Below are 144,179 nucleotides of genomic sequence, written 5' to 3'. Positions count from 1 at the left end.
AGAGTTAAGTGCCTAGGCATTGACAAAACAGCAAAGTAATCTTAGGTAAGAACCATAGGAACGAAGTATCCTGCCCCCCATTGGTAGGAAGTTCCCATGGGCTATGCCGACGTCAAAGTGGTATTGAAGGGCTATTCATCTTGACAGAAGAACTTTTAAGAACTTAGAGATGAAGCAGAATGTTTGATATTTGTATAGGAACATTCTGAAGTAGGCCAGTGGTGGTTGGGCACTGTGTATAGAGTTCATCTCCTGATTATCAGAAGTAAGTATTCGTGTAGGAACCTTACTGAGACAAGGTGAATATAATTTAGGATTAGACATCTTAAATTCTTCATGACCATAAGAAAGGAGGAATAAATAAAACTATGACAGTATGTATTTCATAGTAAGTAGGAGCTGAAAGAGACGCATAAGTAATAAAATAGAAATTTTATTTCATAATGCAGAAATTAAATAATTTACAGCAAAAGTAAAGTTCATTTACAGTAATAATAATGTACATAGAAATAAAGGCTTGCTCTTGAATCTGAAAAGGAATTTCAGGATTAGTAGGTACTCGTTCTCGAGGAACGCAAGTCTTTAAACAACACATCATGCTCAAGGCATGCGGCACTTGTGTGACACTATGACATTTCACCTGGGATAAGAACAGTTATAAAAGCACTAAGTGTTTTTAGACATCACTATGAATCACTCGAGGGTCAACATAGGCACCCGAAGAGTTAGAGTCCCAAGTAACTCACTGTTCTACGCAGAGTTAGGTGCAGGTTTCATAACACTACCTGCGGCTACCACAAAATGTTTGATTTCGTGCACTTGTTTCGCATAATGTTTAAAGAAAACTCGCGAGGACTTCCAGCCCGTAAAGTTTTTAAGGCTCTCAAAGTCCATGCTCTGAAAGAAGTTCAGAGAAGATGCCACTTTTCTAGGATCATGACCAGCGGGTGTACTGTTCGGATCCGCTCTGCGAATGAAGTAGGTGATTTTCGCTCTTAATTGTTTCAGTGACAGGTCGCTGCCCGATGTTTCTCCTTTGAAGAGTTGGCCTCCACCAAAGTTCGAAGTTCTGCGAAGATAGACCTTGAGACTCTCTACTGGACATAGAGAGACATCCTCCTTCAGGGGGCATATTCTCCAAGGGCCCCATCTTTTGGTGGGTAATTCATTTTTGGCGAGAAACGTCGGATCAGGGGAGAGGGTCACTTCTCCTGAATCAGCAAACAGGATGTGTCCCTCTTCTCTTGATAATGCCACTATTTCGCTGACTCGAGCTCCCGAGGCGAGAGCAAATAAAAATATAACTTTCTGAGTCAGATCCTTGAGGGGGCATGAATCATTGTCCAAGTTGGAGGCGAAATGGAGCACCTTGTCTAGTGACCAGGAGATCGGTTTCGGAGGGGGTGCTGGGCGTAGGCGAGCACATGCTTTCGGCAGTTTGTTAAAGATGTCGTTGGACAGATCAATTTGGAAAGCATATAGAATTGGTCTAGTCAAAGCCGATTTGCAGGTTGAAATCGTATTGGCTGCTAATCCTTGTCCATGAAGGTGAATGAAGAAGGACATACAGAAATCAATGGTGATTTCTTTAGGATTTTTTGCTTTAACAAAGGAGACCCATTTCCTCCAGGATGATTCATATTGCCGTCTCGTGGATTCGGTCTTGTATTCCTCTAGGAAGTCTAGACTTTTCTTCGAGATCCCAAACCTCTTCTTTGCGGCAAGGGAGAGAAAATCATGAGATGAAGGTCCTTGATTTTCGATGATGAAGCGAAGACAGTCGACTTCTGTACTTGTTGAGAGAGAACTGGGCCCGGGAGAGGGATCAGCTTGGGCTGCAGCTCCAGGACCAGGGGGTACCAGTTGCTCCGGGGCCACTTGGGAGCCACTAGGGCCGCTGTCCCTTTGAAGGTTCTCAGTTTGGAGAGGACTTTCAACAGAAGGTTGGTGGGAGGGAACAGGTATATCTTGGACCATCTGTTCCAGTCCAGTGACATGGCGTCCACCGCTTCTGCTTTGGGGTCCTCGTACGGGGCTACGTACAGAGGAAGTTGATTGTTGTCGCTCGTTGCAAAGAGATCTATCTGAAGTTCTGGGACTTGATGAGAGATGAAGGAGAATGATCTTGCGTCTAGAGACCATTCCGACTCTATCGGGTTTGTCCGAGATAGAGCATCCGCTGTCACGTTGCGGAATCCTTGTAGGTGAACTGCAGACAGGTGCCACTTCTTCTTCTCCGCCAGACGGAAGATTGGGAGAAGCACCTGATTTATCTGGGGCGATCTTGAGCCTTGGCGATTGAGACAACGAACTACCACCGAGTTGTCTAGGGTTAGACGGATGTGGATCGAGGGCGGCGGGGATAACTTCTTCAGAGTAAGAAGGACCGCCATGGCCTCCAAGATGTTTATGTGGAACGTCTTGAATAGTGGAGACCAGGTCCCTTGAGCTTGTTTCAGGTGGGAGTGACCTCCCCAGCCCTCCAGTGAGGCATCCGTGTGGATGTTGAGTGATGGAGGAGGGTGTTGGAGAGGAATGGACCTTTTCAGGGCCTTTGCTTCCGACCACGGCTTTAGGAGGCGTCGAAGTCTGTTTGGAAGCCGTCTCTTGAGGTCTCTTCGAGCGATGGATGCCGATCGTCTCCAGACTCCCGCGGCATCCTTTAGCTGTGCACGAAGCACTGGGTTTGTCACTGAGGCGAATTGTAGAGAGCCTAGAACTCGTTCCTGCTGTCGTCTTGAAATGCGTTTGGATTTCAGTAGTCGCTTGACAGACCCTGCTATTTCCTTCCTTTTCTTCTGGGGGATGGAAAGGCGGTGTGACTGAAGATTCCAGTGGATTCCCAGCCACTGAAACTTCTGAGCTGGAGAGAGGCGAGATTTCTTCTCGTTGATCTTGAATCCCAGGTGTTCTAGGTACTGGGTAACTTCGTCGCAAGACTTTGCACACTCTTCGGGCGATGGAGCCCAGACTAGCCAGTCGTCGAGGTAGGCCATCACCTGGACGTTTCTTAGGCGGAGCTGTTGTACTATGGCATCCGCCAGCTTTGTGAAGATCCGAGGGGCCACATTGAGGCCGAATGGCATGGCCCGGAAGGCGTAGCTTTTTCTTTGGAGTCGAAATCCTAGGTAGGAGGAAGCATGATGGTTCATTGGAATGTGCCAATAGGCATCCGCCAGGTCTATAGAGACCGTGTAGGAACCTTGAGGCAGAAGGGTCCTTATTTGTTGAAGCGTCAGCATCTTGAATTTGTTGTTCTCTATGAACTTGTTGAGGGGGGATAAGTCCAGAATGACTCTGAGCTTGTCTGAGTCCTTCTTGGGAACGCAAAACAGTCTCCCTTGGAACCTGGTGGACTTTACCTTCCTTATCACCTTCTTGTTCAAGAGGTCTAGAACATATTCTTCCAGAATGGGGGTCGATTGTTGAAAGAACCGCTGGAAGATTGGGGGTGGTTGCACCCAACTCCAGCCTAGACCGTTCTTGATGATGCTGTGTGCCCAGGGATCGAAGGTCCAACGATCCTGGAATTGGCGGAGTCTTCCTCCCACCGGAAGCACTTCATTGCTTCTGGTGTCCCGAGGACTTGTTGCCTCGGTCGCTAGCTCCCTTTCCTCCTCTACCTCTGGAGGGACGACGAGATGCGTCTCTGCTTGCACCCCTGGACGAGCCTCTACCTCTGGCATGAAAGGTAGTGGATGGCTGCTCAAAGGCAGGGGTGAAGACCGGTGACTGTGACAACACCGGTTGGGGGACCAATTGAAAGGTCTGCTGTGGTTGGGCAACCACTTGGGAGGTAGCGGGTCCCGGAAACTGACGTCGTTGTTGACGTTGCTGGGGTTTTGGCTTCTGAGGTTTCCTCTTAGGCTGAGGTCCATCGTCCTGAGAGGTTTTCCTTTTTCTGGACATGCCCCACTTGTGGAGAAGGTTCCTATTCTCCGTGGCGGCTCTGTCAGTTATTTCCTTGACAAGGTCAGAAGGAAACAGGTGCTTTCCCCAGATGTTGGAGGAAATCAGCCTCCGGGGTTCGTGTTTCACGGTGGCACCGACAAACACGAATTCACGACAGGCTCTACGAGCCTTTATGAAATGGTACAAGTCCTTCATTACTGTAAGTAAGTGGGATTTGGCTAGTACCATGTAGTGATCAGGTACTCTTGTGTCACAGGCCATAACTTCAAGTTGGACTTGATGAGAAAGAGATGCCGCAAGCCTCTCCTTCGTGTCTTGTTCCCGGCGAAGGAGGTGATCATTGAGCTTAGGGAGGTCTTCATTAAACTGACGTCCGGCGACGTCAGGATCGAGCCTACCCACGACGAAAGTATGTTGAACATCTTTCCATTGTCTAGTGTCAGGGGGTGTCACGATGGAGAAGGGTCTGCACTCCTCCAGTGCAGGGCAGGGTTTTCCTTCTTCCGCCGCTTTAAGGCATGCAGCTAAGGCCTTTTCCAAGAAAGGAAGAACCGCAGTGTCAGGTGCGACATATGTAGGATGCTTCTTGCTCAAGGCAGGAAGCTTAGAGCAGGTAAAGCCCCTGCTCTTAAATGCGGAGGCTAGCATAGCCTGGGCCTTTGCGAGATCGAACACTATCTCTTCTTTAGGTTCGGTCTCCTCCTTCGAGGCAGGTTCGGAACGAAGCCGGACGTAACAGTCCGGGTAGGCCTCGAAGCTTGGGAAGAACTCCACATCTTCCAACGGGACCGTGCCGATCTTGTCACTAACAAAGATCCTGCCGGTCGCAATAACCATATGCTCTGCATACCTCCACGGGTTGGCATGAGAGCAAGCTGGGAGATCCTTGACCGAAATCTTCTTCGGGTCTCTGGATCCAATCATTGACCTGATGGACTCCTGGTTCTCCTTCAGTCTGTCGTCCATGACAGCTCTAATCAGCCGGATCAGTTCTTGGGTAGAAGAGGAAGGATCCGGGGTCGAGGAGGTAGACGGAATGGACATTTCCGTCGGTGTAGGAGTAGGCGGAGGGATGGACGAGGGAGTAGCTCCAAGCTCCGACTCGGTGTATTCCACCTTGTCTTCGTCCTCTTCGGCTCCTTGAGCCATAAGCGTCTTCTCCGTGTCTTCCGAGACGTCTGAGATCTGTTCATCATCCTCGGAATCTAAACGACACTCGTGCATGGACTGAGCCATGACCACATCAGGTTCCACCGTAATTTGGACAGTGGGGATTGCTTCTTTTGGAACCACTGAGTCAGGGGAGGCCTTAGGGAACAACAGGGACCTCAGTTCTTCGGTGGCCAGGTACGGTCCAGTAGCATTTCTCTGAAAACCACGCACCCACTTGCGCAGCTTTTCACGAGCAATGTCTCTAACCTCCGCTGAGGGAGGGTTATGGAAGGCCTCAACTAGGTAGGCCTGGCAGACCGTACAATCCAGTGGATTCCAGAACTTCAAATCCCCTTTCTTGTCTGCACAAGGGGCGTGAGTCCTGCAAGCCGTATGCCCGTAAAACTGCGGGCGTTTCACAGCGCAGAAGGCGAAGTCACACTTCATCTGCTCCTCCTGTGGAAGAAAGAGAAAATGAGTATGGGGGAGTCATAGGAATGGCTCTTAAACTAAGTTAATATTAATCATTAATTTTAACTTAAAGAAGGTGTGATGCATAGAGAATGAAACAGTAAAGGAGAACACGCTCCATGCATCTCGCCCGGCTGGTTACCATAAGCTTGGTCCTGGGATAATCCAAATGACCGAGATCATTGGATATAGTTTCCTAGGATTCCCATTATATTGGAACTCCATGGAAAGCCAAGGACAAGGTTGGGATCGAATTCATTCGGTTCCCAGTTAAGAGCCAGAAGGCCTCATTAAAGGTAACTGCTTCTGGCAACCAGCCGTGCTAAGATGCACATAGCATGCTGGAATTAGAAGAATGCAAAGAGACAGCATGATCACTAATAGAGCAGTACTAGGTACTGATCTTAAAAGCAAAGCAGCTTATCTATTTGCTATGTAGGGCTATCTTAGTCTTATGATAGCTACAGTGAGGGGGTGCAAGTATTCTTGACGCCTCCGGGGCATCCGGCAAGCCGCCGGCATGCCGGAGCTCGCTCCAGCATAGATTCTGGCACTAGAACAGACAATTTTCAAAGTCAGTTAGATACCAGGATGGCGGCCGCCGGCACAACGGCGGCACGCCGGCAGGGAGCGGCGGCTCCGGCAGCCGGAGGATGCCAGGTTGGTGACTGGGGTAAGGATGGTACAGGTAGTATCGGGTTGCCGGCAGTATATGCCGGCACTCCGGAGATCGACCGGCAAGCGGACGATTAGATAGGAGTAGGAGAGCCGCCGGTAGTAGCCGGCGGCAGCCGGCAGTCCCTCGGTACACGGGGGGCTGGCGGCAAGGGTAGGGAAGTCACCAAGAGGGAGGCAGGTATTGCCGACAGTAGAGGCGGCAAGAGACCGGCACCCGGATAGATAGAGAGACAGGGGGAGGGGGGAAAGGATGCAGGAAGTACCGTCAGGGTTCCAGACATCCCTCCCCCTCCCTGAGAGGGTGTACCCATGATAGAGACAGGCTCTAGCATCCATAAGCAGGGGTCACTAGGGACCGGGAGCAGGTAGCCCAAGGGAGGACTAGGGAACACCCAAGAGGGGGGGGGGGGAGACTCCCCTATGCAGAACTACACTAGTAACTAACCTTATAGGACACTATGAAGGTATATGTACCAGAGCGGACAGCACAGGGAAGCTCGGGTAGCCCTACTCATCCACCCTAAGGAGGATTTGTAGGACAGGGGACAGATGAGTATAAACTAACCTAAGCATAGGCTAGGCTATACAAGAGATAGGTGGGGAGGGAGAAGAGAGAGGTCTTCCCAGGAAGGGTTTCTGTACCAGAGCGGCCACTAAGGGAAGGGAGGACACTCCCTAACCTAAGATCAGGCTGATCGGCTAAAACGGTGCAAGAGTACAGTTTCAGCATGGAACAGAGAAACCTTCCTAACCCGACCTAGAGCAGGGCTAAAAGTCCTGAACTAGGCAAGGAAGAAGACATATCGCTATCGCAGGAAAGTCATAGACTATCCTAGCCATAGAGGTAGGCTAGCCTAACCTCACTCTCAGACGCAATCCTAAAGGGGGTTCATTCCTTTAGGGAGGACTGAGAGGCGATATATATACTCTATTAGACAATTAATCCCTTTACTCAGAAAAGGGATCAAGGCTAAATAGAGGGAATGCCAAGGCAGGGGATGAAGGAAGCATATAGGGGTCCTAAGGTTAGGTTAGGCTAGAAAGAATCACTGACTAGCCTATCCCCTATATGGTCCCTGAAGGCGAAAACATTTGCATCACTAGTCAAAAGTATTGTAAAATAATAATGCCACTATCTTCATAACTTAGTCTAGGATCACTAATAAATCATGCATGAACACTTGTATGTAGGCTCCTGGCCTGGGGGCTATAGTAGCCGACTGGTATGAGGTCAATCGATGACCGATAACGAGCGTCTAAACACGATATAAAAGTTCCTAGCTATGAAGACTAAATAAACTAATGTATTCGATTAGTATATAATGCCGGAAGCGTTGTTGTGGCTAACTAAATAAGACATGCAAAACAACAACGACGCCATAAAATGGCGGGTCCGGTAGAGGCACAGCTCTGCCACAAAACATCAATTATTTCGCAAAATAATATTTACTTTACGGCCAGAGCTTAATTAAACAATACTGGAACCTTGTACTCAACTTTCCAGAAGAAGGCGAGGCTGAAGGTAACGACATAGCGAAGATGCAAAGCGATAAAGTTAACACAAGGGAAAATCCGTCTAAGTAGGGCAGCTACTAAACAAAGGATGGAGACGCGCGTGACGTCATTAGAGCAATGGCGTCCGTTTGTTTACGTCTCGAGTATCAGTAGTAGCCACGAGTGAGATTAGCTGTGGAACGGCTCCCAGCTATTCTCAGTCCTTACACACCGAAGCATTAACTCTGTTCGGGGTGGAGATAGCTATGTGGCACGTTCAGACATGCGTGTCCCCTGTTGTATTACGATGTCTTAAAGGGAAACCTTTGAGATACTCGCTCCAGAAGTTAGAATTCTGTGATAACCTGTGGTTAAATTCTCTGGGAATATCTTAGTAGTCTTATACCCAAGGAAGCTACCAAACAGGAACCTTCCATCAGGACGCCATGGCTTGAGCCCAAAAATATAATGTTTATTTAGGAGGTAAGCGAACCACGACCGAGCAAAAAATCATCTGAGGGACATGATATGAATTATAGGTAATTATGACACTTTAATTTCCTGCCACTTATATGAACAATATCTGTTTCCAACTGATTATCTTATTTTTTACCATTATCATTGCTGCAAATCACATGCTTTTGGTGTTTCCCCATCTAAAACCCCGGTTTCCAACTAAGATGAGAGAAGATGTTCACTCAAGAAGCCAGAATCCTTTCACTATTCAGGAGGCAAAATTTCTCGAGCATGATTATAGTGAGAGGGGAAAACTGTAATTAGGCCTTCCCCATCTATTGACAATGCGCCCAACTAAAATTCACTAAAAACCCATACAGACATATCATAACTATTTATGGAATCTAATCCAATGACAGAAGTACACTACTTTAGATATTTTTTTTTTTTTTTGTACAAAATATGCCTCATTAAATAATATACAATATGTATCATTATCATTTTTTCTAGAGTCAAGATGTAAACAAAAAGCCGAACTGCTCAGTGACATCTGTTCCCAATATGCCCTACTAACAAAGTACCATCCAATTTTCTTTCTTATTCTATAGCAAGTTTTTTTTTTTTTTTTTTAAGAGTGGCTGGTAAGGATGTGTAAGTCATATCTGGATGATGGAAAGGCTCCAAATGAATGGGCAAGAGAAAAAAAAATTATATTCTAGAAATATAAAGGTGGGAAAAGTTAACTAGAATGAATTTGGGTTCATAACGATACATAGTAAACATGAAAAAATGAATGGTTAACTTTTGATTGAGAAAGTGGGTCATATGACAGATTGACTATACTGGGAGAAACAGATGGTGTTAGACGCGGACGACATTGTGGGTATTAAGTCTTTGTTATTTTTTAATAGTTTATTTTTTTTTTTGCCCCCTACCTTTCTCTACTTTTAGCCTTTAACTTATCTTTTCTCTCGCTCCTTTTTATTCATCATGCTATCCAGCCTCTTCCACTGTTAGTTCATATTGTAATCGTGGCACTCCCCTTAGATCTTTGTCCATTACCCCATTAACTTCCCTAATCTCCATCTTAACCAACCACTACTAATTTCCTCTCTTCAGTCTTCATACGTACTGAATAACCTAGTGGTTCCATAGCAAGGTCGTCAAAACAAATTTCCATAAACTTAATCAGAGAGAGAGAGAGAGAGAGAGAGAGAGAGAGAGAGAGAGAGAGAGAGAGAGAGAGAGAGAGAGAGAGAGAGAGAGAGAGAATCTAGTGGTGGAGCAGCTAACTGTAACATTCTTTCATTTACGGAAACAAGCACCAAAATTGGGATTGCTCTTTTGATAAAATCTGTTAGCCACTTAAAATTTAAGATGGCAGCCATTTTTTTAAAGATGTATGCCATTAAATATACAAAAATATTTGATTTTGCAATAAAATTAGAGACTTGTCTTGTGTGAATGATCTCAGTGTCAAATCATACTTTTACTTTTTTTACTGTATGGAATCCGAATTTGGAACTATGTACCTACTCACTAAATTCCTTGTACTAAAATGGGTGAAAAGTACCCTTACCATAGATATCATCAGTCCGATATACTATTGAATGTAAAGTCGCCTCCAAGAATTCTGATACACATCACCATAGATAGTCTGTAGTATTGTGTAACGGAATTCTTGAAGCCAACTGTACATGCAGGCAAAGGCCTAAACTTGTATGCCACAAATTGTCTTCTGTTGAAAGAGGAAACATGCTCAACCTCGCATCATCAACTTTTCCTAGGTCTTCCGGTCTTCATCATCCACAACCAGCGGGTACTAGCTAAGTTTGCTGAAAATACCGGAAGCCTCATCACAAACATCCTAGATTTGAGTAGTGGATTTTTTCCCTTTGCCACATAATGGTGAAACAACATCACAACCAGTGAAAGGATGGAAGAGCCTTTGGTCTATTCTGCAAGCGTGCAACACAAGTCCAATACAGGAACCCACCTCAGGTTCTGTCCTTGATCAGCGCTGGCACACCCTCTCAATTCAGGTGCGGCTAACTAATATCTACATTAAACTACATGTAATCTTCAGCAGTTGCTGATGTGGGGCTTGGTAGACAGCATTTGGGATGCTAAACTAATTATTTAGGTAAATTAAATATCTATTCAACTGATACAGAACCCAATGCTGATTTTCAGAGCAGCGTGCCATCCACTGTGTTCTGATTGTTGTGTTTACATCCGCTCTGATGGGGAAAGGAAGCCAGTGATTAAGTCCATGGTTCCGAATTCTAATTTTACATAGTGAAAAATGTATGATTTTATGCCAAGATCATTCAGATGCGACAAGTCTTTGAGATTTTGTTGCAAAATGAAATAGTTGGTATATTCAATGACATCCATCTTCAAAAAGCCCGCCATCTTGAATTTTGGGGGCCTAACGGTTTTTATCAAAAGAGCAATCCCCAAGGAGTATGTGTGACAATTTTGAAGCTTGTTTCCGGAGATGGAAGACCCCTGAAAATGTACTGTTGTCTGCTCTACTACAGAGGCTATCGCGAGTGACAAACCCTGATAAAAAACCTGGCAAAACTGACAATGCGTTATTATATCCTTGAAAGTTTAAACAATGCAGTCTATCATTTACTGCATCTTAGGATCAAGGATACAACTCAGTCCTTGAACTTTAATTCCTACTATAAGAGAACTTGAAAAAACAACAAAGAAATACCACAAACAACGAGTTTTTCTTGACTACTTAACATACACCCGCATATAACACACACATACCAAATAATAGGGCAGTATTATTACCGGTACAGTACTTCCACAACAGACGTAAAACTAGATAATTAAACAATCAAAGTCATCGTCTTGAACAAAAACACAACTGGTAAAACTTGAGATCTTAATCATCTAGGAAAAAGTTGCAGAGCTGACTACAAACTTAATTAAATGTTTCTGCTTTAGATATAAGAGTTCATAATTGTCTTGTTTGCCTCTCATCTCCAGTTCCCATTCTGATGCAGTTTTCGGTACAGACGGCTATCTGTTCGGAATTCTTTATGGTTTGCTAAATTTTCTTTGTTATTTTTATACTTGGAACCAGAGTTCACTGACTGCTAATCTTTGGTTTTATCTTTGTGTCTATTATTATTATTATTATTATTATTATTATTATTATTATTATTATTATTCCTAAGTTACAACCCTAGTTGGAAAAGCAGGATGCTATAGGCCCAGGGGCCCCAACAGGGTAAATAGCTCAGTGAGGAAAGGAAAAAAGGAAAATAGAATATTTTAAGAAGAGTAACAACAACAAAATATCTCCTATATAAACTATAAAAACTTTAACAAAACAAGAGGAAGAGAAATAAGATAGGAAAGTGAGCTCGAGTGTGCTCGTATTCATTACCTGTAATTGATTATACCATGTATTAATTTCATATTACCCTGATCACCCTTATGGCTATTGATGCTTTATAGTGTTATTAATTCAAATTATTACTAGATCTTATTATTCTATATTTATTTTCATCGCTTTGTGCGGTCACGTTTGATTTTTATTACATAAGGTACATACAGAGGGGGTTAATCATAGATGTTCATATTTATGGGGACATTTAGTAATAATTTGAACAGTTGTCGCTAGTAAGAGGCCTTGCCATAAGAAACTCGCGGGAGCTAAGGCTAGCTTTCTTGACAAATCTCATTACTTTTTTCCGTAACACAGAGAGACAAACACACACACACATATAAATATATATATATATATATATATATATATATATATATATATATATATAGATATATATATATATATATATATATATATATATATATATGTGTGTGTGTGTGTATATATATACACTGTAGATATATATATATATATATATATATATATATATATATATATATATATATATATATATATATGTGTGTGTGTGTATATATATATACACTGTAGATATATATATATATATATATATATATATATATATATATATATATATATATATGTATAAATATAAATATAAATATACATATATATATATATATATATATATATATATATATATATATAGTATGAATGTAAATTATCTATACATATAAGTGTGTGCTGTTATCATTATTGTTATTGTTGTTCAAGAATGTGAACTTCCTATTTCTCACCAATTAGAAGGAAAGTGTTACCTCGGTACCCTTCCTTCTGCACACGAGCTGTAACCGACGACAGTCAAGCAACTACGTGGTACACGGGACACTGCTTAGATCAACAGAGGCACACATGGATTTGTAAGAAACAGACCTTAATCGTATTTAATTCCACAGCCTTTGGGATTACTCTTGATATTATTGCTGTGAGACAAGGTGTAACCTTTCGATCATGAGGATGTCAGTATCACGTTTATTGTGCCGTTGGTCACCTATTTAACAAAGTTACATACAATGGAACTATCAAGTAAAGGTGTGCAAAGCAAATCACATGCAGTACAGTAGATCTATCAAGTATGAAGGTATGAAGCAAGTTGCATCAGTGGCATATGTAGACTTTGTGAACTAATGAAAGTCTGTTTAATTTTGTAGTCCTGTTCCCTACAGGAAGGAGGAAATTAAATACTTTTCCACATCTGGGCTATAGACCACAGGGAGATCAGAGTTAGGAACTTGACTGGGACCAGGCACTAGATACAAGAAGTGATGGTTCTGACGTAGCACTCAACTACTTGGAAGATGAATCTCGTATTCATGTGATCATACGCCACTTATAATGATCCTGAACTTGTTCCATCTGTGGGATGTCAAGTCCTGGAGGTGGACACGTTGGACCACATTCAGGCTGGCCAGGGGACAGGCATGGCCATCATAGTTTTATTGCACCTGAGCAACTCTTGAAACGGCTCAGCAGTCACAGTCAAGGGCCTTTTCTTACCAACATTCCATAAACGACAGAGGACTGGCAGGCACATATGTATGTAGAGAGTGACCATACAGTAACCTGGCAGCAGAGTGACCAGCAGCAGCACATGCAAAGTTGTATTAATTGCTTCCTGGTAGGTAATGTCCCTAGGTACACTGTCACTCTGTAGATACGGCACACAATGTATGTATGGCAGTGGCGGTTGTCTGTTTGGCCTCATAGCAGCAATATTTGTTGACCATAGTGGCCAATGAAGCTGATGAGCCAAGGGCAATGAGTTTCGGTGTGAGTTCCTCATCTCTGACTCTCATGATGATGATCCTCTTTAGCTGAGTCTCTTTACAAGCAGCAGAATGGCCTGGACAGACGTCCATTTCTTCTGCTACGTGCTTCAGTTGGATGTAGAAATTAATGAAGCTTTCCTCTTCCCTCTGTTAGCAGGAAAGCAAGTCACAGCATCATGAAGTTTCATTTTTCAATATTAAACTTAGCCGGTGATCATATAAGCTGTCAGCTCTGCTGCCCGACAGAAAAACCTAAGGACAAAATACGCCAGCGATCGCTATACAGGTGGGGGTGTACATCAACAGCGCCATCTGTCGAGCAGGTACTCAAGTACTCCATGTAAACACAGAACCAATTTTCTCTCTGTCGTGCCACCGGCAAGACCTACTAAATACGCTGTTGCTTACTGGATTGATTTTCACAGATTTTGGTGAAGTACTCATTTCTAGTTGTTATCTTTCGCTTTGCAGAGGTTATCTTCAATACTTCCTTGCATTCTTTGATTGAATTTTGGATTATTTGTTGACGACTTGGATAGGTTTTGAATTTCCCCTTTGACTAATTCAAGATGGCTGACCCTTCTCAAGTCCCTAAATACAGGAAGTGTAGTGCTAGGGACTGTTCAAGGCGTCTTCCGAAGGCCTCTATCGATCCGCACACCATTTGTTCCAATTGTCGGGGTAAATCCTGTCAATGGGAAGATCGGTGTGAGGAATGCGTTGGGCTTTCGGAATTCGATTTTCTCGAATTCCTTAAATATTCACGTAGGCTAGAGAGAGATAGAGTCAGGAGGAGTTCATCTCGCTCAGTTGATTTTTCCTCTCCCCATGCCCCACAACCTATTCCTTCCCCTGTAGTGGTTGCTCCTGATCCCCCTTCTAGCACTCAACAACCTTCGATGGCAGATATGATGCGTGCCATCCAGGCTCTGGGTGAGAGAGTCGAGTCATTGGCGAGTGACCGTAACCAACTCATGGCAGACGTCAGGGAGTTGAAGGGTAAGAGTGCAGTGGGTAGTGACCTAGTGAGTGGAAGTGTTGTGAAAAGTGTTAGTGTTGCGCTTGAGGGTGCGTCTGTTCGTGCCTGTCGTCCTCCCAGTCCGGGACCTCTTGCAAGCTCCCAAGCCCAGGGGAGAAGCAATGTCGTACGACCAAAGGGTTCGACAGGCTTTAATCAGCAGACAGACGTTCCCTCCGTGGTTTCGGACGTATCTTGCCAAGATCGCCCCACCCACAAGAAGACGAGAGAGCCCATTTATTCCTCGTCTACGGGAGATGTTTCTCGACAGAAACAATGGACCAAGGTCTCACGACCTCTTAAACGCAAGGTCCCTTCCGCGCAAGTCCAACGGCCCAGTTGTAGCCACTGGGTCAGTTCGGACTCGCTGCAGTCTTCAGATGACTGCACACCTCCTAAGAGAGGCAAAGCGGTACCGCAACAGGCAGTAACACCGTCTGTTGCCGCACCTGCTACTGTAGACCCTAAGTGGGCTTTGCTGCAGACCATGCAGACACAGTTGTCATCGTTAATGCAGGACTTTCGTGCGGAGAAGGTTGACGCTGCACCCGTTAGCCTACAACCAACCACGGTTGTGCGTCCAGTTGACGCTGAGGCTACCTTCTCCCGCACTCCAGCTGTGAGAGTCCCGCCACCCATGCGCACTGTACCCTGCCAGCCGCATGTTGACGTTCGCCGACGCACGGAACCCTCCGTTGACGTTCGCGAGTTACAACAACAACAACCTAAGTTGTTTTGTTTTGACGCGGTGCGTCAACCTCCGCAACCCACTGTGGTTACCCCTACTCGCCCACAGCAGACTATACAGTTGGGAGTAGACGCTTTGCGCCCCCGCGCAGCTATGGTTGTTGCCTGCTCTCAGACTGACCAACAGTTCCATGACGTTGCGTCCAGTGCAGTCACGCATGCACCCGTGCTGCCGGACTCAGCTGACCAGCCTATGCCTACTCCTTTGCCGCTTCCTCTTCAGCATTCAGACGATGGACTCTCTGATGATGACGACGCTGCACACCTTGACGACCCGCACACGGACATCGACGAACCCAAGACCACGCCTCCCTCCCTGGACTTTAGAAAAGTACTTGCGCTGTTCAAGGACTTGTATCCAGATCAGTTTGTTTCTGCGGCCCCACGCTCACCTCCATCTGAGTTCGCTTTAGGCACGCAGTCATCCGCGCCTGCCTTTACGAAGCTCGTCCTCGCCCGCTCGTCCAAGAGAGCTTTAAGGGTGTTGGGAGATTGGATGCAGTCCAAAAAGCACCTGGGGAAGACAGCATTCTTGTTTCCCCCTGCGAAACTCGCTTCCAGATCGAGCGTCTGGTATGCCACGGGAGAAGTTCTCGGCTTGGGAGTTCCTGCCTCTGCCCAGGGCGACTTCTCAAGTCTAGTAGACTCTCCCCGCAGGCTGGCCATGAGACGCTCCAAGATTTGTTGGACTCCTTCAGATTTAGATCATCTGATGAAAGGAGTGTTCAGAGCGTTCGAAGTGTTTAACTTTTTGGACTGGTGTTTGGGAGCGTTGAGCAGGAAGACCTCCCCTTCTGACAAGGAAACTTCCATGCTCATTATGTCCTGCATGGACAAGGCCATACGTGACGGTTCCAGTGAGCTTGCGGCTTCGTTCGTTTCCGGGGTCCTCAAGAAACGAGAAAACCTTTGCTCCTTCTTGTCAGCTGGAGTAACACAATGTCAGAGGTCGGAGCTTATGTTTGCTCCTCTCTCGAAGTGCCTTTTCCCAGAGGAGTTGATCAAGGAGATTGCTGCCTCCTTGATTCAAAAAGACACGCATGACCTAGTTGCGTCATCTGCACGCAAAGCCACCCCTTTGCCTTCCGTGTCTAGACCCAGGATGGATACTCCAGCGTCAAGATTTATTCCGCCCTTTCGTGGCAGAGCATCCAGCAGAGGAAGTGCTCGTGCCGAAGGGAAACGTGGGAGCAAGAAGAAAGGTACCAAGTCCTTTAGAGGCAGAGTCTGACTGCCACCTTCTTCAGACAGCAGTGGGAGCCAGACTCAAGAACTACTGGCAGTCCTGGGAGAACAGGGGCGCAGATGCACAATCTGTGAAGTTGCTCAGAGAGGGGTACAAGATCCCATTCTTGCGCAAGCCCCCTCTAACAACGACTCCCATCAACCTCTCTCCCAGGTACAGAGAGGAGGACAAGCGACTAGCTTTGAAGCAAGAGGTGTCTCTCTTACTAGAAAAGGGAGCGGTAGTCAAAGTCCGGGACCATCAATCCCCGGGCTTCTACAACCGTCTCTTCTTAGTGGTAAAGAAGACAGGAGGGTGGAGACCGGTGCTAGGCGTCAGTGCTCTGAATGTCTTTGTCACCAAGCAGACGTTCGCCATGGAGACGACAAAGTCTGTTCTAGCAGCGGTCAGGAAGGAAGACTGGATGGTCTCTTTAGACCTCAAGGACGCTTACTTTCACGTCCCCATCCACCCAGATTCCCAACCTTTTCTAAGGTTCGTTTACGGGAAGGTTGTCTACCAATTTCAAGCCCTGTGCTTTGGCCTAAGCACGGCGCCTCTTGTCTTTACGAAACTGATGAGGAATATTGCCAAATTCCTGCATTTAGCAGACATCAGAGCCTCCCTCTATTTGGACGACTGGCTTTTAAGAGCTTCGTCCAGTCGTCGCTGTCTGGAGAATCTAAAGTGGACTCTAGATCTGACCAAGGAATTGGGTCTCCTGGTCAATATGGAAAAGTCCCAACTGGTCCCATCCCAAACTATAGTGTACCTAGGGATGGAGATTCACAGTCAAGCTTTTCGGGCTTTTCCGTCGGCCCCCAGAATAAGTCAAGCCCAAGGATGCATCCAGAACATGCTAATGAAGGACCGATGTTCAGTCAGACAGTGGATGAGTCTGATAGGGACGCTTTCATCACTGGACCAGTTCATTGCGTTAGGGAGACTGCACCTCCGTCCCCTTCAATTTCACCTGGCTGTTCACTGGAGAAAGGACAAGACGCTAGAAGCGGTCTCGATCCCTATTTCCGAGAAGATGAAGTCATCACTGACCTGGTGGAAGGACAACATCAACCTCAGAGAGGGTCTGCCACTGACTGTTCAGACCCCCAACCACGTTCTCTTCTCGGACGCATCGGACACGGGCTGGGGTGCGACATTAGACGGTCGGGAATGCTCGGGCACCTGGAACTCGGAGCAAAGAGCGTTACATATCAACTGCAAGGAGCTACTGGCAGTTCATCTGGCCTTGAAAAGCTTCAAGTCCCTCCTTCTAGGCAAGGTGGTGGAGGTGAACTCCGACAACACCACGGCCTTGGCGTACATCTCCAAGCAAGGAGGGACCCATTCTCTGAAGTTGTACGAGATCGCAAGGGACCTCCTCACCTGGTCAAGAGATCTAAACCTGTCTCTAGTAACGAGGTTCATTCAAGGCAACATGAATGTCATGGCGGACCGCCTCAGTCGGAAGGGTCAAATCATCCCAACAGAATGGACCCTTCACAAGAATGTATGCAAGAGACTTTGGGCCACATGGGGCCAACCTACCATAGATCTCTTTGCAACCTCAATGACCAAGAGACTCCCAAATTATTGCTCGTCAATCCCGGACCCAGCAGCAGTTCATATAGATGCCTTTCTACTGGACTGGTCCCATCTAGACCTTTATGCATTCCCCCCGTTCAAGATTGTCAACAAAGTACTGCAGAAGTTCGCCTCTCACGAAGGGACAAGGTTGACGTTGGTTGCTCCCCTCTGGCCCGCGAGAGAATGGTTCACCGAGGTACTGCAATGGCTAGTGGACGTTCCCAGAACTCTTCCGCTAAGAGTGGACCTTCTACGTCAGCCACACGTAAAGAAGGTACACCCAAGCCTCCACGCTCTTCGTCTGACTGCCTTCAGACTATCGAAAGACTCTCGAGAGCTAGAGGCTTTTCGAAGGAGGCAGCCAGGGCGATTGCTAGAGCAAGGAGGACATCCACTCTTAGAGTCTACCAGTCGAAGTGGGAAGTCTTCCGAAGCTGGTGCAAGTCGGTATCAGTATCCTCAACCAGTACCTCTGTAACTCAAATAGCTGACTTCCTTTTATATCTGAGGAAGGTAAGATCTCTTTCAGCTCCCACGATCAAGGGTTACAGAAGCATGTTGGCAGCAGTCTTCCGTCACAGAGGCTTAGATCTTTCCAACAACAAAGATCTACAGGACCTCCTTAAGTCTTTTGAGACCTCGAAGGAGCGTCGTTTGGCCACACCAGGTTGGAATTTAGACGTGGTACTAAGATTCCTTATGTCAGAAAGGTTCGAGCCGCTACAATCAGCCTCCTTTAAAGATCTCACTTTAAAGACTCTTTTCCTCGTCTGCTTAGCTACAGCTAAAAGAGTCAGTGAGATACACGCCTTCAGCAGGAACATCGGATTTTCATCTGAGACGGCTACATGTTCTTTGCAGCTTGGTTTTCTAGCCAAAAACGAACTACCTTCTCGTCCTTGGCCGAAATCGTTCGATATTCCAAGCCTTTCTAATTTGGTTGGAAATGAACTAGAAAGAGCCTTGTGCCCTGTTAGAGCTCTTAAGTTCTATTTAAAACGAACTAAACCTTTACGAGGACAGTCAGAAGCTTTATGGTGTGCTATTAAGAAACCTTCTTTACCTATGTCGAAGAATGCAGTTTCCTATTATATTAGACTGTTGATACGAGAAGCTCATTCCCATCTGAATGAGGAAGACCATGCTTTGCTGAAGGTAAGGACACATGAAGTTAGAGCTGTCGCAACTTCAGTGGCCTTCAAACAAAACAGATCTCTGCAGAGTATAATGGACGCAACCTATTGGAGAAGCAAGTCAGTGTTCGAGTCTTTTTATCTTAAAGATGTCCAGTCTCTTTACGAGAACTGCTACACCCTGGGACCATTCGTAGCAGCGAGTGCAGTAGTGGGTGAGGGCTCAACCACTACATTCCCCTAATTCCATAACCTTTTTAATCTTTCTCTTGAAATGTTTTTTATTGTTGTTTTTGTGTTGTCCGGAAGGCTAAGAAGCCTTTCGCATCCTGGTTGATTTGGCGGGTGGTCAAATTCTTTTCTTGAGAAGCGCCTAGATTAGAGGTTTTGATGAGGTCCTTTAGTATGGGTTGCAACCCTTGATACTTCAGCTCCTAGGAGTCGCACAGCATCCTATGAGGATCGCGAGGCTCAGTAAGGAAGACGTACTTAAAAAGGCAGAGTAATTGTTCAAGTCGACTTCCTTACCAGGTACTTATTTATTCTATGTTTGTTATTTTGAATAACTGCTAAAATGAAATACAAAATACTTAGCTCTTAATAATGTAAACATGTAATGCTGGTCTCTACCCACCCCCCTGGGTGTGAATCAGCTTATATGATCACCGGCTAAGTTTAATATTGAAAAATGTTATTTTTATTAGTAAAATAAATTTTTTAATATACTTACCCGGTGATCATATATTAAAGGACCCTCCCTTCCTCCCCAATAGAGACCCAGTGGACCGAGGAGAAAATTGGTTCTGTGTTTACATGGAGTACTTGAGTACCTGCTCGACAGATGGCGCTGTTGATGTACACCCCCACCTGTATAGCGATCGCTGGCTTATTTTGTCCTTAGGTTTTTCTGTCGGGCAGCAGAGCTGACAGCTTATATGATCACCGGGTAAGTATATTCAAAAATTTATTTTATTAATAAAAATAACATTTTACAGGTTTTTGATGTATTTCTGGAGAACCTTCAAGACTTTCTCCACGCTCCGACATGTGTCTGGTGGCACATTGAGCATGTGTTCAAGCATCCTTTGAGTCTCCAGGCTGCAGCACATGCAAAGTTGTATTAACTGCTTTCAGATAGGTAATGTCCCTAGGTTCACCATCATGCTGTAATCATCCTAGCGTCTACACCCTTCCCTAAACACCCGATATGTGGCATAGGCCGTAAGGGAACTAGAATCTAGGCAATGGCTTTCTATGGGGGCAATGGCTGGGTGAGTTATGTCACTTAAGAGCGTGTGGGAAGCTGTTACCAGTCTTCCGGTGTTACTTGCTGGTGGCCAGGGTTGACCATGAGTAGCTGCAACAGCGCAGTGAAATGCTGGCCTTCCTCCTCTCTTCTTAAATTGTCCTCTTAGCAGCATAGATCCTCTTCACAACGACATTGTTCCTCTTCTCTCTGATGGTGATCCTCTTCTCTTCGATGCGCAGCCAGCTTAGCCTGTTAAGATTCCTCCAGGTATCTGATCAGGGGCCTTAACTCTCCACCTGAAGCTGTAGAAGGCAGTATAGTGAGGTGAGGTGAGAGCAAAGATGGGGGTTCCCGCATTATAAAACTAGGTAGGGTTCAACGGTCTATTGGTGAGACTGGGTTTTTATTTCAAAATGTAAATCAACAGTGGCAAACATTGGCAGGTGTGGGAGTGTGGGAGGGCTCCAGGGTGATGTGAGTGGTCCAACACTGACCATTGAGCATTGAGTCACTTAATGAATGGGGCAGTGGGCAGTGTGTGTGTCCGGTGATGAGAGAGAGCACGCACATCAGTCTCCAAAGCCGGGTGACGATAAAAAGGGGTCTCCTGTGTGACGGAAAGGCACAAAAGAAATACTGCCCATTAAAACTAAAGCACTAACACCACAATGCACTAGCACTGCACGAACAATTCCCAAATAAAGCACAAACACAGCATCAACACTGTAACATCTTCATGCTGTTAGTGGACAATGGCGGCTTGATCCAAATGCTGGATTCTGGTATTCCCTTAAAATGCTGGATAGTTTAATTACTGAGTCATGGTGATATGATATGATGACTTACTTAAGGAAACAGATGATTGCATGGATGGAAAAATAAGATTCCAAGTTGTAGATTATTTCATTCCATACGGCAACATGGTAAATGCAGGAGTGCACCGCACGGGGTATAGCTCAGACCAAGAGAAGCAAGAAGTGATCATGTGCATGCATTCAATAGAGATAGCGCGAATTGTGTATATGCGTCTGTAACAGACAATATTCATAATATGCATATATGTAAGGTAATACATAAAGTAATCGACAGTAGACTCAACATATGCTGTATCCTCTAGGCCCGGAAAAAGAATATCTACTCGGTATTAGTTATCAAATATCAGCAAATCATTTGGTACATAGTAGTAATCCCATGCCTTTTTTCCTCACTCTGGTAGTAACACATCACAAAGGACTGCCTACCATGTCACTAACTAACTGACTGATTAATCAAGACTCAAAGGGTCTTAAACTTAGGATAACAACCCGCTTGCTATAGGTTATGATTCTAACCTGTGTCCCTCAATTCACAGTAAAAAAATACAACTAATTTGTAGCTCAGTGGTACGGCGATGAGCTCACAGTCTAAAGTTCGTATTTTTTTATCCTAGCCCTCAGTCTAGCTAAGAATATTTACCAGGGTCACACAGCCTAGAATCGGTATTATTATTATTATTATTATTATTATCATTATTAATTGCAATTTGGAAAACCTGGATGCTATAAGCCCAGGGGCTCCAACAGGGAAAAGAGCCCAGTGAGGAAAGGAAACAAAGAAAAATGAAATATTTTAAGAACAGTAACATTAAAATAAGTATCTCCTATATAAACTATAAAACTTTTAACAAAACAAGAGGAAGGGAAATAAGATAGAAGAGTGCGCCCGAGTTTACCCTCAAATAAGAGAACTCTAACCCAAGACAGTGGAAGACCATGGTACAGAGGCTATGGCACTATCCAACACTAGAGAACAATGGTTTGATTTTGGAGTGTCCTTCTCCTAAAAGAGCTGCATCTTTTAAGACATACATAGAATTGGAAGACTATACCTTTTTGGCAACAGTTTCTCTGTGATGGAAAAAGTTTATTTTTGGGCTATTAATGTTGTAGTGTGGCTAACAACTTTGCCCCCTAAAGACTTGCTAAGAAACACAGTTAAACTATCCCTTGTCGAGGAATCCTGTAGGCTACATGGTGATGTATATATATATATATATATATATATATATATATATATATATATGTATATAAATATGTGTGTATAGATATATAGATAGATAGATAAATAGATATTCATACTTATGTATGTATATATTACCCCCACTCATATATATACATACACTGTACACATATACTGTATGTGTGTTTATACAGTATATACATATATACTGTATATATATATATATATATATATATATATATATATATATATATATATATATATATACTACATATATGATATATATATGTAGTGTATATATAATATATATATATGTAGTGTATAAATATATATAATATGTATATGTATATATATATATATATATATATACATATTCATTTATATATATATGTAGTATATATATATATATATATATGTATGTATGTATGTGTGTGCGCGTGCATGTAGATGAATGTATTTCTGTTAGTGGGGTAAATTTATTCATACATGCTCAAGTACTATGAGAAATTACAGAACCAAATGCTTTACTTAGGATTCTCTTCAGTTTTATAAAATTGGGATACCTCTTATTTGAACTTGTGAGGAATATCATTTACAATTAGATGATTGTTCCCCATTAAATAAGCAAAATTAATTATTAGCAACCCTCTTTAATGATAGGATGACTTCAAAATAGATAAAGGTCAATTAATCAACAAAACGATAGTCTCTTAAGGTCATCGTGTGACAAAAGGACTTGTTATTGGCTGCCCATGAAGCAAACCCCATTTGGTATTAAGCCTCTCATAATTAAGTGATTAAAAAAAAGTAATGACTCAGTGCAGAAGGAATTTGGTGAATCATTAATTCTTTCCAGTTAAATTGCAGTGTATCAGAGAAACAAGTAGTAAATGTCTTTTGAAATTGATGGTAGAAAAATAATAAACGCACAAAATATCGAACTTTTATATCACATTGAAATTTTACAAGAGGGCATGGCAAGATCAGTAATGACAGGCATTAATATTAAGAAAAAAAAAATAAAAAAGGCTGTCGAATAACGAAAATCACACAATAAGGCTCAAAATGATGACCAATTGAGAGAGAGAGAGAGAGAGAGAGAGAGAGAGAGAGAGAGAGAGAGAGAGAGAGAGAGAGAGAGAGGTTATCTGATGTTCCTTGCCCTTTACCTCCCAAAAGGGAGAAAGTGCAGTAATTTCTTGGTCACCTTGCACACGGTTCGTATCATAGCGAATCTGAAATTATTCTGTTAAATGGATAAACTCTGAAATCCTAACAGGTTATTATTATTATCATTATTATTATTATTATTATATTCGATAGAGAGAGGTTGGAAGGAAACCTCAGTTTGATAAGGAACTGGAGAATTACGATAATGCCTTCATTCCCCTCATCATTAAAACATTTATCTTGAACTAATGTATGTGATCTGTCAAAAATGACAGCTAAGTATTTAGATATGCACATACAAACAGTCAACCCCTCCCCCCCTCTCCTAACTACCACATGGCAGTTTGGACCATTTGTGGGATATATATATATATATATATATATATATATATATATATATATATATATTGATGGCTAAATATTTAGATATGCACATACAAACAGTCAACCCCTCCCACCCTCCCCCCTTTCCTAACTACCACATGGCAGTTTGGACCATTTGTGGGATATATATATATATATATATATATATATATATATATATATATATATATATATATATATATATATGTATATAAGCCATATATCATACTCCTATTATCTGGATTCTCTCTGTACCTCAGGATCAGAGACCCAAGGAGAAATAAACTCAAAGATAATAGCTTCTGATCTGCCGGGAAATCGAACACAGGCCCAAGAAACTGAGGTTCCATTGACTTAGCAAGTTGCTAATTCAATGGAACCTCAGTTTCTTGGGCCTGGGTTCGATTCCCCAGCTGACCAGAAGCTATTATCTTTGAGTTGATTCTTCCTTGGGTCTCTGATCCCGAGGTATAAAGAGAATCCAGATATTAGGAGGAGGATAATATATGGCTTATATGAATATGAAAAAACGCATCTAAACTAAACTAAACTCGTTAGTTTCTTTGGTTGCTGCAACCTCACCATCCTTGTGAGCTGAGGATAGGGGGTTTGGAGGAGCCTATAGGTCTATCTGCTGAGTCATCAGCAGTCATTGCCTGGCGCTCCTTGGTCCTAGCTTGGGTGGAGAGTGGCTTGGGTGCTGATCATATGTATATATGGTCAGTCTCTAGGGCATTGCCCTGCTTAATAGGGCAATGTCACTGTCCCTTGCCTGTCATTCATGAGCAACCTTTACACCTTTAAACATAGGCTACTGTACCCAAAATGACCAAGGACTTGTGGGTAAACTTACGCAGGTAGTGGGAGGTGAAGGAAATATGCACTAGCATATTCCTGTCTAAATATTGAACTAAAATCAGAGAAGTACCCCTTCTTCAGCATGCAGAAAAAGGTCCACTTCCTTAGAAGACAGCTGCAGAGGTATTATAGGTCCAAGACATCTCCTGAGAGTCCCTTGCAAAAAAGCTTTTTACTCAGAGGAAATGCTGTAGTCTCCAACTCTGAAGTGATAACAACTTTATGGACTTCAGGTACCTTTAAAGGTGCAGCTGACAGAGAATGGATTTCCAAAGGTTAGTTCTCTTGGAGCTCAACTAAACATACTAATAGATTGAGATTGAACTCATCTAGCAGTCATTTGGGAGCCCTTCGGAATATCCTGAGACCTGGCATGATCAACACTTGTTTGATCAGCCAGCAAATCAGGATGAACATGGAAAAAGATGTAGGTGTAAAGGTGATCCCATGGGCGTTAGAAATGGGAAAACAGAACACTGGAAATTTCCTGTTTAGCCATGTGGCAAACAGGTTACTTGTGGTTGATCCTCAGAGGGTAAGAAGCTTTTCCACCTCACAAGGAAGGGAGCACTCTAAACCTACAACCTACACCTGGTGACTGAGCTTGTCTGCTAGAACATTGCTCTTGCCTGGAGTGAATCCTGCTGACAGCTCTTCAACATTGTTCAATGCCTAGATGTGCACCTGTTTTGTCAACTCTCAAAGACTGTCCGAGACAGTCCCTCCTTGCTTGCTGCTGTTTGCTATGACCATAGTGTTGTCGCTCATCAGCAGCACAGAGTTGAGGCGCTCATTTTCCTGTGGACAGTTCAGATGTCCAAGTATTTTTCAGGTTCCAGTGCTAGGAACACTGCATACATTACCAATAGGTTAATATGTAGGTGCATCTCTTCTGGGAACCTATTCTCAATTATGGGACCCACCTTTCCTCACCTCTGAGAACAGAAGCATCTCAGAAGGTAGGAAGCTGAGTGGAACTTCTCTGGTGAGGTTTTGTCATTCAGCCACCACGAAAGATCATGGTGTATCTCTTGCTCCACTGGAACAATATGGGAAGGAAGATCACTAACAGCCTTCCAGTGATGCCTCAGACACCACTGAAGCAATTGCTAGTGGAGACAAACATGTGGAACAGGATTTTCCAACAGGGAAAGATATGCCATGAGTTTTAGCTTGAATGGGATGGGTAGAGCCACATCTTTGACCGTGCTGTTGCAATCATCAGATAAAAAGATTCATTGCTGTTGTAACTATCAGCATGCCAGATACTTAATCCTCTGCTTGGGAGTTAGACATACCTTTTCCTGATTTCTCAAAATCCCCATATCGCAACAAAAGGGAGTAACTCATCTAGATCCTGAAGCAACTGCCTCTAGAAAGACCAGCATCAATCGAGATACCTCAACAGACGTATCTTGTTTGAGAGGGCCCTGCTGAGACCAGAGGGAACACTAACATGAACACTGTCTGAGCGGTGAACAGTTTGAAGCACAAGACTTTGAACTGGTACAGTACGCCCACTAAGATGAACTGAGGGTACCTCTAGTAGTATTAATGAATGGAGATTTGAAAATATGCATCCTTCAGGTCCACCAAAAGCATGAAATCTTCCTCTCTAATAGCAGATGACTCCTCCATTCCCAGTCTCTTCACCAGGAAGAGTAGATTGTAGAAATCAAGCAAATTATCTCAATTGAATTCATTCGCTTTCTTCTCCCCCATTGCTTTCACCGGTCTATCCAGGAAACCCTCGAAAGGCTAGCCATGGAAGGTTTCCATAGCAGCAGACTCAAGAGCTGTGAAGACTGTATCCTCAGTCTTGAGTCTCTCCACAGGCAAAACTGAAGTCAGTAGGAAGAGGCAACAGGCTCATACTATGGGGTACATACGATTTTTTCTATTGAGATTACGGGAGGCAGGATCTTGCTCGATCACAGTGAATTCTGGGGCATGAAGGTCTTAGAATTCATTCTGTCCAAGGACATATGAACAAGTTCCGACTATGGTACCTCAAGTGAGGGTCTTTGATCCGTGAGGTGCGCCAAAAGGTTGATCAAACCCATTTTCCCAGGAGTCACAGTACCTTCTCCAAAGTCAATACACTTACTAAGGAGTAAAAAAATGTCAACAAACAAACACTCAGTCTTATGATTTGCTGGTTCTTCTGGCACTGGACCGGAGCTGGGTGCCATTGGGTGTGTTAAAAACCCATGACTCCTTCTTCCTCATAATGTAGAAGGTCTCAGCAAGCCCCTCTGGAGTTTTTCCCATTTTATGCACAATGTGGTCCAAGGACGGAAGCAGGCATGTACCCTCCTTTACAGAAGCAGGGATGCCTTTGAACCCCACAGCCCCAGAAACTGATGAAGTACATTGTACTTTATCCCCTGTGGAGAGTAAAAGTGACCGCTGTATCAGGCGTTGTACAAGCGTATCAACGTACATATTGGTCACCTGATGGTGAAGAACCTTTCCGCTGATTCCATGCATGCGATGGGGCATCTCAGTGCTTGTGAGAGTACAGCGAGTAGTCCTGGATGATTAACTGTTCCTGTTCTCAGTTGAGCAATATTCCAAGAAACAACAGTTGATAAGTTTTCTGAGGAAACTAAAATATGTAGATTCTGATGTGAATTCATTTTTATTAAGGGAGATGTTTTGTGTTAAATCTTAAAAAAATGGCCAAAAGGCTTAAAAAAGTTATGTTCCTTAGTACCAAAGTTCTAAAATTGACATCTTAAGCAACAAAATTCGAAATATTGATGTGATGAAACTTTAGCAAAGACACTTAATTTCAAAACCAATAAGTATAGTACTTTGACCTTGCATGGTAAGTCTATTCCCAAAACCAAATATTTTGAATATGATTTTTCTCAGGTGCCCGGTAAATCCCATTAAGGTAAATTACACTTAGAAAATTTTACTATAAGTAAATTTCACCCTGGTATATTCAAATAAGGTAAATTAAAAAACAGTAAACGATTTATAAAAAAAACTAACTACACACGCCCTTGTTACACAATTATTAACTCATTAGTCTAATTTCTAACTGAATTTCACCAGTGTTGCTACTTTTTTCTCAGCTTAACTTTGCAATCTGAAACCCTTAACCATGGCAGCATTTATAACATCCAAAAAAAATATAGGCTTTGAGATGAAGAGAAACTTATGTATGCGAAGAATAGAGTTAACAGTAGCCTCATGGACTTTCATATGCTTCTGTATTTCTCCATTTAGAAGTAGTTGGGTATGTTTTTCATCCCGGACATTCTCTTTGGAAGAAGACATGTACTTCATAAGAGCAGGAAATGCAACACGGGTGAAACTTGTCAGTTTAAATCTAAGTAATTTTTGCACGTTAGCATTTTTACCAATTGAGGACACTGTCAATGGATTTGAAGACTTGTCTGATGATGAAAACATCTCTCGGATTTTATCATTCATTTTGAGACTTCGTACATTGACAGAAGGGATGTGGTATTCGTTGACGAAGAGAAACCCTGCAGTTTCCTATTAATTCTGGAATGCACAGGGCAGAGTTTTAAATGCCATGCCAAGTGAAAAAACTTCGACAGAAGGAATCCACAATGCTTTATGATCACCGGTAACATCCATACATCCAAATTGCACACATTAGACGTGAGGACTTCATAACAACAAAAATTGTCGACTAAAACACTTGATGCATGACTAAATATGCAAGTTAAGAATTATCGATATGAAAACATCCTGCAATTTTTTCAGAAATATTGCATACAATATGTCCTAAAAGAATTTTCATCAAACATTCTAAATTTTTTTCATAACTTCATTTTTATGACTCCAATCATTTTTATCTTAATATGTGAATAAAATATGAGCTAAGATGTATTCCTATAATTTATCTATCATATATCTTTTAATATACTATAGTTGAATTTACCGTATTGGAATATGCCCTAGAAAATTTTACCTATATATAGCGAAATTTTCCGAGTGGAAGTTTCCTTAGTGGATTTTACCAAGAACCTTTTTTCTCTAGTTGTCATAATGAAACAAACGGTTTGCATATTTCCAGGACCTAATGATAATCAGCATAACCTTCTAAGAATGGTTCAACAAGCTTAGGTGTACTTAAGAAAAGAACATAACATAAAAATAGAACTAAAGAATAACAATAATGCGCTGGTAACGGAACTTCATTAGGATATCAATTCATTATTGTTTCTTCTTTTCAGACATGGTTGCTGTTGACCGCTATTTTTAGTTCGAGAGTGCTGGCAGGTCCTTTACCTCAAAATGGTAATCGAAATCAAGAGCTGATAGGTCAACATAAGGTAAATACTGGTACATAATTCTATTCTACTGTCTAGTCTAATGGAACAGATTATATTTACAAATGCTTGATATTCAAGAAAATGTCTGTATCCCTTGAAATAGAAATATTAATCTATGTGGGTTAATTATTCAACTGACTTCTCAAAATTACTAAATATCATAAAGATGGATCATATAATAAATCATTCTTTTCACAGGCTGAGGGTGTGGAACAGCTGCAGAATACTCCAAGCAATACATTCCCTGGTAGTTTTGCATTACAAAATGAAGCACAATTTTCTAGAAATTTTGCCCCTGGTTTTCCAAGCCAAAATGGTTTTGCTGGAAGGAATAATGGAGGTAGTTCCATTGAAGTTGTACAAGTAACCCATCCTTCTCTGACTGGTGGCTTAAGCTCTCTGGAAGAGTTGGGTATTAGTTCTTCAAATTCCCCAACAGGCAGAAATAATAACTTTGGCAGTTTTGGATCAAACGGTGGTGTAGGATTTTCAAGTGCTGAATCTGGAGTCAATGCTCAAAATTTTCCTCTCAATAATTTCCACAATCCTCCTTTTCACCCCCAAAGTTTTGGTCCCCATAGCTTTGGAAATGGAGGCTTCACAGCACCCCCTTTTGTAGGTCAGGGCTTCAGTGGATTGCCAATTCATGCAAGAACAACAGGCTTTAGAGGCCAAAATTTTGTACCAAGTAATAACTTTAATAATGGTGGATTTCCCAATCTTGGCTTTAGCCCTGGATTTAATCCAACACCTTTCATTGGTGGTTTTCCCTTTCCCAATAGCTTCATTCCTTTTGGCCATGGGGGTGGTCAGTTCAATCCAAACTTCCCTAATGGAAATTTTGGCAATGGAGGGTTATTTCCAAATGTAGGTCCTCAAAACACAAGAGTCATTTTACAATCTGTCCCTGTAGTAGTAGGTATTGTTAATGAAACACATGCACGTGTAACACCGCACAATCAAGACTTTGGACAAAACTCTAACTTGGCTAGATTTAGTCTGGACAGCGAAAGACAAACATCAGAAATAAGACCAAGTCATCAGAATGAAGACAGTAGAACAAACTTTCCATTAGACACAGTTGATTTTGGTCAAAGAGTACAAGAAAGTAATTTGTTTAGCCAAATATCTGAATCAAGTTTGAGTAAAAGAATTGATGCAAATAATGACCCAAATAAAATACAAGTATCTTTAGATACTGTTGACAGTTCACCATTCCAGACAGAGCCTCTCCCATTTGCTGAAGCTCTAATAGTTACTCCAAGTAATGATGAATTTGGGGAAATTAACAGAGCAGGACTGACAGCACATGAAGGAAGTGCAAGATCAAATCTTATTAGGTCTGAAGAATCAACAAAATTTACCGAATTGGATAAGTTAGCGAGACCTATCGTAAATACAGATAACTCTCAAGTGTTTTCTACATCAGAATCACCCATATCAAATACAGTTTTTGGAAACTTATTTGATGCAAATTCAGATTCTTCAAAAGTAGACAACTTAGGCATATTATCATCAGAGTTTCTATCAACCAATACAGCAGAAGGATCAGCAACTACTTCAATTGAAAGTCAAAATGCATTACCAATACTTAGTGCTCTAGCAAGTTTTGCAACAATAGGAACACCACCTGTTGAGAATTCACATATTACTGAAACTGCATTTAATTCATTTAATGAAGAATCACCTCAGTTCAGAACCAGTTCACAATCAGAAATCACTGCACCACAATTAATAACAACACCTCCCCCTCATAGTTCAACCTTTCAGGTTATAAACACCACACCCATCTCAACAATATTCGAAGATAATTTTAATATACCAGCTGACTCTAGTTCACACACTGGGATACCTTTAGTGGCTGACCCAGTAGCTGTACCAAATAATGAAAATGAAAGTGTTCAATTATCAACAAAAGGAGTAATGACTGGAGAAACTGGAACATCAGTAGGAAAAATGATGCATGTTGGGGATCATGTGTCTCTTACACCAGAAATTGTACAAACTAAAGTAGAGCCTCTCCTCCAACTGAGCTCAAATCAGGGAAAAGCTATAGACCCAATAGAAACACAAGAATTCCCTGGGGCACCTGGAGTAATCACTTCTATAATAGATAAAACACCATCTGCAAAAGAACATACAAACACATCTGTTAGAAACTGCAGATGTAGATCACATGCAAAAAAAACTGCTTCACAAAACACTACAATAACAGAACAAATTCCAGTCGCATCACCAATTTTAGAAACTCATGAAGCAAGTATACCAATAGTTCCTGTGTTCCATTCAAAATTTAGTGCAATTAAACCAAACACTGCATTTACAATAAACCCTTCACCTCTTACTGCCACACAGACTCCTTCTTTTGATATTATTTCATCAGACCAGCAGTTTGACACAATAAATGACCAAACACTCTCCAATCATGACCATATTAGTAGTATTGGAGTATCAACAGCAAATAAAGGGGTATCTGGGATTGTTCCAGCAACAAATACAAAAAAATTCACTCCTCACGCAATCATATTAATACCGCAACATGGAAATGAATCAGTTCAACAAAATTTTCAGCATGATGGAAGACCAGCCCAATTTACAGATGGTCTTAGCAAACGGCTTGGTGAAATTGCCCATCATATCACAGAACCAGCTACATTAGATGGAAATATTCAAAACTCACAAGTCCTTTCTAGTCAGATGCAAGGAAAGAATGGGATACAAGTGACAAGTCTGGGTGTTAGTGGCCCAATGGAACAAGTGACAACACAGATACCTATCCTAGCATCGACTACTTCGTCAGCTCTTAGTTTTTTTGACTCACAAATAAATGAAAGAACTTCTCAGCAAAAAATTAGTTCAACAGGTGCAGAAACCTTTGGTAGTAATCAAGAACTTCAAGGCAGTAATACGATTTTACTAGAACAATCTGCTGTTATTCCGCTACAAAGTGAAACACTTGGTGTGAATAGTGTTGGTACAAACTTGCCATTATCTTCATCCATTCCAAATAACTCCTTTCCCCAAACAAAGCTACATTCACTTCATATAACTGAAGCTACCACAACTCCATCAACTGAAGAATCTCAATTTTTAAACTCTGAGACATCTTTGACCTCATCAGATCAAATATCTACCTTTAATGGTTTCATTCCTTCTGTGGTGAATGGCAATCCCTCAGCTCCAGCTGAAGGAGACTCACTTAGTGACTCTGTTCTTACTACAAAAATTGCTATTGGTCAACAAGTAGAGCCAGCTTCCCACAAGCTTGACACCTTACACACATCTACCATTCCTGAACAAATTGTTACTCGGACAGATAGTGGAATATCAAGTTCGGATGCTACAGGTTTAATTAAAGATCCAAACTTTGTTCTTACTATTCCATTGTCTTTTCTTTCACAAAATAGAGGTTCTGCTGAAAATATGCATATACCAACTGATGCAACAAATGTGAGAAATACAGACATACCAGAAAATATATTCAATACTTTTTCATTCACAACTGATCCCCAGGAAGTTCTCAAAATACTCGCTACTCAGTCCAGCAGTTCAAAAGGCATCGGTGGATTTACCCAAAGTCTTGGATTGAATGATAATGCTCAAGAGAGCTTGCAGAGTGGCCATCACGTTCAAGGTACAGATACTTTTGAACACCAACTTTCAAGTGTGGCAAAGAATTTTGGGTCAACAGGAACCAACAACCAACCACCACATGAATTCACAACTAAACAAGAAACTATAACACCTGGTCAGTCAGGAGCTGTATCAGTTTCCTCTCCTTCAGGGTCATTGACTTTTCTCCCAGACACTTTATCAAATATCAGTAAAGCTTTAGTTCTTGGAGTTCCTTTACCCGCTAGACTGCTTGAAACACAAAGTGGAATTCAAAGCGAAAAAGCCACAAATGACAAAAATAATGACAATCGCTCAAAGTTAGGAAATACTCTGAAAAGAGACTTACTGATTTCGACATGAATATTCTTATATCAACCAAATTAAATCTAATTCACTAGTATTAAGAAAACCCTTGTACAGTATGTAATCCTTTTCATTAATAAGAATCATTGGAGCATGCATATTTGTTAACATTTTGCAATTGTAAATTTATTTATGTTACTTTATACATTGCAAATTTGCTAGCTATTTAACTGCTGTGTAATCACGTTTGTACTTTTTTCTATATAATAAATAAATTTAAACCAATTGTTTTCAATCACTTTGAGACAATTTTTCAAGTGATATTCATTTTGTTGAAGTAATGATATTTACCTCCGCCAACGAAATTGGAAGGTTATGTATTACCCGGTTTGTGTGTTTGTTTGTGAACAGCTTCCTGACCTCAATTTTGATTATAGAGTAATGAATTTGCAGAAATTATTCATGTAAAAAGTTGGAAATTATTACATTTTAGATGGTCAAAGTCAAAGGTCAAGCAAAATGTCCAATTCAAGTAATCAGCCATAAGTGAGGACATTGTTGTCACAGAGACTTCAAACTTGGTTCATATTTAAATGTATGATAATACACACCAATTAACACATGTTCAGATCGAAGGTCAAGGTCGAATCCAAGGTCAAGATCAAGTAAAAGGTCAAATTCCGGTCATCAACCATACGGCCACAGTTTTAATTATAAAGTAATGAAACTTGCAGGTAATTCAAACTGTTTTGTAAAGGGCTAGAAATTATTAAACTTTAGAGGGTTAAAGGTCAAGGTCACAGATGAACAAAACATCCAAAATCAGTCCAAAATGCCAAGAAATAAGCTGCCCTGTCGGATGTCTGTCCTCTGAGTGGCCCTCTAGTTCATTACGTGTTTGCTGATAGGAGAATTTTCTATGCAAAGTTCTCTGGTTATGTTATGTACAAGTTGAAGACATTCCATGCTCCGATAGTTGCCAATGTAAAAATAGGAATGCTTGTGTAGATTAAAAAAGCTAGAAATATGTATGTGTTCAGTCAAATTCAGCTTGCTACTCCTACTGTAGGTCCATTCATTTAATTCAAAGATATCAAATATATAATGTGAGAAAAATTATAAAATTGTTAGTGGCCCAATATTTATACATATATAGTATATACATACATACATATATATATATATATATATATATATATATATATATATATATACACAATACAGTATATGTATATATATGGTATATATATATATATATATATATATATACTGTATATATATATATATATATATATATATATATATATATATATATACACAATTTATATATATATATATATATACAATATATACAATATATATAATATATATAATATATATACATAGTATATATATATATATATATATATATATACATATATATACATATATATAAATATATATATATATATATATATATATATATGCAATATATACAATATATATGCATAGTGTATATATATATATATATATATATATATGCAATATATACAATATATATATATATATATATATATATATATATAGAAAGATGGAAATTGGAGGTTTTTAAAAGGAGAGGAGGCAAGGAAAAGGTGGGCGGAATATTTTGAAAGTTTACTGAATGTTGAGGATAATAGGGAGGCAGATATAATTGCTGTTGCAGGTGTTGAGGTGCCGGTGATGGGAGATGAGAATGAGAGAGAGATTACAAGAGAGGAAGTGAGGAGAGCACTAGATGAAAAGAGTATAGGAAAAGCATCTGGTATGGATGGTGTGAGAGCTGAGATGTTGAAGGAAGGGGGTGTGACTCTACTTGAATGGTTGCTGATATTGTTTAATATGTGTTTTGTGTTGTCAATGGTAGCAGTTGATTGGGTTTGTGCGTGTATTGTACCACTATATAAGGGTAAGGGAGATGTGCATGAGTGTTGTAATTCAAGCGGTATTAGTTTGTTGAGTGTAGTTGGAAAGGTGTATGGTAGAGTACTGATTCATAGGATTAAGGATAAAACAGAGAATGCAATCTTAGAAGTACAGGGTGGTTTTAGAAGAGGTAGGGGTTGTATGAATCAGATTTTTACAGTTAGGCAGATATGTGAAAAATATTTAGCAAAAGGTAAGGAGGTGTATGCTGCGTTTATGAATCTGGAGAAAGCGTATGATAGAGTTGATAGGGAAGCAATGTGGAATGTGATGAGGTTATACGGAGTTGGTGCAAGGTTGTTGCAAGCAGTGAAAAGTTTCTAAAAAGATAGTAAAGCATGTGCTAGGATAGAAAATGAAGTGAGCGATTGGTTTCGGGTGAGACAGGGATGTGTGATGTTGCCATGGTTGTTTAACTTGTACGTTGATGGAGTAGTGAGAGAGGTGAATGCTCGAGTGCTTAGACGAGGATTGAAACTGGTAGACGAGAATGACCATGAATGGGAGGTAAATCAGTTGTTGTTTGCGGACGATACTGTACTGGTTGCAGACGTGGAAGAGAAGCTTGGACGATTAGTGACAGAATTTGGAAGGGTGTGTGAGAGAAGGAAGTTGAGAGTTAATGTGGGTAAGAGTAAGGTTATGAGATGTTCAGGAAGGGAAGGTGGTGCAAGGTTGAATGTCATGTTGAATGGAGAGTTACTTGAGGAGGTGGATCAGTTTAAGTACTTGGGGTCTGTTGTTGCAGCAAATGGTGGAGTGGAAGCAGATGTACGTCAGAGAGTAAATGAAGGAGGCAAAGTGTTGGGGGCAGTTAAGGGAGTAGTAAAAAAATAGAGGGTTGGGCATGAATGTAAAGAGAGTTCTGTATGAGAAAGTGATTGTACCAACTGTGATGTATGGATCGGAGTTGTGGGGAATGAAAGTGATGGAGAGACAGAAAATGAATGTGTTTGAGATGATGAAGTATGGCTGGTGTATCTCGAGCAGATAGGGTTAGGAACGAAGTAGTAAGGGTGAGAACGGGTGAAAGAAATGAGTTAGCAGCTAGAGTGGATATGAATGTGTTGAGGTGGTTTGGCCATGTTGAGAGAATGGAAAATGTTTGTCTGCTAAAGAAGGTGATGAATGCAAGAGTTGATGGGAGAGGTACAAGAGGAAGGCCAAGGTTTGGGTGGATGGATGGAGTGAAGAAAGCTCTGGCTGATAGGAGGATAGATGTGAGATAGGCAAGAGAGTGTACTAGAAATAGGAATGAATGGCGAGCTATAGTGACGCGGTTCCGGTAGGCCCTGCTGCTTCCTCAGGTGCCTTGGATGACCACGGAGGTAGCAGCAGTAGGGGATTCAGCGTTATGAAGCTTCATCTGTGGTGGATAACGGGGGAGGGTGGGCTGTGTCACCCTAGCAGTACCAGCCGAACTCGGTTGAGTCCCTTGTCAGGCTGGGAGGAACGTAGAGAGGAGATGTCCCTTTTTTTGTTTCATTTGTTTGATGTTGGCTACCCCCCAAAATTGGGGAAAGTGCCTTGGTATATGTATGTATGTATATATATACTACCGCTAGAGAGATATTGGGTCCTTTGACTGGCCAGACAGTACTACTACATTGGATCCTTCTCTCTGGTTACGGTTCATTTTCCCTTTGCTTACACATACACCGAATAGTCTGGCCTATTCTTTACATATTCTCCTCTGTCCTCATGCCCCTGACAACACTGAGATTACCAAACAATTCTTCTTCACTCAAGGGGTTAACTACTGCACTGTAATTGTTCAGTGGCTACTTTCCTCATGGTAAGGATAGAAGAAACTCTTTAACTATGGTAAGGAGCTCTTCTAGGAGAAGGACACTCAAAAATCAAACCAATGCTCTCTAGGTCTTGGGTAGTGTCATGATAGGTACTTCTGCCTGACGTGGGATTCAAACCTTAGTGCTAAGTACAATTAAAAATAAATAGGTGTATTAAGAGTATTCAGCCATAAAAAGAAATGAGTGGATTCCGACTCTGCTATGTTTATGATGTCGAATTCATGATTTGTACTTGGAATTGAAATCAACTTATCTCCCTCTCCACCGTTATAGTGGATTGGTAAGAGTTAGATCTTGTTTTAAAAGTTCAGAAAATCCATCAGGATTATCAATTATCTGGAATGTTCTAACTTGGAGTTATTTTGAGTTTATGTCTTAAATAGTCTTAGGAGTAATAATGATCAGACTTGAGGTGGTACAGTAAAGGGATTTTGACGAAGGAAAAATCTATTTCTGGGGAGACCTGTGACGCCCGGTGAAAAGGGTCCTTCTTTACACTTTTCTGATATAAACCTTCCAAATATACCAGAGAAAGATGAAAGCATGGAATGCAGAGGTTACTACCCTCGCGCGAGCACCTTGTGGGTGTCGTGTATAAAGCAGGGGCGTGTGAAAACCACTATTCACAGGCTGTCTTCCATTTAGATAATTCCTTCATCAAAGGGAAGGGCCGTAACAGAGGCCCCAGATACCGCACTTGAGCCACTCCACCGACGCCCGACGCGAGCGCCCTCTGAGACATCCTTCTGCAAGAACAAACGGCTTGGAAAGGAAAGGGTGGGATCGTACAAAATAACAGGGAAGGGTTTCACCGGGCGTCACAGGTCTCTCCCCAGAAATAGATTTTTCCTTCATCAAAATCCCTTTTCTGGGTCGACCTGTGACGCCCGGTGAAAATGTACCAGAGAATGCCTTCCAAGCCCAATAATAAATAGTAACCTAATGAGGAGAGAGATAAACACCATGTAAGGAAAATAATATATTATATTAAGGTAAGTAAGCATAAATTACAAACTAGCCAAAGGACATAGTGAACGCAAGGCTAAATAAACATGATAACAAGGAAGCATCCGAGTATCAGAGCACAATATGCAACAAAACTGACATGGCTAAGAATAACCCAACACTAAAGTTACGTTAAACACAATAACAGTTAATAACCATAGGAACTAAACATGGAATAAACTTAGGGCTAACGAACCACCAAAGAGAGCGGCGACGTGGTGCGAGTGGCAGGTAGGAGGGAGAAGAGGAGAGATGGATGAAAGGAAGAACAAGAGATTAATGGGGAGAGATGAGGCTCCCAGCTGCAACCGTTGGGTATTTAAGGGCCTGTAAGTTCTTTAGATAGTGGCGTTTGAAAACCATAGGAGATTTCCAACCCGTGTACTTTTTAAGGTCATCAAAATCCATATTTTGAAAATAATTGATGGAGGTAGCTACTGACCGGATATCATGAGCATGGGGAAATGATTCCGGATTAGCTTGTTTAATGAAGTATAGGATTTGTTGCCTAATGCCTTGAATGGAAATAGTACCTCCTTGTTCTCTGATAAACAAGGAGCCAGACGAGTGGGTGGCAGTTCTAGCTAAAAAGGCCCTGAGAGTAGTGACCGGACACAGAGAAGTATCTTGGGGAAGAGGAATAATCTTCCAAGGGGACCACCTATTTTGTGGGTCCTCATTTTTAGCTAGGAAAGCTCTGTCTGGAGAAAGAAGTACTTCACCTGAAGGGAGGAAATCTATGTTTTCTGAGTTTCGTGAGAGAGCTGCTAGTTCTGAGATTCTAGCACCCGAGGCCAAAGCCGTTAGAAATAAAGTCTTCCTAAGAAGAGTGATATAGGAGCAGGATTCATTGTCCGTGTCTGACGCAAGTTTGAGGACATCGTTCAGAGACCAAGAGACCTTTTGTGGACGAACCGAAGGTCGAAGCCTAGCACATGCTTTTGGAATAGATGAGAAATAGGAATCTGCTAGGTTAATGTTAAACCCAACAAGGAAGATCTTCTTCAAAGCTGACTTGATGGTGGTTATAGTGCTAGCTGCTAGGCCTTTGTCAAATATGAACCTAAAGAAGGAGATGGCTAAATTAGGAATCATAAAAGTATGGTCTGAATTCTTTAAGAAATCTGCTAGTTTCTTAACGGCCGAATCATATTGACGAATTGTAGAGTCCCTTTTGTCTGATTCTATAAAGAGGACATTTTCCGGGTCGATGTTCGCATCTCTACGAGCTGCAAACTTCATGAAGTCCACAAAGTTAGGGTGTTGGCTATCCTTGAGGAATCTGACACAGTCCGAGTTTGGACTACTTGGGTCAGTTTGGGGAATGGGATCCGGAAGGGACGGAGTTTCAACTTGAGGAGGAGAGGAAACCAACTGCTTTTTGGCCAGTGAGGTGCTACTAAAGCCACTGCCCCTTGGAAGGAGCGTAGTTTGTGTAAAACTTTCATTAGAAGATTCACTGGAGGGAATAGGTAAATCTTCTTCCAATGGTTCCAATCCAGGGTTAATGCGTCCATGGCATAAGCCTGAGGGTCCAGGTTTGGGGTCACATAACAGGGAAGTTTGTGATTCAGTTGAGTCGCAAATAGATCTACCTGGAGGCCCGGAACCAGCCTGAGTATCCACCGGAAGGAATTTATGTCTAGGGACCATTCCAATTCCAGTGGTTTCGTCCTGGATAGTGAGACTGCTATCACATTCTGGACTCCTGCTAGGTGAGTTGCTGACAGGAACCAGTTCTTGTCTGCTGCCAAGGTGAAGATAGTGACCAGGACCTGATTCAGGTTGGGTGACTTGGATCCTCCTCTGTTGATGCAGTGTACTACGGCTGTGCTGTCTGAGACTACTCTGATGTGGGACGACCTCGGAGGAGAGATTCTCTTCAGGGTCAAGAACACTGCCATGGCTTCGAGAACATTGATATGGAACTGTTTCATGGCGGGTGACCAAGAGCCCTGAAACATCTGATGTTGGGAGTAACCCCCCCAGCCACTCAGAGACGCGTCTGTATGAAGTGTCACTTGTGGAGGGGGGAATTGCAGAGGAACCGATTTGGAGAGGTTCCTCGGTTCGGACCATGGGCGTAGTCTCATTTTTAAGACAGAGGGGATCTTCGAGATCTTGTCTCTTAAAGGTATTGTAGCTCTCTTTCTCCAAACTCGATTGATGTCTTTGAGTTTGGCTTTTAATAGGAGATCTGTTACTGAAGCAAATTGGAGAAGGCCGAGGATTCTTTCTAAAGCTCTTCTGGACACCTGTTTGTGTTTGAGAAAGTTCCTGATCTTGGAAGCTATCTCCCTTACCTTTTTGGGAGGAAGGGAGAGCCTGTGCTTTGAAAGGTCCCACCGAATGCCTAACCATTCGAAGCGGCTTGATGGTTGTAGGCGAGACTTTTGGAGATTGACTTGGAATCCCAGTTTGGCGAGAAATCGAATTACCTTCGTCGTAGCTCTGTTGCATTCCTGGGTCGACCGAGCCCAAATGAGCCAATCGTCCAGATAGGCGATGATCTGTATCCCTTGGTTCCTGAGTTGCTCGAGCACTGTCTCTCCCAATTTCGTGAATATCCTGGGAGCAATGCTGAGACCGAAGGGCATGACTTTGAACGCAAAGGCTTTCTTGCCTAGGCGGAAGCCTAGGTAAGGAGAGAAGTTTTGAGCTACTGGCACATGATAATAGGCGTCGGTAAGATCGATAGAGGTGGTGACGGCCCCACGGGGAAGTAAGGTCCGTACCTGAGAGATAGTCAGCATACGGAACTTGTCGCAGAGAATGTAAGAGTTTAGTTTTGACAAGTCCAGAACCACTCTCAACGCCGACGAGTCTTTCTTTGGAACTGTAAATAGGCGGCCTTGGAATTTCAGTGATCGAACCCGTTTGATTGCTTTCTTCTTGAGTAACTCTGGGGTGTACTCTTTCAGGATGGGAGTGGGTCTCTGGAAGAAGGTCACTAGTGGAGGTGGAGATCCCTGTGACCATTTCCAACCCAAGCCTTTGGATATTATGCTGTGAGCCCATGGACTGAAGGTCCAATGGTCTCGAAAGTGATAAAGTCCCCCCCTACCGGGAACACATCATTGCGAGAGAGTGAATTTAGGTCCCTTCCCTCCCCGGGCACCCCTTGATCTAGGTCCGCCTCGATGGCGGAACTGTCCTCTACCTCTGTAGCTTCCTCTCTGGTGTCCACAAAAGGAACCGGAGGGTTCGTAGCTAGGGTTGTATGCAGGGGAGGACATCCAAGAAGACATGGGGTTGGGTTGTGTACCTGGGGGAGCAGTGAGGTAGACCACCTGTTGAGGAAGAGCCGGTTGCTGAGAAGTCGAAGCAGAGGAAGACTGTGTTGACGTGTGGGGAACTGCCGATTGGTGGTAGTGACCCCGGTTCGTCTTGTAAGGGGTAAATCTCTGCTTTTTCTTGAAGAAAGTTTGTTTGTGGGATTCGATCTTCCTTTTGGTCGGGAGGCCCCACCTTACTTGCAAATTTTGGTTTGCCCTCGCCACGTCCTGAAGAACTTTATTAACTTCATCCTGAAGGAATAGGGTCTTACCCCAGCAGGAGGACGCTATCAGCCTGTTTGGTTCATGTCTGATAGAAGCCTCAGACAGAACGTATTTCCTGCAGCTAACCCGAGCCGACCAGAAGTCGTGGAGGTCAACTTGGTAGGACAGAAGCAGGTTCTTTGTGAAAACCCTGAACAAAGTTTCATTCGGGTAAACAGAGGCTAGGGACCCTACGGAGGTGATGGAGTGGAGGGACCTAGCTAACCTATTACGTGCCTCGAACTCGGTCTTGAGAAGATTCTCTAGTAATTTGGGAAGCTTCTCAGAAAAAAGAGTAGAGGCGCAGTCTGGGTCTAGCTTCCCTACCGTGAAGGTAGAAGAAGCGTCATCCCAGGTGGCAGAGGTACTCGGAATGAGCATTGAGGTGGGGTCCGTCTCTTTGAGAGCCGGCATGGCAGAGCCTTCCTTGACGGCCTGTATTGTCAGATCTGTCACTTTATCTATAAGTGGCAAGGTAATGAACGATGCCGTTGTAAAAATAGTGTAGGCACCTTTGTGTGGGGTGAGCTTGGAGTTGGTACACCCCCATTCTGATAGAGTCCTGGCCCAGACAGCTTGGGCCTGTTCTTTTGGAAATATCACCGTTTCCTTCGGTACCTTATCCATTCTAACCAAGGCATGCTCCTTCAAACGGACGAAGCCGTTGAATGGAAATTCTAGCCCCGGGGGGGTAGAATTCTAGGTCCTCTAGAGGGCGGGTGCCTATGCCATCTAGAGTTAGGGTACCATCTAAGTAAGGAGCATGCAAGGCAAACCTCCAAGGGTTGTTTTTATCGAAGGGGGGTAACTTCGACGCGTCTGGGGCTGAAGGCGGAGGAATCTGAGTTCCGGAGCGGATCAGATTCGCCACCATATCTTTTAGCTCCGTCATAGCCCCAGAGTGTTGCTGAATTTGTTCTTTAATCATATCCCTGATTAAGTCGACGGATAAGGAGGGTTCCTGAGAACCACCCGCCGACGAAGCCTTGGACTTGGAGGACTTCGACTTCTTAGAAGTTATGGTTTTATGAGAAGTACCAGGGATATCAGGAGCAGTCGAGGGTCCGGGGACCGGTGACGTAGACAATAGCGAAGCTGAACTAGGCATTGACTTATAATTACGGAGTGGCTTCACCTTGGGTCGTATGGGGACGGAGGGATCCCGAGGAGAAGCCGTAGGCTTATCAAAGCCGAGAAAGGAAGAGGTAGAAGAAGGAGTAGGAGATAAAAAAGTTTCCACCAACTCGACACCACCTACCTGCTCGTCCATGGGCTCGATGTCTAAATCCAGAGCTGACACGTCCCCCGATAAAAGAGATTCGTCTTCCGTGGGGATGGTCGCTCTGACCGCTTCAATTAAAGGGCCAGCCGCCTCCGGAGTGACTGCTGCAGTGGTAGAGCCTGGGAAGAGTCGGGAGGCCATGTCTCCGTCGAGGAGATAGGGTGCGCCAGACGGAGCATTCCTGCCGAAGCCCGACACCCAAGGACGAAGAGCAGCTCTGGCCGACCGAAGAGATTCATCATCGGCCTGAAAGAGGTGAGGGGATTAGTGATGAAGGAGAAGGATCGTTCTCCGAAATAAGCGATGTACTGTATACATAATTAAGGAACAAATTAAATCATCGCCAAAGGATAAAAGGAACAAAACGAAAACCAACTTACGTCATCGTTCAGGAGTAAGGAGGACAACTCGTAACAGAGCGTGCACGATTCCGGGAACCACACCATGTATGGGGCTTGTCCCGGCTCCCAAATAAAGGAGATAGCGCAATGTGCATGCGACCGGCAGAGGTCATGTCCAACGGGATCGTTGAAAGAGGCGGGGCAGCCCTTGGCAGCGCAGCGGACCTTCTGTAAAAGAAAGGAGACATAAGTCTGGATGTTCCTTGAGACTCTGGTAAGGGATTAAGATCTACTAACAGAGTCTAGATAGCATTAAATATGTGTGCATAGAATGGTTCAATGAATGAGAGCCGGAGCTCCATATTAAAATATTTTAAAAATAAAATTTTCCTGCACCAGAGTTTGCCGGAGCAATCTAAAATGGGTCCGTATCACTATAAATATTATTAAAATAAGAATAAAATAAATTAATGTAAGCTGCGGAACCTCCGACAGGGTCGAGGATTCAGTGATAGGCCCGTAACCAAATAAAATATAAAATACAAGCAGTAGCTAAAAGCTAAGGCTAACATCATTGCTAAGCGTATTGGTGATCTCCTGTGAAGCTGGAGGTCCGGTGAAAGGTCCAGAATAAAAAAGTTGTGATTAATAATGAATATTTTGTGTGGATATGGCCGTGGCCGGAGTCTGGGTGCAAGGGACCACCGGGGGGATGAGGCCCTGCCAGAGGGTTGCACTCCAAATGATATATAACTATAGGTTCCAATCTCAATGAGTATCCCTCATGGCGGAGTAGAACTCAAGGCGGAGTGGATGAATGTTCAGATCCTACTCCCAAGCCGTAGCGGGGAGAGGACGGAACTACAAGGGGAACAGGTGGCATCATAAAGCTGGCCCAAAACAATGACTCACACACGAACAGGACCTATTAATAACGCTAGCTATATTAACAGTAACCACATAATAAAATAAATCGTAAAATATCATATACCCGTAGAGGGAGAGGGGGGAGGGAGAACCCGTGATCGTATAAAACGGAAAACGGGAAATCCACCTCTCCTACTCAAGGCTAAGAAAGAAAACGAGAAAAAGGGTAACTCGTGACTGTAGCGACAGAAAACGAGAACTCCATGCTCTCGCTCTCGTGGTTACACTATAAAAAACCTAAATAAGCACACTATAATATGATATAAGTATAAAAATAAAATTGTAACGTCAAATACAAGACTACGAACAAAGAATAACGTCTGCGTTAACAAAATTTAAAAGGATATAGTCCACTGACGAATGCCTCTCAGGGCGGGTACTAAACTATAATAAAGCCAGAATGCTATTCTTGTTCGTCCAGACTGGACTTGCTAGCAAAAAGTACCATAGGAAATAATAATAATAATAATAATAATGGTTCAAAAAGGCGTAAGGCCAGTGACTTAATCAAGAACCTAACTGACAGCGTACCAAATGGGCAAGACTAACATGAAATTCCCAGCAAGGCAAATCAAAACAACAATGGCTGCCGACACCGCGGAAGGCCAAGCCGGTCTAAATAAAAAACAACACAATACTGGGAAGAGTACAACTGCCCGGTATTGCAAAAAGCTGTCAAAACAAACTATGGTACTTAACATTGGTATTGGTGAAGTTGGAGCTTCGGCCATGATGAAAATAATCCACGAAACGTGAAAACACCGAGAACACAAAAATCTAAGACCAAGCTAGCAAGTCCAAAACAGAAGGATGTCTCAGAGGGCGCTCGCGTCGAGCGTCGGTGGAGTGGCTCAAGTGCGGTATCTGGGGCCTCTGTTATGGCCCTTCCCTTTGATGAAGGAATTATCTAAATGGAAGACAGCCTGTGAATAGTGGTTTTCACACGCCCCTGCTTTATACACGACACCCAAAAGGTGCTCGCGCGAGGGTAGTAACCTCTGCATTCCATGCTTTCATCTTTCTCTGGTATATTTGGAAGGTTTATATCAGAAAAGTGTAAAGGACCCTTTTCACCGGGCGTCACAGGTCGACCCAGAAATAGAGTTATACAAAAAAGTCGAAAGATTAAATAATATAGATGGCTCACAAAAATATAACTATATTACGTATTGGGAGAGAATATAAACTTTTTACAAATTTATCACTTAATGCAAATAAAATGGTATCCAGCAGGTTCTATAAGAACAGATTACATAATCGCACAATTTTCCATCTCAATCAGTGTTAAATTGTGAGAAATCTCAAAAGTATCGTATTCAATTAAATAAATACAAACACTTATGTGCTTCTAGAGGCAGAGCACGCGTCCAAATTATATAATTGGGTTCAATCAACATATTAGTACAAAACTAAATTTCATTAAGGGGCCCAACCATAATGCCAATATGTGGGGTATAGGAAGAAAAACACAAAATCCTGAAAAAATTCACTGAGCTTTGTATGGCAATGGAGAATGCGTATACAAAATATTTTGTCAAAATTCCTCTTACTTTCATAGTTACGGTATAATTATTAAAAGTAACCCAATAAACCAAAAATATTGTTCCCTACAAGAAAATGCAGTATTTCTTATGTTATCGTAAATTTTGATAATTATTACATTCTAATGTAAAAATAAATTGCAAGCTATGGCATCTGTATAGCTTCCACGATTCACAAGACAATGTATTACATGGTAAATTACACCCTACGTCCTTAAGTCCTACCACAAACCTCATAGAAAGTACGTGTCTAAGTTTGACCTCTGACATTCACTCATTTTTACATTTGTTTTTCTCGTTTTCGGCAAGAATTTTATAATTTCAAAGAAGAAAAGACAATTTCAATATCTTGCTAACATAAAGAAGAAGAAAATTTGCTCTATTAAGAGTTCAGAGGTGGGTAATATCAGTAGTGACGCAGAGAGAGAGATAAAGTGGTGTGGATGGAGGAGCAGCCGCCTTGCCTGACAGGAGCCAAAAAAAAGCAAGATATTGAGCGAAATTATTTTCATTTATAATTAAATTATGATAAAAAACTTTGTTTTCATTTATCAATATCCAAAAAGGAACATAAAATTCATAATAATCAGGATTTATTAATACAATCTTTGTAAAAATACAAGAAAAAACTTTGAACGGCCTCTGACATTCACTCACTTTACATCTTTTTTCACGTTTTCGGCAAGAATTTTATCATTTCAAAGAGGAAAAGACAATTCCAACATCTTCCTAATATAAGGAAGAAGAAACTTTACTGTTAATCGTTCAGAAGTGGGTAATATCGGTAGTGACGTAGAGAGTGGTGTGGATGGAGGAGCGGCTGGCTTGCCTGGCAGGAACCAATAGAAGCAATATATTGAGCAAAATGATCTTCATTTAAGATTAAATTATGATAAATATCTTTGTTTTCATTTATTAATACCCAAAAAGGATCATAAAATTCATAATAATCAGGATTTATTAATATTGTCTTTGTAAAAATACAAAGAAAAACTTTGAACGCCCGTATCTCAAAACTATACTTATTGACCTTCAAATTCTATCTTCTCCCTTAGTTTTAAAGATATAGCATTGAAATTTGGTATATAAGTTAGAAAGACATTATAAAACAATCACATGTTGCCCTTTTTTTCCGATTTTTTTTCAAATTTCTTTTCTTAATTTTTTCCCCAATTTTTAGGGTAAAAAATTTACTTTTAGAAAAAACTCCTCATTTTATTGGAGGCCTCCATCAGGTCTACAGTATATAGGGTAGTAGTCCCAGGTCTTAATATTAATTATCAAGACAGAAGATAGAATTTGAAAAACATCACAAATTTTAAGTAATTTGTATTTTTCCTAACAGTACTTACCTCGAATTACTTTCTTAGGAGTATCTGGGATCTCCTCCCAACCGACCAGAGTTTTATGAAAATTACCCTACTCCCGTTTTCTATGAGGGGTAACCTCAGGTGGTGTGATACGCGCCCTGAGGCGACCCAGGGTCAGAGAGCATGCTTGCTCCGGTCTCGATCCCCAGTAAGTTCTTGATAGCTTAGGTTTCTATGAGGTCCAGCAAGACACTCGGGGAAGGATGAGTGGGCCATTACCCGAAAGTAGTTCGAGGTAAGTACAGTTAGGAAAAATACAAATTACATAAAATTTGTGATTCGTTCCAACACTGAGTACTTACCTCGAACTACTTTCTTAGGAGACTTATACCTTAGGAGGTGGGAGTGCCCTTCAGGACCTAGAGACCGTGAGAAGTATATAAGAGGAACCTAGATAGGAGACTAGGTTCTGCTGACCCCAAGGAAAACACGAGAGAATAGGAAAAACTATGCACAAACCCATCTTAGTGTCTAAGTAACTCACCTCTGCAAGAAATCCTAGGAGACATGTCCTTCCAACGATAGTGTATCCCATGGCAGTTTCAGGGGACTACTGGAGTCATTTTGGTAAGGGAGCAGGGGAAGGAAGAACAAGGGGGTTAAGGAAGGAACCTGTGTCTCTTGGACTTACTACCCGCGGTTATCACTGGGGCTACACCTTTAAACCGTTTGGAGCACGGAAATGACGGGACCTATCGAGAACCCGTCTAGGGACTTCCTCGCGTAGTCCTTCAAGTAGTGAGCTGTGAAGGTCGACTGGTTAGACCAAGTACCTGCCCTCAGGATCTGGCCCACTGCCATATTCTTCTCAAATGCCAATGAAGTACTTACACCCCTAATGTCGTGGGGTCTGGGCTTTCCTGGAAGGGGGACCCCTGCACTACTGTAGGCCCTGACGATCACCTGCCGTAGCCAGAATGAGTTAGTATTCTTGGAGACTGGCTTCTTCACTAGTCCCGAGGAGACGAACAGACTCTTGATCTCGGGTCGAAGTCTGGCTGTCCTCTCTAAGTATTTTCGTACTGCCCTGACAGGGCATAGCAGCAAGTCCCTCGAGTTGTCCGAACGAGGGATTGCCGGTACTGAGAACCCTTCAAACTTGGGATCCCAAACGGCTGGATTCTGAGTCTTTGCCACAAAGGATGGGACGAACCTAAAGGTAGCCTCACGCCAACCCTTCGAGTGTGACACCTCGTACAACAGTCCGTGAAACTCCCCTACCCGTTTTGCTGATGCCAGAGATAACAGAAAAACTGTCTTGAGGGTGAGTTCCTTGTCCAAGATGTCCTTTAGGGGTTCGAAGGGAGGTTCTGACACCATCTTCAGGACTCTGGCCACGTCCCACAGGGGCACCCTACTGGCTTGAGGGGGGCACGATTGTTCGAAGCTCCTGATGAGCATCGACATATGTCTGGAGGCACCCAGGTCGATGCCCTTCAGGAGGAAGACTTAACCCAGAGCAGCCCGGACTCCTTTGATGGCTGGGATGGACATGTTTACCTCGTCCCTGAGATAGACTAGGATGTCCGCTATCTCTGGAATGGAGGCCCTCAATGGTTTGATGTTCCTCGAGACGCACCACTTAGTGAATGTGGCCCACTTTGCCTGGTATACTGCCGCTGATGAACGCCTCAGATACCCTGACATCCTTGCTGCCGTTCTCGAAGAATATCCTTCCCTCCTCAGGAGATGCTTGATAACCTCCACGCGAGGATTCTCGTGGAACCTTTGAAAATGGGGCTGCCGGAGAAGGTCTGGCCTGTCCGAAAGGGGCCAAGGTGGAAGGCGCGCCAGTTCCTTAGGATCTCTGCGAACCGCTCTCTCTCCGGCCACCAGGGCGCTACCAAAGTCATCCACAGGTTGTCCGCTCGCCTCACCCTGTTGAGGACCTGTCTAAGCATCCCGAAGGGAGGGAAGGCATAAACGTCGAGGTTGTCCCAAGGCTGCTGGAAGGCGTCTTCGAACGCCGCTTCTGGATCTGGCACAGGAGAACAAAACACGGGGAGCTGTGCGTTCAGTCTCGTTGCGAAGAGGTCAAACACTGGCGATCCCCATTTCTGAATGAAGGTCTTGGCCACTTCCGGGTGCAAGGACCACTCGGATCCTACCACTTGACCCATTCTGCTGAGGCTATCGGCCAGGACGTTTATCTTCCCTGGAATGAACCTTGCTGAGATCTTGATCTGTTCCTCTTCGGCCCATTCCAGCAGTCCCATCGTGAGGACAGACAACTCCTTCGATTTTAGTCCTCCTTGTTTCTTTATGTAGGCCACCACCGTGGCGTTGTCGCACATCAGCGCCACGGTGTTTCCCCGGAGCTGATGGACGAACTCGGGCACGCTCTTCGCACTGCCATCATCTCTAGTACGTTTATGTGCTGGTTTTTCTCTTCGTCTGTCCAACTTCCTCTTGCTGTCCTGCTGAGGAGATGGGCACCCCACCCCTCCTTGGATGCGTCCGTGAACAGAAGCCTCTCCGGAGGGTTGGCGGTGAAGGGCATTCCCTTGAGGGTGTTCGATCTGGCGATCCACCAATCTAGGACTTCCTTCGTCTCCAGAAACACCGGGACCACCTTGTGGGGGGGGGTCTCTCTGGTTCCAGGTCTCCTTCAGGTTCCATAAAACTCCCCTGAGTTTGAGTTTCCCCTGGGGGACTAGCTTCTCCAGCGACACGAGGTGGCCTATCAGTCTTTGCCAGTCCTTGGCTCTCCTGGGCTGGTCCAACAGGAAGGGCCGGAGGATCTGGTCCAAGTTGTCTAGTCTCTCCGCAGAAGGGAAAGCTTTCGCCAACCGGGAGTCTCGGACCATTCCGAGGTAGGTCATCCTGGTGGAGGGTATCAGTTAGGACTTCTCTAGGTTGATGATGATACATAAGGACGTTGCAGAACCACAGGAGCTTCGCGCTTTGCTCCCTCAGTACTTCCCCTGAGGCTGAAAGCAACAACCAGTCGTCCAGGTACAGAATCAGGCGGATGCCCTGTTCGTGTGCCCAGGCTGAGACTGTTGTGAAGACCCTCGTGAAGACCTGAGGGGCTGTGGACAGACCGAAGCAGAGGGTCTTGAACTGCAACGCTTGGGTACCCCATTTCACCCTTAGGTACTTCTGCTGGAGGGGTGAACAGGGATTTGGAAGTATGCGTCCTTGAGGTCTATGGACATCATGAAGTCCCCCTCCCTCAAGGCCGCTAGGACCGACTTCAGGGTGTCCATCTTGAAGTCGGTCTTGCACACGAATTTGTTGAGGGCTGAGAGGTCTATGACTGGTCTCCAGCCCCCTGTCGCTTTCTCCACCAGGAAGAGTCTGCTGTAGAACCCTGGGCCCGGGTTCTTGACTTGTGCTATCGCCCCTTTCGCCAGCATCGCAGAGAACTCCTCTTGTAGGGCCGTCCTTCTCAAGGGGTCCTTGGGTGCCAACCACTCTGCCTGTTGATCTGGCATTAGAGGTGGGGGGTCCGCCAGGAGGGGCAACCTGTACCCTTCTTTCAGGACTGCTACGATCCATGGATCTGCTCCGTGGTCTCTCCATGCTTGCCAAGAATGTTTGAGGCATCCCCCCACCTAAGGCTTCGGCAGGAGTAGGGGGCCTCTCTCCCTATCTCCTTCTAGTGGCGCGGCCTGAACGACCTCTTCTGGCTGCCGCATAGGAAGGCCTGAAGGATGACTGTGTTGAAGACGTTCCTCTACGGGAGGGCTGCGAAGACTGAGACCAGGCCGTAGTAGGGGCGTCTCTCCTGAGTGGACTAGGTGAGGCGCGAGGAGGATGGGAGGCGTCGGAGGGTGCCGTCGGAGGGTGCCCTTCTATGGGTAGGTCTTCTCGCTGGAGGGGGTCTGGAGTCTCCCGTATCCTTCAGCTTCCTAACCCTCTCTACCGTCTCTTCCACTGCCTTCAGGGGGTAAACTGAGTCATCCCACAGGGGTAGGCTCCTCAGGGACCTCGCTTCTCTGTCGGGGAGCCTCCTTACGAGCTTGTTGAGCACCGTGTCCCTTTTCCGCAGAACCCAATTGGCGGCCTGCGCGATGGATTGGTATGAGAGAAACTTAAGGGCTTTACTTCCCGAGCTAATCAGCTTCTTCAGTAAGGCCTGGTTCTCCGGGATAGTGAGGTTGTAGGAGAACTGGAAGCCTACCAGCGTGGAGGCCCATCAATCCAGCCAGGAGGAAACGTTCACCAGGTCCTTGGCTATCTCCTCCATCATGGCAGCTTCTGAAGGGGAGAAACAGATCGGGGCGGTAGTAGCCCTCTCTTCAGCTGCTCCTTGCCCCAGGATGGCGATTGCAGGCTCCACAGTACAGGGACCTGCGCAATGCCCTTCAGGAAGGTAAAACCAGCTCTGGGATTTTAGGCCTTGAAGAAGCTTGGAGGAGCTCTGGGTCTTGGGGGCTTCTGCATGGTTGGCCACGATCTTGTTCACGTGAGCCCTACCCAGCCTAACATCCCTAGCCAAAGGCAGGGCTAGCGAGGGTCTCTGCTGCACCGGGGCATCAACCAGCCTGCTGAGGCTCGAGAGCCAGACTTCGTCGGAGGAAGGCTCGGGTTCGTCCCGTCTGTGATGCCTCCTAATGACTCCTATTACCCTCCTGTAGGCCGAAACTTCAGCTGCTGAACCTTCTACGTTGTCGTCCACTTCCTCCGTAGGACGCTCCACTGCCTGTGACGGAGGTCGCCGCGCGGGGGGTAGGAAACATCTTGGAATGGTCCAACTTCGGCGGCTCAGGGGCTAGCACGGGCATCGCCGTCGGGACGGAGGCCTCCGTCCTGGACTTATCCCTGCTTACGGAGGTCCAGGTAGATGCGGGCTTGCTCGTCGAAGGGAGTTGCTTGTCTCGTTCCTGCCGACTCAACGTTGACTTGGAGGTCGGGACGCGGCTGCCAGACCGAAGGGGCGACTCTCTCCTCTGGGAGGATGGAGTCGGAACCTTCGCGGACTTATGCCTGTCCGCTGGGACCTGAAGAGACAACTCCCTCCGTCGATCGTATCTGCCGCTGGATACGTACCTCACTGGTGAGCGAGCCCTTGGGAGCCAGTTCGAGGGGCCCGGAACTGCTGACATCTCGAGAAGTTTGCTACGAGGGATGACGACCCATTCTTCCCCCGGGGAGTCACTTCTCCTAAACTTCCTCCTAGGGGATCTAGAGCGCCTATCCCCGTGGCGGGATCTGGAGCGAGAACGAGAACGTCTCCTGCGGGACCTCTCACGACGTCTCCTATGGTCCCTCGGGGCTCCATCTTCCGAGGAGCAAGAGTAGGCTTCGACCGAGGAGCCTGACGACTTGCATGTTCTCACCGGCGGGCCCGACTCGTGCCGCGTTGTTGATGGGTCCACTCGTCGCTCGATGGAAGAAGAGGGCTATAGGAAGACAGACAGAAACATAGCTGAAGGCGCTGGAGGGGAGCGTGGGAGTTCCTCGATGCGGTACTAGGTTTCAAAACCTTCCTCCATCCTCAACGGAGACCTGAAGGGCGTCTTCGGCGGCACCCACGCGAGGGAGTCCGACAGCAGCGAGTCTTCCTTCTCGGTGGAACCCTCGGCTGCGGAAGCACCTGAAAAACACGCCCACGAGGCGGGAGAAGAGGTAGGCACAGTTTTTCTCCACATAGGATCATCTGAGGAGACGGGCCCTGCTTGCACCAGGGTTCCGTCCCCCGAACACACTCCCGTCCCTCCCTCAGGCCCCTCACTTGCCTGGAATGACGCCACAACACCACTATCCCGTAAATCAGACTCCTGGGGAAGGGCCACAGGCCTCTTCCCCTCAACCGACTTACCTCGTCCCCTACTCTGGGTAGGGGAAGGCGGCAGCGAGGCTCTGTCTGACGATACGCCCGGCGAAGCAAGAGGAGAAGAGACGCTCGGCTTCTTAGGCAATCTCTTAGACGCCTTCTTCTTTTTGGTGCTGTAACGCACCCACTGTACCTCGTTCCAGGACTCGCACTCCGGACACGTGGCTGTAGGGGAACACACACTGCCCCTACACGAAGAACACAAGGAGTGCAGGTCAACTTCAGGTTTCGACAGGAAAGCACCACACGATTTACCGGCCATAGGCCCAGGACAACGGCGGGGATGCTCCATTATGCACTAGTAAGGCACCGCGAGACACAGGAACAAAAAGGGAAAGGATAAGGGGGAGCACAAAGGTACCACATGGGAACCGCGTGAGACACAAAGGGGGTCGGGGACACAAAGGGAAAGGATAAGGGGGAGCACAATGGTACCACATGGGAACCGCGTGAGACACAAAGGGGGTCGGGGACACAAAGGGTCGCACTGGATAAGGAGAGCATCGTGATGTTATCGTGACGCATCCAGAGAACTTACTGGGGATCGAGACCAGAGCAAGCAATGCTCTCTGACCCGGGGTCGCCTCAGGGCGCGTATCACACCACTTGAGGTTACCCCTCATAGAAAACGGGAGTAGGGTAAACTACATAAAACTCTGGTCGGTCGGGAGGAGATCCCAGATACTCCTAAGAAAGTAGTTCGAGGTAAGTACTCAGTGTTGGAACAAACTAATTTTCAGGTTAATTCGCCCTGGCATTGCAAAGCTGAAGGTCAGAAGCAAAAATCCTATGCACTTTTAGAAATGTCCTAAAAGTCACCTTATTAAGTGGTATGAATGTCATAGTCCTGTCCTTAAAAAACAGCATTAGCTGGCCGGCCCCTTGAACTGTAGTTTATGTAAAAGTTTAGGCTTAGTAATTAAACTGAGTGACAAAATGGTGATTATAAAGTCCTTAACTTGTTCCCTAAAAGCAATTCAACCACAAAATTGGTACTATGCTTAGACAGTTATATCAACACTGGAGTACCATAAGCAATTTGAACACAAAAAATCTTACGCTTAGATAGTTATATTAACACTTGAGTGGTGTAATTCAAACACAAAGTTAATCATCGAGATCAGAGATATACGACAGTAAGAGAGAATAGAGGGATCAGTAGCCAAAGCTAAAACTTAAATTGGGATCTGCATCCCAAAGGCTGCTGTTGTTATCAAGTTGACTGCCTAGAAATATGCCTCTGCAATGCAAAACTTGCCTTGGATACATATTAAAAGGCTGTATCATGTAATACATCACAAAACCTCGCTCCAAAAATGCTCTCGTAAGGATCTTTGTAATAAAAGAACTTGATGATTACACAATATCATAAGAGGTTACTAAAATAATACCTATTCACTTGATAAAAACACTTTCGCAAAGAAACCTCAACAGTATTTACATAGACTATGTAAAATTTACTGCAATGTTTTATTCCCTTAGAAATTAATTCAGCATAGAAAATAGCAAAACAATAACAACGGAAGAAAATAATACCCAGCAAACGTAAAAGTAACTATATTTAAGAATAATAATAGTTACAACATTTTAAAAGATCCATAAAATAAGTACATTTCACCAATTTAATAATTTACATAAATTCATAAGATGATATAGGCCTTAGCTTTATGTCTCTATGAAGTGAGACACAGATGACGACTAAGTTCAGCTCCAAATTTGGAAGGATTTTCCAAGATGTAGTTTCAAAAGTCCAAGAGGACAATCAGGAACAGCTTCTGATGATATTCAATCTTCCAAGGTTTTTTAGTTATTTTTGTATATCAGCAGTGTTGTAATAAAGGAAAAAATTTAGCAGTAAGGACAAAATTTAGCAGTATCGCAGTAGGTGTCACAGACATGACTCCACAAAAGCTATGTCAACTCGGAAAAAATCGAAGCAAGTCTCCCTCCACCTCATCACCATTCTTCTATATATATCAGAGACCCATTCTCTCAAAAGTTCCTAATGGACTCTGGAATGTCCCGGGTTGAACTAAATCCTACAATACGCATGTCTGATGGCTTTGAAGTATTTTCAAGAATCTACCAGTAACTCTTAGAATACTGTACTACAATATGTTTTGAGTTACAAATCATTACAATGTTTTAATCTTTCTCACAGGTTCTCTACCATAAGACACTAATTTGATCTACAAATAACATGACACAATTTCACTTCCTTTCTAATCTCCACTCATGCATGATTATTCTTTTCAGAACCTTAGAGATTTCCTACATCGCAATAGATTTTTTCTTCTCCATACACTGCATTAGATCTGTATGCGTCATAGTAGATTCATTAGAAATCACAATTCATTTATGTTATTGATGTAGATATGACTGAACAATTACATAACCCCAGCAGTATTTGATTTAGCAGTAAGGGATTCAGGAGGAATCATGGTGAACCAGGAGAGTTGTACATTTTAGGTTGGAGATTTCAGTCTTTCCTAGAATGTTTCCCTTGGGTTCTACTTCAGTTAGTCAGTCCACTAAGTTGGCTCCGACTCAGGTTTCCACTAGGCAGGTTACCAGTCCAATTGGATTTGGGATGCTTGCTTCCCCCATTGATATCTCAATTATCACAAAGATAGTTTGGGTTTTGATCAACTCCCTCTATGCTTTTCCATCCCAGCTTGTAGATCTAGCAGTGGTTGGACCTTCGGGTTATCAAGCACATGAAAAACTACAGTGAGGGGCTTTACTACCCGGGTTAAGCCTTTTGGGTTTAGTGAGGGGGAGAGAGTTGGCAGAGGTGGATTCTTTTATGGATACAGAGGAGGAGGACCTAGAATGAAACCCTTAGCAATCCTGTTATGGATGTGGCTCCTGGCACAAGTCCAATGATTAGGGCATATGAATATGGATCTTCCATTCAATGACACTGAATTTGGAAATCTTGTTGCATTTCACGAATCATGAAGGAAGTTTAAAGATCCATCCCTTAAAGCATGTCCCGAGCTCTAAAAGATGTTATCCTGATGCCATACAAGTCTGCCCTAAAAATTTTGGCAGAGGCAGTATCAGAAGATAAAGGTTTCTTTCTTAACCACAGTTTGCTTGATGCTACCAAAGGGAGAATACCCTTCCCAAAGAATGCAGTCTACCAAAAGAATGTAGTACCTTAAGGGATATATCCGAAAGTTTGAAATATTTATGGAACTTACAGGTTTTTGTAGTCTTTTTCCCTAAGAAATGGTATGTTTAATAGTCACTAATCAATTGAGTGATGGTTTTCCTTTGGTTTTAGACTATCTTGGGACAGTAGAATTTAATGACTGACAGTCTTTCTTCAACCTATCATCAGTCATGACCTCTTTGGAAATGGGATCTGTAAAGGGATCTCAGTCAAACACTAAAGTAGAGTGATAGAAAAGTTACTCTGTGAACCTACTTACAAGACTTTAGGTGAAGCAACACGTGATGGCTGCCTGCAATCTGAAGATGGCTGAGGTAGAAGAATTTCTATATAGCCATCCTTTTATGCAAATTCCTTTTCCTCAAAGCTTTGGAGAATAAAGCCACAGCTAATGTGGAAGCAATGGCCACTTCACTCCCAGAAAAATGGATTAAAGGTTTTTGGCCCATCCTACAAAAGAAGTCTTTCTTTCACAAAACTTTGGCCTATAATAAGAACCAGCAGCAGTCTCAGAGGCAACCATCAAAGAGACCACGCCAATATACCTACACTAAGTAGCCCTACACCTAAGTTTCCATGAGAAGAGCAGTCAACAAAGTAACCTTACTTTGGCAGTCAAAAAAATCCCTGGTCCTTCAGGAATATTTTACAAGAGAAGAGGTAGCTGGAAACATTCGTAGGGAAACAGCATGGCTGAACAGTCTTGTAGAAGCAAAGGACCTCATCAATGAAAGGCTTTAGGTTAGGGCCCTCTCCATCACTTCCAAAAAAGTTGTACTTTTTCTTGATGGGAACAGAGTAGTCACAAAAGGTCTGGCTAGGTCATGGATTTCAAAACCAACTTCACAACATCATTTCTATCAGACCAGAAACATGGAACTCAGCTCCTTTGTAAACAAGATGCAGAAAAAAGTCACAGAAAAATGCAAGTTCTTAAAATTGCAGGGCAGACTTCCCCTAAAGAAGAGGGATACTCAACCTGTCTCGTTTCAACAATCACATCAGATGAAACGCATTCAAAGTGATCACCATCATGCATGTCTGCCAATTACTGTAACGAGGGGCTTGGATGTGTATTATAGATCTAAAAGATGCTTATTGGCATGTCCCTATGGGTCCCCACTTCTCACCTTCCCTAGCATTTCGGCTAGGAAGGAGTGTATACCGGTTCAAAGTGATGCCTTTTATCCTCAACATTGCCCGAAGAGTGTTCATAAAACTAGCACAGCAATTGATCAAACTCTGCGATTGCAAGGAGTTCAGGTCATAGACTATTTTGACAAATAGCTTTTTTGGCCAGAGATGAAGGAAGTATGCCTCAGTTACACAAATCATGTCTTAAGTTCTTCAGGACATAGGTTTCCTGATCAACATAAAAAAATCAAGACTAATCCAAAGAAGGATATTTCCATGACTAGGTCTTTAGTGGGATATATTAAAAGCCACCCTAAGCCTTCCAAAAGAATCTAAGCAAAGAATTCTAAACAGGGTTAGGTTTCCCTTCCAGACAGCAGCAGGAGGTCTTGGGCCTTTTATCTTTTTACTCAATACTTAAGAATGAGTATTGTAAAGTCAGAACTGGGGCCGTGTGGTGTACCATGTGGGCCATCCACCCGTCTTTTGATACATCTGAAAAGAGCCAGACGTCTGGGGGGGTGGGGAAGACAAAAAGGTACTGTATTACTTTCGTGTATTATACAGTACTCAAAAATGCAAATAAAGCACACAATATGATCAAATTTGTTGAGCTGGTTATATATTTTTCCTGTCCAAAATATTTCTAATATACTGTATATGTACCATAGGTTACAGGAAGGCTACATTGTGCAACACTTTAAAGCAGTTTGCTAATAGGTAAACTATAAAGAGAAAAGCTATTCTTCTTTTCTATTTATTTGAATAATTGCTACATATGTTCTCCAACATTTTATGGTCCTCACTCATGCAAAACAATAGCTTCATAAGTCTTGCAGTATGGAGGTCTGAAACTTGTTTTGGGTAACCTTTGTTTTTCCAAAGGCTGCAAGCAGTATTCCCAGTCAGGCCAAAATTCCTCCTTCATGCGGTGACAATAATCTATTAGGTTCTTGTAGTCAGCTGGCAAAAAGATGAAAAATAATTTACTAAAATGTAATCTTTACACTATGATGATGAACATCATACTATCACCTTCTAATTATTACCCTTAAGGTCTAAATTTTTAGTAATACATAATAAATCAATCTTACATAGGAAATATGCCTGCTTTACTAATACAGTACAGATAAATGTAGAGGTCTTTGTGGAAGAAATGGACTTTACATACTGCTAAAACCAGAAACTACTGTAAGTTTAGTTTTTTGTTTGATCATGGAGAAAGGTTCTTCAATCTTTACCATATTGAATGGAATAAGACAAGGTTTGGTATGGCATTTGTAAGTAGGTTTACAGTATTTTGCATTTAAAAAGAATCAATGTTTTGTTCCTATAAACTTCTGTTGCTGAGGCCTTAGAGAACTGCTAAAGCCTGAAGTCCTTGCTCAGTGTCTTGTAGCCTTTTCTTTTCACAATCAACAATAACTACATTCATTTTGATGTTTTTGTAACATCACTCATGTTGCAAACAAGTAAGCAAGGTAGCAAGCTTATTTGGTTGCTTGCTTGCAAACTTTCTGGTATTCAAGATTTGTAATCTTTTCCCATCTGTAACAACAAGAACAGCAAAGACGCAAGTTTTTTGCACATATTTTTTGGTTACAAGCAAGCATGTACTTTCCTTTGTATGGAATATTAAAAGCAGTGTTTACTTCAACATTTCACATAATTCAAGTACATTTTTTAAATAATTTAATGCAATTTATAACAAGATTTTAATTAAAAACTTTCTTTGCATTTGCAAACAACCTTCAAGAGGTAGAATTTATTCATTAGTACTATGCAATTCACCATAATCTCTTGTTGCCTCATAACAAGATTAGCAACTGCAGTGTCTTGTAAGCTTTTCTCTCCACCAATAACTACATTTATTCCGGTTTTATTTTTTGCAGCATTAGTTATATTGCACACAAGCAAGCTAGCAATCTTATTTGGTTGCTTACTTGCAAAATTTCTGGTATTTAAGACTTGTAAGTCTTTCCCATCCATAACAGAAATAATAGTGAAGAAAAGTTTATGGCAAACAAGCATACACTTTTATTTTGTATGGAATATTAAAAGCAATGTTTACTTCATTACTCCACAACATTTAAGTACATTATTTCATTTGTAATGGAATTCATAAGGAGATTTTGGTTAAACCATTCCTTGCAATAACAAGCAACTGCAAGCAACCTCTAAAATATGACAAATTTGGAAGTATTTTGTATTTTTCCTAACGAAACAAACCTGTAGCTATTTACAGGGGATATTACTTTCGGTGAAGCTGAAAGACAAGCCATTGGACTTTTCGCTAGTTAGTGGGGGGTGGGGGTAGTAGCTATGCCGCTCACTCGCACACCTGGGCTGTGAACTCACTTTGCTTGGAGGTAGGACTTCAAGGGGGACAGGTGCTGGTGGGCCAATTTGTATAAATAGCTACAGGTTTGTATTGTTAGGAAGAATACAAATTATTTCCAAATTTGCCATTTGTTCTGTAACTAAATACAAACTAACACTATTTATAGGGGATGACTCACCCTTTAAGAAGGTGGAAGTCCATGCTAACTGGCTTTTTAGCTTTGACCTGGAGTTTTCCCTTTTATATGCTTTGCCCATAATTGGTGGAAACCCTACACCTCGGTAAAACCGCGCTATGCATGGTCTGCAGCCTACGCAAGTTGTGTGCTCTTGATACAAGCAATGTGACCTTCAATGTAAAATTTCTCCGAGTCATAGGAATCTTCAGAGGTTACCAAGACATTACCTAATATCCTCCTCGTTAGGGTATGGGACACAACATTATTATTATTATTATTATTATTATTATTATTATTATTATTATTATTATCATTATTATTATTATTATTACTTGCTAAGCCACAACCCTGGTTGGAAAAGCAGGATGCTATAAGCCAAGGGGCTCCAACAGGGAAGGTAGCTCAGTGAGGAAAGGAAACAAGGAAAAATAAAAAATATTACTTTGTAAACTATAAAAACTTTAACAAAACAAGAGGAAGAGAAATAATATATAATCTAAAACAGTGTGCCCGAGTGTACCCTCAAGCAAGAGAACTCTAACCCAAGACGGTGGAAGACCATGGTACAGAGGCTATGGCACTATCCAAGATTAGAGAGCAATGTTTTGATTTTGGAGTGTCCTTCTCCTAGAAGAGCTGCTTACCATAACTAAAGAGTCCCTTCTACCATAACAAAGAGGAAAGAGGCCACTGAACAATTACAGTGCAGTAAGAAGAATTTTTTGGTAACCTCAGTGTTGTCAGGTGTATGAGGACAGAGAATATGTAAAGAATAGGCCAGACTATTCGGTGTGTGAGTGTGTAGGCAAAGGGAAAATGAACTGTAACCAGAGAGAAGGATCCAATGTAGTACTGTCTAGCAAGTCAAAAGACCCTATAACTCTCTAGTGGTAGTATCTCAACGGGTGGCTGGTGCCCTGGTCGAGATACAAGTATAGAAACAATACTAGGTTGCATAAAGGAAAATTGTTTACCTGCAGATAGTTGAGGTCAGCATTGCAGAGGACCCTGGGTGCTGATTCCACAAGAGAGGGGAAGATGAAGTAAAGAAAGAGTGAGTCATTCTTAAACATTCATCCCAGACTAACCCCGAGTAACCTTTGCCCTCAACCCTCTGCTACTTGTCCATTAAGGAGCTTGAGGTGTTAAACCACTTAATGTGCAGCCACCACAGGACCAATGGACAAAGTTTTCATGTTCCTGTGGGTTATGTCTTACAGTAGTGGGCACTGAAGATCATATAACGCTTCCACATGACTGCTCATAGTACCTGCACCATTCATGTGAATGACAGAGACGTTACAATGCCCCTGACGTCATGAGCTCTGGGTCGACGTGTTGGAGGAGAATCAGGATTCAGGGCCAGGTCAATGATCTTGCAAATCCAAGCAGAAATTATGTTCTTTGTGATCCTCCTCTTGACCTTACCCGTGCTGATGAAGAGTGCTGACACTTGGGGGTGAGCTGCAGATGTCTTTTGAGGTAATACCTCAACCTACTAATTGGGCATAGTAACAGTTGATCTGGATCATCAATTAAAGTACGGAGACTCTCAATTTGGAAGGAATCTAACCTATGATCCGCTACCCACAGATTTTGAGTCTGCAATGAACTCAGGGATGAAGCTGAGAACTAACTCTACCCATCCCCTTGAATGGGCGATGGCATAAGAAAGACCATGAAGTTCACTAACTTTTGGCCAAAGCCAAAGCGAGCAGAAACACTATCTTCAGAGTGAGGTAGTGATCTGTTGTCTGACTGGGGACAGGTAAGCTCATAACTTTGTTTGAGGAGAGAAATTTCCAATGAATAAGAAATATCTATTCCTTCCAGCTCAAAGGCCAGACTCAAGGCTGAGCGGTAGCCTTTTACTGCCAAAACCGAAAGGAGGATTTCCTCCTGAAGGTGCACAAGGAACTACGCTATTGTTAGAATAGTGGCATCGAGGGGAGAGATACCCCTTCCAAGACACCAACCACAGAAGAAAGTCCACTTAGCCTTGTACACTGAAGCTGATGATTGTCGAAGGTGTTCAGCCATCCCTTTCGCAACTTGTTGCGAAAATCCTCCCTGAGTGAGAAGGCGCTGGATAGTCTCCAGGCGTGAAGTCGTAGCAAAGCTTCAGCTTTGTAGAAGATGTTCACATGTGGCTGTATCGTGTCGTGGAAGGAGTTCTCTTGGGAGCTCTGTTAGGAGTTGCAGAAGGTCTGGAAACCATTCTGCGTGATGCCATAGCCGAGCTATGAGGGTCATCGGGAGATTAATGAATGCTCTGGTCTTGTTGAGTGCTCTTCTCACCAGACAGAAACGGGGGAAAGATGTAAACTTCGATGATGTCCCACCGTTGTTGAAATGCATCTTGCTAGAGAGCCTGGGAAGCAGTAAACTGGGAGCATGAAATTCAAGGATGTTGCAAACAAGTCCACAGTAGGGCAACCCCACAAAGCCAGGACTTTGTTGACTACTAGACGATTCAAAGACCACTCCAAGCCCACTATCCGAGATTCTCTGCTCAGGTTGTCAGCAAGCACATTCCTTTTGCCCAGAATGAAACATGCTGATAGGGTCACCAAGTTGTCTTCTGCCCATCACAGTATCTCTACTGGCAGATGGGATAGGGGCTGCGAAAAGGTACCATCAACACCACTGAGTGGCCCACCAAGAAGTGCTGAACTGTTGGAGGGCTAAGAAAGCTGCCTTCATCTCTAAGAGATTTATGTGCTGGTACACTTCGAACGCTGACCATAGGCCTGGGGCCATGTGGGGCAGCATGTGGGCCACCCACCTTTCTTTAGATACATCTGAAAAGAGCAACAAGTCCGGGGGGAGGACGAGAAGGTCGACACCCCAGCGGAGATTCTTGTCTGCTACCCACCATCTGAGGTCCACCTGTTCCTCTAGTCCTATAGAAATTAGAATGTCCAGGGAATTGTTGGACTGATTCCAGCAGAACTTTGGTCTCCATTGGAGAGACCGGATCCTGAGGCGTCCATTGAGAACTAGACGAACCAAGGATCCTAGGAGCCCGAGGAGACACAACCACCTCTGCGCTGGGAGTTCTCGACTGAGGAATGGTCTTACTACCTTCCTTAGCTTCACTACCCTGACGTCTAATGGGACGACTTTCTGTTGATCAATGTCGATGATCATACCTAAGTATACCAGTCGTTGAGAGGGAAGCAGTGTCGATTTCTCAAGATTTACCATAATCCCCAGATCTTGGCAAAATTCAAAAAGATTTTCTCGGTGTTAAAGAAGAGTTGCTAGACGGATGCCGATTCTGTGACCCAGGATGACACTAGGGTGAAAACTCTCGTAAAGACCTGAGGTGCTGTGGAAAGACCCAAGCACAGCACCTTGTTGTCTATAATGATCATTAAATACTGCCTTGAAGACGGATGGATTGGGATCTGTAAGTATGCATCCTTTAGGTCCAACGTACACATGAAGTCCTGTGGTCTTACCGCTTGTCTGACCGTGTTTGCCGTCTTCATGCTGAACGGAGTTTGCTTGACAAACTTGTTCACAGCTGAGAGGTCGATGACTGGTTTCCAATCTCCAGATGCCTTCTTCACAAGAAAAGGGTGACTGAAGAAGACTGGGGAGTCGTCGAGGACCTCTTAGAAAGTGCCCTATTCTAACATGGTCTGGATTTTGGCCCGGAGGGCCAGCTCCTTTGTGGATCCCTTTGCATAGGAGCTCGATGGAACTGGATTCTTGATCAGTGAGGGGAGAGATTGAGTGAATGGGACGACGAGCAGGTGGCAAATGACGAGCCGCTGATGATCAACAAGCACCTGGCGAACGCCGAGAAGCTTGCAAACAACAAGCAGCTGGAGAACGACGAGAAACTGCCAAACGTTTAGTAGCTGGTGATCGGCGAGTCGCTGATGAATGACGAGCTGCTGGAGAGTGACGAGCAGCTGGCAAACAACAGGAAGCTTGTGTACAGCGAGAAGATAGGGAACGATGGACAGCTGGTGAACGGTGAGTCACGGGTGTGTGATGAGTCGCTGGAGGACTGCGAACAGTTGACGAACAGCAGACTGCAGGTGATCGACAAACAGTCGGAGAGCTTGCAGAATCTATGGCAGCTGATGACCACAAACATCTTTCAAGTGACAAGAAGTTGTAGAGTGCCGATGGACAGGCAAACGCCTCAGGGCTGGCAAACGGCGAGTCTAGGGAGAGTCCGATAAAACAGGCGAGTTGGGAACCAGAAGGCTGTCGGCGAGTCTGATGAGATGCACCACAAGGTGACGATTGACGAGCTCTGGAAGAGGTCTGCGATCGAGGTGATGAGTGACAAAGAGCAGGAGTGGCGAGGTACTGATGAGTGACGAGACTCTGTGGGATAACGTACGACGGGTGACGGAGGGAATTGCAGATACAGTGGAACCTCTACATACGATTGTTCCAACATCCGAAGTAAAATTCCGTCAAATTTTTGTCTCGACACCTGAAGTAATGCTCCAACATCCGATGCAGATCTTGTTTACGCCGATAGATTGCAGCACATAAGAGGGACGCCATTGAGCATCGAGTGCTCTGTTCTCTGTTCTTGTGTGTATCGTGTGGTTGTCCTCTGTTTGGTCTGTTATTAACAGTGCTTATTTTCTTCCTTTTCTCACATTTCCTTTTTGATTTTACCTACAGTCATGGTGCCTAAGAAGCTAAGTTTCAGTACAGGCAATTCTTTCATTAGAATTGAAGCAAGAAATTATAGAAAAACATGAGAGCAGTGTGCATGTGAGTGATATGGCTAAACATTATGGCCGGAATAGGCCTATGATCTCGACGATCATCAAGCAGAAGGCAGCCATTAAAGCAGATAAACCATCAAAGGGGTCACCATTATTACAAGACATCGTAGCAATACCCTGGAAGAGATAGAACGCCTTTTGTTGATAGGGATAAAGGACAAAGATTGTTGGCAACGATCATTTGTGAGAAGGGCCAGCGTGATGAACAGAAAGAAAGAAAAAAGTGAAGCAAAGAAAACTTAGATAGCATTAACAAACTCTTTTAATAAAGTCCTCTCTCTTTTTCTGTTTCTCTTTAAACATAGCATTAACATGTTCTTTAAATAAAATCTCTCTCTCTCTCTCTCTCTCGTTCTTCTTCCCTGTTATAGTGTTAGAGACGTCTATTATTTTTTTCCGAGAGAGAGAGAGAGATTAAACAAAAATGTGTTTAGAGTACATATGATTTTTAACAGCATCAACGAATTGAAAAACAATTAAATGTAACTAAGAAAGTAATGACAGCGAATCTGAAATCCTTTATCAACTAAAACAAATATAGATACAAACACAGTCGTGTGCGTATGCACAAACACACACACACAGGTGCAGGAATGGCTACGCAGTAAGAGACAGACAGTCGGGGAGGAGGTAGAGATGGTGACTGCGATAACGTACCGTAACTCGTCACTGAAAGTGATGAAAATTAAAAATCAAAAGAAAATAAAATGTAAAAAAATATGAAATATAAAAATAAAAAAGAATAAATAAGCTAAGTTAGATTAAAGATCCCGTAGTGTAAGTTATGGTACGTTATCCCAGTCACCATCTCTACCTCCTTGCCGATCCTGTCTCCTCCTGCGTGTGTGTGTGTTTGCGCATACGCACACGAGTGTGTTTGTATCAACATTTGTTTTAGTTAATAAAGGAATTCAGATACGCTGATATTACTTTTTTAGTTACATTTCATTGTCTTTCAACTCGTTGACGCTGTTAAAAATCATATGTACCCAACACATTTTTGTTTAATCTCTCTCTCTCTCTCTCTATCTCTCTCTCTCTCTCTCTCTCTCTCTCTCTCTCTCTCAGAAAAGATTAATAGACGTCTATAACACTAACAGTGAGAGAGAGAGAGAGAGAGAGAGAGAGAGAGAGAGAGAGAGAGAGAGAGAGAGAGAGAGAGAGAGAGAGAGAGAGAGAGAGTATTTATCTATAGAACATGTTAACACCATGTCTACCTTCTCGCCGATCGTCCGTCTCCTCCTGGCGTAGCAAATCCTACACCTGCGTTGGCCTGTCTCTAAGGTAAAGTGACAATAAAAACACATTTTTTATTTATTATTTCTTTATAATTATCTTTTTTACATCCTTCTTTCATATTATGCAGTTATATTATTGTTATGTGTAATTATATGTAGTAATTTATTAAGGATTTATCATAGGTTTTTGGGGTGTGGAACGAATTATACAAATTACAGTGTATTCTTATGGGAATATTTGCTCCAACATAAGATTGTTTTAACATACGAAACAGTTTCTGGAACGAATTAAGATCGTATGTAGAGGTTCCACTGTATTTGGGAGAACAAAAGAGATGTCTCTTGGCTGGATGCAAAGGAAAAAGTTTGAAGCGTTTAGAATGACCAAGCACTCTGGAAGCTTGTCGGGGGTGGCGAAGATCTTCCGAAGGGAAGGACTGCTCAGCAGGGACAGGAAGATGTCTAGAAGACCTCTGGATCGAGGTCTCTAGGGGGGGATCTTACTCTAGGGTGAGAGAGATCCCCAACCACACGAGAGACCTACCTCTGACTTTGCTCCGTCCCGGACAGAAGAGTCGGCTCAGCAAGGGGGGGAGTGCAGTGATCGGCGACGGCGGAAGAAGGAGCACGGTGGGTATCGTCAGCGGACACATCGGGCAAAACCTCAGGATCTCATAGGCCCGCGCTCAGCAACAACAAGGGATCCACCTCTTAGGAAATCGGTGTTCGCCTCCTTTCTGCGCCGAGTTGAAGGAGTTCAAGCAGCAACTTCTTTGCCGGGGAACCGGTCAGACTAAGAGATAGCTACACTAAGAACAAATTAGAAAAACAGCAAGTCTCACCCAGGGGGAGGGGCGGGGCTGCTTTGTTAGAGGAAGCAGTCACTCGAGACCTGAGGTTGACTTGGAGGAAGACCCCAAAGGTGAAGAATCCCTTTTGGCCGCCTTCTTACGCCGGCACCCATACTTCTCCCACTGGGAGGCCGACCACTAGCGGCATTCAAGGTAGGTGTTGTCCTGGTCACAACGCCTCCCACGGCAAGCAGGACACAGCAGATGAGGGTCCGTATCCATGGACGACTAAAAGTCTAATAGCTCGTCTTTCAACTTCGCCGAAAGTAATATCCCCTATAAATAGCATTGGTTTGTATTTTCACCCGTACCAAGCAATCCACTGTATAATATGCTTTCATGCAAAAATCAAAATGACTTAATTTGTTTGAAAACTCAATGAACTATCACCTTTTGAATCTCAGTGAATTATCACGTTTTGAATACTAACAAACTCTAAATTTGATTTTTTCCATTTTTTTTTTAAATTGGAAAATTCCGGTTATAGCAGTACACGCCTCATATTTTATCAAAAGCTATGGATTCCACAGAATTATTATCATATATATTTCTACATCACAATGATAACGGGTATTTTAAAACATAAATTCATAATTTAGAGAATCAAATATAGTACCTGGGTTTCAAGTGATTATAAGGGGACTGTATGTACGGTAAAACAAAAAAGGGATTTTGACGTAGGAAAAATCTATTTCTGGGCGAGGGACCTGTGCCGCCCAGTGAATAAGCTCCATTTAAGCACTTATTCTTAGGTAATTTACTGCTAAATATACCAGAGAAAAAATGTAAAGGAGTGCTAGGTTAACTAGCTCGCTCACCTATTGGTGTCGGTATAAAATTGGGCGTATATTCCAGAGGTCCCGCACTATTTAGATTAATCCACGACAGAGAACCCCAATAGAGGAGAGCCGTTCAACCTCACTCGGTACTACTACAATGCATCCGCTCAGAACCCAACTCCTTAGCACCCAAAGTTTGGGGACTCCAAGGGAGAGGAGCTGGGAGGGTTCACTGGGCGGCACAGGTCCCTCGCCCAGAAATAGATTTTTCCTACGTCAAAATCCCTTTTCTGGGCTCGAACCTGTGCCGCCCAGTGAATCTATACAAGAGAAAAATGTCACCAAACTTGCAAAATAAAGGAAAAAACATAAGCGTAAGAGAAATACAGGATGCTTTAATCAGAGATGAGTACCAAAAAACAATTATAAGGGTATCTTAAATATGAACATAAATCCAATAAGGTAGGTATAATAATGCCGTGAGTGATAATATATACAGATACTCAGGAGCATAAAAATTTACAAATATAATAACAGTATTCAGGTGCGAGACCAACGAATACAATAGGGTATAAATGAGGCAGGTAAGAGGGAGAGATAAAGAGTCAAGGCATTAACCTGTGAGTTACTCGGGAGTAACTACGCTCCCTGCGGCTACTGTAGAAAATTTTAGGGCTTCCAAATGTTTAAGGTAGTGTTTCTTGAACACTGACGGTGATTTCCACCCTGTATACCTGGAAAGGTCTGTAAAATTCATGTGGTGAAAGAAGTTCACCGAGGTGGCAACCGCCCTGATATCATGTGCAAGAGGAAAAGAGTCAGGGTTAGCTTGTTTAATAAAATACAAAATTTGTTGCCTGATCCCTTTAATAGTAATGGTACCGCCTTGTTCTCTAACGAATAGAGGCCCCGAGGAGTTAGAGGAGGTCCGGGATAGATAAGACCTAAGAGTAGTGACAGGGCACAGCGACGGATCTTGCGTGAGGGGAACAATTTTCCAGGAGGTCCATCTGTTTTGAGGGTCTTCATTCTTAGCCAAAAAGAATTTGTTAGGAGAAAGAAGGACCTCTCCTGAAGGCAGAAAGTCAATATGACCCGGGTCTCTCGACAAGGCTGCCAATTCAGAAATTCTTGCCCCGGAAGCCAAGCTCACTAGGAAAAGTGTTTTCCTGAGAAGGGGCATGTAATCACAAGAACTGTTAATGGTATCAGAAGCCAATTTGAGTACGTCATTAAGGAACCAGGTCACCGGGGTAGGACGAGTAACCGGTTTCAGTCTGGCACAAGCTTTCGGAATTGAAGCTAACAAAGAGTCGGTTAAGTCTATGTTAAAACCCACTAGGAAGATCTTTTTCAGAGCCGATTTAATAGTGGTGATAGTATTGGCTGCCAGACCTGATTCTAATAAAGATCTAAAGAAAGTGACTGTAAGGTTCAAGTTCATACAGTTCACGTCTGAGTCTATTAAAAATTTTGCCAACTTTTTAACTGCAGAGTCATACTGACGGATGGTGGAATCCCGTTTATCTGATTCTAGGAACAAGGTGTTTTGAGGATCAATATTGGCACCATGCATAGCCGCAAACTTCATAAAGTCCATAAAGTTAGGGCACTCTGAATGTTTGAGAAAGCGTACACAACGCGTGTTTGTACTATCTGAGACAGAACCGGATTGGGTATCGGGTGAGGGTATAGTCTCAACTCCCGCAGGAGAGGATACCAGTTGCTCTTGGGCCAGTTGGGTGCGACCAAGGCTACTTGTCCCTTGAAGGATCTCAGTTTGTCTAGAACTTTCAGCAAAAGATTCACCGGGGGAAAGAGATAAATCTTTTCCCAGTTGTCCCAATTCTGTGACATGGCGTCTGTGGCGTAAGCCTGAGGGTCTAGATTGGGAGCCACATATACTCTCAATTTGTGGTTGGATTCCGTGGCGAAGAGGTCCACTTGGAGACCGGGAACCTGAGAGAGAATCCACCGAAATGACTTTAGATCGAGTGACCATTCCGATTCTAGAGGGGAGGTCCGGGACAGGGCGTCTGCCACTACATTCCGGACTCCCGCCAGGTGGACAGCTGAAAGATGCCAACGGTTCGAGGCTGCTAGGGAGAATATGGCTATTAGAACATGGTTCAGAGGCCCTGACTTTGACCCGCCTCTGTTGAGGCAGCGGACCACCACTTCGCTGTCGAGGACCAGACGAAGGTGTTGTTTCTTGGGAAGAGCGAGACGTTTCAGGGTTAGAAGAACTGCCATGGCCTCTAGCACATTGATGTGAAAATGGCGGAACAAGGGAGTCCAAAGACCTTGAACTTTCTTGAGCTGAGAATAGCCGCCCCAACCTGATAGGGATGCGTCTGTGTGAATGATTAATTCCGGGGGCGGAAATCGAAGGGGAACTGACTTTGACAGACTGTTTGCTCTTGTCCAAGGAAGAAGTCTTTCCCGTAGAATGGGAGGAAGGCGGACTTTCCTGTCCCGGAGCTTCCGGTTCGCCCTCGAACGCCAGACACGATTGATATCTTTCAATTTTGCCTTCAGAAGAAGATCCGTCACTGAGGCAAACTGAAGGGAACCCAGAATCTTCTCTTGAAGCCGTCTGGAACTTACTTTGTCTTTGAGAAAGCGTTTGGTGTTTCTTGCAATCTCTAACCTCTTGGGTCTGGGAAGACACAGAGTATGAGATATAAGATCCCATTGCAGGCCGAGCCATTGGAACTTCGATTTTGGAAGAAGACGGGACTTCTTGAAGTTGATCTGGAAGCCTAGAGATTGAAGATAATGGATGACTTTGTGAGTGGCTTTTAGGCAATTTTGGGAGGTGTCTGACCAAATGAGCCAGTCGTCCAGATAGGCTACTACTTGAATCCCTTGATTCCTGAGTTCCTGAACAGCGACTTCTGCTAGCTTTGTGAAGATCCTTGGGGCAATGTTGAGCCCGAAAGGCATCACCTTGAAGGAGTAACTTTTGTCCCCTAAGCGAAAGCCTAGGTACGGACGGAAGTGTCTCGCTATCGGGACGTGATAGTAGGCGTCTGTAAGATCGATAGAGGTGGTGACGGCCCCACGGGGAAGTAAGGTCCGCACCTGCGAGACGGTAAGCATTCGAAACTTGTCGCATTGAATGGACAAGTTGAGAAGGGATAGATCTAGAATCACTCTTCTCTTGTCTGAATCCTTCTTCGGAACACTGAACAGCCGACCTTGAAACTTCAGATGTTTCGTTTCTTGTATGGCATTCTTTTGTAAAAGTTCCTGGACAAATTCGACCAGGTCCGGAGTGGAATGTTGACGAAATTTGTTCGGAGGAGGAGGTCCTTGAATCCAACTCCACCCTAGTCCCTTGGAGATGATACTGAACGCCCAGGGACTGAACCTCCATTTGTTGCGGAAGGCATAGAGCCTCCCCCCTACCTGCTGCACCTCAGTATTGGTTTGAGGAGTTGCCTCCACGTCCGCCTCGGAAGTTCTTTCCTCTGCGAAAGGCTCTTCCCCTGCCTTTGTTCTGGTTAGAGCCACGGTGGTAGCCTCTACCTCTACCATAACTCTGGGAAGAGCTATGAGCCTCGTAGGACTGGTTAAAGGCAGGGGAAGTGGCGGAGGCACCAGAAAGCTGGCTCTTAGGTAGCAGAACGGTGACATAGTCATCCGAAGGAGCCCGAGAGGTGGAAGGCTGTGCAGGGGCAACAGAAGATGGAGGAAGAGGCAGCCGGAAGTTGGATGAAGCACTCTGTTGTTGCCTGAACTGGGTGGAGGTATATGGTCTAAGCTTCTTCCTACCCCGGGCTTGATAATTTGCGGGGTCATACTTGCGTTTAGGGGTCAAACCCCAACGGGCTTTAAGGCTCTGATTAACCCTAGTGGCCTCCGCCAAGACTTCCTCTACGAGATCCTCGGGGAAGAGATTTGAACCCCAACAGGAGGACCGGATGAGTTTATTAGGTTCATGCCTAATCGTCGCCTCAGCTAGAACATGCTTGCGACATCTGCGTTTAGCAGTAGCAAAGTCATATAAGTCATAATATAACGACTGTAGCGTAGCCTTGTTGAGAGACTTAAAAATACTCTCCGTATCGTAAGTCAAGGCTATCGACTCCGTGGATGTGGCCAGGTTTAGAGTACGGCCCACACGTAGGCGGGAATCATATTCCTGTTTAATGAGAGATTCCGGGAGACGGGGAAGCTTCTCACTAAACAAGACTGAGGCACAGTCTGCTGCAAGCTTGCCGGAGGTAAAGGTGGTATGGACGTTGTCCCAACACTCAATACCTGAGGGAAGAAGGAGGGAGATTGGATCCACCTCTCGGATGGGAGGCAAGGGCTTCTCCTCCAGAGCATATTGAAAGGCAAGCTCTGCCACCTTATTGACGCATGGAGTCAAGGTGTTCTTGTCCATTAAGAACATCGTAAAGGAGCTTTTATGAGGCGTCAGCATGGTGTTAGTGCAGCCGATGTCATTCAAAAATCTGGCCCAAACAGATTGGGCTTGCTCCTTCGGGAAGATGACCGTCTCTTTGGGGACCTTGTCTAATCGGACTAAAGCTTCCTCGGTAAGTCTGGCATAACCATGAAATGGAAATGCCAGACCCGGAGGAAAGAATTCAAAGTCCTCTAGAGGGCGAGTGCCAAGGCCCTCCAGAGTCAACATTCCGTCTGAGAACGGGGAATGAAGAGCCATCCGCCAGGGGTTGTTCTTGGCAAACGGCGGGAGCTTAGAGGCATCCGGTATGAGAGAGCTTTGGACTCTCTCCGGAGCTCCTTGCTCTAAAGCCCCAATTCTCTGACCGAAGTTAGAGAACATCGTGTCCATCCTCGACTGCATCTCCGAAACCAACTTTTCCTGCATCTCCGACACGATGCGAAGCATAGCTGATTCGGAAAGGCCCGGGCTAGCAGCAGGAGGGGCGGAAGGAACTCCCGGGTCGTGAGACTTAGAGGAGGAACCAGAGGTCTTTGAAGACGGGTTTGTACCAGGTTTAGAGCCATGAGAAGTCTTGTGAGGCTTGCGAGCTTTGGGTAAGGTCCTTGAAGTAGACTTATCCTTAGGGGGAACCGGGTATGAACGTTGAGACGAATCACGGTCCCCAGAAAATCCAAGAAAGGAAGAGCGATCAGAAGAAGAAGAAAGAGCGGGGCTGAGGATAGGAATCTCAGCGCCGGACACACCTGCCTCACTTACCACCCTACCTGTATCCGGCTCGTCTAGCAACATTGGTTCGACGTCCAGGTTCATGGAGGCAACATTGTCCTCCAGACCTCCGGGGGCGTCCGATGGATCTTGCTCTGGGTCGATGAGACCCGTTATAGTGGCATCAATGTGGGCAATGATGGGAGCTGCCACATGCCTAGCCACAGCAGCTGAAGACTTGGCGTTGGGGTAAACCATGGTGCAGTAGTCCTCAGATAGGACGTACGGCCGCTTAGACTTTACATTCCGGGCAAAACCACCAACCCACACCTTCAGTGTGGCCCGAGCCGCAGACTTTTGCTCCGGGGATGCCTGAAATAATAGTGGGAATTATAAAAGGGAAACTCCCAATGGTCCTTCAAGACCATAGATATCTTACTAATAGTAAATAAAATAAGAAGGCAATATAGCCAACGGGACTCACCGAGTCAGAACCAAGGGTAGTGATGAGGTCGAAGCAAATCACACAGTTATCCGGGTGCCATACCACAACGTCTTCCAGTTGAACCCCACAAGGGGCGTGAGATCGGCAGACGGAGTGGCCACAAGGCTGGTGCAGAACAGCTGCACAGGCCGGCGTCAGACAATGCACCATCTGTAAAAAGAATAGTATATGAGAAACTGTAATTCTCTTAATTAGGGGCGGGTCTGGAGGACCCGGGCCTAACATAGGTCTAACACAAGATTAGAGCCTAACTACTATTCTATAAGTGGCCTAACATAGGTCTAACACAAGAATAGAGTTTAACTATACTATTCTTTTAAGTAGGGCCTAAAATAGGTCTAACACAAGATTAGACTGTAAAAAATAAAATAAAAAATTTTTTTTTTTTTTTTTTTTTTTTTTTTTTTTTTTTTTTTTTTTTTTAGGGGGCGGGTCCGGAGGACCCGGGCCTAACATAGGTCTAACGCAAGGTTAGAGCTTAACTATAATATTCTTACATAGGGGCGGGACCGGGGGTCCCGGGCCTAAACATAAGTCTAACTTGAAACTAAAGTATAGCCATCCATTCCGGTCAAGCCGGGAGCATAAAAAAGGATGCAATAACAAGGAATTAAGACACATAGTGTCTGATTTCCCGGGGTGGGGTAGACCCCGGGCCGGGAAATAAAGGTATATTCAATACCAATTCCTTTAGGGACTCCGGGGTAGTGATCTGTCATATATAATCATCATAGGAAATGTTATAAAATAATAGGGGGGCGGAACTGTAACTAAGAACTGCCAATCGAACCCGGAGGGTTTCGTATAACATAAGCCAGAATGAAAAGTGAATATAAAATAGGGTACACCGGGATCCAACTCTGTAGACCGGTGGCCAACCAGACTAGACAGAGACTAAACCGCCGGGCCACCCGGAGGACAAAGTCCATAAACACTTAACTACCCCCTCTAAAAGGAGGGAAGGCAACGGTCCCTTAGTGGAGGGGGGAGAAGTCTAGCCTCCCACCTAGCTAGAGGGGGAGCGTGGGGGAGGATCACGTGATACGAGGCAGCAGGGCTACCAACTGACGATCCCCAATCAGACAGATCAAACGGAGTAATGGCACAAATATTCATTATAATAATAATAATAGCGTTAAATATATGAATAAACACATTGAAAATTTTTGGGCAAGGCATGCAACATAAATAATTAAATCACAAAAGACACACCTGATGGCTAAAATAACATTGCCGCCTTAGCACGGTCGGCAGCCATAGCGATACGTAAATGATATCGGCCCAAAATTTGAACCACGAGGATTCTAAACGCTAAATAATGAATATTCACAATAACAAATAATATTTGATAATAAAAATAATACACATAGTAACACCGCAAGTGAAAATTAAAAGCTCTCAAAAACAGGAGTACCAACTGTAGTGAAATCAAGCAAGATCGGTATGAACGAAGAGAATAAACTCCTATAATATAAATATTAAACGATCTAGGTTGCTCAAAACACAGTAAAATCCAGCTTGGTACTTAACTTAGACGGTGTCTCCTGGGAAACCGACAAAGAAGCCATAATTCACTAGAAAATATCCAAAAGCGAGAGCACCAGAAAAAAAGCGGGTTACTTTGAACGTTGTGCTAAAAGGAGTTGGGTTCTGAGCGGATGCATTGTAGTAGTACCGAGTGAGGTTGAACGGCTCTCCTCTATTGGGGTTCTCTGTCGTGGATTAATCTAAATAGTGCGGGACCTCTGGAATATACGCCCAATTTTATACCGACACCAATAGGTGAGCGAGCTAGTTAACCTAGCACTCCTTTACATTTTTTCTCTGGTATATTTAGCAGTAAATTACCTAAGAATAAGTGCTTAAATGGAGCTTATTCACTGGGCGGCACAGGTTCGAGCCCAGAAACAAAATTTTAAACTATCTTTTAAACTGCTCTTTGGTTCAATTCACGTGAATTAATTTGGAGAATGCCAAAATCTCATAATTCCTCTTTGACATTTTCTCATATGCCTAATCTGAGTAAATCTTTTTAAAGATTCAATTCTAAAAGTATTAAATTATTTTCATACCCAATGGCATTAAATATTTGGGGTATAAAGTGATGACAATCAATGAAAAAACATGCAGTGTAATGATTACTTACAGAAAGCTAAGCCTACAGAAAGCTAAGCCACATAATGATATGCAAATCCATACAATGGGTAATAATCAAAACACCATAGGCATTATATAAATAATATACATCAAAATATTAAATAATTACATGCACTTACTTTCAATCAGCTTCAAAAAAGGTGATCCAGCAGAATTCCAACAAATCTGTGCCAACATTCCAAAAATGGAACAGTCTACCTCTGTTGGTTTATCGCCCAAAATGAATGGATGATCACCTGAGAGCAGATTGCAAAGATTAGGGGACTTGAAAGACAAAATATAAATTTCAACTAAATATTTAGACACACAAAAACCATGAATTTTAAACTAGAATATACTATACTATTTCCATACTTACCTCTGACTAGAACAAGTAAATAAATAGCATTGCCAACTTGATGACCTCTAAATAAAAAAAAAAAATAAGGAAAATCCCTCTAGCCATAGTACCCTCCCTCCATTAAACTACTAAATAGTAGTTTAAAAAATCCTCCCCTGCTACTGAGAATGGAGTTATGGCCAGGCCAGTGACGTATTACTTAGCCAAGGAGAAAATGTAGACAAAGCTTGAGATTTAAGTGGCTTCGATCATTGAATGTAAGTATCCCTTTAAAAGTGGGTAGGAGGGTGGATCACTAGTTTTATTTGGAAGTATATGTAAAATAATTGATTTCAAGTTTAAAAATTAGTATTATTTCCATGAATCTCACCTCTGAATAGAAAAAGCTCATCGTTCTACCTGATGAGTCATCAGAAGCCATTGCCTGGCCCTCCTTGGTCCTAGCTTAGGTGGAGAGGGGGCTTGGACACTGATCATATGTATATATGGTCAGTCTTTAGGGCATTGTCCTGCTTGATAGGGCAATGTCACTGTCCCTTGCCTCTGCCATTTATGAGCGGCCTTTAAACCTTTAAACACACTGACTAAGCGTAGAGGTGATACAGAAAAATAACTTGAACCAAAAACCTAAGACTCACAAAGTTCCTCAAGCCCTTTATTTTATTTAAACCAATGATTTAAACAAATAAAATATGGAAAACCTACTTCTTGCAGAGTGCTTCTCTCTTTGGTCGCCACTTGATATACCTCTCGTCTTTCTCTATTCAGACTATTAAGCAAGAATCACTGAGGTAAAATTTGATATAGAGAAAGCCAAACCAATAGTTTTGGACCACGAGATGCACTTCACTTAGTGGAGTCGTACGAACTTGTGATTCGAAGATAAATTTAACTCTAAATTGAGATACTGTATAACAAATAATTATAATGAAATCGATGTAATGTAAAATTCCCGGTTGAGGGTCCCTCTCTTCTACCCTATTTCCCCTCATAGGTGCCACAATAAAGTTACCTTATTTGGTAAAAATTCAAGCATCCTATCCAGTGACTAGACACTGAAGGAGTTGGTAACAATAGTCACTTTAAGGCAAAGGACCGAGTAATCTTATGGAACATTTCTGGATCTAAACCAAAGGTGGCTTGAAAGGTTCTGTCATTGCAGATTTATATTACAAAATTGTTGATGGGTTAAGTTTCCTATGTTTTAAGAAGGCCCAGAAAGGAAGCCAAGAAGTGTGGAGGTATCTCATGACAAATCCTATCCATAAGGAAGGCCACCTATACCTTTCCCATTGACTGATACTGCGTGGTGGAGGTCTGAGGGACCATTGATGATGGACCTCCCTCAAGGGGAGATACCACATGGGTTTCTCCAACAGGAAAGACAACACTAAGGATCAATGTCACAGGGGAAGAAACAGACACACTCACTGGCCCTCATAACACAGACATAGGGACTGGGGTGACAGGCACTGAGAGGGATGAAGCTATGGGACCTGGGTTACAAGCAGAAGGGCAAGAGTCATAGGCACATAGGTGAGCGGCACCAAAGCAACTGGCACAGAGATGACAGGCAACAGGGCTACACACAGATTTCAACAACCCCAGGGTTTCTTACTTCCAACTTTAGGCTTCAGCATTACAACTAGTGGTGCGGGAGCCATCTTTGACTTATTTGGCCCCGACACCGCCATAACCACACATGAGAGCCTTGTTAGAGCCATCTAGGGCTTTGGGTGCACTGTGATCAATGGCACTGACATTGCACCAACAATCACTGGGGTCACAGGGACTGGCAACACATCTACAATCATGGGAGTCACTGGCACTGGAGACACTGGGGTCATTGGCACTGTGGGCAAGACCTAAATTACCAGGTCCCTAAAAAAAGGCACTGAGGGCCTACCTGTAAGATGTGAGGAAGGAAAATCTTTCATTACGTCACAAGTAAGAGCTTCCAGTACATGTTGGAGTGTGGCAATCACCACACATTTCACCAACCATGAAAAACTCCCTAATGTAGATCCAAATTCTCCCTGCTCCTAAAGCATATGCCCCGTGAACAAGCTAGGGGCGTAGACCCAGAAGCTTCAGCAAATGGCCAAGTTAATAAACACGCAAAGTGCCATACAGTCACTCCAGTATTGTCATGGATATTGCCAAAAATGACTCCCGAGAAGATTTAGCCCTCCTGCTCCTTAAAGAATTAGCCAGCGTTAACAGATGGCCACAATCTACACTCGACAAATGAGGACAATTATGAACAATTATGCACCTTAAGGTGCAAAGTGGATCTATATCCAGTTTAGCTATAAACTGGTGCACTTACCAGCCTATGCACAAACTAAAGGATATAAGAAAATAATTAAACATCCTTAGATAGAACTCAGCATTACGACTGTATTCACTGCAACTGAAAAAAAAGGTGAAGAGTTTTTGACAGGAATGGTCTTGCCCTCGCTCATTAACCTCTTGTTAACAATTTCGATGACGTTCCAGCTCCGGTAAAGATGTTCCCTATTTTAAAGAATGAAAGGTTTGTATATGCATAAGGACAACTCTTGGTTCCTGGCTTTATGTATTTTTTCTTACGTTTTTGAACATTGCAATTACATTTTCTTCTACAAGAAAAGTCCAAACTGTATTAGACATTTTATTCCAATTTCTAAATAGCATCTCTTTGTTATACTAACCTCAAGACTTCCATATATGCTTGTGCATATTAGCCTTAATCTGATATGCAAAATAAGATCAATAATAAAAATGAACACTATCTACATCATATTGATATTCTACCACAAATATTAGCATGGCAATTTACATTCAGCATATACATGTGAGCAAATAGGTAAAGTACTCAACTTCTTTCTATTGTAAGGCTTTATTTTCCAAAGTTTTAAACTATTTGGTGGAAGGGATGTAGCTTGTATTATGTACAAATAATTCTCCTATATCTACAGTATATGATGACATGTCCATAAAATTTATTCATTATTCAAACTGAAAACCCGCACATATTGTATTTCATATTGTATTAACTTTTACATTGCATTTTCACATTTTTTAATGTCAATCCTTTTACATACCATCTGTACACAAAGACTATACCTAAATTCTTCGACCTTTGCCTCGGAAGCCCACCCACTGCTACATCAAGACCATCACATGAGTTGATTAGTTGGCAATGTCTTTGAAAGTTGATCAATTTGTATCTCCTCTCGGTTTTACTCATCTTAGCAATGGTTGTTTTACTAAGTTGAAATAAAAGTGCTAATGATCATCCAAAGCACATATATCACAGGGAATATAAAAATAACAAATATATACCACTATACTGTATCTCTAAAAGTATGAAAAATGCAGGAAAACATAAATTATATAAACAGAGTTAAGAGTGTTTAGAGCAGATTTGGTAATTCAAGTGTATCGATTTGATTACGAACGTTAATGGAGTTACCAAGGTTATCAAGTGAACTTTAATCACCAAATCTCCTCCAGCCAAGGCACAACTCTGCTTACACAATCTGTTTTCCTACCTTTACTACATTTTTAGAGAGATATATATGTGCATTATATTTTTATTTCCTGCGATAATGTTTTCTTTGGATGATCAATAGCACTTTTATTTCAACTTAGTGAAACAACCATTGCTAATATTAGTGAACCAAAAGGAGACACAAATTAATCAACTTTGCAAAGCCAATGCAAACCAATCAGCTTAAAGGGATGGTCATGATGTAGGAGTGGATGGAGCTTCGGCTGCAAAGGTTAAAGAAATAGGTATAGTCTTTGTGTACAGATGGTACTGGATTTAAAGGGATTGAAATTAAAAAAGTGCTAATGTGATGTAGATAATACAGTATGTGCAATTATTTTTTTTCAATTTGAAAAATAAATGCTTTTTATTGACATGACATTACAGTATATCTATAATGCTTTGGCCTCCCAGTAGCTAGGATTAAGTCATAGAATCTGCTGGTGAAAGACAATTACAATAATCCATGTTAATTACTTTCATCATCATCATCATCATCATCATCATCACCATCACCTCCTTCTACATCTATTGACGCAAAGGGCCTCGATTTGATTTACTCAGTTGTCTCTATCTTGAGTTTTTAAATCAATACTTCTCCATTCATCATCTCCAACTTCACACTTCAGTCCTCAGCCATGTAAACCTGGGTCTTCCAACTTTTCAAGTGCCTTTTGGACCCCAGTTAAATGTTTGGTGAGCTAATCTCTCTTGGGGAGTGCAAAGAGCATGCCCAAACCATCTCCATCTACCCGTCACAATGATCTCATCCACATATGGCACTCAGGTAATCTCTCATATAGTTTCATTTTTAATCCTGTACTGCCATTAACTCCAAATATTCTTCTAAGGGATTTCTTCTAAAATCTACTAAATCTGTTGGATTGTTTCATTGTCATACCATGACTCCTGACCATACAGTAACACCGATCTCATTAAACTGATATACAGAATTACTTTACTCTAGGAAATATTGCTCAATTCTTCTTTATTACCTGTACCCAAGGTTACAATTCAAACTTGAGCCTTGGTTTGTTTTCCATTAATCCTGCATTATCTTCTTCTATAAAATCTGACTTATTTGGAATCAAGTAACTGACAGCTGAGGAATTACAGACTCCTGTATAAATATGATCTACTGAGATTAACTTATTGAATGGTAATTTTCCGGGTCTTGTTTTATCCCTTTTTATGAATTAGTATAATGATAAAGTTTTTCCAACCTGTAGGCATAGAGCATTCTTGCAGACAATATGTGTAAAGTTCAGCAAGTTTTACTACTATTGACTCTCCTCACCTATTATTAAATTATTCTTGTTAAGCTATCTTCTCCTGCTGCTTTGCCTCTTTTCACACCTTTTAATGCTTTTTCGCTTTTCCTACTGTTACTTATGGTGCTGGCTCTGGTATTCTACTATTTCTATCAGCATAGGTATTTCTTATTATCACCACTGTATAGAAATCCTCTGTAATATTGATCACTCCATCTTCCTTGTTGATAATATTTGCATTTTCATCATTTAAAGCAAACAGCTATTGGCACCCTCTTCCAAGTCTTCTTTTCATAAATTTCCTGCTTCTTCCTTTATTTAGCGTTTCTCAATTCGGGTCTGATTGTGTTTACGAGTGTCTTGGGTTTTTAGTTTGTTTATTGTCTGGAAAGTTCTGCTAGTTCTATTTCACCTCTTTTGGATTTTACTCTAATATCCAATCTTTTCTTTATTGGCTTTTTTGGTCTTTTCTGATAGTTTTCCTTAAACTTGTTTGGGAACTTTTCACCTTATCTCATGTGCTGATTCCAATACAATTTTATATATATATATATATATATATATATATATATATATATATATATATATATATATATATATATATATATATATATATAATCAGAGATAATAGTATAAACTACACACCTAGGAAAGGAAAACTCTCATTTTCATGTATGGAGTGAACATCATCTAATGGAATTAATCCTGTACGATAATCATGTGGACTGCTAACTCACTCAGAGGTGTGATGTTGTACCCTTTTCAAGAGCTAACTGATCACAAGCAACTAAGACTGGAAGCTAGAATGAAGTGGGCAGGGCTTCCACTGTAATGGTAAGTGACTTTGATTAATTATTATACTGTACTCTAGTATAACCAACTTCAGTTTTTGTATTTAACCTATAAGTTGAGTAAAACATAAAATGTAATGTACACTAAATTTTGAATACCAACACTGACATTCTATAGAGTAGAAAATCATAATATATCAATGTAAAAAATTTAATCTGGTAAAAAAAATACTGTAATAATATTCAACCCTTAATGACAGGGATCTCTTACTAGCACATTCATAAAGTATGTTGAGACATCTATGAACACGGGTCCCTTCACCCAAGCAATATGAGGGCTAGCTTCACCCAAGCAATATGAAACATATTTACATGTTCTGTATTTGTTTACCAGCCATTCTTGAATGGTGTATTATTTCTATTCTGTTTCCAAACTGGGCATCTCTACTTTTTATGTCTTACTGGTCTTGCAATCTTATAGTTTTCATGAATCTTTTTTGTATTCATCTAATTTACCAACACCAGTCCAAAAGTAAGCTCTCTAACCCCACATAAGCAAACTACAAAACAACAAATAGATATTCGACATAGTGTTACAACTAAGGGATGGCTCAGCTTCAAATATTGCAGCACTTCAGAAGCAATACTGTACTATAATTGCATTTCCTAATACAGAATCGAATAAATACCAAGAGATATAGATAATGCTTGAAGATCTTGATGACCCATGGCAAACACTTCACTTTCAGTATGTCTGCCAATTCCTTGCATGTAAGCTTCTAGATATAAAAGTTGACCAATCACAGGTCGATAAAACCAATGAAATGGCAACCAAGTTCCCCAATCAGTAAGAGATGACACAACAAATGATTGGTCAAATATCCAGCGCCACATGACATTACACCTGGAGATAATTAAATTATGTATTCTATACCTCTACCATTATGCATTCTTAATAACATTACAGTATTTGAGAGTACCTAAAATGCAAATTTTCAAATTATTCATACCGTATGCTATATGACTTAAAGTGCAAACTTTGGGGCAGGAACAGTAAGAAAAGTCAATAGTAACTCCTTAATCTCACCATCAGGAGTTGTGATATCATTAGTTTGTTAATCTCAGTTTACTTCCAAGTCCACTAGATGTGGGGAAGTGGATGTACAGTATGTAGGCTATGTAAGAATATTTAGTAAGTATTGGAATTATAAATTTTATTATGAAAACTTATCTTCTTTTAATTAATTTTCCCCAATAGTTATATTCTGAATATCACATTTAACCATCTGAGAATCCCTGTCTATAAGTAGAATATAGAATATTTATTTAGCTTTCTGATAAAATTTTCAGTTTCTTTCTATCTGTGATCCTTTGTTATTCACTCTACAAAGCTTTAACAAAAGTAGCTTGACACATGAAGTCATTACTCACTGGCCAAAAGTCATTAGCCCGACAGCAATTTTATACCTAGGAAGTAGATACATTTTACAGTTGAGGCCAACATTCTTATGAAACCTAATGAGTTGTGCTAAAGCCAAAGCACAGACTTTGTAATTGGTAGGTCTTCCTCTGAGCATAAACCTCTAAAGAACTTCCTTACATCTAGAAGAATGGTCACTGGTGAGGTATTCTCCATCGACAACAGTGTGATAATGAGAGGCTTGTCAGGGTTTGAGACATTTATGGCTGCACTCAAACTTCCTGATGCTTTTGGGAAAAAGAGTTTTTAGAAATTTAGGAAGGAGTAGAGACTTTCCCGACAGCCTTTTTTGAAATCAAATACAAGGGAAATTGGAGATAGAGAAATGCTATAGACTTTCTTGAGATCATGAAGAAACTAAGGCTCTGCCTCCAACATTGCTAAGAGGGGCAGAAAAGTGGAAGCTGGTCTCCCAGTAGAACTTGAGAGTCAAAGACCTCACTGAGGTGACTTGCTAGGAGCCACTGTCTTCCTGAAGGATTCTTGCTTCTTGACAGGGTGAAAGGGGTGAATGACCTTAGCGTTTGGCTTAGAAGTACTAAAAGGAGCAAAGGCCCAAAAGGCTTTGACTTGGTTTTTAAACAAGTGGCTTATCAGCTTGAGCAAAAAGGTCTAGTTGTCTTTGTTGGAAACCTACTTGGTAATGGATTCATTAAGCAGGGGATCTGATGGATCTGAAATTAAAAGTTATTAGGAATAGTGTTTTCTTTTCAAAAGCATTAGAGAAGGCCTGAATAAAATCGGTAGAGCCATAAGTTACTGTGTGATCCAGATACCTGATCCAGATACCTAATGATAATCCAGATCTCGGAGATGTAAGACTTTAGAGAGAAGGGATATTTGTATGGAAGGTTAGTAAAACATTGAAGATAAAAGAGAAAAGATTCAGATAAATCTTCCAACCATGGCCTTTCTTAAGAGGAGCACAAAATCTTACCAAAGGAATCCACATTTCATGAAGTTGAAACCAGCACTTCATGAACAAATAAAAAAAAGCTATCGAAGGGAGGAAGAATAATGCAGAGCTTCTACTGAGTTTGTCTGAAAATTTAAACCCTTATAAACCCTTTTTTCAAAATATACTACATATATGCATCTTTTTGATGTTGCAGCAAGGAACAAATTGAGATTTGTCAACAAATGCTATTACAACTCCTCCTGTTGGTGAGATTGAGGAACTAACTACAGGCTAGCATATTCCAAAGAAAACATCTTGATAATATTCTTCCTACAAAGCTCATTCTTCAAGTCATACAACAAATGAATAATGGTAAAGAATCATTGAAATATGATATTTTAATTATAAAATAAATTTTTGAATATACTTACCCGGTGAATATATAGCTGCAACTCTGTTGCTCGACAGACAAAAAAACTGTACAAAAAACTCGCCAGCGATCGCTATACAGGTTGCGGGTGTGCCCATCAGCGCCAACTGTCGGCCAGATACCATACTCCATGTAAACAAAGACTCAATTTTCTTCTCATCCCACTGCGTCTCTATTGGGGAGGAAGGGAGGGTCATTTAATTTATATATTCACCGGGTAAGTATATTCAAAAATTTATTTTATAATTAAAATATCATTTTTAAATATTTAACTTAGCCGGTGAATATATAGCTGATTCACACCCAGGGTGGTGGGTAGAGACCAGTTAAATATGTTTACATCTTATGAGCTAAGAGTTTTTATTTCATTTTAGAAGTTATCAAAATAACAAAAACAAAATAAATAGGTACCTGGTAAGGAAGTCGACTTAGACGATTACTCTGCCTTATAAGTACGTCTTCCTTACGGAGCCTCGCGATCCTCTTAGGATGCTGACAGAACCCCTAGGAGCTGAAGTATCAAGGGCTGCAACCCATACAACAGGACCTCATCAAACCCCTAATCTGGGCGCTCTCAAGAAATGACTTTGACCACCCGCCAAATCAACCAGGATGCGAAAGGCTTCTTAGCCTTCCGGACAACCCATAAAAAACAACATTTCAAGAGACAGATTAAAAGGATATGGAATTAGGGAATTGTAGTGGTTGAGCCCTCACCCACTACTGCACTCGCTGCTACGAATGGTCCCAGTGTGTAGCAGTTCTCGTAAAGAGACTGGACATCTTTCAAGTAAAATGACGCGAACACTGACTTGCTTCTCCAATAGGTTGCGTCCATTATACTTTGCAGAGATCTATTTTGCTTAAAGGCCACGGAAGTTGCTACAGCTCTGACTTCGTGCGTCTTCACCTTAAGCAAAGTTCGGTCTTCCTCACTCAGATGTGAATGAGCTTCTCGTATTAACAATCTGATAAAGTATGACCAAGCATTCTTTGACATAGGCAAGGATGGTTTCTTAACTGAACACCATAAAGCTTCAGATTGGCCTCGTAAAGGTTTAGTACGCTTTAAATAGAACTTAAGAGCTCTAACAGGGCATAAGACTCTTTCTAGTTCATTGCCTACGATCTCCGATAAGCTGGGAATATCGAAAGATTTAGGCCAAGGCCGAGAAGGCAGCTCATTTTTGGCTAGAAAACCAAGTTGCAGCGAACAAGTGGCTTTTTCCGACGAAAATCCGATGTTCTTGCTGAAGGCATGAATCTCACTGACTCTTTTTAGCCGAGGCTAAGCATACCAGGAAAAGAGTCTTAAGAGTGAGATCTTTCAGGGAGGCTGATTGTAACGGCTCCAACCTGTCTGACATGAGGAATCTTAGTACCACGTCTAAATTCCATCCAGGGGTAGCCAAACGACGCTCCTTGGTGGTCTCAAAAGACTTAAGGAGGTCTTGCAGATCTTTATTGTTGGAAAGATCTAAGCCTCTATGCCGGAAGACCGATGCCAACATGCTTCTGTAGCCCTTGATAGTGGGAGCTGAAAGGGATCGTCCTTTTCTCAGGTATAAGAGAAAATCAGCTATTTGAGCTACAGAGGTACTGGTCGAGGATACAGAAACTGACTTGCACCAGTCTCGGAAGACTTCCCACTTCGATTGGTAGACTCTAATGGTAGACGCTCTCCTTGCTCTAGCAATCGCACTGGCTGCCTCCTTCGAAAAGCCTCTAGCTCTCGAGAGTCTTTCGATAGTCTGAAGGCAGTCAGACGAAGAGCGTGGAGGCTTTGGTGTACCTTCTTTACGTGTGGCTGACGTAGAAGGTCTACCCTTAGAGGAAGACTTCTGGGAACGTCTACTAACCATCGAAGTACCTCGGTGAACCATTCTCTCGCGGGCCAGAGGGGAGCAACTAACGTCAACCTTGTCCCTTCGTGAGAGGCGAATTTCTGCAGTACCTTGTTGACAATCTTGAACGGTGGGAATGCGTAGAGATCCAGATGTGACCAATCTAGGAGGAAGGCATCTATATGTATTGCTGCTGGGTCCGGGACTGGGGAGCAATAGATTGGAAGCCTCTTGGTCAGCCAGGTTGCAAAGAGATCTATGGTTGGTTGACCCCAAGTGGCCCAAAGTCTCTTGCACACATCCTTGTGGAGGGTCCATTCGGTTGGAATTACTTGCCCTTTCCGACTGAGACAATCTGCTATGACGTTCAAGTCGCCTTGGATGAACCTCGTTACTAGGGAGATGTCTTGACCTTTTGACCAGATGAGCAGGTCCCTTGCGATCTCGTACAATGTCAGTGAGTGGGTACCTCCTTGTTTGGAGATGTACGCCAAGGCCGTGGTGTTGTCCGAGTTTACTTCCACCACTTTGCCTCGAAGGAGAAACTCGAAGCTTTTCAAGGCCAGATGAAGTGCCAACAGCTCCTTGCAGTTGATATGCATGCTCCTCTGACTCGAGTTCCACAGACCTGAGCATTCCCGACCGTCCAGTGTCGCGCCCCAGCCCAAGTCCGATGCGTCCGAGAAGAGAACGTGGTGGGGAGTCTGAACAGTCAGGGGAAGACCCTCTCTTAGGTTGATATTGTCCTTCCACCAAGTCAGACAAGACTTTATATTTCCGGAAATCGGGATCGAGACCGCTTCTAGCGTCTTGTCCTTTTTCCAGTGAAAAGCCAGATGGTATTGAAGAGGACGGAGGTGTAGTCTTCCTAGTGATACAAACTGTTCCAGGGATGACAGCGTCCCTACCAGACTCATCCACAGCCTGACTGAGCAGCGTTCCTTCTTCAGCATCTTCTGGATGGATAGCAGGGCTTGAACTATTCTGGGGGCTGATCGTCTTGTTGTTCAGCAACGTCCTCATCAGATAGTTCCTCATCCGAAAACTGATGAGGAAACGGCAACGGAGTGGGCAACGTCTGGCTCGCTGAGTCCGGTCGCACTGGTGCATGCGTGACGGAGCCGGACGCAACGTCATGGAACTGCTGCACAGTCTGTGAACTGTCAACAACCATGGGTGCGCGAGGACGCACAGCGTCCACCCGAGACTGTCTAGACCGTCTGGGTTGTGCAGTCAACACCAAACCGGGTTGCGGAGGTTGACGCACCGCGTCAACGTGCGGCTGGCAACCCACACTGGGTCACATCGGTGGAGGAACCACCTCAACTGGTAGACGCGAGAAGGTTACCTCAGCGTCAACAGGACGCACAACCGACCGCTTGGAAGGTTGTTGGCCAGAAGGTTCAGCAGCAACCTTCTCCGCATTAAAGTCCTCCATCAAGGACGCAAGCTTGGACTGCATGTCTTGCAGCAAAGCCCATTTAGGGTCTACGGGAGCAGGTGCGGCAACAGACGGGGTTAGCGACTGAGGCGGTACCGCTTTCCATCCCTGAAAGCCTTGTTTATGCATGACATAATTGTACAGCAAAACTTCAAAGGCTCGAAAACAGCTGTGAAGTTGACCTGTAAAATCTTAGAGCGTCTCCTGGCCAGGCGCCAGGGAGAGTCTACGAGATTTGAGAAGTCTATCTGGGCAGGGGCAGGAACTCCCAAGCCGAGAACTTCTCTCGTGTCATATAAGACTCTCGCTCTATAAGCCAGTTTAAAAGAAGGGAAAGCAAAGGCTGTATCCCCCAAACTCCTCCTGGTGATAAACCAGTCGCCTAGCAAACGTAAAGCTCTCTAGGAGAGCGAGAGAGCACTAGCTTATAAAACAACGGCTTCGAAGTAGCTAGGCCTAGTGTAAGCTCTGACGTTTAGGCGAACGAGGAGCAGCAGTTACAAAAGGATCCAGACAAAGATCCTTAAAAATCAGCATGATTTAATTAAAGTCCATAGAGGGATAAGCAGCTTTAGGCTCCGCTCCGTCTGACAGAGTCCTCAAGGGAATATCAGTAGGAGGGGGAACAGCAACTTCCTCATCTAAAAGAACCTTGTCCGATAATAGCTGAGTCTCAAGCAAGGGAGAGACCTACCGTGGTGGCAATGCTTTACAAGCAGAGTCCACACACACTGGTGCATTAGTAGCGGGCCAGGACGCAACGTCATGTAACTGCTTGACAGTCTGTGACCTGTCAACAACAACAGGTGCGAGAGACCAGGACGCAACGTCATGTAACTGCTTGACAGTCTGTGAACTGTCAACAACAACAGGTGCGTGAGGACGCACAGCGCCCACTCGAGACTGCTTTGACTGCCTAGACTGAGCAGTCAAAACAACTCTAGAAAGCGGAGGTTGACGCACAGCGTCAAAACAAGTCAACTCCGATTGTTAGCGAAAGTCCTGAACATCAACAGGAGCATCAGCAAGTGGCCTAACGTCCAAAAGTGGCTGAAAATCCACACAAGACCGCATCGAGTGTGGTTCTAAACAACCTGACTGACGTCACTTAGCTACGCCAACGTCAACAGGACGCACAAAGGAACGTTAGGTTGGCTGAAAGCCAGGGTCTCGATGAGATAACCGGCTAGGCTCAACGGACTAATCGGCAGAATAATCTTCCATAAGGGAGGCAAGCTTATTCTGCATGTCTTGCCGTACAACCCATTTAGGATCAACGGAAATGGTTGCGGTAAGAAACGAGGGTAACGTCTGTGACCGCAACACTTTGCCAACAAAAAAGACTCTCGGAGTCTGTGTTACGCTTTTGTTAGGCGGCGAGCAGTTTTCCGATGACTGCATATGGTCAGATCTGTCCTATTGGCTGCAACCAGGACGCTGGACCTGTCCTGAAAGGACTGACTTTCGCTTAAGGGCCTCGTCGAAACCTTATTTCAGGTTTCTTATGCGAAAAGCCTTCGGATGACGAGGAGAAAATTGTCTCTCTCGCCTTATGGTAGGGGAGATCTTGGTAAGATACACCCGATACCATAGAGGGAAACGTCTGTTCGCTGATCAAGGCCTCTCGAACCCATAAGTCGTATGACATTACTTCTCCCCTGGGCTTGGGAGCTTGCAAGAGGTCCCGGACTAGGTGAACGACAGGCACGAACAGACGAACCCTCGGACGCAACACTGTAACACTTTGCGCAATATCACTTTATCACTACGATTTTCTGTTTTGCACTTATTTCACTGAAATCGACTTTTACTGATTTCTACCTGAAGCACGCAATTCTACCCTCATCAAAAGGTAGTAAATGCGAAATCAGTCGTATAATGCAAGCACATTAATACCAGCAAAAAAAACAGTAAACATCTTTTAAGATAAAAAAAAAAATCAGTGGTTGGGGAAGAGAAGAAACACTAGTTCGTTCAAAACTACATTTACAATCTCTCACCGTACATTGCCTGGGGACGAGAATAAAACTAAAAACGTTTTATCCTTTCTCCCCGTACAGAGACTAGGGACGAGAGTAACTCGAGAACAACGTTACCCGCTTGAACGGAACGTTTTCTCTCCTCTCTCTCCCTCCGTCTCTATCTCTCTCTCTCTTTCTCTCTTGATTTCGCACCTAAGAGAAGAGCCCAATTACATTTCGTCAAAAAAACATGTTATTTGACCAAAGGAAAAAACTGAAAGGTTTTTCAATTAAAAAGTTCCTTTAAAATAGAAATTAAAACATTTAAGCTTTGAAAGAAGAATGAACAAAACGTCAGAATCGATTTACTCTTTCTGCAAAGTGAAACCGTGATACTCTCTCTCTCTATCGTAACAATAGAGCGCAAACTGCGTAGCATAAATAAACTAAACGTTAGTTCATCTTTGAAAACAGTACGAAGACTATTCAAAGAAATTCTTTCATAAAATATTTATTAAAAATATTCATTTAAAAAGTTTTAATTCATTAGCTCTTTAAAAGCTTTTTACGATTGAAAGGGCTCAACGTTGTTTAACTTCGGTTTCCAAGTTAGGACCGCCTACTCTCAGGAAAGGTCCCATATAAACAAAACATTAAAATTTATTTTTTATGTTTATTATAAATGGAAAGTTAATCGAAGAGGCCTAATAAAGGCGGTGAGATATAAAATATATAGAGGAAAATCTATAATTAATTTATAACGTGATAAAATAATTACTAAAAGCCTAAACACACTTCCGTGTAAGGGAAGGGTCGGTCATTTAAAAGTCAAAGAAAGTCCATACTCTCTTTGTCACCAAAAATTAAATCTATCCAAAACGAGTTCAAGATTTAAGATGAAGATAAAACACCTGCACTGCGAAAGCTCAAACCAAAATGAAGTACTTCACCAAATATGTTGAGAAAACTCCAGGTTCTACAGCGAGTAAAGTACGTCTTGTCGACACGTCGACAGAGAGAAAATTGAGTCTTTGTTTACATGGAGTATGGTATCTGGCCGACAGTTGGCGCTGATGGGCACACCCGCAACCTGTATAGCGATCGCTGGCGAGTTTTTTGTACAGTTTTTTTGTCTGTCGAGCAACAGAGTTGCAGCTATATATTCACCGGCTAAGTTAAATATTTAAAAAATAATAATTTCAAGAAGAAAGAAATATAGTAAAGTATTACTGACAGTAGAGGATGTATCTCAAATGATGGGTAAAATGCAGACCTTTGCATATAGTTACAGTCAGTTTAGTTAAAAATTAACTTATTTACACATTCACACTTTAACTAACTGCTGAATCATGAATGAAACCAGTGTAGAAAATTTCCACATAATTAAATGTATATACAAATACACAGAAGGCTCATCCCCAGCATCATCAAATACTCTTACAGATGCTGAACCACTCACCTCTATCCTACACACTCTTGTACTTCCTGTATTGAAATGTCATTATTTTGAAACACCTCTTTTGGTTATCTATTCAACTCCAATCAGGCCTTTCTTCAACTGATCACGTCTAAACTATACATGGTTTTCAGTAATATTCTTTCTACATGACCAAAACATCTCAAACTGATTTATCCTTTTATCTTCTCTATCTTCTTTATACATCAGCTATGCATTGCCACATTTATAACCCATTTCTTCTTAAACTGTATATCATACTACACAAGCAGCTCAGTTTAACAGCTTCAATATTTTTTCTTTTCATTTGAATTTACATCCTCACTTCAGTTCTAATACAGAAAGCTGACTCAACAATCCCCTCATTCTTACCACCTCTGTTTCTATAGACCATTTAAGCCTCTTCCATTCCATACTTTTGGTACCTATCAACATTAATGTTTCACTTATGCTGTCACGACATTTGAAAAATGTTATTTTTATTAATAAAATAAATTTTTGAATATACTTACCCGGTGATTATATAAGCTGCAGCTCTGCTGCCCGACAGAAAAACTCTACGTTCAAAATACGCCAGCGATCGCTATGCAGGTAGGGGGTGTACATCAACAGCGCCATCTGTCGAGCAGGTACTCAGTACTCAATGTAAACACAGAACCAATTTTCTCCTCGGTCCACTGGGTCTCTATTGGGGAGGAAGGGAGGGTCCTTTAATATATAATCACCGGGTAAGTATATTCAAAAATTTATTTTATTAATAAAAATAACATTTTTCAATATTAAACTTAGCCGGTGATTATATAAGCTGATTCACACCCAGGGGGGTGGGTAGAGACCAGCATTACTTGTTTACATTATTATGAGCTAAGTATTTTGTATTTCATTTTAGCAGTTATTCAAAATAACAAACATAAAATAAATAAGTACCTGGTAAGGAAGTCGACTTGAACAATTACTCTGCCTTTTTAAGTACGTCTTCCTTACGGAGCCTCGCGATCCTCTTAGGATGCTGAGCGACCCCTAGGATCTGAAGTATCAAGGGTTGCAACCCTTACAACAGGACCTCATCAAAACCTCTAATCTAGGCGCTTCTCAAGAAATGACTTTGACCACCCGCCAAATCAAGTAGGATGCGAAAGGCTTCTTAGCCTTCCGGACAACCCAAAAACAATAATAAAACATTTCAAGAGAAAGATTAAAAAGGTTATGGAATTAGGGAATTGTAGTGGTTGAGCCCTCACCCACTACTGCACTCGTTGCTACGAATGGTCCCAGAGTGTAGCAGTTCTCGTAAAGAGACTGGACATTCTTAAGATAAAAAGACGCGAACACTGACTTGCTTTTCCAATAGGTTGCGTCGATTATACTTTGCAGAGATCTATTTTGTTTAAAGGCCACGGAAGTTGCGACAGCTCTAACTTTGTGTGTCCTTACCTTCAGCAAACCTTGGTCTTCCTCATTCAGATGGGAATGAGCTTCTCGTATTAACAGTCTGATAAAATAGGATAAAGCATTCTTTGACATAGGCAAAGATGGTTTCTTAACTGAACACCATAAAACTTCAGACGGGCCTCGTAAAGGTTTAGTTCGTTTTAAATAGAACTTAAGAGCTCTTACAGGACATAAGACTCTATCTAGTTCATTTCCAACCATACAATAAGTTTGGAATATCGAACGATATTGGCCAAGGCCGAGAAGGCAGCTCGTTTTGGCTAGAAAACCAAGTTGTAGAACATGTAGCCGTTTCGCATGAGAATCCGATGTTCTTGCTGAAGGCATGAATCTCACTGACTCTTTTAGCTGTGGCTAAGCATACCAGGAAAAGAGTCTTTAAGGTGAGATCTTTCAGGGAGGCTGATTGTAGCGGTTCGAACCTGTCTGACATAAGGAATCTTAGTACCACGTCTAAATTCCAACCAGGTGTAACCAAACGACGCTCCTTGGTGGTCTCAAAAGACTTAAGGAGGTCCTGTAAATCCTTATTGTTGGAAAGATCTAAGCCTCTGTGACGGAAGACTGATGCCAACATGCTTCTGTAACCTTTGATAGTGGGAGCTGAAAGAGATCGTTCTTTCCTCAGATATAAGAGGAAGTCAGCTATTTGAGTTACAGAGGTACTGGTCGAGGATACGGATACTGACTTGCACCAGTTTCGGAAGATTTCCCACTTCGATTGGTAGACTCTAAGGGTGGATGCTCTCCTTGCTCTAGCAATCGCTCTGGCTGCCTCCTTCGAAAAGCCTCTAGCTCTCGAGAGTCTTCCGATAGTCTGAAGGCAGTCAGACGAAGAGCGTGGAGGCCTAGGTGTACCTTCTTTACGCGTGGCTGACGTAGAAGGTCCACCCTTAGGGGAAGTGTTCTGGGAACGTCTACTAGCCATCGAAGTACCTCGGTGAACCATTCTCTCGCGGGCCAGAGGGAAGCAACTAGCGTCAACCTTGTCCCTTCGTGAGAGGCGAACTTCTGCAGTACCTTGTTGACAATCTTGAACGGAGGGAATGCATATAGATCTAGGTGTGACCAATCTAGTAGAAAGGCATCTATATGAACTGCTGCTGGGTCCGGGATTGGTGAGCAAAATATTGGGAGCCTCTTGGTCATCGAGGTTGCGAAGAGATCTATGGTTGGCTGGCCCCAGGTGGCCCAAAGTCTCTTGCATACATCCTTGTGGAGGGTCCATTCTGTTGGAATTATTTGTCCCTTCCGACTGAGACAATCTGCCATGACATTCAAGTTGCCTTGGATGAACCTCGTTACTAGTGATATGTCTAGACCTTTTGACCAGGTGAGGAGGTCCCTTGCGATCTCGTACAACGTCAGAGAGTAGGTCCCTCCTTGCTTGGAGATGTACGCCAAAGCCGTGGTGTTGTCTGAGTTCACCTCCACCACTTTGCCTTGAAGGAGAGACCTGAAGCTTTTCCAGGTCAGACGTACTGCCAGTAGCTCCTTGCAGTTGAAATGCATTGTCCTTTGACTCGAGTTCCATAATCCCGAGCATTCCCGACCGTCTAATGTCGCACCCCAGCCTACATCCGATGCGTCCGAGAAGAGAACGTGGTTGGGAGTCTGAACAGTCAGGGGAAGACCCTCTCTAAGGTTGATATAGTCCTTTCACCAAGTCAGACAAGACTTTATCTTTCCGGAAACCGGGATCGAGACCGCTTCTAGCGTCTTGTCCTTTTTCCAGTGAAAAGCTAGATGGTATAGAAGAGGACGGAGGTGTAGTCTTCCTAGTGACACAAATTGATCCACGGATGACAGTGTCCCTATCAGACTCATCCACAGCCTGACTGAGCAGCGTTCCTTCTTCAGCATCTTCTGGATGGATAGCAGGGCTGGGGGCTGATCGTCTTGTTCAGCAACGTCCTCATCAAAGGGTTCCTCATCCGAAACTGATGAGGAAACGGCAACGGAGTGGGCAACGTCTGACTCGCTGAATCCGGTCGCACTGGTGGATGCGTGACGGAGCCGGACGCAATATCATGGAACTGCTGCACAGTCTGTGAACTGTCAACAACCATGGGTGCGCGAGGAAGTACAGCGTCAACCCGAAACTGTCTAGACCGTCTGGGTTGTGCAGTCAACACCCTACCGGGTTGCTGAGGTTGACGCACTGCGTCACAACAAGTCACCTCTGCTGGTTGTTGAACGTCCTGAACGTCAACAACCACCTCCGAGCGTCGCTTAACTTCAACGTGCGACTGGCAACCCCACTGTGTCGCATCGGTGGAGGAACCACCTCAACTGGCAGACGCGAGTAGGTTACCTCAGCGTCAACAGGGCGCACAACCGACCGGTTGGAAGGTTGTTGGCCAGAAGGAGGAACCACCTCAACTGGCAGACGGCAGTAGGTTACCTCAGCGTCAACAGGGCGCACAACCGACCGGTTGGAAGGTTGTTGGCCAGAAGGAGGAACCACCTCAACTGGCAGACGCGAGTAGGTTACCTCAGCGTCAACAGGGCGCACAACCGACCGGTTGGAAGGTTGTTGGCCAGAAGGTTCTTCTCCGCATTTAAGTCCTCTATCAAGGACGCAAGCTTGGACTGCATGGCTTGCAGCAAAGCCCATTTAGGGTCTACGGGAGCAGGTGTGGCAACAGACGGGGTTAGCGACTGAGGCGGAACCGTTTACCATCCCTGAAAGCCTTGTTATGTGTGACATAATAGTACAGCAAAACTTCAAGGGCTTGACAAAAGCTGAGAAGTTGACCTGTAAACAACTTGGAGCGTCTCCTGGCTAGGCGCCAGGGCGAGTCTACCAGAATTGAGAAGTCTATCTGGGCAGAGGCATGAACTCCCAAGCCGAGAACTTCTCTCGTGTCATATCAGACTCTCGCTCTAAAAGCCAGTTTAAAAGAAGGGAAATCAAAGGCTGTATCCCTAAAAACTCCTCCTGGTGCAAAAACCAGTCGCCTAGCCAACGTAACGCTCTCTAGGAGAGCGAGTGAGCACTAGCTTAAAAACAACGGCTTCGAAGTAGCTAGGCCTAGTGTAAGCTCTGACGTTTAGGCGAACGAGGAGCAGCAGTTACAAGATCCGGACGAAGATCCTAAAAAAAAATCATCATGATTTAATTAAAGTCCATAGGAGGCTAAGCAGCTTAAGGCTCCTCTCCATCTGACAGAGTCCTCAAGGGAATATCAGTAGGAGGGAGAACAGCAACTTCCTCATCTACAGGAACCTTGTCCGATAAAAGCTAGGTTACCTCAGTGAGTCTCTCGCTGGAGCATTAGTAGCAGACCAGAAGGCAACGTCATGTAACTGCTTGACAGTCTGTGAACTGTCAACAACTGAACTGTCAACCACAACAGGTGCGTGAGGACGTACAGTGTCCACTCGAGACTGCTTTGACTCTCTAGACTGAGCAGTCAAAACAACTCTAGAATGCGGAGGTTGACGCACCGCGTCAAAACAAAACAACTTAGACTGTTGTTGTACCTCGCGAACGTCAACGCAAGGTTCCGTGAGTCGCTGAACGTCAACATGCGGCTGGCAGGGTACACTGGAACGCATGGGTGGCGGGACTCTCTCAGCTGGAGTGCGGCAGAAGGTCGCCTCAGCGTCCACAGGACGCACAACCGTGGTTGGTTGTAGGCTAGAGGTTGGTGTCAACCTTCTCCGCACGAAAGTCCTGCATCAATGACGTTAACTGAGACTGCATGGTCTGCAGCAAAGACCACTTAGGGTCTACAAGAGCAGGTGCGGCAACAGACGGTGTGACTGCCTGATGCGGTACCGCTTTGCCTCTCTTAGGAGGTGAGCAGTCGTCGGAAGACTGCAGCGAGTCCGAACTGACCCAGTGGCTACAACTGGGCCGTTGGACTTGCGCGGAAGGGACCGACTTGCGCTTAATAAGCCGCGAGACCTTGGTCCATGGTTTCTTACGAGAAACCTCTTCCGCAGACGAGAAATAAATGGGCTCTCTCGTCTTTGTGTGGGTGGGGCGATCTTGGGTAGATACGCCCGACACCACAGAGGGAAAAACGTCTGTTCGTTGATCAAGGCCTCTCGAACCCATAAGTCGTTCGACATTACTTCTCCCCTGGGCTTGGGAGCTTGCAAGAGGTCCCGGACTAGGTGAACGACAGGCACGAACAGACGAACCCTCGGATGCAACACTGTAACACTTTGCGCATATCACTTTATCGATTTTCTGTTTTGCACTTATTTCACTGAAATCGAAACTTTTACTGATTTCTACCTGAAACACGCAATTCTACCCTTCATTAAAAGGTAGTAATTGCGAAAACAGTCGTATAATGCAGCTCATTAATACTAGCAAAAAACAGAAAACATATATAAAGATAAAAAATTCAGTGGCTGGGAAAGAGACTAAACACTAGTTCAAATAAACTACGTTTACAATCTCTCACCGCACATAGCCTGGGGACAAGAATAAAACCCTAGAAACGTTTTACCTTCCTCCCCGTACAGAGACTAGGGACGAGAGTAACACGAGAACAACGTTACCCGCTTGAACGGAACGTTTTCTCTCCTCTCTCTCCCTCCGTCTCTATCTCTCTCTCTCTTTCTCTCTTGATTTCGCCCTAAGAGAAGAGCCCAATTATATATCGTCAAAAAAACCTGTTATTTGACTAAAGGAAAAAACTGAAAGGTTTTCCAAATAAAAAGTTCCTTTAATTTAGAATTTAAAACATTTAAGCTAAGAAAGAATGAACAAAACGTCAGAATCGATTTACTCTTACTGCAAAGTGAAACCGTGATACACTCTCTCTCTATCGTAACGATAGAGCGCATGTTGAACGTCCTGAACGTCAACAACTGCGTAGTCTAAAAAACTAAACGTTAGTTCATCTTTGAAAACAGTACGAAGACTATCAAAGAAATTCTTTCATAAAACATTAAATTTAAAAAGTTTTAAAATTCTTTAAAGGCTAAATACGATATAACGGGCTCAACGTTGATTAACTTCGGTTCCAAGTTAGGACCGCCTACTATCAGGAAAGGTCGCATATAAACAAAACATAAAAATTTATTTTTATATGTTTATAATAAATGGAAAGTTAATCGAAGAGGCCTAATAAAGGCGGAGAGATATAAAATATATAGATCTATAACGTGTTAAGCAAAATTACTAAAAACCTAAACACACTTCCGTCTAAGGGAAGGGTCGGCCATTTAAAAGTGAAAGAGAGTCCATACTCTCTTTGTCACCATAATTAAATCTATCCAAAACGAGTTCAAGTTTTGAGATGAAGATAAAACACCTGCATAGCGAAAGCTCAAAACTAGAAATGTGTACTTCACCAAAATATGTGAAAACCAATCCAGTAAGCAATAGCGAATTTAGTAGGTCTTGCCGGTGGCACGACAGAGAGAAAATTGGTTCTGTGTTTACATTGAGTACTGAGTACCTGCTCGACAGATGGCGCTGTTGATGTACACCCCCTACCTGCATAGCGATCGCTGGCGTATTTTGAACGTAGAGTTTTTCTGTCGGGCAGCAGAGCTGCAGCTTATATAATCACCGGCTAAGTTTAATATTGAAAAATAATGTTTCTGCTCAGACATGAAATTCACTTACAAAAAATGACAAATTCGTAGATAATTTGTATTTTTCCTAACCATACAAACCTTAGCTATTTAATAGGGGTATTACTTTCGGCGTAGCTGAAATGACGAGCCATTGATTTTTAACGAGGGTTTACTACCCACACCGCTAGTTAGTGGGGGTAGGGGAAGGTAGCTTGCAACCCCACCTGCTGTCACACACCTGTGCTTGAACTCACTTTGCTTGGAGGTAGGACTTCAAGGGGGATAGGGTTGGCGGGCAAGTTTGGTTAAATAGCTAAGGTTTGTATAGTTAGGAAAAATACAAATTATCTACAAATTTGTCATTTGTTCCGTAACTGAAATACAAACCACGCTATTTAGTAGGGGTGACTCACCCATTAGGAAGGGTGGACGTCCCAGCCAGTCTGGCTTTTGGCTTTGCCCGGGGGCTCGTTATTTGAGTGTGTAAGCACCCAAGAAATAAGGAGTCCCTGCACCTCGCTAGAACCTTGCTACGCAAGGACTGCGGCCTACGCAAGCTGTGTGTGAAGATATGAAGAAGTGTGATTTGTCCTAGGAAGTTGTTCTGAAGTTCTTTAGATGGAAACTTGTAGACTAGGACTTTCCCAATACCACCTCGTTAGGGTATGGGGACATAACAGTATTAATCTTAATGCTAGGAACACAAGGGAGCATGGTTTACCTGTAGTGGTTTGAGGTCAGCTATGCAGAGAACCCAGGATGCTGCTTTCCCCAAGAGAGGGGATGATGAAGAAAAGAATAAGGGCCAGTCAATCCTTTTCATTCATGCATACTAAAACCAGGTAACAATGCCCTCAACCTTCTACTACTTGTCCAATATGGAGCTTGAGGTTTTCAAACCAGCTGTTGTGCAGCCACCACAGGGCCGATAGCGAACGTATCGAGTCTCCTGTGGGTCACGTCTTGCAGGTAGTGGGATGTGAATGTTGTTTAATGTTTCCACACCCCAGCTTGAAGAACCTGCATCACTAAAAAATTTCTTTTGAAGGCCAGGGACATAGCTATGACCCATACATCATGTGCTCTAGGCCGACGTGACGGAGGAAGGTCTGGATTCAAGGCCAGGTCAATGACCCTACGAATCCATGCAGAGATGGTGTTTTTGGTGACCCTCCTCTTAGTCCTTCCTGTACTGACGAATAGTGCTGGCACATGAGGACGGGCTGCAGCTGTTCTTTTGAGGTACAGCCTCAAGCTCCTTACTGGGCATAGTAAGAGATGGTCTGGGTCATCTGTTACAGTACAGAGACCAGAAATCCGGAAGGAGTCGAATTGAGGATCCGCCACTCCAGGATTCTGAGTCTTAGCAATAAACTCAGGGACGAAGCTGAACGTTACCTCCCTCCATCCCCTTGAAGGGGCGATGTCATACGAGAGACCATGAAGTTCGCTGACTCGCTTGGCCGAGGCCAAAGATAGCAGGAATACCGTCTTCCAGGTTAGGTGGCGATCTGATGCCTGGCGTAATGGTTCATAGGGAGGTCTCTTAAGAGACCTGAGAACTCGAACCACGTTCCATGGGGGAGGTCTCACTTCCGACTGAGGGCAGGTAAGTTCATAACTACGTATGAGTAGAGAAAGTTTTAGCGAAGAAGAAATGTCCATTCCTTTCAGCCTGAAGGCTAGACTTAAGGCTGAGCGATAGCCTTTCACTGCCGAGACTGAAAGGCGCATTTCTTCCCGCAAATACACGAAGAAATCCGCTATTGTTGGAATAGTGGCATCGAGTGGAGAGATCCCCCTTCCATGACACCAACCACAGAAGACTTTCCACTTTGCCTGGTAGACTGCTGCCGAAGACTTTCGCAGGTGTCCAGACATCCAGATCGCAACTTGTTGCGAAAATCCTCTCTCTGAGAGGAGATGCTGGATAGTCTCCAGGCGTGAAGTCGTAGTGAACCTACGGCTTTGTGGAAGATGTTGGCATGTGGTTGTTTGAGTAGATTGTGGCGTGGAGGGAGTTCTCTTGGTAGCTCCGTTAGGAGTTGCAGAAGGTCTGGGAACCATTCCGCGTGATGCCATAGCGGAGCTATGAGGGTTATTGAAAGATTGACCGATGTTCTGGTCTTGTTGAGTACCCTCCTCATCAGACAGAACGGGGGAAAGGCGTAAACATCGATGTTGTCCCACCATTGTTGGAAAGCATCTTGCCCAAGAGCCTTGGGGTCTGGGACTGGGGAACAGTATAGCGGGAGCCTGAAGTTCAGGGTCGTTGCGAAAAGATCCACAGTCGGAGAACCCCACAAAGTCAGAACTTTGTTGGCTACTAGATGATCCAAAGACCACTCGGTACTCACTATCTGAGATGCTCTGCTCAGATTGTCGGCGAGCACATTCCTTTTGCCCGGAATGAAGCGTGCCAATAGTGGTATCGAGTGGACTTTGGCCCATCTCAGTATCTCTACTGCTAGATGGGATAGTTGCTGCGAAAAAGAACCTCCTTGTTTGTTGATGTAGGCCACTACTGTGGTGTTGTCGCTCATCACCACCACAGAGTGACTTGCCAGGTACTGTTGGAACTGTTGAAGGGCCAGAAAGACAGCCTTCATCTCTAGGAGATTTATGTGGAGGTACTTTTCTGACTCTGACCAGAGGCCTGAGGTCCTGTGATGCCGCACGTGGGCCCCCCACCCTTTTTTTTTGAAGCGTCCGAAAAAAGCATCAAATCCGGGGGGGAGTACGAGAAGATCCACTCCTTTACATGGATTCTCGTCTGCCACCCACCACTGGAGAGCAGTCAGTTCCGCAGGTCCCATGGGGATCTGGATGTCCGGGGAATCGTACCCTTGATTCCACCGGGACTTGAGTCGCCATTGCAGGGATCTCATCCTGAGGCGACCGTTTGGAACTAGACGGGCCAGGGAAGAAAGGTGACCGAGGAGACGTAACCACGATTGGGCTGGGAGTTCTTCTCGTCTGAGGAAAGGATCTGCGACCCTCCTCAGCCTTGCTATCCTGTCTTCTGATGGGAAGGCTTTGTGGGGATTGATGTCCAATATCATACCTAGATATACTGTATCAGCCTTTGAGTGGGAAGCAGTGAGGACTTCTCGAGATTTACCATGATCCCCAGATCCTGGCAAAGTCCCAGAAGTTAGTCTCGGTGTTGAAGAAGGGATGACTCCGAGTCTGCTAGGATTAGCCAGTCGTCCAGATAACGGAGGAGACGGAAGCCGATCCTGTGTGCCCACGACGATATTAGGGTGAACACTCTGGTGAAAACCTGAGGTGCTGTGGAGAGACCGAAACAGAGCACCTTGAACTGGTACACCTTGCTGTCTAGGCTGAATCTTAAGTAATTCCTTGAAGACGGATGGACTGGGATCTGGAAGTATGCGTCCTTTAGGTCCAGTGTGCACATGAAGTCTTGCAGTCTTACTGCTAGTCTGACCGTGTCCGCCGTCTCCATGCTGAACGGAGTTTGTTTGACAAACTTGTTCAGAGCTGAGAGGTCGATGACTGGTCTCCAGCCTTCAGACGCCTTCTTTACAAGAAAGAGTCGACTGAAGAAGCATGGAGATTCGTCGAGGACCTCTTGGAGAGCGCCCTTCTTCAACAGTGTCTGGACTTCTGCCCGAATGGCTTGCCCCCTTGCCGATCCCATGGCAAGGGAGCTCAATGACACTGGATTCGTCATCAGGGGAGGTAGAGATGTTATGAACGGGACGCGATATCCTAGACTGATCACGGAGATTGTCCAGGAATTAGCCCCGAGTTGCTTCCACCTGTTTGAGCAACTTAGTAGGCATCCCCCCACTGGTGGACATGCAGGGGGACTGCCTATCCTAGCGTTTGCGGCCTCGGCTGCTCCCTCTAGGATTCTTGCCTCCCCTAGAGGACTTTTTGCCTTTCCTTTCTTTGACAGGAAAGGGCTTAGACACCACGATCTTCGCTGCTGTCGTCGTTTTAGTGGTCTTGACTGGACGGGACTGCTGTGGTGCTGGAGGCTTATAGGGCTTACATGTTAAAGCCCTATGAAGAAGGGAGTCTTGACGAGACTTCCTCCACCTCTCAGCGGCATGTTCCACATCCTTAGGCTCAAACAAGATGGATCCCTCTAGAGAGGAATGTCTGAGCCTACTGATCTCGGTGCTAGGGACCTTCTGATGGAATCTCTCAGCTACTGCATCCCGACATTTCAGAATGGTATTTGCCCACAAGTTCGAGACTTGGTGGGCCAGAAACTCGATCGTGCGAGTACCTGAGAGAAGAAAGGTCTCCATAGCTTTCATGATACGTTCTTTGGAGAAATCCTCAGAACGTATCAGGATACCTAAGGTCCCCAAGCAGATATCGAGCTACGAAGTGGCTTGCATAGCACACTTCGCAACTTTCTCCTGGTTAAGGATCTCGGTTGCCGAGAATGAGACCTGCCGGTTGGAGTCTCTCAAGAGGGACTCCCCTAATTGGTGCGATGGGGGAAAGTCTCTCCTTGCGTGATTGCCCTGAGGACGGGAAATCTTCGTCCGAAAGGGAAGGAGAGAAAGTCTGGGGGAAAGAAGGAACCTGCCTCGAAGGCTTGCGTGGAGTCAGTTTTGCCCTTGGAGAAGTTACCACGTCTGGAACTCCTCTTTTTCTCTTCAAAGGGGTAGAAGCAGCCAAGGATCTGTGCCCCAATTCAGACAAGACAGGCTTGAACGCCTGCGTTACGGCTCTGATCAGTGCACCAAACCAGGGCTGTTGGCTGACAGACACGCTGTCAGACATACCCCTTGAAGGGACAGGAATTGAAGGATCCTTGGGAGGAGTTTTCGTCATTGGTGGGTTCGCCTGAAAAGGCTTTGGGATCCTGGACCCCTCTAGATGTTTCCCTTCTCCCACAATGTGCGCTGGTATGCGCTTGCAGGGAGGGGAATGAGGTGATGGCGACCTTGCTGTGCGTAGTTCAGCAGTCTCGTGCGCGGAAGGATATTGACGCTCGCGCGAGGGAGAGTAATGGTGCTCGCGCGAGGGAGAATACCGGGAATCGCGCGTGGGAGACTGCAGGCGTGCACGTGGGAGGGCAGGAGACTGATGGTGCACAGGAGCGCATGTGGGAGACTGTGGGCGCACAGGTGCGCGTGCGGGAGACTGTTGGCGCGCACGGGCGAGCGGGCGAGAATTCGCACATGCCTGTACCAGTCGTATTGCGCGAGCGCAGGAAAAAGACCCCTAGCGCGCGGGCGCGCAGTTGAAGCCTGTGCTGCTCGTGGGCGCGCGTCAGAATGTGGGTGCGAATCCGTAGGCGAGGATAGGCGAGTGCGTGCGGGGCGCGCGCACGTATCCTCGCGGATGCGTGCGGCCGATGGCGAGCGCTGGCGCGCTGGCGCGATGGCGAGACCTGGCGCGAAGGCGGGTGCTGGCGCGATGGCGAGCGCTGGTGCGCAGGAGATCGCTGGCGAGTAGGAGAGCGCTGGCGCATAGGAGAGTGCTGGCACGCAGGTGAGGGTTGGCGCGCAGCTGGGCGTGGGCGCGTATGCTTAGGCTCAGGCAAGGCCTGGCGCGCAGGTGAACGTGGCCGCGTATGTGTGTGAGGGCGTGCATAGCGCGTAGAAGAGCTGTGTTCCTGTTGGGACGTATGTGCGTGTTGGCGCATACGCCCTTGATGCCTCGTGTTAGGGTTTGTTGACGGAGCCTGACGAGCTACTAGAGCGCGTTCGTTGGTGCATAGCGCATATCTGGTTGGCGTGCCTTAGCGTGCTCAGATGAAACCTTGCTAGGTTTATACAAGAAGGGTGACGGCAGGTCGGCAGGTCTGTCGGGTGGAAGGTCGACGTGTCCTTTAAAAGGACAACCTTCTACCGAAGGAGATCACGAACGATCTGCAGAAAGGTCCAGGACCAATGCAGGAACAGTGATCGGAGATTGTTGTCGAGGCTCCTCTGCGGGGGACTGCATCGAAGATGTTGAACCGAAGAGGTGCCTCCTCACCGCAGGTGAAGGAAGGCCTCTCTGGCAAAGAGGAAGGCGAGCCTTGCGACGAATGTGCCCTCTGGGGGCCGTAGGGTCAGCGAGCTGACCTTCTGCAGTCCTCCGAAGAGGAGTCTCAGTAAGTGAACTCCCCCGAGGGGAAGAAACACTAGCAGGAGAGACTGTTGGACTTAGTTTCTCCCTCGTTGGTTGAACAGGAACGGGAGAAACTAAGCCGTCAGCTACCGTAGGGTTTGAAGAGTCATAGGTGATAGGTGATACTGCATTAGATACCTCTGACACCACAACATCGACAAGAGACAGAGGATCAACCTCTGTCGGTGACGGCGATTGTTTGACAGCGGCACCCAATCGGATGTAGTCAAGTAAAACCTCCTTGGAGGGCGAACCCTCAAGCCCCAAGGAGGACCAAAGCTGAAAAAGGGGGATTAGTGACATATCCTCCCCCGGGAGGAGAGGTGGAGCTGCTTCGCTAGGGGAAGCAACGTCATCTCTCGAGCCCCGAGTTTGATAAACAATATATCAGTCTATGCTACCACTCGACGGTCTCTCGAAAGAGACCAAGCGAGTGGGAGCTTTGGAGGAGGTTTGGGCAACGGAAGAAGAGGCCTTGGGTTTTTCTCTTTTTGAAGAAACCTTCGAAGGAGAAATATCCCGTTTGGACTTCTTCTTCTGTCGTCGCGAAAACCTCTCCCACTGGGAGGCAGACCACTCACTACACCTGTTATTGCTATCACGCCGTTGGCCCCTACAGGAAGGACAAAGGGCATGAGGATCGGTCTCAACCGCCGACATGAATGTTCCACAGGGGCGGTCAGGAAACCCAGGGCAGGTGCGCATAATCGCAGAGGCAAATTTCACAAACAGAACTAGAAAAGAAAGAGCAAAAAAGCATTAAATGGCTGCCAAATGACGGCGAGGGTTAAAGTGGACACGTCCGACTACCATCCAAGCCGAGAGCAAAGTGAGCTCAAGCACAAGTGTGTGAGAGGGGGAGATAGCAAGCTACCCTCCCCTACAACCGCTAACTAGCGGTGTGGGAAGTAAACCCTCGTTAAAAATTAATGGCTCGTCATTTCAGCTACGCCGAAAGTAATACCCCTATTAAATAGCATGGTTTGTATTCCAGTTACGGAACAATTAGTGTTTGCATTGCAAAATGTTTCATGTGTATTAGCAATCTAAATAAAAATATAAATTCATATATACAATAAAATTAACGTAACAGTCGCAGGATCTTACCAAAAGAAATGTTCCTCTACCATGAGCCTCAGTGATACTCCAAGAGCTTTATCTTCAGCCTTCAGGTGACTGCTAAAATTCTTTCCATAGTATTTCCCAAGTGTCTCTATTATTATCTGAGAATCAGCCAAGTCCTTGCCATTCCAAGTAATCCATGGACACTTCCCTTTTGGACCCAAAGGCTCCTCAAAATCAAGCTGAAATTGAAATTTCCTTATATAAGCAGGTTTTTTTTTTTTTTTTAATTAATATTGGCAACCTTCTCTTGTAAAGCGTTAGACCCCATGAAGAAAAATATATATAAAAATTATGCAAAATCTTTTTATTGACTTTCTATTAAAGAATTACATTTCTCAATAACCAAACTATCTTGTGATTAAAAATGCATAATGTATTTTTAGTAGAAAAGTAATAACAAAATATTTTACAAAAAATTCTATTTGTTTATTAATTTAAAAAAAAACATATTTTTTTTCATTCAAGTATGACAAATTCGAAGATAATTTGTATTTTTCCTAACCATACAAACCTTAGCTATTTACATTGGGTTTACCTTTTAGCGTAGCTGAAAAGACGAGCCAATAGTTTTTAACGAGGGTTAATTACCCCCGCGCTAGTTAGCGGGGGGTAGGGGAAGGGTAGCTTGCTACCCCTCACCCCCCACACACCGGTGATTTGCTTCACTTCACTTAGAGGTAGGACTTGACTTGGGGGCCAGGGATGGCGGGCAAATATGTGTAAATAGCTAAGGTTTGTATGGTTAGGAAAAATACAAATTATCTTCGAATTTGTCATTTGTTCCGTAACCGAAATACAAACTACGCTATTTACATTGGGTGACTTACCCCTTAGGAAGGGTGGAAAGTCCCCAGCCTTACTGACTTCGGGTTTGCCCGGGGGCTCAATCCCTCAGTGAGCAGCACTTGAGAAAAGGAGCCCCTGCACCTCACAAGTTCCTTGCATCGCTAGGAACAAGTGGCCTACATAAGTTGTGTGGAGGAAAGTGTGACTCGTCCTATGAAGTTGACCTTGAGACCTTCAGATAGGAATTCTAGGATAGGACGTTCTCAATACCACCTCGTCAAGGTATGGGGGACGCAACAGTATTAAGCTTAATACTAGGAGCACAAAGAAGCATGGGTTACCTGCAGAGGTCGAGATCAGCTATGTGAGGACCAGGATGCTGCTTCCCCAAGAGAGGGGAGAATGAAGAAAGAAGTAAGGGTCAGACATACTCTTTCATTCACGCAGACTAAAACCGGGTAACAACGCCCTCAACCTACTGCTACTTGTCCATAAAGGAGCCTGAGGTTAGACCAGCTGTTGTGCAGCCACCACAGGGCCGATAGAAAACGTATCGAGGCTCCTGTGGGTCACGTCTTGCAGGTAGTGGGCTGTGAAGGTCGTCTGATGCTTCCAGACCCCAGCATGAAGTACCTGCGTCACAGAGAAGTTTCTCTTGAAGGCCAGGGACGTAGCAATACCCCTGACATCGTGTGCCCTAGGGCGACGTGACGGAGGAGGGTCTGGATTCAAGGCATGGTGGATAACCCTTCAAATCCAAGCTGAGATGGTGTTCCTAGTGACCCTCTTCTTAGTCCTGCCTGTGCTCACAAACAAAGCTCGCACTTGAGGACGAACTGCAGCCGTTCTCTTCAAGTAGTGCCTCAGACACCTCACTGGACATAGTAGCAGCTGGTCTGGGTCGCTTGTTACAGAACGGAGACTCGCGATCCTGAAAGTCGAACCGAGGATCCGGCACTCCAGGATTCTGAGTCTTGGCTACAAACTCAGGGACGAACCTGAACGTTACCTCCCCCCATCCCCTTGAATGGGCGATGTCGTACGAGAGACCATGAAGTTCACTAACTCGCTTGGCCGAAGCCAAAGCGAGTAGGAAAGCCGTCTTCCAAGACAGGTGGCGATCGGAGGCCTGGCGTAATGGTTCGAAGGGAGGTCTCTTAAGAGCCCTGAGGACCCGAACCACGTTCCAAGGAGGAGGTCTCATTTCCGACTGGGGGCAGGTAAGCTCATAGCTACGTATGAGTAGAGAGAGTTCTAGCGAGGAAGAAATATCCACGCCTTTCAGCCTGAAGGCCAAGCTCAAGGCTGAGCGATAGCCTTTCACTGCCGAGACAGAAAGGCACATTTCCTCCCGCAGATAAACGAGGAAGTCCGCTATTGCTGGAATAGTGGCATCGAGTGGAGAGATACCCCTCCCACGACACCAACCACAAAAGACTCTCCACTTCGCCTGGTAGACTCCCTCAGAGGACCTTCGCAGGTGCCGAGACATTCTCTCCGCAACCTGTTGCGAAAAGCCTCTCTCCGTGAGGAGACGCTGGATAGTCTCCAGGCGTGAAGCCAAAGCGAGGCCACGGCCTTGTGAGGGACATCGGAGTGGGGTTGTCTGAGAAGCTTGTGTCGTGGAGGAAGTTCCCTCGGGAGCTCCGTCAGGAGCTGCAGAAGGTCCGGGAACCATTCCACGTGATGCCATAGCGGAGCTACCAGAGTCATCGAACAGTTGCCCGATAGTCTGGTCCTGTTGAGCACCCTTCTCATCAGACAAAACAGTGGGAAGGCGTACACGTTGATGTTGTTCCACCGTTGCTGGAAAGCATCTTGCCAGAGTGCCTTGGGGTCCGGGACTGGGGAGCAGTACAGAGGCAGCTTGAAGTTCAACGCTGTCGCAAACAGGTCCACAGTCAGGGAACCCCACAAAGTCAGGACTTTGCTGGCTATCTGAGGATCCAAAGACCACTCGGTACTCACTATCTGCGAGGCCCTGCTCAGACTGTCGGCGAGCACATTCCTCTTGCCAGGAATGAAGCGAGCTGATAGTGTTATCGAGTGGGTTTCGGTCCACCTCAGAATCTCTACTGCAAGATGGGATCGCTGCTGCGAAAAAGTGCCTCCCTGCTTGTTGATATAAGCCACTACCGTGGTGTTGTCGCTCATCACCACCACGGAGTGACCCGCCAGGGTCCGTTAGAACTGCTGAAGAGCCAGAAAGACGGCCTTCAATTCTAGCAGGTTGATGTGCAGGCACTATTCTGATTCTGGCCAAAGGCCTGAGGCCCTCTGGTTCAGAACGTGCGCCCCCCACCCTTCTTTTGATGCGTCCGAAAACAGAGTCAATTCCGGGGGGAGGACGAGAAGACTCACTCCATTCCGTAGGTTCTCGTCGCCCAGCCACCACCGCAAGTCCGTCCGTTCCAAAGATCCCATCGGGATCAGAATGTCCGGAGAATCGGATCCTTGATTCCACCGGGACTTGAGCCGCCACTGTAGGGATCTCATCCTAAGGCGGCTGTTTAGAACCAGACGAGCCAGGGAGGCCAGGTGACCTAAGAGACGTAACCACGACTGGGCGGGGAGCTCTTCTCGCCTGAGGAAGGGTTCCGCCACCCTCCTCAGCCTTGCTATCCTTTCGTCTGATGGAAAGGCTTTGTGGAGATTGGTGTCTATCAGCATGCCTAGATAAACCAGTCGTTGGGACGGCTGCAGAGAGGACTTCTCGAGGTTTACCACGATCCCCAGATCCTGGCAAAGACCTAGAAGCCTGTCTCGGTGTCGAAGAAGGGTCGACTCCGAGTCTGCTAGGATCAGCCAATCGTCCAGATAACGAAAGGAGACGGATGCCGTTCCTGTGCGCCCAAGATGAAATCAGGGTGAACACTCTGGTGAACACCTGAGGAGCTGTGGAGAGACCGAAACACAGCACCTTGAACCGGTAGATCTTGTCGTCTAGGCAGAACCTTAGGTACTTCCTGGAAGACGGATGGATTGGGATCTGGAAGTACGCGTCCTTTAGATCCAGTGTGCACATGAAGTCTTGTGGTCTCACCGCAAGTCTGACCGTGTCCGCTGTCTCCATGCTGAACCAGGTTTGCTTGACAAACCCGTTCAGAGCCGAGAGGTCGATGACGGGTCTCCAGCCTCCAGACGCCTTCTTTACAAGAAAGAGTCGACTGAAGAAGCCTGGGGAGCCGTCGACGACCTCCTGGAGAGCCCCCTTCTTTAGCATGGTCTCGACTTCGGCCCGAAAGGCCAGCCCCTTTGCCGACCCCGTGGCATAGGAGCTCAACGACACTGGATTCGCTGTCAGGGGAGGTTGAGATGTGAACGGGACGCGATAGCCTTGGCCGATCACTGAAACCGTCCAAGCATCGGCCCTGTGTTGCTGCCACCTGCGGACGCAACGCTGAAGGCTTCCCCCACAGGTGGACACGCAGGGGGACTGCCACCCCTAGGGTTTGCGGCCGCGGCCGCTACCCCTAGGAGTCTTGCCTCCCCTGGAGGACTTGCTGCCCCTCTTGACCTTGGCTGGAAAGGGCTGGGGCTTAGACACCACTTTCTTAACTGCCGGTGCCTGCTTCGGAGCCTTACGAGGCTGCTGCTGCTGTTGCGGCGGAGCTGGAGGCTTATAGGGACGAGCTGTAAGGGCCCTATGGAGGAGGGAGTCCGTGCTAGATTTCCTCCACCTCTCAGCTGTTCGCTCCATGTCCTGTGGCTCGAACAGATTCTCCCCAAGAAGGGAAGCATGTCTGAGCCTACACACATCCACGGCGGGGACCTTCGGATGGAATCTCTCGGTCACCCTTATCGCGCCGCTTCAACACCGAGTTGGCCCACAGGGTGGTGATCTGGTGCGCCAAGAACTCGATGGAGCGGGTGCCCGAGAGTAAGAAGGTCTCCAGGGCCTTCCTATTGGTCTCCTTAGACAAGTCCTCGGAGCACAATAGGATGCCCAGAGTTCCAAGCCAAAAATCCAGCCACGAAGTGGCCTGCATGGCGCACTTCGCGACCTTCTCATGGCTCAGGATCTCCGACGCCAAGAATGACACCTGCCGGGCAGAGAGCTTCTCAAGGGGAACTCCCTTCGCCAGCTCCTCCACGGAGTGATGGAGAGGAAGAGCGAGACTGGACTCACCCAAGATCTCAAAATACCTCCTCTGCTGGAGACGAGGAGGAGGGATGAGTTTGTTCCCGGCAGAAGAACAACTGGAGGAGGCAAGAATCGCGAGCTGGGCGTTGGCCCTGGCTCTGGCACTCTTCACACCCCGAGACCAGGGCAGAGCCGCACTGGACTTAGGGGCTTTCCGAACGTCGAACACTTCGTCCAAGATTGTGTCCTTGCCTTCTCGGGGGGCCATCACGGGGTCCATGAGCCCGTTGAGTTGCCTCATCAGGCTCAGGACCTGCCAGAAGGCATGTTTAGATTCCTGCTGATCTCCTCCTTGAGGGCTGGCAGCTAAGTCTCCTGTCCCCGGAATCTCTTCCTGGGGTGAAGCGTGGACGTTCCCCTGGGGAGCCGCGGGTTCCTGGCGAATCCTCGAAGATGATTTCGGGATGGTCTTGGAGTCCTTGGATTCCCTCCTGGGAGGGATACAGGATCCCAACAAAGAGGTTCGAAGAGCCTCTTCCGCACGAGACGATTCTCCTCCATGAAGAGAAGGCTCCCCCCTTGGTGCTGAGAGGAAGACTATCGCTTCACTGGACTCACCCGAGGACGGAAAAGCCTCGTCCACGGGAGAAGAAGAAAACGCTCAAGCTGGGGAAGGGGCCTTCCCGACAGACCTCTTAGGAACCAACTTCGCCCTGGGGGAAGTCACCACGAAGTCCACTCCTCTCTTTCTCTTCAGCGTAGGTGAGGCAGCCGTTGGTTTGTTGCCCTGATCGGCGAGTGCTGGTTTCATTACCCTCACTAACGCCCGCATCAGAGGACCAAACCAAGTCTGTTGTTCCACGGACACAGAGTCCGAAATCCTCGCTGGAGGGAAAGGGATCAGGCGATCCTTCAGAGTGGACACCACTGGACCTGCCTGAAAAGAAAGGGGGGAAGAAAGATGCACTGACCTCTCTGAAGTGTCTTCCCTGTCCTGCACAACAGTCCTGCGTTTAGATGGAGGCGATCCAGAGCGATTGCTGGGAACACGCGTTCCTGCTGCTATCACTGGCTGTGAAATTCGGCGCGAACGGTGGTCGCGCGGGCGCGCAGGCGAGCGGGCGCGAGGGCGTACAGGCGAACGAGCGCGTGGGCATGCCGGCGAACGAATGCGTTGGCGAGGGAACGCGTTGCCGCGTGGGCGAGTGAGAACGTTCCGAAGATCGCTGGCAACGTTGGTCAGGAGACCTGTAGCGCGAGGGAGAGCGATTGCGAGCAGGCGATCGGTGGTGCGCTGGCGAACGCTGGTGCGCAGGCGAGCGATGGCGCGTTGGCGAGCGATAGCGCGTAGGTCGCGCAGGCGAACGATCGCGCGAGGGCAAGCTAGCAGAGGGCGAACCAATGTCCTTCCAGAATCTCTGTGCGACGGCGCGTTGGAGATCGCATGCGCGCAGGCGGTAAGTCACGCGGGCGATCCGGAGATCGCCGATGTTCAGGTGATCGCTGACGCGTAGGAGAACGCTGACGAGCAGGCAATTGTAGAATCGTCTGTGAAAGCTGGCGAGCAAGAGGGCGACGCGTGAAATCCTGTGAAGGAACAGTCGGCGCGGCGCGTTCACGAACAGGAACAGGAAGCACGTAGGCGCGTGGGCGAACATGTGCTTTAGAAACACGCGCTGGAGAACGCGGGCGATGTTGTGCAGGAACAAGCTGAGGATCGCGAGAGCGCTCAGGAGACTGATGGCGCGCAGGGCGCCCAACAGGGACTGCAGGATATTTAGAGACCACAGGGGAGCGCTGGCGAGCAAGAGGGCGATGATCCTCAGAAGAGCGCTGACGAACAGGAGAGCGCTGACGATCAGAAGAGCGCTGACGAGCAGGAGAGCGCCTGTGCGCTAACACTGCAGAAGGGCGAGCAGGGGAACGCTGGCGCGCTGAGCGCTCTTCAGGAACAACAGGTTGAAGGATGTCCTCAGGAGAGCGCTGGCGAGAAGGAGGGCGAACATCAGGAGAGCACCGGCGAACATCAGGAGAGCGCCGGCAAACAGGTTAGCGCTGACGAGCAGGAGAACATTGACGAGCAGGAGAGCGCCTGTGCGCTAACACTGCACGTGTAAGGGAAGAATCCCTTTGCCCCGAAGGGACCGTTGCCCGTCGGGTGACGAGGTCCCCAGAAGGTGAAGTTCTAGCAGGAGTAGGAGACCGATCCCCAGAGAGGTCTAAAGAAGCTGGAGCTGTAGGCTGAATACGACGAGGAGAGTCCCCTTCGGAAGAAGAAGATCCAAAAAGGCGCCACTTAACACCCTTATAAGGGGATGGGAGGCCCTTGCGACGCAGCGGACGGTGAGCCTTACGGCGAAGGCGGCCACGAGGAAGATCATCAGGACCATCAGTCCCCCGAAGGGGAGTCTCAGTCAAGGCACTCCCCTTAGAGGGAAGCTGGACAGCAGACGAGCCCATAGGACTCCCTTCCCCCTTCGAAGGATGTACGGAAGGGGGAGGAGAGCCATCAGCACCAACATCCCCAACTGCACCTGCAGAGGATTGCCCCGCCCCGTCGGAGGCCTCTGCCACCACGACGTCGACGATAGACAGAGGGTCTACCTCTGCTATCACCGGCGACTGCTTAACGGCGGCCCCCAACGAGACAAGGTCAATCAGGGCAAGCCCTTAAGCCCCAGGGAAGCCCAAATCTGTAAAAGATCATCATTAGACAGTGATTCATCAATAACCTCCCCCGGAGGAGGAGGGGGAACCGCCCCGCTATGGGAGGCGACGCCCTCTCCCCCCACCCAAGGTCGGGAAACAGAACTAGGGCCTGCGCTACCACTCGGCTGACTCTCCTTAGGAGCCGAACGAGGGGGAGCTTAGGAGGAGGTTTGGGCGGCGAAAGAAGAGTCCCGAGAACCTTCCTCCTTCAAGGCAACCCCAGAAGGAGAACGGTCTCTCTTGGACTTCTTCTTACGCCGGCGGCCAAACCTCTCCCACTGGGAGGCAGACCACTCCCTGCACTCACTACACTTATTTTCCTGATCACACTGTCGGCCTCGACACTGCGGGCAAAGGGTGTGAGGATCCGTATCCGTGGCCGACATAAAGGTACCACAAGGGCGGCCGGCAATTCCAGGGCACGTACGCATAGCAATAATAAAGGTGGTCAACTTCTAACACACACACGCGCTGTAGAGAAAAAGCAGAAAAAAGATTAAAGGCTGTCAACGAGGACGATGGACAGACACGTCTGTTCATCGCCGGAGCCAAAAGTGAAGTGGAGCAAATCACCGGTGTGTGGGGGGGAGGGGTAGAAAGCTACCCTTCCCCTACCCCCCGCTAACTAGCGCGGGGGTAATTAACCCTCGTTAAAAACTATTGGCTCGTCATTTCAGCTACGCTAAAAGGTAAACCCAATGTAAATAGCGTGGTTTGTATTTCGGTTACGGAACAATAATTTTTTTATAATCTTTCACTGCATATAGTATAATTCAAATGGTCAAACCCATCCAAAATATATTTGTCACTTATGAGTCTTTTATAGAGTATAAAAATATCAAAATTTTTCTTTCTAAATAATTAAAAAAAATCTATTGATAGAACAACTACTGCATTTTCTGAACTTATTAAAATGTAAATTAAAATATCGTTCTTAAGAAAATCCATAAAATAACTCACTGAGCAGCATTAAGGGATAAAATATTGTTCACTGGCATTCAAAACTTAAGGGAAAGCTGTGGTCACTACCATATAGGATAATGGAGGCAAACAAGGCAAGCACATTTAGTTTTCCTATCAGAGTAACGGGGCCATAGGGCCCATATTTTCTTTGCCTTATGCTCCACTTCAGTGGTAGCACGAATGACTGGAGTATTCATATTTCTAACATCTTTGATGTTAAAAATATTCTGCCGAGGCATTCTTTCTCTCATCAGTCTTTCATGGGCCCATGGTTACTTCTTACATTAAAACTGATCTTTCAAGCTTCTTTACACTGCTTTAACCTCAACTTGCTATATACTGTAGTATAAGTATTAATAGTAACTGCATTCATTAGACCATAAATATGCAAAGATGCCATTGCCCGGCATGTCTACTACATGAGTACATAGCAGATATTTAATCAAATGTATCAATAGCTACTTTTCTTCAACCATAAAACATCATTATTTTGAGTTTTGTGTTCTCACTGATCAATGCATCATGGTGAAGGGTTGATAAACCTAGTACAATCTTATTACTTTTTACTTTGTATGAAATAGCAGTCTCCTTTTCAACAAATATGAAAGCTGATGAACTCACAAGTCTGCCCTTTACTTCTAGCATTTCTGGTGGAACAAATGGCTTCTTGCGTAGTGTTACAACTCACTTCATTTTCTTTTTTCTCACACCGATAATCAATGAATAAGATGTAAACCAATTATCTGTTGTTTCTGTTCTACATACATATACCAAGGCACTTCCCCCAATTTTGGGAGGTAGCCAACATCAAACAAATGAAACGATAAAACGGGATGTCTCCTCTCTATGTTCCTCCCGGCCTGACATGGGACTCAGCCGAGTTCGGCTGGTACTGCTTGGGTGGCACAGCCCACCCTCCCACATTATCCACCACAGATGAAGCTTCATAATGCTGAATCCCCTACTGCTGCTACTTCTGCGGTCATCCAAGGCACCGGAGGAAGCAGCAGGGCCTACTGGAACTGCGTCACAATCGCTCACCATTCATTCCTATTTCTAGCATGCTCTCTTGCCTCTCTCACATCTATCCTCCTATCACCCAGAGCTTCCTTCACTCCAACCATCTACCCAAACCTTGGCCTTCCTCTCGTACTTCTCCCACCAACTCTTGCATTCATCATCTTCTTTGGCAGACAGCCATTTTCCATTCTCTCAACATGGCCAAACCACCTCAACACATTCATATCCACTCTAGCTGCTAACTCATTTCTTACACCAGTTCTCACCATCACTACTTCGTTCCTAACCCTATCTACTCGAGATACACCAGCTATACTCCTTAGACACTTCATCTCAAACATTCAATTTCTGTCTCTCCGTCACTTTCATTCCCCACAACTCCGATCCATACATACAATCACTTTCTCATACAAAACTCTCTTTACATTCATGCCCAACCCTCTATTTTTTACGACTCCCTTAACTGCCCCCAACACTTTGCATCCTTCAGTCACTCTCTGACGTACATCTGCTTCCACTCCACCATTTGCTGCAACAATAGACCCCAAGTACTTAATCTGATCCACCTCCTCAAGTAACTCTCCATTCAACATGACATTAAGCCTCGCACCACCTTCCCTTCTCGTACATCTCATAACCTTACTCTTACCCACATTAACTCTCAACTTCCTTCTCTCACACACCCTTACAAATTCTGTTATTAACCGGCCAAGCTTCTCTTCCATGTCTGCAACCAGCACAGTATCATCCGCAAACAACAACTGATTTACCTCCCATTCATGGTCATTCTCGTCTACCAGTTTCAATCCTCGTCCAAACACTCGAGCATTCACCTCTCTCACCACTCCATCTATTAGTGTGCTACTGTTATTAACACACAATCTGACTATTACACATCAACATGCAAGTTAAACAACCACGGTGACATCACACATCCCTGTCTCAGTCCCACTCTCACTGGAAACCAATCGCTCACTTCATTTCCTATCCTAACACATGCTTTACTACCTTTGTAGAAACTTTTCACTGCTTGCAACAACCTTCCACCAACTCCATATAACCTCATCACATTCCACATTGCTTCCCTATCAACTCTATCATACGCTTTATCCAGATCCATAAACGCAACATAGACCTCCTTACCTTTTGCTAAATATTTCTCGCATATCTGCCTAACTGTAAAAAACTGATTCATACAACCCCTACCTCTTCTAAAACCACCCTGTACTTCTGTTCTACCAGTGTATAAATGGGATTTACAAGTTCTGTAGTTATATACTCACCTTGAAGTATCCCAGCAGGTGTGTTTGTATTGGAACCAATTTAAGTTATGGCGTTTAATATGTACAGTGGAACCTCTACATACGAATTTAATCCGTTCCAGAACCAACTTCGGATGTAGAAATTGATCGGATGTCGAAACGAATTTTCCCATAAGAATACATTGAAATAGGATTAATCCGTGGTTGAGCCCAAAAACCTATGATAACTTCTTAATAAACTACTACACATAATTTTCCCATGAGAATAATGAACACTAAATTAGATAATAGACATGTAAATAAGAAGAATAGACATGTAAATAAGAAGAATTAGCAAAAAATGATAAATAAGAAACGGGTTTTTAGCGTCACTTTACCTTAGAAACTCCAGCGCAGGTGTTGTTCGTCTTCGCTACGCAGAGAGGAGAGAGGAGACGGACGGACGGCGAGGAGGTAGAGAGGTTAACTACGATAAACGTAACACTACCGTAACTTATTCTAACTTACACTAAGTGAACTTTAACATAACTTAGCTTATTTCTTTTTTATTTTTATATTTTATATTTTTTTTTACATTTTCTTTTTTTCTTTTTGATGATTACGTAATTTTAATCACTATCACTTACATTTAAAATTGACTGAATTTCTTTTGCTTCACTCTTTTCCGTTTTCTGTGTTTCACTTTCTTCCTCTTCACTCTTTGCCGTTTTCTTCGGTTCACTTACATCCTCTTCATCGCGAGTTCGCTTCGCAGTTTTTTTAAAGAAAGCATCGATAGATAATTGCTTCGTACGGCTTTTCAGAATGTTTCGAAAGTGCGTTAGGCAAACATCATCGAATTGAGAAACTACACGACAAACCTGCAATTTCTTTGGATGGTATTTGTCGATGAAGTCGACCACGTCTTGATATTTTCCTAACACCTCTTTTATTTGCGCTGAACCTAACACATGTTCTACCTCCTCGCTCTCTTCCTCGTCATCACTCATGTGCTCCGACATAGCATGGAGTTCCTTGAGCTCATCCGTCGTCAGTTCGTCGTGATGTTCGGCGACGAGTTCCGTAACGTCATCTGCGTCGACCTCCAGACCCATGGACTTGCCAAGGGAGACGATTTCCTCTACGGCTTCCGCTGCACCGACCACGGGATCAGGTTCGGGGTCAAAACCCTCGAAATCTCGGGGAGAAACTGCATCAGGCCACAGCTTCTTCCATGCAGAATTGAGGGTCCGTCGAGTTAATCCCACCCAAGCCTGATCAATGATCTTTAAGCAGTGCACGATATTGAAGTGGCCCCTCCAAAATTCACGCAAAGTTAAGTTGGTGCTTTGCGTGACATTAAAGCACTGCTTGAATAAGTGCTTGGTGTACAGCTTCTTAAAATTAGAGATGACTTGCTGGTCCATGGGCTGGAGGATAGAGGTGGTATTTGGTGGAAGATACAGCACCTTTATGAACTTGAATTCATCGAAGATATCATCTTCAAGTCCGGGGGGGGGTGAGCGGGTGCATTGTCAAGGCATAGCAGGCACTTTAAAGGCAATTTCTGCTCATGAAGATACTTCTTCACAGAAGGACCGAAAACTTGGTTTACCCATTGCACAAAGAAATGCCTAGTGACCCAGGCCTTCGAGTTGGATCGCCAGAAAACATGAAGCTGATCCTTATCGACGTTGTGTGCTTTAAAGGCCCTAGGGTTCTCTGAATGGTAAACAAGCAAGGGCTTAACTTTAAAGTCCCCGCTAGCGTTGGCACATAGAGCAAGAGTCAACCGATCCTTCATTGGCTTATGCCCAGGCAATTTCTTCTCTTCAGCAGTGATGTAGGTTCGACTCGGCATCTTCTTCCAAAACAGCCCAGTTTCATCACAATTGAACACCTGCTGCTCTACGTAGCCTTCTTCCTTTACGATATTTTCGAATTTCTTAACAAAGTCAGTTGCAGCCTTTGTGTCCGCACTAGCAGCCTCTCCGTGGCGAACAACTGAATGAATCCCGGACCGTTTCTTAAATTTCTCGAACCAGCCACGAGATGCCTTGAAATCATCTAAGGAAGGCTCGGTTGAACTCTCCCCAGCATCACCCACAGAGCTCTCCTCCTTCAAGTCCGTAAAGATGGCGTGCGCCTTCTCGCAGATAACGGTTTCAGTGATGGTGTCGCCAACGATCTCTCTATCCTTAATCCACACTAGTAGAAGTCGTTCCATCTCTTCTATGATAGGGGTACGGCGTTTGGAAATTATAGTGATCCCCTTAGAAGGTTTCACTGCTTTAATAGCTTCCTTCTGTTTAAGGATTGTCGAGATCGTCGACATATTACGGCCATACTGTTTAGCAAGTTCACTCACGCGGATGCCACGCTCATGTTTTTCAATAATTTCCTGCTTAATTTCTATAGAAAGCATTTCCTTCTTCCTTTTCTCACCACTACCACTACCACTGGCAAAACTAAGCCTTTTTGGACCCATGATTTACGCAAATTATCGTTAATGGATGCACGTAAAAAATCACGATTAATTCACAGTTAATATCACAACGCAAAGAGCACAACCGCACGAAGCCGACGAGAACAGAGGACTGACCCAAGCCGCGCTAATTGAGCGTCCCTCCGAGGTCGATGTGCTGCCTTCTATCGGCGGAAATAAAAAACACTTCAGGCGCTATGAGCACCGACTACGCGTACGAGTATTGTTTACTTCGGGTGTCGAAAAAAACATTCGGGTGTAGAGTCGGAACGTGTTCGAATTGTACTTCGCGTGTCGAAAAATTCGGATACAACCGGTACGACGAAAATTGCTACTTCGTGTGTCGAAATAAAATTCGGGTGTAGAGTCAAAAATTTGCTCGAATTTTACTTCGGATGTTGGAAAATTCGGATGTAGATACGATCGGATGTAGAGGTTCCACTGTACTTGAATCTACATTACATGCCATGAATAACTTCAAACCATATTTTGATGGCTTATTTGCTCATAAATGCTCACCCACTGTAGTATTCTCTCCTGGGCTATAATTTAGTTTGCAAAGATCTATGACGTGTCCATTTGGTCCTTATTGCAGCAAACCAGACAGTTTTCCTCTTTCAATCTCTTGTGTCTTTATTGTCAAAACACAGAAAATGAATGGCGAGAGATTGTGACAGTTCCGATAGGTCATATACTGTCACCTCAGGTCACCTTATGATGACCACTGAGGTAGCGGCTGTAGTGAAGTCAGTATAAAAAGCTTCATTTGTGATAGGAGATGGGTGAAGAATGGGTTGTGACATCCTAGAAGTACCTACCAAACTCAGCTGAGTCCATCGTTAGGAAAAGAAGATCAAAGAGAAAAAAAAGACCCTTTTGTTTCTTTTGGTGTCTACTACCCATCAATATTGTAGGAAGTGCCATGGTAGATATATATCTATACACACACACATTTACACTATATATATATATATATATATATATATATATATATATATATATATATATATATATATATATATATATATATATATATATATATATATATATATACAAATATATATATATATATATATATATATATATATACATATATATACATATACATATATATAATGTATATAAATATGTATATGTATATGTATATGTCCTATCAAAGGATGAATACTTGTATTCATGTACAAACAAAAGGTAACACCATGGATGCTGTCAAGCACATTATCTGTTTTGGATGACCCAGGGGAAAGCATAAAATAAATCATCTTTTCTCTACTACTTCAATATAAGATAAATAAACTAACCAACTCTTGATGCTTTGGAGTGTGAAGGGCAGAGGAGTCTTAAAATTCCATTGTCCAAACTATTCTCCTCTTATCTTTCTTCCTTTTTCTGTAAATTTGTCAAGCTGGAAAGGCAAGGACACCTCAAACACAAGTATGAGCCATTTTATGCTCCTGTCTACTCTTAAAACAGCAGCACCAGCCACTCCTACAGAATCTCAAGATCTTTCTGAGCTTGCCGAGGCAGTCCTAATATTTTTTCTATGTTTCACCGCCATGTCATTGTTCCTAGACTCTATATAGTTTAAGTTAAACTTGCATCTCATGTTCAGATACATCTCTATGCTCTTTAGAACAATTTTTCATCGAGCACACTTTGTCTCAGCAGATGGTATACCTCATGTGTGAGTCCTATATCTTCTCAAAAATTCAACTTTCTGACCTTGCAGACCGAGCAAACAAGTGCTTTGACAAACTTGGAAGACTTAACTTACTATCTTGCCATAAGAAAAACTGCCGACCAAATCCTCTAACATTGAATAAAGGAAATAAAACATGAGCGCCGCTTGGGATACGTATCTTCATTACCACCGACCAAGGGAAAATGACCACCTTGAGCTTGGCTATTCATGCATTCAATCAGGTAGCCACCTTTAGAGGCAACGGCCTAGATGATAAGAAGCACTATACAAGGCAAAGTGCTGTACTAATAGGGAGAGCTTTATTTTTAAAATATGTTATTTTTATTAATAAAATAAATTTTTGAATATACTTACCCGGTGATCATATAAGCTGTCAGCTCTGCTGCCCGACAGAAAAACCTAAGGACAAAATACGCCAGCGATCGCTATACAGGTGGGGGTGTACATCAACAGCGCCATCTGTCGAGCAGGTACTCAAGTACTCCATGTAAACACAGAACCAATTTTCTCCTCGGTCCACTGGGTCTCTATTGGGGAGGAAGGGAGGGTCCTTTAATATATGATCACCGGGTAAGTATATTCAAAAATTTATTTTATTAATAAAAATAACATTTTTCAATATTAAACTTAGCCGGTGATCATATAAGCTGATTCACACCCAGGGGGGTGGGTAGAGACCAGCATTACATGTTTACATTATTAAGAGCTAAGTATTTTGTATTTCATTTTAGCAGTTATTCAAAATAACAAACATAAAATAAATAAGTACCTGGTAAGGAAGTCGACTTGAACAATTACTCTGCCTTTTTAAGTACGTCTTCCTTACTGAGCCTCGCGATCCTCATAGGATGCTGTGCGACTCCTAGGAGCTGAAGTATCAAGGGTTGCAACCCATACTAAAGGACCTCATCAAAACCTCTAATCTAGGCGCTTCTCAAGAAAAGAATTTGACCACCCGCCAAATCAACCAGGATGCGAAAGGCTTCTTAGCCTTCCGGACAACCCAAAAACAACAATAAAAAACATTTCAAGAGAAAGATTAAAAAGGTTATGGAATTAGGGGAATGTAGTGGTTGAGCCCTCACCCACTACTGCACTCGCTGCTACGAATGGTCCCAGGGTGTAGCAGTTCTCGTAAAGAGACTGGACATCTTTAAGATAAAAAGACGCGAACACTGACTTGCTTCTCCAATAGGTTGCGTCCATTATACTCTGCAGAGATCTGTTTTGTTTGAAGGCCACTGAAGTTGCGACAGCTCTAACTTCATGTGTCCTTACCTTCAGCAAAGCATGGTCTTCCTCATTCAGATGGGAATGAGCTTCTCGTATCAACAGTCTAATATAATAGGAAACTGCATTCTTCGACATAGGTAAAGAAGGTTTCTTAATAGCACACCATAAAGCTTCTGACTGTCCTCGTAAAGGTTTAGTTCGTTTTAAATAGAACTTAAGAGCTCTAACAGGGCACAAGACTCTTTCTAGTTCATTTCCAACCAAATTAGAAAGGCTTGGAATATCGAACGATTTCGGCCAAGGACGAGAAGGTAGTTCGTTTTTGGCTAGAAAACCAAGCTGCAAAGAACATGTAACCGTTTCAGATGAAAATCCGATGTTCCTGCTGAAGGCGTGTATCTCACTGACTCTTTTAGCTGTAGCTAAGCAGACGAGGAAAAGAGTCTTCAAAGTGAGATCTTTAAAGGAGGCTGATTGTAGTGGCTCGAACCTTTCTGACATAAGGAATCTTAGTACCACGTCTAAATTCCAACCTGGTGTGGCCAAACGACGCTCCTTCGAGGTCTCAAAAGACTTAAGGAGGTCCTGTAGATCTTTGTTGTTGGAAAGATCTAAGCCTCTGTGACGGAAGACTGCTGCCAACATGCTTCTGTAACCCTTGATCGTGGGAGCTGAAAGAGATCTTTCCTTCCTTAGGTATAAAAGGAAGTCAGCTATCTGAGTTACAGAGATACTGGTTGAGGATACTGATACCGACTTGCACCAGCTTCGGAAGACTTCCCACTTCGACTGGTAGACTTTAAGAGTGGATGTCCTCCTTGCTCTAGCAATCGCTCTGGCTGCCTCCTTCGAAAAGCCTCTAGCTCTCGAGAGTCTTTCGATAGTCTGAAGGCAGTCAGACGAAGAGCGTGGAGGCTTGGGTGTACCTTCTTTACGTGTGGCTGACGCAGAAGGTCCACTCTTAGAGGAAGTGTTCTGGGAACGTCCACTAGCCATTGCAGTACCTCGGTGAACCATTCTCTCCCGGGCCAGAGGGGAGCAACCAACGTCAACCTTGTCCCTTCGTGAGAGGTGAACTTCTGCAGTACTCTGTTGACAATCTTGAACGGGGGGAATGCATAAAGGTCTAGATGGGACCAATCCAGAAGAAAGGCATCTATATGAACTGCTGCTGGGTCCGGGATCGGCGAGCAATAAATTGGGAGCCTCTTGGTCATCGAGGTTGCAAATAGATCTATGGTAGGTTGGCCCCACAAGGCCCATAGTCTCTTGCATACATTCATGTGAAGGGTCCATTCTGTTGGGATGATTTGACCCTTCCGGCTGAGGCGGTCTGCCATGACATTCATGTTGCCTTGAATGAACCTCGTTACTAGAGACAGGTTTAGATCTCTTGACCAGGTGAGGAGGTCCCTTGCGATCTCGTATAACGTCATCGAATGAGTCCCTCCTTGCTTGGAGATGTACGCCAAGGCTGTGGTGTTGTCGGAGTTCACCTCCACCACCTTGCCTAGAAGGAGGGACTTGAAGCTTCTCAAGGCCAGATGAACTGCCAGTAGCTCCTTGCAGTTGATATGTAACGTTCTTTGATCCGCGTTCCACGTGCCCGAGCATTCCCGACCGTCTAATGTCGCACCCCAGCCCGTGTCCGATGCGTCCGAGAAGAGAACGTGGTTGGGGGTCTGAACAGCCAGTGGCAGACCCTCTCTGAGGTGAATGTTGTCCTTCCACCAAGTCAGTGAAGACTTCATCTTCTCGGAAATAGGGATCGAGACCGCTTCTAGCGTCTTGTCCTTTCTCCAGTGAACAGCTAGGTGAAATTGAAGGGGTCGGAGGTGCAGTCTCCCTAACGCAATGAACTGGTCCAGTGATGAAAGCGTCCCTATCAGACTCATCCACTGTCTGACTGAACATCGGTCCTTCTTTAGCATGTTCTGGATGCATTCTTGGGCTTGACTGATTCTGGGGGCCGACGGAAAAGCCCGAAAAGCTTGACTCTGAATCTCCATTCCTAGGTACACTATAGTTTGGGATGGGACGAGTTGGGACTTTTCCATATTGACCAGGAGACCCAATTCCTTGGTCAGATCTAGAGTCCACTTTAGATTCTCCAGACAGCGACGACTTGACGAAGCTCTTAGAAGCCAGTCGTCCAAATAGAGGGAGGCTCTGATGTCTGCTAAATGCAGGAATTTGGCAATATTCCTCATCAGTTTCGTAAAAACAAGAGGCGCCGTGCTTAGGCCAAAGCACAGGGCTTGAAATTGGTATACAACCTTCCCGTAAACGAACCTTAGAAAAGGTTGGGAATCTGGGTGGATGGGGACGTGAAAGTAAGCGTCCTTGAGGTCTAAAGAGACCATCCAGTCTTCCTTCCTGACCGATGCTAGAACCGACTTTGTCGTCTCCATGGTGAACGTCTGCTTTGTGACAAAGACATTCAGAGCACTGACGTCTAGCACCGGTCTCCACCCTCCTGTCTTCTTCACGACTAAGAAGAGACGGTTGTAGAAGCCCGGGGATTGATGGTCCCGGACTTTGACTACCGCTCCCTTTTGTAGTAAGAGAGACACCTCTTGCTGCAAAGCTAGTCTCTTGTCCTCCTCTCTGTACCTGGGAGAGAGGTCGATGGGAGTTGTTGCTAGAGGGGGCTTGCGCAAGAATGGAATCTTGTACCCCTCTCTGAGTAACTTCACAGATTGTGCGTCTGCGCCCCTGTTCTCCCAGGCCTGCCAGTAGTTCTTGAGCCTGGCTCCCACTGCTGTCTAAAGAAGGTGGCAGTCAGACTCTGCCTCTAAAGGACTTGGAACCTTTCTTCTTGCTCCCACGTTGACCTTCGGCACGAGCACCTCCTCTGCTGGAGGCTCTGCTACGAAAGGGCGGAATGAACCTTGACGCTGGAGTATCCATCCTGGGTCTAGACACGGAGGGCAAAGGGGTGGCTTTGCGTGCGGATGACGCAACCAGGTCATGTGTGTCTTTTTGAATCAAGGAGGCAGCAATCTCCTTGATCAACTCCTCAGGGAAGAGGCACTTCGAGAGAGAAGCAAACATAAGCTCCGATCTTTGACATGGGGTTACTCCAGCTGACAAGAAGGAGCAAAGGTGTTCCCGTTTCTTGAGGACCCCGGAAACGAAAGAAGCCGCAAGCTCACTAGAACCATCCCGTATGGCTTTGTCCATGCAGGACATTATGAGCATGGAAGTTTCCTTGTCAGAAGGGGAGGTCTTCCTGCTCAACGCTCCCAAACACCAGTCCAAAAAGTTAAAAACTTCGAACGCTCTGAATACTCCTTTCATCAGATGGTCTAAATCCGAAGGAGTCAAACAAATCTTGGAGCGTCTCATGGCCAGCCTGCGGGGAGAGTCTACAAGACTTGAGAAGTCGCCCTGGGCAGAGGCAGGAACTCCCAAGCCGAGAACTTCTCCCGTGGCATACCAGACGCTAGATCTGGAAGCAAGCTTGGCAGGGGGAAACATGAAAGCTGTCTTCCCAAGTTGCTTCTTGGACTGCAACCAATCTCCCAGCACTCTTAAAGCTCTCTTGGACGAGCGGGCGAGGACGAGCTTCGTAAAGGCAGGTGCGGATGACTGCGTGCCTAAAGAGAACTCAGAGGGAGGAGAGCGTGGTGCTGCAGACACAAACTGATCAGGATATAAATCCTTGAACAGTGCAAGCACTTTCCTAAAGTCCAAGGAGGGAGGCGTGGTCTTGGGTTCGTCGATATCCGTGTGCGGGTCGTCAAGATGTGCAGCGTCGTCATCATCAGAGAGTCCATCGTCTGAATGTTGAGGAGGAAGCGGCAAAGGAGTAGGAATCAGCTGGTCGGCTGAGTCCGGCAGCACGGGTGCATGCGTGACTGCACTGGACGCAACGTCATGGAACTGTTGGTCAGTCTGTGACTGCTGCGGGCGAATAGCGGAGACCACAGTGGGTTGCGGAGGTTGACGCACAGCGTCAAAACAAAGCAACTTAACTCCACCCTCCTGTTGTTGTGGTAACTCGCGAACGTCAACGGAGGGTTCCGTGCGTCTGTGAACGTCAACGTGCGGCTGGCAGGGTACACTGCGCATGGGTGGTGGGACTCTCACAGCTGGAGTGCGGGAGAAGGTAGCCTCAGCGTCTACTGGACGCACAACCGTGGTTGGTTGTAGGCTAACGGGTGCAGCGTCAACCTTCTCCGCACGATACTCCTGCATAAAAGATGCTAACTGTGTCTGCATAGACTGTAGCAAAGACCACTTAGGGTCTACAGCAGCAGGTGCGGCAACAGACGGTGTTACTGCCTGTTGCGGTACCACTTTGCCTCTCTTAGGAGGTGTGCAGTCATCGGAAGACTGCAGCGAGTCCGAACTGACCCAGTGGCTACACCTGGGCCGTTGGACTTGCGCGGAAGGGACCTTGCGTTTGAGAGGCCGTGAGACCTTGGTCCATCGTTTCTGGCGTGAAACCTCTTCCGCAGACGAGGAATGAACGGGCTCTCTCGTCTTCATGTGGGTGGGGCGATCTTGGCAAGATACGTCCGAAACCACGGAGGGAACGTCTGTCCGCTGATTAAAGCCTGTCGAACCCTTTGGTCGTACGACATTGCTTCTCCCCTGGGCTTGGGAGCTTGCAAGAGGTCCCGGACTGGGAGGACGACAGGCACGAACAGACGCACCCTCATGCGCAACACTAACACTTTTCACAGCACTACCACTCACTTCACTTCCCACTGCACTCTTACCCTTCAACTCCCTGACGTCTGCCATGAGTTGGTTGCGGTCACTCGCCAATGACTCGACTCTCTCACCCAGAGCCTGGATGGCACGCATCATATCTGCCATCGAAGGTTGTTGAGTGCTGGAAGGGGGATCAGGAGTAACCACTACAGGGGAAGGAATAGGTTGTGGGGCATGGGGAGAGGAAAAATCAACTGAGCGAGATGAACTCCTCCTGACTCTATCTCTCTCTAGCCTACGTGAATATTTAAGGAATTCGAGAAAATCGAATTCCGAAAGCCCAACGCATTCCTCACACCGATCTTCCCATTGACAGGATTTACCCCGACAATTGGAACAAATGGTGTGAGGATCGATAGAGGCCTTCGGAAGACGCCTTAAACAGTCCCTAGCACTACACTTCCTGTATTTAGGGACTTGAGAAGGGTCAGCCATCTTGAATTAGTCAAAGGGGAAATTCAAAATCTATCCAAGTCGTCAACAAATAATCCAAAATTCAATCAAAGAATGCAAGGAAGTATTGAAGATAACCTCTGCAAAGCGAAAGCTAAAAACTAGAAATGAGTACTTCACTAAAATCTGTGAAAATCAATCCAGTAAGCAACAGCGTATTTAGTAGGTCTTGCCAGTGGCACGACAGAGAGAAAATTGGTTCTGTGTTTACATGGAGTACTTGAGTACCTGCTCGACAGATGGCGCTGTTGATGTACACCCCCACCTGTATAGCGATCGCTGGCGTATTTTGTCCTTAGGTTTTTCTGTCGGGCAGCAGAGCTGACAGCTTATATGATCACCGGCTAAGTTTAATATTGAAAACTTAAATTTATGGATTAATTCTGTACCTTTCATTAGAGGAACAGCATTGGAATACAGTAATCAACATTAGTTTACTTTCCATAAATATACAAAATTGATGGAAGTTAATTTTTCCCAAATAGAGAATATTTCAACATTAATACTCACCTCATATGATATACCAGCCATTCTCAAGTATGTCTCAAGCTTCACCACAAATGGTGATACATTTGGGCAGTACCGTCCACGTGGGAAGAGATGTAGAACTACTACATCTTTCCCTACACTTCTCCACTTATTCCTGAGAAAGGATAATAATTATAGCAAATAAATAATCGACTTATTTACAAGAGTTAATCATCAAAACCTGAATTCAAAACCAAACAAAAATTAATTTCACACACTCATTACTGGGTATATATGGCATCCAATACACTTGTCTTTTACATAGATACAAACATACTAAAACTAGAATAATTTTTGAGGTCCATAACTATTTTAGTTATGCTTTATGTCTCAAATGGCAACACAGAAGGCAACATCAGGTTAGCTGACAATTGTCCGCTAGACAATGTACAATAGAGCAAATCAGAACATGACATATGAGTACAAGGAAAATCAAGTACAAAAATAATGACTGTAAATTCTAGGAAAAATTAGAGAGAGGAAAGAAAGGCAGAGATCTTCATTCCTACCAGCAATGAGTGTGCTTGGGCCCATTAGAAACTGAGCACAGACAGGAGATGCATGAGCACCTGTACTGACTAAAAATACATGTACTCAAGGATGGGTACATTTCTATGTACCATCTCACCTTACGAATGAGATAACAATGTACAAGGATCCCTTTCCTGCATGAAACATTTCTCTCTAACGATAGAAAAAAGGTAGAAGTCACACATACGCAACTCCTATCAATCGGTCTTCCTGAACTTCTTTGATGACGTGTAGTAACTGTTCTCTTATGAGTTGCAGCAAAGACTAATGAATATAAGGTACAGGAAAATGAAAAACTTGAAGTTCGTCTTCTACCGAGTTGTGCAGGCCGATGATAACCCTCTCACAGGGAAGAGACCACACCGACTCTTGATGAGACAACACAACCAGGTGGTAAGTCCTTAGCATCTTTCTGGGGCCGAGAAGTTACTGAAGAAAAGAAGATGGCGCCCCTTTACACTTGGTGGAAGGAAAACTCTATCCTTCAACACGGGGAAAACCAACATCCCTAGGTTTCCATTGTTGTTATAAGGCCCTAAATAGTCTCAAAGTGTTGAAAAGCATCCTCAAGCGCTACCCCAAGCATCTGAAATGATGAAGCAGAACACCAGGAGTTTTTTGTCCAGCCGTATGGTAAACAGGGCAATCGCTGGTGATTGCCAGAAAGGATGTAGGGACCACTATGAACCTACACCCCGCAACTAGCAACTGAGTATCTGCTAGAACAATCCTCTTGCCTGGAATGACTCTCACTGAAATCTCTACAGCATTGTCCATTGCCAAGATGTGCACCTAATTTGTTAGCTTGAAAAGACTGAACAAAATGGTTCCTGGTTGCTCTTTGATGTATGCTACAACAATGGTGTTGTTCCTCATCAACACAACTGAGTGCCCTATCAAATTTTGTTGGAAAGTTTGTAGTGTTTGAAACACCGCTTGCATTTCCAACAAGTTGATATGCAGATGCTTTTCTCTGGAGACTACACCCATGAAGTGACTTGGGTCCTCAGATGCATATCCCACAGTTCCCTCATTGCATCTGAGAACAGAAGCATCTCAGGTGGAGAGTTGAGTGGAGCAGCCCTGATGAGGTTTACATTGTTAAGCCACCAGGAAAGATTGTCTTGCACCTTTTGCTCCACTGGAACCAGACTGGAAGGAAAAATACATCAGTGGCTGTCGACTGATAATGTTTCAAACACCACTGAAGCAATATATGGTGGAGACATCCATGCACAACAAATTTCTAAGAGGGACCAATCACAAGGTGACCTCATCACACAGTGAATGATATTGGGGTTACCAATTATGATAGGACCATTTATACGGAGACCAATCTCAAGAAGACCAAGACTCATATTTCCAATCCCACTAACATAAAGGAATGTCTCGATTCTCATACAATCAACGAGATCAATAACTGGTCTCTCTCACCACAATATGAGCAAGTTTCTCTCCCTTTGGAACCAAAGTACAGTATCCTTAAAAAGACACACCATGGCATACCTTGACCATCTATGGGAAAGGAAAGAAGAAAGACAGCCCCCTCCTCCTATCTATCAGTGCGAATGTTCTACTTGGTATGAGACCAAGCACCTACAGTAGGAGCATAAGCTCATGTACAGCGTAACGTGAGACTTTCCCAGTCTGGTTTGATTTTTTGATACCACAAAGCCTTTTTCACACATAAGCGAGGATACATCACTCAGAACTTCACATAACTTCTGTAGATCGTTCATCATGGACTTCTATAATTTCTTTCTCTTCTTATAGGCAGAAGTAGCCATGTACAAAGGTTCAGCTGAAGACAAGGTAGACAAGCAGGAGTAGAACTAGAAGAGATAGAGGAAAGCACACCATTCTTACCAGCATTCTTACTGGTCATGGTCTTGGAGGTAAATGAAAATTATCCCCCTGAAGAGGCCCCTGTCAATTGAGATTATATCAACAGGTGCCATGTCTCCTAATGCCTCCACAGATGTAACAGGACATAGGGAGAGATAAAGTGAGGAAAGCCTCAGAATTCCTGGCAGGAACCAAACCCTTCAACAAACTTTTTTTTGCTGTATTCTATTTGCTGTATTCTATATATATCGTACAGTTATTACCTAGGAACTCGTTTTAAAATGTTTTCCTAAATATACTCCACCCTATTTTAAGTTTATTTTAAATCAAGGCGCTATGTTGTATTAGTATTAGCAATAGATGTACAACTTTCTTAACAATAAACCATTAATTATCATTATTATTATTACAACAGATTTCCTACCCTTGGAGCACTATTAATACCTCAGGAAGGGCACAACTTTCTCAAGTCCAGATCATCGTCATTGTTGCTGATCGGAACAACAACAGGTGAGACTTGACAAAAAGTTGGAGGAGTATTACCTTCACTATGGGAAGGTAGTACCTGTGTTTTCCCTGAGTAAAGCCCAAAGGTTTCCTCTTACAAGAATTCCTACAGAGGACCCAGTCAGTCAGGCAGGCCGGTGGCTCCACTCTCCACCTACCTCCCACTAACTAATGCACTTACCTTGTTAAAGATTCAATGGTTGTTTCAGCTCACACTGGACATGTATTCCTAATTAAAGGACAACGGTTTGTACATGGGTATGAACAAATTTCAAAATATTTGGATACGAAAAAAATAAAATTATATTGCTATCACCAGTGCCAGAACCACAAGCTATGAAATATTTTCCACTATGCATTTCATAATAGCATTTGGGAAATGAAAAATAATTTATGCTACAGTATTACTATAATTGCTAAAATGGATTCTCCTTGTCTAATGAGAAGCTAAACATGAGGCATAACATTCTTGATACTGCACTTTGGTCCTCTTACAAATATTCTTAAGTTTTCTTTATTGCTGTTACTACAGGTTTTGGTATGTGGACCAATTCCCTTGATACAATTTTACAGCGAAACAAATTATGTTTAGCCCCACCATTTTAGTCCTGATACCTAATTGGCAAGACACCAAATTGATAAGACAGTTCATATCACACATGTACACTTTATAACAAACCTTTGGTTCTTTTTATAAAGATCAGGTGCTGTATATTTATAGAACTGCCACTCTAAAATTCAAAACATCTTACAAAAGCACTTTTTTACTCTTAATCTCCTTATTATTTAGTTTCTTTTTTAATTTTTTGATTGGATTAACTATCCACTTATTTCTATTTCTGTAATAATAAGAAAAAATAGAGCATCTTATTCTCCTGTACAACGAGAATAGCTGGCTTTCGTTATTTTGTTAACTTAGAAAAACAAGAGACTCATAAAAGAACATAGAAAACTCACCTTTGGCATTGCTTCTTATAATAAAAGATAGCTTTAACAAAGCCAAAACAAACAGCTCCAGTTAGAAAATAAGCTTTTCCTTTCTTCCACACTGAGGCTACGGATGATATGGCCTCAGATACAATGAAGTAAGGACCATTACCAATTGCACAAGGCATAACCATTCTGAAAATTGATAAAAGATGAAAATTTTAGATAAATTATTTTGCTTTCTCAAGTACTGTACATAGTAATGTAATCTACAATATAACAGATAAAAATCACAAATTTTGATAACTTGCATTTATCCTAACTATATATTCCTAAGTCCTTTAAACCTCTCATGATACTGAGTGTGACACACTTACTGTCAGGCTTTTGGCTAAGGGCAAAGTTTACATGCCGTCAGAGAATTTTTTCTCCCCTTTGATATGGCCAAACTATAATGGATATGAACTGATTTATTGCATTATGTTGAAGGTCGCTTAAAGATTTTAATGTATACAAAATATATTCCAATGATTATAAATATTTAAGCAAGCAATTAAACATGAAAATTTTTCAAAAATGAAAGATAATTCTTAAAAAAAGTTATTTTTATTAATAAAATAAATTTTTGAATATACTTACCCGGTGATTATATAAGCTGCAGCTCTGCTGCCCGACAGAAAAACTCTACGTTCAAAATACGCCAGCGATCGCTATGCAGGTAGGGGGTGTACATCAACAGCGCCATCTGTCGAGCAGGTACTCAGTACTCAATGTAAACACAGAACCAATTTTCTCCTCGGTCCACTGGGTCTCTATTGGGGAGGAAGGGAGGGTCCTTTAATATATAATCACCGGGTAAGTATATTCAAAAATTTATTTTATTAATAAAAATGTTATTTTCATTAGTAAAATAAATTTTTGAATATACTTACCCGATAATCATGTAGCTGTCAACTCTGTTGCCGACAGAAATCTACGGTCGGGATACGCCAGCGATCGCTATACAGGTGGGGGTGAACACCACAGCGCCATCTGTGGTCAGGTACTCTAGTACTTCTTGTCAACACCACCTCAATTTTTTCCTCGGTCCACTGGTTCTCTATGGGGAGGAAGGGTGGGTCAATTAAATCATGATTATCGGGTAAGTATATTCAAAAATTTATTTTACTAATGAAAATAACATTTTTCAATATTAATCTTACCCGATAATCATGTAGCTGATTCACACCCAGGGTGGTGGGTGGAGACCAGCATACATGTTAACACAGAAGCTAAGTATCCCGTATTTTATTTTATTAGTTATTCAAAAATAACATAAAATAAATAAGTACCTGGTAAGGAAGACAACTTGAACCATTACTCTGCCTTTATTAAGTACGTCTTTCTTACTGAGCGTAGCGGTCCTCTTAGGATGCTGAACGACTCTTAGGTGCTGAAGTATAAAGGGCTGCAACCCATACTAAAGGACCTCATCACAACCTTTAACCTCGGCGCTTCTCAAGAAAGAATTGACCACCCGCCAAATCAACAAGGATGTGGAAGGCTTCTTAGCCAACCGTACAACCCATAAAAAGTATTCAAGAGAAAGGTTAAAAAGGTTATGGGATTATGGGAATGTAGTGGCTGAGCCCCCGCCTACTACTGCATTCGTTGCTACGAATGGTCCCAGGGTGTAGCAGTTCTCGTAAAGAGACTGGACATCTTTGAGATAGAATGATGCGAACACTGACTTGCTTCTCCAATAGGTTGCATCCATAACACTCTGCAGAGAACGGTTCTGTTAGAGGGCCACTGAAGTAGCCACAGCTCTCACTTCATGTGTCCTTACCTTCAGCAAAGCAAGGTCTTCTTCCTTCAGATGAGAATGTGCTTCCCTAATCAGGAGCCTGAATAGGTAAGAAACTGAGTTCTTAGACCTTGGAAGAGAAGGCTTCTTGATAGCCCACCATAAGGCTTCTGATTGTCCTCGTAAAGGTTATGACCTTTTTAGATAGTACCTAAGAGCTCTAACTGGGCAAAGTACTCTCTCCAGTTCGTCCCCCACCAAGTTGGACAGGCTTGGGATCTCGAACGACTTAGGCCAAGGACGTGAAGGAAGCTCGTTTTAGCAAAAAACCGAGCTGCAAGGAACATGTAGCCGTTTCAGATGTGAAAACTATGTTCCTGCTGAAGGCGTGGATCTCACTTACTCTTTTAGCTGTTGTCAAGCACACGAGGAAAAGAGTTTTTAATGTGAGGTCCTTAAAAGAGGCTGATTGGAGAGGTTCAAATCTTGATGACATAAGGAACCTTAGGACCACGTCTAGATTCCAGCCTGGAGTGGACAACCGACGTTCCTTTGAGGTCTTAAAAGACCTAAGGAGGTCCTGTAGATCTTTGTTGGTGGAAAGATCCAAGCCTCTGTGGTGGAAAACCGCTGCCAACATACTTCTGTAACCCTTAATCGTAGGAGCTGAAAGGGATCTTACGTTCCTTAGATGTAACAGGAAGTCAGCAATCTGGGTTACAGTGGTACTGGATGAGGAAACTGCATTGGCCTTGTACCAGCTTCGGAAGACTTCCCCTTTAGACTGATAGACTCTGAGAGTGGATGTCCTCCTTGCTCTGGCAATCGCTCTGGCTGCCTCCTTCGAAAAGCCCCTAGCTCTTGAGAGTCTTTCGAAAGTCTGAAGGCAGTCAGACGAAGAGCGTGGAGGTTTGGATGTACCTTCTTTACGTGAGGTAGACGTAGAAGGTCCACTCCTAGAGGAAGAGTCCTGGGAATGTCGACCAGCCATTGCAGTACCTCTATGAACCATTCTCTCGCGGGCCAGAGCGGAGCCAACCAACGTCAGCCGTGTCCCTTTGCGAGAGGCGAACTTCTGAAGTACCCTGTTGACAATCTTGAACGGCGGGAATGCATACAGGTCGAGATGGGACCAATCCAGCAGAAAAGCATCCACATGAACTGCTGCTGGGTCTGGAATCGGAGAACAATACAACGGGAGCCTCTAGGTTATCGAGGTAGCGAACAGATCTATGGTTGGCTGACCCCACAGGGCCCAAAGTCTGCTGCAAACATTCTTGTGAAGGGTCCACTCTGTGGGGATGACCTGACCCTTCCGGCTAAGGCGATCTGCCATGACATTCATATCGCCCTGAATGAACCTCGTTACCAGCGTGAGCTTTCGATCTTTTAACCAGATGAGGAGGTCCCTTGCGATCTAGAACAACTTCCACGAATGAGTCCCTCCCTGCTTGGAGATGTAAGCCAAGGCTGTGGTGTTGTCAGAGTCCACCTCCACCACCTTGTTAAGCTGGAGGGACTTGAAGTTTATCAAGGTCAGATGAACCGCCAACAGCTCCTTGCAATAGATGTGAAGTGTCCTTAGCTCCTGATTCCATGTTCCCGAGCATTCCTGTCCGTTCAAAGTCGCACCCCAGCCCGTGTCTGATGCGTCAGAGAAGAGACGGCGGTCGGGTTTCTGAACAGCCAAAGGTAGACTTCCTTGAGAAGAAAGCTGTTCTTTCACCACGTGAGAGTAGACCTCCTCTCTTCGGAAACAGGAACTGAGATCGTCTCTAGCGTCATGTCCTTTATCCAGTGAGCCGCTAGATGATACTGAAGGGGGGGAGGTGGGGTCTCCCTAACTCGATGAACAGTGCCAGCGATGAAAGTGTCCCTGTTAGACTCATCCACTACCTGACTGAGCATCGGTTCCTTCTCAGCATGCTCTGGATGCAATCTAGGGCTTAGTATATCTTTGGGGCCGACGGAAAAGCCCGAAAAGCTCGACTCTGAAGATCCATACCCAGGTAGACAATGGTCTGGGATGGGACGAGCTGGGACTCCTCAAAATTGACCAGGAGGCCCAGTTCCTTGGTCAGATCCATAGTCCATCTGAGAATCTCCAGACAGCGACGACTTGTGGGAGCTCTTAAAAGCTAGTCGTCTGACGGAGCCGGACACAAGATCATGGTACTGCTGCACAGTCTGTGAACTGTCAACCATGGGGAAGCGAGGAAGTACAGTGACAACCCGAAGCTGTCTAGACTGTCTGGGTCGTACAGACAACTCCTTATCGGGTTGCTGAGGTTGCCGCACTGCGTCACAACAAGACACTTCTGCTGGTTGTTGAACGTCTTCCCAGTGACACACTGACTCCGTAAACAAAAAATCCTCTAACAAGGACTAAGCTTGGACTGCATGTCTTGCAACACAGCTCAAGGTCTATGGGAGCAGGTGTGGTAACAGACAGGGTTAGCGACTGAAGTGGAACCATTACCCTCCCTGGAAGCATGCTATGCTTAAATAAAAGTCCATAGGAGGCTAAGCAGCTAAAGGCTCCTCTCCAAATGACAGAGTCCTCAAGGGAAAATCAGAAGGAGGGAGAATAGCACTTTCTCATCTACAGGAACCATATCCGAGAAAAGCTAAGTTCTCTCAGTGAGGGTTTCACTGGTGCAAAAGCAGCAGACTAGAAGGCAACGTTATGAAACTGCTTGACAGTCTAGTGAGTTGGCAACAACCAAAGATGTGTGACTGAGAAGCATGCGGTAAGGTATGCAGAGCATGCTGTATGTAGAGCATGCTGTAAGGTAAGCAGAGCATGTTGCATGGCGTGCGGCTTATGCTGCATGGGATGAGGCTCATGCTGCATGGGATGAGGCTCATGCTGCATGGTATGAGACTCATGCTGCATGGGATGAGGCTCAAGCTGCAAGGGATGAGGCTTATGCCGCATGCGTTGAGGAGGATGCCGCATAGTATGAGGCTCCTGCCTCATGGGTTGAGGCGGTTGCCGCATAGCATGAGGCTTTTGCCTCATGGTTTGAGGAGGATGCCGCATAGCATGAGGCTCCTCATAAGCATGAGGCTGCCTCATGGGTAGAGGAGGATTTTTTAAAGAAATCTGAACCTGACACTAATCTAGCTGTCCGAGGATTTACCTGGTGAGACATCAGTCTCTTCACCAGCGAGTTTTACCAGATTTCCCCGGGCCACCACGTGACACAATTGGTAGTAATTCATTCAAATTACCCCTAATGAGTCAATATGGATGAATATCAACACAACATCGTGTTCAAATAGAAATAAATTTCTACCTCATACTTGGGATCGAACGCTAGCCCCTTCTAATGAAAGGCCAGGTCGAAACCAACCATGCCACGAGAGCCCATTCAAGAGTTGAGGTTCTTGCCTCAAGAGTGGAGGTGGCTGCCGCAAGAGTTGAGGTTGCTGCCTCAAGGATGGTGGAGGTTGCTGCATAGCGCTGGTATCTGGCAACTCCCAATGCGGCAGCTCACGCGTGGAGGTAGGTTGAGGAACCTCAACATCATACGTCTGGCAGGGTGGACTGCGCAGAGGTGGAGTTGAGGTTGCTGCCTCGAGGATGGTGGAGGTTGTCGCACCGCAAGAGGTAGCTGCCTCGAGGATGGAGGAGGTAGTCGCAACGCATGAGTCTCCTACCTCAAGGGTAGAGGAGGTTGCTGCAAAGCATAAGGCTCCTGCCTCAAGTGTTGAGGAGGTTGCCGCGTGGCAAGAGGCTCCTGCCTCAAGGAAAGTGGAGGTTGCTGCACAGAGCTGGTATCTGGCAACTCCCAATGCGGCAGCTCACGCATGGAGGTAGCTTGAGGAACCTCAACATCATACGTCTGGCAGGCTGGACTGCGTAGAGGTGGAGGAGCGCTCGCAGGAGGAGGTGTGTTAACCTTCTCTGCCTGAAACTCCTGCATCAACACCGCAAGCTGAGACTGCATTGTCAGCAGCATAGACCACTAGAGTTTAAGAAAGACAACAACAAACGGAGCTACTGTCCGTTGAAACTGAGGGTCTAAAACAGCTGGTGCGGCAACAGACGGAGTTACTGTCTGTTGCGATACCACCTTGCCTCTCTGGGAGGTGTGCAGTTGTCGTACTGCAGCAAGTCCGAACTGACCCAGTGCTAATGGCACCACCTAGGAGTTGGACTTGCGCGGAAGGGACCGACTTGCACTTAAAAGCTGCAAGATTTGGTCCATGGTTTCTGCGAGAAACCTCTTCCGCAGACGAGGAATAAATGGGCTCTCTCGTCTTTGTGTGGGTGGGGTGATCACGTCGGCTACGTGAGTTGGTTACACCCGAAACCACGGAGGGAAACGTCTGTTCGTCGATCAAGGCCTGCTGAACCCATAAGTCCTTCGACATTACTTCTCCCCTGGGCTTGGGAGCTTGTAAGAGGTCCCAGACTAGGCGAACAACTGGCACGAACAGACGAACCCTCGAACGCAACACTGTAACACTTTGCGCTTATCACTGTATCACTTTTGATTTTCTGTTTGCACTTATTTCACTGAACTCGAAACTTTAAGTGGTTTGTACCTGAAACACGCAATTCTATCCTTCATTAAAAGTTAGTAATTGCGAAAACAGTATTACAATGTAACAGAAAAACATAATGAAAGATAAATAATTCAGTGGCTGGAAAAGAGATTAAACACTAGATCAAATAAACTACGTTTAAAATCTCTCACCGCATAAAGTCTGAGAACAAGAATAAAACTCTAGAAACGTTTACCTTCTTCCCCTAAAGAGACTAGGGAGAAGAGCAAAAACGATAACAACGTTACCCGCTTGAACAAAACGTTTATCCTCCTCTCTCTCCCTCCGTCTCTATCTCTCTCTCTCTCTCTCTTGACTTAGCACCTAAGAGAAGAGCCCAATTATATATATCGTTAAAACATATTATTGTTAAAGGAAAAAAACTGAAAGGTTTCCCAAATAAAAAGTTCCTTTATTAGAATAGAACCATTTAAGCTAAGAAAGAATGAACAAAACGCTAGAATCGGTTTACTCTTACTGCAACGTGACACCGTGATAGACTCTCTCTCTATCGTAACGATAGAGCGCAAGTTGAACGTTCTGAACGTCAACAACTGCAGAGACAAAACAAAACGTTAGTTCAACTTTGAAAACAGTACAAGACTATCAAAGAAATTCTTTCAAAAACATTAAAATAGCATAATATGTTAACAGGTAAAAACGAAATGACGGGCTCAAAGTTAATTAACTTTGGTTCCAAGAAAAGACCGCCTACTATTAGGAAAGGTCGAATATAAACAAATATAAAAATTAATTTTAATAAGTTTATAATAAAAGGAAGTTAATCAAAGAGGCCTATAAAAGGCAGAGAGATATAAAATAAATCTATAACTTTGTTAAGCAGAATTAAGAGAGTCTATACTCTCTTCGACACCAACACTTCCGTCTAAGGGAAGGGTCGGCCATTTAAAAGTGAAAGAGAGTTCATACTCTCTTCGTACCAAAATTAAATAAAAAATTAAATCAAATTAATTCCAAAAACTTGCTAAGCTAATGATATAGCTTCCTGAATAGCGAAGGCTAAACTCTAGAGCAAATACATCACCAAATCGTGAGCAATAACTCCAGAATCAACAGCGTATCCATGTAGGTCTAGCCGGAGGCACGACAGAGGAAAAATTGAGGTGGTGTTGACAAGAAGTACTAGAGTACCTGACCACAGATGGCGCTGTGGTGTTCACCCCCACCTGTATAGCGATCGCTGGCGTATCCCGACCGTAGATTTCTGTCGGCAACAGAGTTGACAGCTACATGATTATCGGGTAAGATTAATATTGAAAAATAACATTTTTCAATATTAAACTTAGCCGGTGATTATATAAGCTGATTCACACCCAGGGGGGTGGGTAGAGACCAGCATTACTTGTTTACATTATTATGAGCTAAGTATTTTGTATTTCATTTTAGCAGTTATTCAAAATAACAAACATAAAATAAATAAGTACCTGGTAAGGAAGTCGACTTGAACAATTACTCTGCCTTTTTAAGTACGTCTTCCTTACGGAGCCTCGCGATCCTCTTAGGATGCTGAGCGACCCCTAGGATCTGAAGTATCAAGGGTTGCAACCCATACAACAGGACCTCATCAAAACCTCTAATCTAGGCGCTTCTCAAGAAAAGACTTTGACCACCCGCCAAATCAAGTAGGATGCGAAAGGCTTCTTAGCCTTCCGGACAACCCAAAAACAATAATAAAACATTTCAAGAGAAAGATTAAAAAGGTTATGGAATTAGGGAATTGTAGTGGTTGAGCCCTCACCCACTACTGCACTCGTTGCTACGAATGGTCCCAGAGTGTAGCAGTTCTCGTAAAGAGACTGGACATTCTTAAGATAAAAAGACGCGAACACTGACTTGCTTTTCCAATAGGTTGCGTCGATTATACTTTGCAGAGATCTATTTTGTTTAAAGGCCACGGAAGTTGCGACAGCTCTAACTTCGTGTGTCCTTACCTTCAGCAAAGCTTGGTCTTCCTCATTCAGATGGGAATGAGCTTCTCGTATTAACAGTCTGATAAAATAGGATAAAGCATTCTTTGACATAGGCAAAGATGGTTTCTTAACTGAACACCATAAAGCTTCAGACGGGCCTCGTAAAGGTTTAGTTCGTTTTAAATAGAACTTAAGAGCTCTTACAGGACATAAGACTCTTTCTAGTTCATTTCCAACCATACGATAAGTTTGGAATATCGAACGATATTGGCCAAGGCCGAGAAGGCAGCTCGTTTTTTGGCTAGAAAGCCAAGTTGTAGAACATGTAGCCGTTTCGGATGAGAATCCGATGTTCTTGCTGAAGGCATGAATCTCACTGACTCTTTTAGCTGTGGCTAAGCATACCAGGAAAAGAGTCTTTAAAGTGAGATCTTTCAGGGAGGCTGATTGTAGCGGTTCGAACCTGTCTGACATAAGGAATCTTAGTACCACGTCTAAATTCCAACCAGGTGTAACCAAACGACGCTCCTTCGTGGTCTCAAAAGACTTAAGGAGGTCCTGTAGATCTTTATTGTTGGAAAGATCTAAGCCTCTGTGACGGAAGACTGATGCCAACATGCTTCTGTAACCCTTGATAGTGGGAGCTGAAAGAGATCGTTCTTTCCTCAGATATAAGAGGAAGTCAGCTATTTGAGTTACAGAGGTACTGGTCGAGGATACGGATACTGACTTGCACCAGTTTCGGAAGATTTCCCACTTCGATTGGTAGACTCTAAGGGTGGATGTTCTCCTAGCTCTAGCAATCGCTCTGGCTGCCTCCTTCGAAAAGCCTCTAGCTATCGAGAGACTTCCGATAGTCTGAAGGCAGTCAGACGAAGAGCGTGGATGCCTTGGTGTACCTTCTTTACGCGTGGCTGACGTAGAAGGTCCACCCTTAGGGGAAGTGTTCTGGGAACGTCTACTAGCCATCGAAGTACCTCGGTGAACCATTCTCTCGCGGGCCAGAGGGAAGCAACTAGCGTCAACCTTGTCCCTTCGTGAGAGGCGAACTTCTGCAGTACCTTGTTGACAATCTTGAACGGAGGGAATGCATATAGATCTAGGTGTGACCAATCTAGTAGAAAGGCATCTATATGAACTGCTGCTGGGTCTGGGATTGGTGAGCAAAATATTGGGAGCCTCTTGGTCATCGAGGTTGCGAAGAGATCTATGGTTGGCTGGCCCCAGGTGGCCCAAAGTCTCTTGCATACATCCTTGTGGAGGGTCCATTCTGTTGGAATTATTTGTCCCTTCCGACTGAGACAATCTGCCATGACATTCAAGTTGCCTTGGATGAACCTCGTTACTAGTGATATGTCTAGACCTTTTGACCAGGTGAGGAGGTCCCTTGCGATCTCGTACAACGTCAGAGAGTAGGTCCCTCCTTGCTTGGAGATGTACGCCAAAGCCGTGGTGTTGTCCGAGTTCACCTCCACCACTTTGCCTTGAAGGAGAGACCTGAAGCTTTTCCAGGTCAGACGTACTGCCAGAAGCTCCTTGCAGTTGAAATGCATTGTCCTTTGACTCGAGTTCCATAATCCCGAGCATTCCCGACCGTCTAATGTCGCACCCCAGCCTACGTCCGATGCGTCCGAGAAGAGAACGTGGTTGGGAGTCTGAACAGTCAGGGGAAGACCCTCTCTAAGGTTGATATAGTCCTTTCACCAAGTCAGACAAGACTTTATCTTTCCGGAAACCGGGATCGAGACCGCTTCTAGCGTCTTGTCCTTTTTCCAGTGAAAAGCTAGATGGTATAGAAGAGGACGGAGGTGTAGTCTTCCTAGTGACACAAATTGATCCACGGATGACAGTGTCCCTATCAGACTCATCCACAGCCTGACTGAGCAGCGTTCCTTCTTCAGCATCTTCTGGATGGATAGCAGGGCTGGGGGCTGATCGTCTTGTTCAGCAACGTCCTCATCAGAGGGTTCCTCATCCGAAACTGATGAGGAAACGGCAACGGAGTGGGCAACGTCTGACTCGCTGAATCCGGTCGCACTGGTGGATGCGTGACGGAGCCGGACGCAATATCATGGAACTGCTGCACAGTCTGTGAACTGTCAACAACCATGGGTGCGCGAGGAAGTACAGCGTCAACCCGAAACTGTCTAGACCGTCTGGGTTGTGCAGTCAACACCCTACCGGGTTGCTGAGGTTGACGCACTGCGTCACAACAAGTCACCTCTGCTGGTTGTTGAACGTCCTGAACGTCAACAACCACCTCCGAGCGTCGCTTAACTTCAACGTGCGACTGGCAACCCACACTGGGTCGCATCGGTGGAGGAACCACCTCAACTGGCAGACGCGAGTAGGTTACCTCAGCGTCAACAGGGCGCACAACCGACCGGTTGGAAGGTTGTTGGCCAGAAGGAGGAACCACCTCAACTGGCAGACGCCAGTAGGTTACCTCAGCGTCAACAGGGCGCACAACCGACCGGTTGGAAGGTTGTTGGCCAGAAGGAGGAACCACCTCAACTGGCAGACGCGAGTAGGTTACCTCAGCGTCAACAGGGCGCACAACCGACCGGTTGGAAGGTTGTTGGCCAGAAGGTTCTTCTCCGCATTTAAGTCCTCTATCAAGGACGCAAGCTTGGACTGCATGGCTTGCAGCAAAGCCCATTTAGGGTCTACGGGAGCAGGTGTGGCAACAGACGGGGTTAGCGACTGAGGCGGAACCGTTTACCATCCCTGAAAGCCTTGTTATGTGTGACATAATAGTACAGCAAAACTTCAAGGGCTTGACAAAAGCTGAGAAGTTGACCTGTAAACAACTTGGAGCGTCTCCTGGCTAGGCGGCAGGGCGAGTCTACCAGAATTGAGAAGTCTATCTGGGCAGAGGCATGAACTCCCAAGCCGAGAACTTCTCTCGTGCCATATCAGACTCTCGCTCTATAAGCCAGTTTAAAAGAAGGGAAATCAAAGGCTGTATCCCTAAAAACTCCTCCTGGTGCAAAAACCAGTCGCCTAGCCAACGTAACGCTCTCTAGGAGAGCGAGAGAGCACTAGCTTAAAAACAACGGCTTCGAAGTAGCTAGGCCTAGTGTAAGTTCTGACGTTAAGGCGAACAAGGAGCAGCAGTTACAAGATCCGGACGAAGATCCTTAAAAAAAAATCATCATGATTTAATTAAAGTCCATAGGAGGCTAAGCAGCTTAAGGCTCCTCTCCATCTGACAGAGTCCTCAAGGGAATATCAGTAGGAGGGAGAACAGCAACTTCCTCATCTACAGGAACCTTGTCCGATAAAAGCTAGGTTACCTCAGTGAGTCTCTCACTGGAGCATTAGTAGCAGACCAGAAGGCAACATCATGTAACTGCTTGACAGTCTGTGAACTGTCAACAACTGAACTGTCAACCACAACAGGTGCGTGAGGACGTACAGTGTCCACTCGAGACTGCTTTGACTCTCTAGACTGAGCAGTCAAAACAACTCTAGAATGCGGAGGTTGACGCACCGCGTCAAAACAAAACAACTTAGACTGTTGTTGTACCTCGCGAACGTCAACGCAAGGTTCCGTGAGTCGCTGAACGTCAACATGCGGCTGGCAGGGTACACTGGAACGCATGGGTGGCGGGACTCTCTCAGCTGGAGTGCGGCAGAAGGTCGCCTCAGCGTCCACAGGACACACAACCGTGGTTGGTTGTAGGCTAGAGGTTGGTGTCAACCTTCTCCGCACGAAAGTCCTGCATCAATGACGTTAACTGAGACTGCATGGACTGCAGCAAAGACCACTTAGGGTCTACAAGAGCAGGTGCGGCAACAGACGGTGTGACTGCCTGATGCGGTACCGCTTTGCCTCTCTTAGGAGGTGAGCAGTCGTCGGAAGACTGCAGCGAGTCCGAACTGACCCAGTGGCTACAACTGGGCCGTTGGACTTGCGCGGAAGGGACCGACTTGCGCTTAATAAGCCGCGAGACCTTGGTCCATGGTTTCTTACGAGAAACCTCTTCCGCAGACGAGAAATAAATGGGCTCTCTCGTCTTTGTGTGGGTGGGGCGATCTTGGGTAGATACGCCCGACACCACGGAGGGAAAAATGTTATTTTTATTAGTAAAATAAATTTTTGAATATACTTACCCGATAATCATGTAGCTGTCAACTCCGTTGGCCGACAGAATTCTATGGAGGGATACGCCAGCTATCACAATACTAGAAGGGGGTGTACTTACCAGCGCCACCTGTGGCCAGGTACTCAAGTACTTCTTGTTGACACCTCCTCAATTATTCCTCGGTCCACTGGTTCTCTATGGGGAGGAAGGGAGGGTCGATTAAATCATGATTATCGGGTAAGTATATTCAAAAATTTATTTTACTAATAAAAATAACATTTTTCAATATTAAACTTACCCGATAATCATGTAGCTGATTCACACCCAGGGGGGTGGGTGAAAACCAGTGTACAAGATTAAAGGATAGCTAAGTATCCCGTATTTCATATAATCAGTTATCCACAATAACAATGAAATAATAAGTACTTGGTAAGGAAGTCGACTTGAACCGTTACTCTGCCTTTAATAAGATCGTCTTCCTTACTGAGCGCAGCGTTCCTCTTGGGAGGCTGAATCAACTCAAAGGTGCTAAAGTATACAGGGCTGCAACCCATACTAAAGGACCTCATCACAACCTTTAACCTCGGCGCTTCTCAAGAAAGAATTGACCACCCGCCAAATCAACAAGGATGTGGAAGGCTTCTTAGCCGACCGTACAACCCATAAAAAGTATTCAAGAGAAAGGTTAAAAGGTTATGGGATTATGGGAATGTAGTGGCTGAGCCCTCGCCTACTACTGCATTCGTTGCTACGAATGGTCCCAGGGTGTAGCAGTACTCGTAAAGAGACTGGACATCTTTGAGATAGAATGATGCGAACACTGACTTGCTTCTCCAATAGGTTGCATCCATAACACTCTGCAGAGAATGGCTCTGTTTGAAGGCCACTGAAGTAGCCACAGCTCCCACTTCATGTGTCCTTACCTTCAGCAAAGCAAGGTCTTCTTCCTTCAGATGAGAATGTGTTTCTCTAATCAGAAGCCTGAATAGTAAGAAACTGAGTTCTTAGAACTTGGAAAAGAAGGTTTCTTGATAGCACACTATAAGGCTTCTGATTGTCCTTGTAAAGGTTAAGACCTTTTTAGATAGTACCTAAGAGCTCTAACTGGGCAAAGTACTCTCTTCAGATCATTCCCCACCAAGTTGGACAGGCTTGGGATCTCGAACGACTTAGGCCAAGGACGTGAAGGAAGCTCGTTTAGCAAAAACCGAGCTGCAAGGAACATGTAGCCGTTTCAGATGTGAAAACAATGATCCTGCTGAAGGCGTGGATCTCACTTACTCTTTTAGCTGTTGTCAAGCACACGAGGAAAAGAGTTTTTAATGTGAGGTCCTAAAAAGAGGCTGATTGGAGAGGTTCAAATCTTGATGACATAAGGAACCTTAGGACCACGTCTAGATTCCAGCCTGGAGTGGACAACCGACGTTCCTTTGAGGTCTCAAAAGACCTAGGGAGGTCCTGTAGATCTTTGTTGGTGGAAAGATCCAAGCCTCTGTGGCGGAAAACCGCTGCCAACATACTTCTGTAACCCTTGATCGTAGGAGCTGAAAGGGATCTTACTTTCCTTAGATATAACAGGAAGTCAGCAATCTGGGTTACAGTGGTACTGGTTGAGGAAACTGCATTGGTCTTGTACCAGCTACGGAAGACTTCCCCTATAGACTGATAGATTCTGA

At 44.5% G+C, this 144,179-nt stretch overlaps 2 protein-coding genes across 2 annotated transcripts in view; one reads left to right on the top strand and one right to left on the bottom strand.

The window, feature by feature from the left end:
• The window catches only part of LOC137634689 (uncharacterized), a 46,559-nt gene extending 13,336 nt beyond the window's left edge, over positions 1-33,223 (top strand). The window contains exons 2-3 of the mRNA XM_068367173.1: positions 28,928-29,026; positions 29,225-33,223. Coding sequence (XP_068223274.1) covers positions 28,928-29,026; positions 29,225-33,001 — 3,876 coding nt within the window. The 3' untranslated portion in view covers positions 33,002-33,223. The remainder of the gene's footprint in view (positions 1-28,927; positions 29,027-29,224) is intronic.
• A 24,341-nt stretch (positions 33,224-57,564) lies between these two features.
• LOC137634625 (failed axon connections homolog) lies at positions 57,565-130,338 on the bottom strand. The gene is made up of 6 exons (XM_068367092.1): positions 130,175-130,338; positions 126,317-126,449; positions 104,391-104,587; positions 81,362-81,576; positions 74,855-74,971; positions 57,565-57,761 (listed from the first exon to the last, which is right to left on the bottom strand). The coding sequence occupies exons 1-6, from the start codon at positions 130,336-130,338 to the stop codon at positions 57,601-57,603; spliced, it is 987 nt and encodes a 328-aa protein (XP_068223193.1). The 3' UTR covers positions 57,565-57,600.
• Between the last annotated feature and the right edge of the window lie 13,841 nt (positions 130,339-144,179).

Source organism: Palaemon carinicauda, chromosome 45 (assembly GCF_036898095.1).
Source record: "Palaemon carinicauda isolate YSFRI2023 chromosome 45, ASM3689809v2, whole genome shotgun sequence".
NCBI classification, from domain to species: domain Eukaryota; kingdom Metazoa; phylum Arthropoda; class Malacostraca; order Decapoda; family Palaemonidae; genus Palaemon; species Palaemon carinicauda.
Note: the sequence above shows the minus strand (reverse complement) of the source record. Positions and strands in the feature narration are given on the sequence as shown.

Coding starts and splice junctions, on each gene's coding strand:
- LOC137634625 (XM_068367092.1), bottom strand. CDS start 130,338: ATGGTTATGCCTTGTGCAATTGGTAATGGTCCTTACTTCATTGTATCT. Junction 126,450..130,174: donor TATAAGAAGCAATGCCAAAG/GTGAGTTTTCTA, acceptor ATCCTTTCTCAG/GAATAAGTGGAGAAGTGTAG. Junction 57,762..74,854: donor TTTTTTGAAGCTGATTGAAA/GTAAGTGCATGT, acceptor TCTTTTTGCCAG/CTGACTACAAGAACCTAATA.